The following is a 112984-nucleotide window of genomic DNA, read 5'->3' as shown; positions in this document are numbered from 1 at the left end:
CCAAAAACTGTAAAAATGAAAGGCAGCAAAGTAGAAATGCATGCAACTGAGTTTATTTAGCTGGCATATAACTACTGCATAACTCAAGATATATAATTATTGATAAATGAAAGTTATTTGGGCGTTTTATGTGTGTTAAAGAAATGTACCGTTTCCTTTCATCTATCAAGCTGCCTGTGCTGTGAGAAACAAAGTGGTGTTTGCTCTGCCCCCTGCTGGTCATCTGTATTTGTTAAAGCACCCTACATACCACTTGTGTGTTTTCTTCTTTATAGCAAACAGTTCTGGTGTTTTTCAAATATCTGTTCAAAGTAAATAGTAAATTAATAAAAAGTGTCATGGTGGAAGCGCCTATACATATATAGGACTTTCGATTTTGTATGTGTCTGTTTTTGGGGAGGTTAATGTTATTGGGGAAAGTTTTGTCCCCTCCCCCAGGGGACTAAGTGGTATTTTTCTGTGCACAATTGTGAATCCTATTGCAGTTTGTTAGGAGTGAGCAGCACCACCCCAATAACGTATATTTCCCCAAACCCACAACGTTTATAATATATGACTTCCTTTTGAAATGTTTGTCAAAACGTATTCAATCATTCTAACCACTTAGCCTGTTGTGATAGAACTTGGAGTATTTGAACTGGGGATACTATATGTAGTAACCTGTACATTGATCTGTTCATCAGTACAGTGCCTTGCATAAGTATTCACCCCCCTTTGGACTTTGTAGTGTTACAACCTGGAATGGATTTAATTAGGATTTTTTGTCACTGATCTACACAAAATAGTCCATAATGTCGAAGTGGGGAAAAAAAATCTACATATTTTTCAAAATTATTTACAAATAAAAAACTGAAAAGTCTTGATTGCATACGTATTCACCCCCTTTGCTGTGACACCCCTAAATAAGCTCTGGTGCAACCAATTGCCTTCAGAAGTCACATAATTAGTTGAATGGAGTCCACCTGTGTGCAATTAAAGTGTCACATGATGTCAGATTAAATACACCTGTTTCTGGAAGGCCCAGAGTTTGTTAGAGAGCATATCTAAACAAACAGCATCATGAAGACCAAGGAGCTATCAAAACAAATCCTGGATAAAGTTCTGGAGCACCAACTGGGCTACAAATATCCCAAACTTTGAACATCCCCCAGAGTACTGTTAAATCCATTATTAAAAAATGGAAAGAATATGGCACAACCGTGACTCTGCCTAGAGATGGCCGTCCACCAAAACTCAGTGACCAGGTAAGGAGGGCATTAGTCAGAGAAGCAACCAAGAGGCCAATGGTAACTCTGAAGGAGCTGGAGAGATCCACAGCTAAGATGGGAGAAACCGTCCATGGGACAACTATAACCCGGACGCTCCACAAAGCTGGGCTTTATGGAAGAGTGGCAAGAAGAAAGCCATTACTGAAAAAACCCCACATCAAATCCTGTTTAGATTTTGCCAAAAGTCATGTGGGAGACACAGCAAACGTGGAAAAAGGTTCTCTGGTCTGATGAGACCAAAATTGAACTTTTTGGCCTTAGCGCAAATCATTTTAAAATATCTTCAAATAACTTCCTGTTCATTTAGAGATAGCTCTAAATCATTTGAAGATATCTTCAAATGAACAGGAAGCTATTTTGAGATATCTGTAAATGACTTCCTGTGAAAATGCTCTATGTTTTCAATGGACTTCCTGTCTATTTAAAGATATCTTCAAATGAACAGGAAGTTATTTAGAGATATCTCTAAATGATTTAGAGATATCTCTAAATTAACGAAGTTATTGGAAGATATCTTCAAATGACTTACAGATATCTTTAAATGAACAGGAAGTTATTTAGAGATATCTTTAAAACCCTCATTTTAAGATATCTCTAAATGAGTTTGGCGTGCCATGCTAGCACAATCCACATGGTTTCCATAGTATTTAAAGATATCTGTAAATCAATTTGAGATATCTTTATTTCATTTTTAGATATCTCAAATTGATTTACAGATATCTTTAAATTAATTTTAGATATCTTAAAAACTGCACAATTAAAGATATCTGGAATTCATTTTGAGATATCTGGAAATGTTTTACAGATATCTCTAAATATTTCAAGATATCTTAAAATGCAATTTGAGATATCTCTAAATGATAATTTGGCTTGCCAGTCTCCTAGCTCATTCTTTTCTTTTTTTTTGGTAGTTGTCAGCAAGGAATCATACAGATAGTCTATATTGGATGTTGTTTTATGTACTCAGAACTTACCACTAAACACAGAGCAAATATATGAATTTCTTTGTGACCTGAATTTAAACCTTTGACTTCACAGGATGATCATAATGTCTGGTTTCTGTCTGATTAAATGTAGTAATATCCTAACATAAATGGCAAGAAGTGGTATTCTTTGTAAAGTGACATCAATAAAAGCAGTAATAAATATTAAAGGAACTCATAAAGTTCTTGCCCCAGGTTAAATGCATTTAGAATGTTTTTCCAATGAAAAGTTGTTCATTCATTTAAACCAAAAATAAATGTGTGAGTCCCTGGCAGCTTCTTTTTTAAAGTATACAGAGCTTGGACAAAAAAATTAAAACACCTGTGATGTTTATCACACACATAAATGGGCAAACTGCGTCCCACATATGTATTCTCTGTTATATAAAAGCTTAATCTTCCTGTTTCAGTTACAATAAGCAAGACCACATATTCTATACATATATTATAACGTGAGATTGGTTGGCAGGTGCTTCTGTATCCAAGACTGTACATACCACTGGAGTTTCACAAGGAACTGTCTCAAAAGATTCTGCTCTTTTCTGGAGAACTGACTTTGCTCCTGAAATTGACTGTATTAAAGGAATTCAGAAGCCACAATCATTGAGTAGTCATGTAACACTCCAAAACAATTCTCATATTTGACAGGTTGAATGTGAGACATTCTAGGTCATGGTGACCCTGCACCATATTGGCAGTGTTCTGGCAGGTGTTTCTGATTTATTAAAAAAAAAAAAAAAAAAAAAATCCAATCTTTGTCCTCCATAAACCTGGGTTCGAATAAAACTGCAAAGTCCTTAACTTAACTCCTAAAAGGAATACTATCACATGAGCCCCATTTTGAAGCATGCCCACATTTGAAATACCTGCAATTCAATTCTGTACCTTGAGTCATCCATATTCTCAGATAGTTGGTCACTCAGTTTTATAGTTGTTGTAACTTTGTAAATGTTAACAAGATGGCTGCTGGTACTGTAAACTCTGTGAGGCAGTGGTTTCTAATATGTGATAAGGTTTGAACTGAAGGTATCCATCCAATACGGAGAGCTTGAACCTTGCACATCCAATCACATTGCTTGTTTTATGTTCCATTGCCAGCCCTGGATTGTAAATTATATATATATATATATATATATATATATATATATATATATATATATACACACACACACATACACAGTATACATATCTTATCTTTGTCCTATTACAAGCACAATTTCTTTCCAGCACAAACAAACATTGTAAGCCCTTGCACTGTAAAACAAACGCTTGGGTGAAACAGTGTCACAACATTGATACGCTATATACGTGTACAAGCTATATGTTACGCTATGCTATTCTGAAGTCTGTGTTATGTGTGTAATGAATTGGGATTAATTATCTAAGAGAGGAGCGTTTTCAGCACCATTCGTGACATATGTACTGCATACAGATACGTGTTAGAGCAGGGGCATACAAACACAGAAATTGTATCTCCAAGTGAGAGTATTGTTTGGTGGATTATTAGCTTAAATACATATTTTCAGAAACGAATGATATAATCATAAAAGCAGCTACACATGATTTCCCAAAGGCTATAACTGTTTGGGAAACAATCAGACAGATAGACTTGAGTCCCATTAACAGAACCCATTAGCTTGTTTCATGTGCCTTCAGACATTTTTTAAGATGAATACTGTTAATAAGGGTTGCACATTAATAGACTGAGCCTAAATATTGTTTTCTAAACCTTCAGGTTAAATACGCTGAACTTCCCCGCCATACTCTACAAACCTACACTGTAACACTAGGCTGTTTATTTCTTATTTTTGTCATAGTAACATAGCTTTCCAATTTTCTGGAAATAACACATCAAGCCAAAGCATTACTGTGGTACACAGAATATGCAGCAAGACAAAATAATAAACTCAAGAAGGTATTCTAACTCAGCTGTGTAATACACACACACACAAACAGACACAAACACAGACACAAACACACACACAAACACACAGACACACACAGACACAAACACACGCACACAGACACACACACAAACAGACACAAACACAGACACACACAGACACAAACACATACACAGACACAAACACACCCACAGACACACACACAAACAGACACAGACACACCCACATACACACGCATAAAAGTAGTTTTTGATATAGAAGTGCTGATCTCATTATTACAATAGTTTTAAGATTAACTTCCAATTCTTACAATACATAACGCATGGCTTGCAGAAACAAAACATGAGTAAGTTGCGTCAAATTATATATTTATTTTCTTTCAGTCATGCCATAGACATGTGTAACATAGGTTAGATCAGCAAAAGAAAGAAAAGAACCATTTCTGGATCAAATGGCTGATCTAGCCTACAACACACATGTCTCTGGCAGACAGCTAGAACTGAAGAGAATCTTAACACAGACTTAACACAGAGGGAACGAGAGAGAGAGAGAGAGAGAGAGAGAGAGAGAGAGAGAGAGAGAGAGAGAGAGAGAGAGAGAGAGAGAGAGAGAGAGAGAGAGAGAGAGAGAGAGAGAGAGAGAGAGAGAGAGAGAGAGAGAGAGAGAGAGAGAGAGAGAGAGAGAGAGAGAGAATAAACAAATAAGTAAATAATCTGGTATTAAAGGTCACAATATACAAATTAAACCAATTTGTATAAACTGAATAATCTGTCTAGCTATTTATTTGGCAAGGCTGAGAACTTTGAGCACTATAAACAGCAGTGTGGAGTAGTGGTTAGGGCTCAGGGCTTTGGACTCTTGACCGGAGGGTTGTGGGTTCAATCCCAGGTGGAGGACACTGCTGCTGTACCCTTGGAGCAAGGAACTTTACCTAGATTGCTCTAGTAAAAATCCACCTTTATAAATGGGTAATTGTATGTAAAAATAATGTGATATCTTGTAACAATTGTAAGTTGCCCTGGATAAGGGTGTCTGCTAATAAATAAATAATAATAATACTGCTACAGGCAAAAGGCTACAGATATTGAACCCAGCAATGATATCTAAAACTACAGACTATTAAAATAATACCAGCTGACAAAAACGACCAATATAGACTATTTTTCAAATGTCCATGTTTGCTGCATTCCGCTTTGTCCAAAGCAAGAGCTTTTTGCTTCCACAAACCAGAGGCACCCCGGAGAGCCTGCAAGGCTGGAGTGGGCCTGCAGTCAATTCAGATGCTATTGTCACAGTGCCACTGCTGAAATGTAATCACAGACTAAAATTAGTTACTCTGGCAGACCAGTAGAGGTCGCCTTTGTTCACAAACAAAATGCTAGTATCAAAATAAGTACAAATATTAAAACCATTACACAATATGCATGCAAATCAACTTCCCATTTTAATCCATACTAATCTTGATATGGAACAAAAAAAAAAGGTATTTCATTTAGGTTGTCTGTTGTGCACATTATATGCTCTTTGACATGATGAGGGATCAAAAAGAAAGGAAATGAGACTATTACCTACTTCAGGGTCTGGATGGAGGTTTAATTGGTTCAATGAAACAATTTAGAAGAGGGAAGGAACAAAAACCAGGACTGGATGGACAAACTTTGGCCACCCCTAGTATAATGTATTTAAAAATAAGAAATCCTGGATTATATATATTTTCTATATCGTATATTTCTAGGTTATACCTTTCATCTCCAGAAATTATTATTATTATTTATTTCTTAGCAGACACCCTTATCCAGGGCGACTTACAATTGTTACAAGATATCACATTATTTTTTATATACAATTACCCATTTATACAGTTTTTTACTGGAGCAATCTAGGTAAAGTACCTTGCTCAAGGGTACAGCAGCAGCGTCCCCCCACCTGGGATTGAACCCACAACCCTCCGGTCAAGAGTCCAGAGCCCTAACCACTACTCCACACTGCTACCCAATGAACACTGAAATCCAATCCAATTCATCAAATAGGGCTGATACATGTATATAAAGTGTCCCTGTTAATGACTATGTATGACAGATCACAAATATTTATTATATTTGGGTCAATTGAAACTTGATCTTTTTAATGTAAACTTATAAAACAAAGAAGGAGGAGTGGTTTACATTGGGTCAACTTGCATCTTAAAAACTTTCCATTCACATTTTGCAAAGAAACCCACTCAAATGATGCTTACAACAAAGTCAGCTAGGTTCTTGATAATGCAAACACATTCCCTTTAAATCTTTGGCTGTATACTGGTTGTCCTAATGCTCCCCACCCCTTTCCTGCAATAATAATATGCACTCAAGATCAGACCATTTTGTTTTTTAAACAAGCAGAGTATGTATCACACACTATACTATTCAGTATATTTATATCAATACTTATTATTTTAATACCAACAGGGGTCCAACAAGGGGCCTTCAAAACCTCCACATAACTACAGTGCTCACAACAGGAACATGTCTGGTGTTCATTGGGCATCACTTTCAGGCAAGGAGCATTTATATGGTGGACATTCACATAAACTGCTCCCTGTCAGCGAAAGGTTATCCATCCCAGAGCAACAGGCAGAAGCAATCAAGTATCCAGGTGTAGAAGTAAGATCATTTTTATCATTTAGTATTTGAGCTCTTCAGATAGTTGACCCCTAAGACACGAATACACTGTTAGATGTTTGTGATACACAGAGGTGTCAGGCATTTACAACTGAGTAGACCGATCTTCTAAAGAACAGGTCCTATGGGTCTGTTGTACACACAGTAGTAAAGTGGGACGACAGTGGACCGAAATCCTGAATGATTGACGTGTTCACAAAAACTAATGAATGTTTGCAAAAACAATCTTTAAAATAGTGATTTGACTTCACACTTAGTTGTTTTTTTTATTTTTTTACTAAGAATTGGTACCTGATTTATACACATTTTGAAAAGGTCAAATTGACACTTTAAAGACATTTTAAAGATAGTATTTTTTCTCTTCCACAGCAAACACGTCAGGGCTTGTTTAAATTATTCAATATATCAACATCTTATCACGACAGACTCCTCTCTCTTGTGTTACATAATTCAATATTGTCACTCTTTCTTACATTACTTAGTGGTAAGGCTCTGAGCTTTAGACCCATAGGGTCGGGTTTATTGACATTTTCTCTTTTAATCTTGTTCTTATCACCACTCTGAGACACATCCAGACATAGGTGGGGACACTCACAAGATAACAATGTAAAACCTGTATAAACATTCAGTAAACCCTTTATAGAAAAAAAGAGACTGTACATACTGTACAGTCACGACAGGAATATAAATGTCTGTATTTGTTTTTATTGAAGTCACACCCTAATGACACAATAGGTTATCACTATTCTTGCTATAGCTGTAGTATAACAATGATTTCAGTTAGGCACAAGTCAAATACTAACAATAATATATACATTTAGGAAAACTAGTATTTATTGTTCTTATTTAAATTTTAGGAACCTATTTCCAAATTCTCATTGAGCCATTCTGATTCAGATGATGGATTAAAGAGAAACAAGCGACCAAGAGCAAGTTTACATGAAGACCACAGAGCACAGAAACACCGAGCTTCTTCTCAAGGACCCAGGCACTCAAGGAATCACAAACCTGTCCCAGCATGCAGTTCAATGGCAGAAAAAAAAGAGAAAGGACAGGTCAATAAATCAACAAAGGTGCCATTAAAGGTAGATGGTAAAAGTGGAAGATGACACATTTATACAGCTGGGATTAATATGTGTCCCTTAAGTAAACTGGTATACAGTCATGATATACAAAGTAAGCACAGTTGAACCTGTTTGTTATAGAATAAATATCTCGTCTTGTAAGCACTTTAAGTAAGAGCCTGCACCATCAAGTGAAGTACCACTGTGGGTCAGGTTTTCTTGTGTTTTTTTTCTGGCAATACGCTGCTGTGCTCTAGATGGTGTTACTGCTTGCTAATAAAGACACTAGCTTACATTATGTCTACGGCATGCATGTAGAACTGCCACTGCATTCAAAGCACCTTAACACTTAAAAAAAACACACGCACAATATTTAGTATTTGCAATTAGAATAACTCAGAATGATTGCAAATATCATAAAAAGGTAAGGGGCTGTAGGTGTAATTGTGTAGAAAAATGCACAGTCTCTTGTTAATTGCGTCTCCGCAGAGTAGTTTTTATTCAATAGAAATCTTCATAGCTTACAATACCGTCATATGGATTGGGTAGCTCCCCGCAGTACAGAGAACTACAAAGGACCACCCTTTTCATTTGATATTTATAGCCACTGGCACACAGCCTGCACCCCAGGCTCCTCCAATGGTTACCATACTTATAATCTGATAACATGGGATGTATCAGATAACAAGTATGATGATGATTCTTCTTCTTCTTCTTCTTCTTCTTCTTCTTCTTCTTCTTCTTCTTCTTCTTCTTCTTCTTCTTCTTCTACTACCCAACAGAATGTTCAAGGACACTGTGCTATGCGAGTAGCTGATATGAACTCAACAGAATGTTCAAGGACACTGTGCTATGCGAGTAGCTGATATGAACTCAACAGAATGTTCAAGGACACTGTGCTATGCGAGTAGCTGATATGAACTCAACAGAATGTTTAAGGACACTGTGCTATGCGAGTAGCTGATATGAACTCAACAGAATGTTCAAGGACACTGTGCTATACAAGTAAAAAAACATAACCAAGCATCTCCTGGTCCTGAGCAAACAAAATCAATTTCATCTGTCTCTGGAATTTAACCCAATATATGAATAAATTTTCACATACATTCTTTTCGTTTGCTGCTCCATATATAGAACTTAGAAGCTACAGCAGTTAATACACCCCCCCCCCCCCCCCCACCCACATTTTCTGCAACAGAACTATACAACTCGTTCCATATATTCTTCATCTTATTGCAAGCTTTTTTTTTTTATCAAGGCCGTCCTTATCTATAATAACAAGCTGTGCCCTCATGTCTGGATCAGGGTCAACGCCAAGAGCATTGAGATACACCAGCTAACCACAATTTGTGTCAGAGTATACATAAAATTAATACAGTAAGTATTATTTCCAATAAAACATATCATTATAGCCGTGTTTTACATGCTCAATTGAATAAAGGTACTCAAAATTAGTTTGGTTAGTAGTATTCTTAGAACCACATCCCAGATATGTTTTATCAGATTATTATCAGAAATGCATGTTTGAGGTCAACAGGGAGTTGATGTCGTCACTTATTATCTAGTACCAGTGCTACTGAAGACTTAAGAGTGTATGATAACCTTCCAGTTATCTTGACAGAGAGTATATAAACTACATGGTGAAAACTGCTTAAATTTTATGTGACTGATAAATTAACCATCTCGGATAATCCACAAGATGGCGCTGGTTGTGTTTCCAGTTTCTGTACTCAATAACAGCATTTTGTTTCATGTAGCGTTCTAGACAACGAATGTGGAATTATACCTTTTTAGGGATCTTCAGCATCTGAAGAGGACCTAAGAAAATCTGGATGTGATACTGATGATCCCCCCAAAAAAGAATTAATTCTGAACAAAAATAAATACATTAATAAATAAAATAAACAAAACGACAACCTGGTTCGATTTATAAACGAAATCCCCCAAAATCCCTTTTTAATACAGGAACTGAACAGGATACTGTCTGAAATGATTGTGAACTTTCATAGTAAATACACTGTACTTACATTTTTATTATATTATTGAATATATGTATTTAAAACAAAATGATATGATCAGGAAAATAATTCTATCAAATATCTGGAATGTCTGCAATTTCATCATCACCGCTACGTAACTGTGTGCTAAGTGAAATGTAGTAAATATTATTAAATGGTAACTACAGGGTAATTCTGTCTGTGCTTGTATTTTAATAATAATAATAATAATAATAATAATAATAATAATAATAATAATAATAATAATAAGTGTCTTGCTCAGGGTCACACAGTGAGTCAGTCAGTGGCAGAGGTGGGATTTGAACCAGTGACCTTCTGGTTATAAGCCCTGGACTTTAACCACTGGAGCACACTATATTCCTTTGGGAATATAATTTAAATTAAGACTTTTTTTTTGGTTAAATATGATATTAAATAGCATCCTCATTAATTGTATGCTTTAAATAAATACAATTTAAAGAGCAATCGTATACATAATAGAAACATTCTTCAAATCTTTTTTTAATATTGTTATCGTCAAGTTATTTATTTGCATGTTCTCTGAATGTTTGTTTTTCTTTTTAGTCCTGCTTCTATCCCCCTCTTCTTTCTAAGATACCTCATATTCACCTCACTCATCCCTCCACCTCTTGCGAGGATGTTGAACAGTTAACACAGGATCCTGATGAAGAACCAGAGGAGCAAGACAGTGCTGACCAGATTGCCCAAACAGTGTTTTTTTATCCCCCCTGACTGCACAAGCCACAAAGCTGTATATAAAGATATATTGCATTCCCAGAGCTAGTCTGTCATGTACATATTCACCGGGGAGCCAGACTGCTGCTATACACATGCTAGTAAATGCAATTTAAAAAAATAGACATGGCTCTGGGAATATAATTTAAATTAAGATTTTTTTTTTTTTTTTGTTAAATATGATATAAAAAGAACACCTTACTGTGCAAACCTTCATACAGAAATAATGCAGACCTGTTCTCTATGTAACAAACTGGAAACAGTATTCTTATACTGCCAAATATTTGTGTTTCTTTTGTTTCAATAAAGCGTTAAATTGTTCAAAGAATGGATGTTCCTTTTTATGTTAAAAATGGTGGGTCCCTGTTGCAAAATCCTGGTGCCCATACAGACAATCTGTATTAAAGCCCTTTGTTCTGTTTTTACACCCAGCAAATTATCCTGTTAGTAATGTGCCTCAGTGGGAGAGTATTTCTTAGTTAATTGCTAAGCACCAATTTCAAATTGTAAAAGCATGTGCATAACAGGAAAGCGCTGACGAACATACATTATATATTGTGCTGATGTAGTTGATTTTACAAAAATGATGTTTCTGGCAAAGGTTCATGCAGGTAGTGTTTACGAGGCATGTAGTGTAACTACACATTGCTGGATGTAAAAAAAAAAAATTCAACAATAGGAGAGAAGAGTTTGTAAAATCTATCAAGGATACGGTTTATATTTAGAGTTGAATGGTCTGTTCAATGCTAGGCAAGCTCACAGCAAGACAAGCTCAAAGCAAGTTTAAAGCCAGGTAAAGACAGCTATGGAAAAAAATGATAACCTAATATTGTAGCAATACTCATAAAAAGCAATAAAAAGACAAAAAGGAAATATGAAAAATTAAATAAAATGACATTTGAAGCTGCATGCACTTCAAGGTTTGGCGCACAGTAATTTTGCTTGTGGCTTAAGTTTACTATACCCGTCCCTATGTCAACCCTTTGTCCATGCCTAACAGAAATGACAGAGCCCACAGCCTCCAATCAAAGACTGATAGCAACAGCTGCATCAGAAATGTGGAATGGGACTCTAAATGGGATTAACTTCCCCTTCACAGATCTGGTTTCACTTGAAAGGTATCTACTCAAGAATATTCCAGAGTAAACAGACAACCATGCGTGATTTTATGGTGTATGAAACTGCAGTAAACAAAAAAGTCGCTACTGTATAATTCCAGCTGCTGTTCAATTCTAAGCACAATGCACTCCCAAGGCAGAATTGTGCCACATTATTATTACAAGCACATTTTCAGCATTTATGTAGACAGTAGAAACTTTGTCTCAAAAGTGCGGTAACAAAATGCAATGCTACAATCCTCACATATTTATTTATTTTTTTTGTAATCAGAGCTGTGTTTTTAAGAATTGTAGTTTATTTGGTTGTTTGGGATTCAATCACAACCTTGTTTTCAGTATACATGCAAATGTTTAACCAGGGTGAACTGAAGTGACACTAATTTAGAAAGCTAAAGTCCTGAACTTCAAGTTTCACTTTCACAGGGGTGAAAGTGAGATTCTTTACCGTGCACTTTCCAGACCTTACCTTTCGAGTCAATTCAATGGACTGAGATGCCAAACCAATTTTTATTTCTTAGCAGACAATACAGTGGGATTAGAATCCTGACCACTGTGGTTTAAACAGGGTAATTTCATCTCTGTGTTATCTGCATATAAAAAAAGTTAGAGCATGCCTGGTATGCTGGCTTGTGAAATGCGCTTTGGATCCTTGGTGACGTTGAGTGTTTGTTTTGAAGAGGCCTAATGTTGAACCTCCCTGAGCCTGGGTTAGTGGACCCACACTTGTGTTTATGCTCCAGGACAAACTTTGCCTATCCATTCAATTAAATAGGCTGACATACACTGTGTTGCAGCATCATTTCTGTTATGTGAATTTGTTGTTTTGAAATTGACAGATCAACCTGGCTTCCTGGCAGTGATAACTTCTGATTGAATGTATGGTACTTGGTGCAAAAAAGCTTTAGAAAGTAATTTCCAGTATACACCTGGTTATGCTTTATAATCTAAAACTAACATATAAGCACCCCCACTGACCAAACTCCTTAAAAATCTTGTTTATTGGGGGCTTAATAATCCATTTTTTCTTTGAATAATTAATTGTCCCATATTCAGCAGTGATCCCCTTTGATCTTCACCTATCTTAACTTTGTAATTTCCAAGCTAGACAAACCGAACAGAAGATCTTTCTATTGACCTTCACAAAATACAATACTGAAGCACAGCTGATCCCTCTCTAGCCTCTGTTTATTTCTGCAAGATTGACCTTTAGACGCCCTATTCTCCTTTGGTAGCTTTTTGTTTATTAGGCAAACTTGTTTATTTGAAGTGAACTTCAATATAACTAATTCTTTTTCAACCTTAGAATTGTATAAATGTGCAGACCTCAAACATTATTATTATTAATAATAATAATAATAATAATAATAATAATAATAATAATAATGTACAACCAACAATGCATAATAAGGCTGCAATTCTATTGAGAGATTCTGGTGACATGTAAATCACGGGAAAGCTAGCTTGAGTGTTTTGTCATTGTCACCAGAGACCCTTATTGCTATTTTAAACATTTTTAATGTTTGATTAACGTGTTTATTTATCTATTCAGGATTTTTCTTTCCCTCCATTTCACTTTTTGAAGCCAGACTTTCTACAGTCATCTACCATGTGATATGATGTACAGTATGTAATTACTTCTAATCTGTACCTGAACTTAATCTTGAACTCTAACTTAAACACAAGAAAAATACCATTATCCTATATAAAGATTTCTATTCATGTTTTTTTGCTGTAGTCACTGATGGTACTGTGGTGATTATTCTTATCTTTGGTCTGCAGTCTGCACTCTATCTGGGAGCTATTTGTAGCTTTTGTATACTGTATCTATAAATGGAAAGCTACTCTGTAATCACTGGGGCTGCGTGACAGTCGAAGAAGTACAGTCGAAGAAGTTGAAAAGTATTGTGAATTCCAACAAGTAGATGGATAAACTCATTTGCACTGAAACCTTCTTAAACAGGACCATGGAAGACCAGCATGTGGTAAGCAAAAAGTTGTTTACTGAAGTAAATTGGATTTGTAGTTGGATAAGGACAATAGACCAGCTGTCACAGCGATGAAATCACGCCATTGATTGATGTATCCTTAAAAGCATAGTGTCTACAGCTTTTGACCTTGAGGTTTTTCAGCACTAATTTGCTCTTCAATTTCATATTTGGTCAGAAACCTTTGCTAGTATTCACCTTGAAACATCCACATTGTTCTCTTTAACTATTTTGACAGTTCAAGATAGGCTAGACAGAACGCATATATTGTGTTTTAACTATTAAATTAAGAAAATCTAACAAAGTGGCAAACTATTTAAGAAAAAATATAATTTAAATCAGTTGTGATGTTAAAGAGGGCATTTCCCTTGCGTATCAGTAATTTACATTGCTCCATCCATGATTATCAGACATCAAACATCCAATACCAATGTCATTAACTCATCTGTGGATCTGATTAAAAAAATGTAAAAATCTTCCATTTCAGCTGCATGCTTGAAGATTAAATACATGATAAAAATGCAAGTACCTTAGAGGACAGTCCAAACTCTTACAAAGACTTCAAATAATTGGAAAAATACAATTTTTGACGTATTTAAAACCTTATTTAAAAGTTCAATTGACTTGAATAAGGATTAGTGAGAAATAATTTTTTGCATATTGTCTATTCATTTATTTACTCAGGCACATAATATGCTCTGCTAAATAAGTACAAATATTGTATATAATAGTTTATATATAATTTCCATTTTATATTGTTTAAATATAATTTAAGAAATTACCTATTTACCCCAAATAACCTGATATGTTTCTATGGTAACAGTTACCAATATGTTGTCTTTGAGTGAAAATGTCCCTAAGTAACAGTTTGTTTAGTGTCTTGTTTATGTATTGTGATCTTTTAAAGTAATATCTAACTAATATTAGAACTGTAGTAGAAGTTAGATTTAGCATTTTGATATTGAATGTAATTAAGTGAATACACATGGAATACAATACAGTGAAGTGACTTGATCCCAGGGTCAAGATGACAGCTAAGCTTAGATTAAAAACCTAGCAGCGGTGGTCCTGCTCCCAAATGAATGCAGCTCATTTGTGATTCAATGCTCATCCACAGAGACAGAGGTGAACCCGTATATACTTAACATACAAATAAATCAATGTAGGTCACACAGTATCTAGAATTACTGTATGGATCGAGTTGCCAATTAACTGGGGATTGTTGTGAATTGACACAGATTTGCCTCTCATTAATGTTATCAGGTATGCTTGAGATACCAACTGAACAAGGTGAATAATATTGGGTTTGATGTTTAGGAAGTCTTAGTGCTCATATAACTACCAATTTACTCAGAAAACATCACCCTTGAATCTCTCAGGAAAATGTATTTTATATGTTGAAAGTTCCAAAATGCTTAACATTACACTGCACTGAGTTTGAAATAAGATGAGCAAACTTTAATTGATAAATGGATGTTTATTGACAGGTCATATAGATTGTTGTGAAAATTGTGCAGGCAATACAGCTTAGTAAATTTAGTTTTTAGGCTTTGCTGACACAATGACCTTTACAAATTTGTGTCAGCAGTGGATTGAACTGTATTATTATAGTTGCAGACAACTGTAACTGTCTTTGTGTCTTTGGGAATTACATACTATAATACGAGTGTTTCTCACTGGTAACAAGATGAAATAGGATAAAAGCAGTATTTTTGGTATTTGGTATTTTTGATGATTCACCATCCTCACAATAAACTTCTTGTAAACCACTGGCATTCATGATGTGTTTTCTGAAAAGTTTAGGGCTTGACACGTTTCTCGTTAAAAAACTTAATTGTAGCAGGTGACGTACATCAATTCTTGTCTCAACAACTAGATAGGGGAACTCATTAATCAAAATGCATGTTAACGAGATCAAGACAAATGAATAGACGCATAATTCGCTGTTATGGAAACTACTAGCGTACAGGGAGACGGCTCTCCCACCAGCGAGCAGCAGCCAAATGGAAATAAAAAATAATGTGAATATCTATTTTGTGTATAATTTGTAAACTTCATTTAAAATGGTACATGTTGTCATGCAGAATGTACATTTATTTAGAACATTTCACATATAAAATGCTGATTTACGATTATCTGGTGTGTGGGTAAAAATCGGACGGCACGGATTAAAAATTGATTAATTAATTAAACCCCACTAGTCATTTACCCTCATTCGGGGGATATTTTGACATAGCTTACTATATAAAACTCTTTTCATCTGCATTTTGCAATCTTTTTTTGGTTCAAACGAAAAAAATACTTTTATTTTCTTATGTTGACATCTACTTCTGTATGTATTTTAGTATGTACGATTGTAGGCTATAAATAAATATGTTTGAAGTGCAATTTGTGTTTGTAGTTGTTAGCTATTATACATGTATACCATGTATGTAACACTTCATTATATATTTATCAAGCTTTTAAAATTACGATAGAACTCCCTAACCTAATACACAGTGTGTTTATAATTGTTCGGTGAATTTCTCTCATCGTGTTGAATGCATGTTCTCTGGTACGGTACTCTTTGCTCATCTCCACTATAAATAAACTCAACATGATTAGAAGTAGCCACCGAACACTTAGAGTATTATAAGAACATTTTATATGCATACAGACATGTGAAGGTGAAAGTGTACACTGTACATAAAATGGTGGGGGGAGTCTGACAACATTACAAATACATTTAAGCAAAATCCATGTCAATGATCTATTGCCTGTAAGGAAATTTTATTGTAATATCTAGTATGCGGTTTTATATACCAAGATTGCATTATTTAGTCTTAGTTTTTTTTTGTATAATTCAAATAAAATCTACAGTACAGGTCAGATGTCATAATGTACGTATCCAGAGTTCAGGCTACAGTTGCATTGATAATTTCTGTAACAATACACTAGGTGCAAATAACGGTATATCATTTTGGCAATACAACAAACGTTTGGTAAGGTTACAAATGATTCAAACAAGTGAATACATATAATTCAGAACCACAAGTATAGAAAAAGCTTAAGTCTGTTAGAAATTAACCCTGGTTCTGTACACACTATTTCGGTACACTCAACCTTCCTTTTCCAAGTGCAAATTAACTCCTGATAAATTATGACAATTAACACGGATTTCCTTTTAAATTTCCATAAATATATTACAATGCAATACAGTTTGATTTTATATAGCACCTTGTATGACAAAGTCATCACAAAGTGCTTCACATGCACATTTCAAAAGATATGGTTAAATAAATGTAAGTGTGTTTGTAAGGAGGGTATTAAAGTCAGTGCTTGAATTGTTTGTGCATGACTGCAACTGGGACATCAAGGAAAACTGTACTGTCAAGGACTGTTAGACTGCTAAAAATCAAGCTGCTGTTCACAGCGTATTTAATTACACAGCAAATTTATTAGCGCTAGTTGACCAATTCACATCTGCATGGTTCAATGGTTGCTCCGAGCAGACTACCAACACACAACCTCATAAATAGGACAATTAATGGTTTGTTTTTGTACATTTTGTCACCTGGCATAAATGTATAAAAACACTCACAACCCTAATTTAACCTTTTCAAATGTTATAGTGAAATCTGGCCTGTTAATGACATTCCAGAGGCTTGCAGCCATTTGGTTTAAATGTCCAGATGAGGGGGGGTCTGATAAAATGCAACACAAATAGCTGAATTATTGGCATATCAAGTAAGACTTTAGATATGAGGTTTCAAGTCTTCTAACTGGTAAATAGTGATGACAGAGCAGGTCACATTTTTCAGTGTAAGGATGTATCGGAAGCCACATAATATTATATTGGGCTATGTAATATCATCGGATGCTATAAATCTAGTGTGATTGATTAATAATTCCTTCCTATGAAATTTCAGCATATACCTGTCATTGCATCTCACAGAGTTTTTCCAAATGCCAAGCCTTAGTGATGTCTGACCAGGTGTTTCTAGGACTTGATTATGTACCAGCATTTGATTTATTTTTTATTACATATCACTGCAAATCCCCTTTTTTGTTTTAAAAGTGTAGCAATGGGTCTCACCAAGAGTGAATTACTCTAGTAATTGAATGATAGTAACTACAGCAGCTTTTAAACAGCATTGTACTATATAATACATAATATTATAAAACAATAAACTAACTATATGTTATGACAGCCTTTAGGTGCTATTGTAATGTCAGACGAAAAACACAAAGAATATCATATCACATAATACCTAATGTTAAGGCAGGGTTTATATATATATATATATATATATATATATATATATATATATATATATATATATATATATATATATATATATGTGTGTGTGTGTGTGTGTATATATATATATATATATATATATATGTGTGTGTATATATATATATTATATATATATATATATATATATATATATATATATATATATATATATATATATATATATATATATATAATACTAGTATAATTGGCTCTATTGCTTTTGGGGGATGATCTTCAAGGGAGGCACTTCTAAATAAACTGTAACATAAGCTTAGCTGCCAGAAGGAATTAACGTCTACAGTGTGTTTATTGCTTTCTTTCTTTTATTTATGCGTTTATAGTTTCCATGTGGTTTTTTACATATGAACAGCAGCTGCAACTTTCTTGTAACAAGACGCAAACTGCCCTTCTGCGGTATTAAAGCTGGGCAACACTGATTATATATGAACATTGTAAATGAGTGTGCAGTCAGCAGTTTGTATTCCTTTGAGTTTAACATGCACTTCACTTATGAGTTTAACATGCACTTCACTTATTAGTTAGAATAGTCGACTATCCCACTGTACAGCAGCTAAGGAGAGAGGGCCTTTGAGTGGATAGTGTACTATCTCTAGCTCCCTTCATAGCTGTGATGGAAATATGATCTGTAGAAAAGGCATGAGTCAATCCTGGTGATATTTTGAGCAATGAAACATCTAAGAGAGCAATACTGGCAGATGGGAAGTGCCTGTCATAACCTTCAGCTACTTCATACTGTTTGTTGATCTGCTGCTTTGCAGGTTACTGTAGTTACACAAGACAGTGGGTGTGGATGTCCACATGAGAAATCAGAGGTAAGTTCAATACAATATCTTTGCTGTCTGACTAGGCAGCATTCTCAGGCACTGCCAATGCCTTTTCTAATTTGTCCTTCCCCTGTAAAAGTGTATTTATCTTGCCTATTATGGTTTGTGTCTAAAGATTCCTTTTACTTGGCTTTATTAATATTGTATAGTGTCATAAAATGCATTTAAACAATAGAAATAATTAATCATTAGGGAATTAGCGACAAATTAAGCTTGAAATGTTCTAGCTTGATTTGTTTTGTTGCATTTTTTTTTTTTTAAGTAAATCAGATACAGTGCAAGGCACTGGTAGCTTTTTGTCATGTCTTGTAGAAACCTCTAATCATGTTTAGATATGTTTCTCTTGAACTCTGTGAAACTTTTGTATAAAGTTAGTGACACAGGGGGCTGGTTTTCAAAGACTTTTATTTCACTTAAATTACTGTAGGTTGTATGATTTCCAGATTTGTAACTTGAAAGTTACGTATGATTCTCAATGAAATGCAAAAACCTGCATGCACTTAGGTTATGGTTTTTTCTAAATGAGTTTGACTTAATAATACTAAACAGGGATTCAAACCGGATTCTTTTAAGAAAGTTCCGAACCACTTGAAACCAATGAAATACCGGTTAATACCAGTTCAGTTTTTTTCTAGCCAAGTATTGGTGTTCATAGGTCTTCATTTTCTTGAATTAAACCATAAAGCATGAAGTACAGTAAACTCAAGAGGAAAACGGTGTGACAAGTTATCCGTCTGTATCAATAAATGCACTTACTTCCTGTCTATAGAAACAACAATGGGGGTATGACACAGGTCTGACTTTTGGGATGGAACTAAATGACAGTCTCGCATTTTGATGTGTCCTTGTCTGTCACAGAAATGACATCAACACAAGTGGGAAAGCTTGGAGGCATTGTGATCAGAGAGAGAGAGAGAGAGAGAGAGAGAGAGAGAGAGAGAGAGAGAGAGAGAGAGAAAGAGAGAGAGAGAGAGAGAGATCTGCTTTCCAGAACCTTTCAATTAAAATATAATGTAGTATTTTGCTGTACTATGGGTGACTATTACCTTATATAAATGGTCATGTTATGCACGAATGTAAGAATTGGCTTTCAGTGGTGTTCTACTTTTTTCTTTCAAATAGCATATCTCTATAATCGTTTGCGTGATTTATTTATTTATTTATTTATTTATTTTTTATAAATTTAGTCATTGCCAATTATTTTTATTATTTTTCTCCCAATTTGGAATGGCCAATTATTTTATTATGCTCAGCTCACCTCTACCACCCCTGCGCTGACTCGTGAGGGCGAAGACGAACACACACTGTCCTCCGATGCATATGCCGTCGGCTGACCGCTTTTTTTCACACTGCGGACTCACCATGCAGCCACCCAAGAGCTACAGTGTCGGAGGACAACGCAGCTCTTGGGCAGCTTACAGGCAAGCCCGCAGGCGCCCGGCCAGACTACAGGGGTCGCAGGTGCGCGGTGAGCCAAGAACACCCAGGCCAACCTAACCCTCCCTCCCCCCGGGCGACGCTCGGCCAATTGAGCGCCGCCCCCTGGGAGCTCCCGTCCTCAGTCGGCAAAGGAATAGCCTGGACTTGAACTCGCGACGACCAGACTTTAGGGCGCATCCTGCACTCTACACAAGTGCTTTTACTGGATGCGCCACTCGGGAGCCCCTGCATGATTTATTTTAATTGCAAATATAGATCCTGCCCACTATTACAGTTTTGTTGCAGGATTCATTAGTTTATCTGTAATGTAATCACAGTTTTACATATAGACTGCTCATTCTCAGGGGTCTGGGCCGCTTTGCTTTTATAATGTCCCAAATTCTGGGCCAATTTGGTTTTCAGATAACGTCCCAAATTCTGGGTCACTTTGCTTTCCCGAATTCAGCCCATTTTTTGGGATATTCTGCTCAGCTGACAGCCGAGTTTCTAAGTCACGCATGCTCAGTTTACCATAGAAAAGTACACGAGAAGTGGATTGTGTCATCAGCTGGATCCAAACAACACCCTCCCTCAAAAACTGCCAACCCTGCTTCAGTTTTTTCCGCACCAGCCAATCCACTCCCTGCCCCGCCTCCAATACTACACGGACTATTCAACAATTGTACATGTCCAGATAAATTATAACAAGAAAGAGTAGGACCCCAATAAATAAATATGTTAACCAAATAATAATCATTTTAAAAATAATAATGTTTTCTCTACGTTTTTCTCATTTTTCTCTTCTAATTATGTTAGGGACTATTTTCCTCAGCGGAAGGTTACCTGGCGAAATATCAGAAGTTCAATGTAAATATAGGTTTTAAAGTTTTTTTTAAACAGAAAATAAAGAAACAAATTGTTTTCTAATAGTGATAGAGCCCTCTCGATGCGGGCTCTACCGTGTGGTAGATGACTTGACTTTCGTTAGCGCTCTCACCTACAGCTCGGGACGCAGAAATCCAGTTGCGGTCATCTACCACACGGCAGAGCCCGCATCGACGGGCTCTATCGCTTATTCCATTATCCATAATGGATTTTTCGTGGGCGTGCATACTCGGGAACTCATGACATCTAGTGGTCAACCCATTACACTGCAGGGAACAAACTCTTATTATTCTCAAACTAACATACTGATTCTGCACCACTTCACCACAGTAATCATATGGGTCCACTTTTAAGAATCAACCGCTTATAAGAATCAAAACATCTGGGATGGATGTGATTCTTATAGACAGAGTGCAGTGCACAATGAAGAAACTACATTGCTCTGAAATAGATACATGAAAATTCATTAAAGCAGTCATTTTCCTTTATTTAAGGCTAATACTAATGTAATGTAATGTCCATCAATATATTGTAGTGTTTCTGGTTATTTTTGGGACAGAAATGAGACTGCAACCATGATGAAGGCTCAAGCCATTTATTTTTACAATGATTCAATAATCACAAAATAAAATCATAAAGTGAAGGAATGGGAACTGGGAGACAAAAATGAAAATAAATGATTGTAGTAGTTTTTCTTTTACCCTACCCTTTCTCACTCTATCTCCCCCGAACACAACCTTCTCTCACACTCTTGTCTTCCCCAATCTTCCCAGTCTTTTCCCTGCACCCCCTTACATGCCCTTGCTTCCCTTGACCCCCGTCTTTCACGCCAAACCTGCACCCCAATTCCCCTCCACACGCATCACGCAACCCCTGCACGCACACACCACCATACAACCCCAGCACGCACACACCACCATACAACCCCTGCACGCACACACCACCATACAACCCCAGCACACACACACCACCATGCAATCCCAGCACGCACACACCACCATAAAACCCCTGCACGCACACACCACCATGCAACCCCAGCACGCACACACCACCATGCAACCCCAGCATGCACACACCACCATACAACCCCAGCACGCACACACCACCATACAACCCCAGAACGCACACACCACCATGCAACCCCAGCACGCACACACCACCATGCAACCCCAGAACGCACACACCACCATGCAACCCCAGCACGCACACACCACCATACAACCCCTGCACGCACACACCACCATACAACCCCTGCACGCACACACCACCATGCAACCCCTGCACGCACACACCACCATGCAACCCATGCCCTGTTCATTTATTTTACACTTGTATGTTATTATTTTTATAAAATGTATTTTATGATTTGATTAGTGCACGCTTTGTGTTATCTGACACTTTTTGATAATTGATTTGTATCACGTTATGTTGGCTTCTCCACCCGCTTCCCTGTGTTTGCCCAGTTGAGCACCTAGTAATTGAATTATTGATCAATTTACGCACATGAATATAAATAGCACATGTTTTCACAAACGGGATGGCCATCCTGGGGTTTGTATGTCTGTGCAGGAGTGGGAACGCAGTGTTTGGAGCGGGGAACGACGAGTGAGAGAGACTGAAACGGACCAGTAAATGGAGCATCCCGACAATAAGTATTGGGCTGATTGTATGCCGGTGTTGAATAATGAGCGCGAACGGCCCGAGTGTTTTTAGCCTGTTTGGTAGTCGATTGGAGTTTAAGAAGTGCACAGAATAGGTTATTGCGATTCTGGTTTCTCTCTCGCTCTCTCTGTGTGTGTTCCCTACCCTACACGGACATTGTGTGTGTGTGGTGTGGGTATTTGTACTTTTGTACCGTGGTATTGTTTTTATTATGACAGTTTTACCGTGTTTTGGAATGTGTATTTCCACTGTATTGCTGGTAGCAGCGTTGTTGCATTTGCAGCTTAATCCATGACCTTATTCATGTGAACCTTGTTTAACTGCTTGAAATCTTGCTACCTGTTAATAGGTGAATGGAATTGTTTTATAATCAGTACCGTTTGAAACTAGGTGTTGCTATTGGAAGTTTACAATAAACAAATGCTTGTTAAAATGTATCTCTGATTTTCTTGGTGACCTTGTTCCTACATTTTTAGATCTGTTATCTGAATAAAAAGAACCTAAAGGATCTTCTGTAATCTGTTCAGTGCCTTATTGCACTGAACTGGCTTAGTCAGGCTACATTAGTACTTTTACATTCAACACTTGCTGCATCTTGTGATATTTTGTAATTAAAGGCAGGTTTGTGGTGCGTTTTTTATGCTTCCGTGACCGGGGAGGTGTTACACCTGCACCCCATGTTTCATTAGGACAACATCCTACAGTATAGTACTCTCAGAACATTTTGATTGCTACTGGGCCTTTAATCATAATGAACATTTTCATTACATGTGATCTGCAGCCAAATCTTCTAAATATGTAATTGGTAGTATTTTAAATTCCTATTCAAATATTATGGTAAACTAAACTGTCCATATGCTGCAAATGAGTACTATGGTTTAAGATGGTCATAAATGTTAAACAGTTTATTCTTTTAATGTATTCATTTATTTTGCTTGAGCAGGCCTGTACATTGTCTCCAGTTTACTGCAGTTGGTTTACACAAAAATAAATGTAAACATGGCAGCCTGTGACAAGATGGCTTGGCAGGGGTGACGTCAGAACAAAAACACAGATTCAAAACAAGGAACGGCGGGGCAAAACTGAAGCGCAACAGTGCTCTGCGCATTTATTAAATAATAAAACAAAAGATATAAACAAAACAAAACACCAAACAAAAAGGGCACTAGGGCCTAACAAACAGTAACAAGTAGTATGCTGGTTGCGAAACCAGCACACGTAGCAATTGTTTACTTCTCTTCACAAACTCACGTCTCTCCTCTGACTCTCTCCCCATGCAGCCAAAGCTGCAGGTCTTTTATATTCTGGTCGAGGGGTTAACTAGCTAGAAATTATCTTGTTACCCCTCTATACCCACGAGTTTAATAGGGATGTGTGACTGTCAGCTAGTTAAATAATCAGTAGCTGATCAGTCACGCATCCTCACGAGGTTTCTAAAATAAACACAAAACAATAACAAATAATATTGACTTTTGCTGTCATATATACAAATAAAGCATAATATTAATAAATAAAGGGGCGCGACACTCAGCCACACAGCCTTGTAAAGAATGATAAGATTCAAATTAGGGACCCACAGGTCCATATGAGGACCAAAATGACACTCTTAGTATATTTTGAGGAAAATATTTGATGCGTCATCGCACTTGCCTGGTGTATGACAATTGTGTTTTGTCAGTTCACAAAATTCCCAAGTGAATAGCAATTGTCTGTACTCCTACATATTTATAGACTTTGAATAGTGTTTCTGTTCTGATACATTCCGAGCAACACAGAACAGCTTATGTGAAACTTTGCGATAGTGCAGCTGTGTATTTCATGTCATATGGATATTTTATTAAATATTCAGCTGAGTTTCTATACAGTAGTTCACAGAAGGTAAAATATTTTGTTCTTTTGATATTGTATAGGTCTGTGTGTTGCCAAATCTTTTGTGGGCTACTATCAGTAATAGCTTTTATCTGTTTATAATTTGTGAGTTTATGGATGGCTTATTTGTGTAATTTACACCATTTTAATAGTTAATATTATGAGTATACGCAATATACTATAGGGCTAAATTTTTTAAACAGAATTTGTCATTTTTGTTAATGTGATGGCATCTTAATGCACTTAAGCTAATTCTTAATAGTTTTGTAACATCTATGGCTGGTTTTGCAGACCGTGATTAGAACTAGTCTTGGACTTCTTTATCTAAAGTAACATTCAATAGTCCAAGATTAGTGCTAATCGAGGTCTGTGAAATCAGACAAGACATTGCTTAGACTTTAATCAAAATGGAAACGTTATTTCAATGTTATATGTAATTTGCTGCCTAGTCTGCATAATATATAAATAGCAGAAGTATTTGCTGATATTTATTTGTAATATACTGTATATACGTCCACACACTGCAGATGAATATGCTTATACTGTAGGATCTTCTAATAAATTAAAGCAAAAGTCAACTGTATACCGGCAATTGAAATGTTACTGTACACTATTTGCTTATATTAAAACAGATATGATCACAGAAAAAAATGTTTAATCAGTATACACATGTAAAAAAAAAAAAAAAAATCCTGTTTAATTATTAATATTTTCTAACCATGCAGGCATTTTTTCTCATTATTTTGATTGTTTGTGTATTTATATTTGTTTTTCATGTTCTGAAAATTGCATGGGTTTCCGATGAACCCCTAGTGCCTAATTTGGCTTTTTAACAGAGAAAAGGGTGACATTGCAAATTCAACGAGTGTAGCAGATTTTACTGGTCACTGCTTCAAAATTTTATTTCTTATCGGTAGATCAGATCTCATCAACATTTAACATCAAACATTTGAAGGCTGTTTTCTAAAAGCCATGCAAATGTCTAGTTTATCTTTCACTTTTTGAATAGTGTACATTACATAACAGTGTGTATGTATTATTATTATTATTATTTAATGCAGATCCTCAAAGAACACCCAACGCAGCCACTGTCTTTTACATTTGTGCCAGTTGTCAGAAAGTTGCCGACTCAAGCCTATGCTAATGCTTCAATACACAGTGGAAAATGTGGACAACCCAAATGCAAGCCAAATGAGGTATGGTACATCTTACTAATTAATTATGATTTCAGCATGCAGAATCCAAGTAACCAAGTATTGGTACTGTTTCGAAGAGTTATGTACTGAACATCAAAAAGCTATTTCATCAATATGGAGATTGTTTAGCTATTTCATACACTTTCCTGTTAGGGAAACTCGAATGGGGTATCACAGATAGAAGTTTCAGTGCATCTTTGATCAATATTAAAGTATTTTTTGTATGTTTTCAAGTGTCAGATGTTTTTCAGTTACTATGAAGTGATAGTAGATGATTAATGCAGTTTCAATCAATTGGAAATAAGCCCTAATTGGGTATCAATATGTGATAACGCACATTGTATTCTTTTGATAACAATTTATCACCCAACGTAGTTTCTGAAAAAAAACTGAGAATCAACATCTGAAATAAATGCAAAAGTTATTGGCAAGTAAAAGAGGTTCATAGAAATAGTAACACTCAAGTATGAAAAGGAAGATATGTTTATGAATAATGACCATATAGTTGTACAATTATGATTACATATCCTTGATAATATTTAGCATTTACTATATTAAGAAAATAAAATAATAACATTTAATTCTGAAATCAGTTGTGTGTGTGTGACTATTACATTTCTCATCTTGGACCACACTTTGTTGGCTCACCAAAATGTAGAGCTTAGAAATAAATGGGATTGCCAGATGGTATAGCTTATTAAAGTGATTTGTTACAATACTCAACTCACAGCATTTAGGAACACAAGAAGAGGCGACATCTGACATGACTATGCTACAAGACGGCATTTTCAAAGCAAAAATTGTGTTCATTGGTGATTCAGATGATGAAGGAGAAGCTGCCCCTGTTCATCCTCACTGTCTTGAGCAAACCAATGACATTGCAAGAATTGAGCCTCAGCTTCAGGTAACATTATATACAGTCCAGTTATCCCTATACTAGTGTTTTCTAGCCTATAATATATAATATGATATACTCTCTTTTACAGTATGACAAAAGTGAAACAATAGCAACCATTAATAAAGGGTTAAAGCCTTGCAATTTCCCCTAAGAATATATTTAAAGTAATATATACAAAATAGTAGTTTATGTTATGGTAGCAATTAACACAATTTCCCCAGTAATTTTCATTCACAGCCCTGGACAAGCATAATTCATATCTAGTGGCATATGCTTTTATCTTTCTCCCATCTTTTTCCTTCCCAGTTCAAATATTCTGCCAAAACTGACCATGTGAGCCAAGTATCCCTTTGTACTCATCCAGTCCCTGCTGAAAAAAGAAAGCAGACTATACCACAATGAATATGCATCACATCCCTGAGTCTACATCAAAGAGTACTGATAACAAGCACCAACAAATAAGTCAGTTGTTTAACAATACACCCCTTACCGCTCAAGTCTATTCAAGTATCTACTGCAGCGAGAGACTCAGTGAAAGAGAAATAACTGCAGAAACTCCAGATCCCTTAACAAACGCTCTCTGTTCAGAAAGGCTATCTCTCCAGCATCCTCTAAAGAATCAATAATGTCTGGAGGTCCAGACAGAGTAACAAGTTTATCTCCTTTACATTTACTGTTCTCTGAAGGCTCACAAGACTTTCCAGAACTGCATCTCCTTGTTCTTCTATAAGATCAGGCATGTTCTCCCCAGCTTTGGTCAAAACTATTCCCCGTTCTTTATCATCCAGCTCTAGTCTATTTCAGGCATCACCTCGCTGTTTCTCTCCAACAAGAGATAGTCTCACACCCTCCCCTTTCCAGGTCTCACCTAGTACTACTTTAGTTCGGTCAGAGCCTAGGCCTCCACCAACACCTCTCTCTACTTACTGCTATTCTTAGAACTGGTCAACTCCCGCATTCATCAACAGTACAAAAATCATTACAAAGACCCTTCTCTCCTTCGTGGCCAGCTAGTGCTACCAGTCTCTCATTCTCTAACATCTGCTCTCTCACATCCAGCTTAACTATCTCTTCTGAGGCCTCCAGACCACAGTCGTCAAGTAGTACAGAGAAGCCTCTTCAGGGGTCTCCTGCTGGAATGTTTAGAGCTACTTTAGCATCGCTGAAGTATTAAACAACTGCCTCACCCTCCTGTATAACAGAAGCCATGCCTCACTCTCCTCCTGCACATTCCTTCAAACTAGCTCATCCCTCACAAGATCTCTTCAAATGTAGTCCTAGGAATCTCTCACCTGTTTTGCAAAACAGTTGTGCCTTATCCCTCTTTCCTGCAGCACAGCACACTCTGAAGCAGATCAGCAGCAAGGAGACTTAACAACTGTCCCTTATCCCATTACACCTTCATCATTTTCTAGACATGACACTTTGTCTCCTAGGTACAGTTCCCTAATCCTCTGCACCTCAAAAAGACTTGATGCACCTTTCCAAGGACCAGGAGTTACTATTTCTCCAGCACCAAGCTGTAGTCAGACTAGCTCCAAGTCTCCTTTGCAAAATAGGATCTCACTTGGCTTATCAACTGAGAGATTTAGTTCCATCTCACTTACCTGTGGGCTTTCTCCACCCCCAAGGCCGAATTCTGTTTCTGCTTCTCATTCTCCAAGTCCATCTCCTTCCTTTACACGATCCCACTCACCAAGATCCTATTCTTTCAATCCTACCGCAAACCGCCTAACACTCTCACCCTCGCCACCACCACGTGGAAATAGTGGCTCTGCTCCATCACCTTCTCCATCTCTGCCCTCAGTACCCTCACCTACCCCAAGATCTGTGACTTCACCCTTGTCTATTGAAAGTGAAACTAAAAATACAAAGGTACAGTGCACAGTTGCACTTGCATGTCACATGAATGTTTCCTGTCTCAATTATTAAGCATAATTCATGTCACAAATACAAAAATATCACATTATACCATGTAATTTATAGTATAGGTAACATCCCATACAGTTGTAACAAGAATAAATATAATTGCAGTTTGTTATGAGTGATCTGTTTCAGTTATTTGACACAGTGGTACTGTTAAACTTTGCATATAAATATAATGATACAACAATCCACATTGCCTACAGTATAACAGAATAATTTGACATAATGTTACATTTTTAAATGATTGTTTTAGCAATCAGTTGGAGTTTCCCATTTGTTTAATATGTGCTTTCACCTTTTGCTGCTCACTACTATTTTTTTTATTCTTTTTCTTACCTTTTTCTCTGCTATAGCAATACAAGATCAAGTCAAGCTACAAGGCATATGCAGCAATACCCTCAAACACACTGCTCTTGGAGCAGAAGGTTAGTGTTTTACTGATAGTACAACCATCGGTCCATTAGTACATTAGCGCTTACATTGCTACAAGATACTTGAGACTATTTCCAAAAAGCTACATTAACCTTACCACTGTCAAGACAGCATCGTAATTGTACATGTCTCCAGATGTTCTTGAACTTCCCAAGTAGTTTGGGGTAATTGTGAGATGGTTGCTGAGGTTATTAAGAATACACAGAAACAACTGAAATGGCCACTGGCACAAATTAATGATAGCAGAGGCATAGTCCTAAATCAGCTGTTGTACTGATGTAAGAGGTAGGTTTCAAACAGTACACATACCATTTTTTTATATACTATATATATATATATATATATATATATATATATATTTTTGTATCACAACAGCATCTGATGATGTAATTCACAGAATTATTAGTTGTCTCAAAAATCAGCCTTCTTGCCTTTCCCTTCATTTAAATATAAATAATAAAAAATACTATTAATGTGAACTGAAAGGTAATTTCTTATAATTTATCTCTTATGTGTATAGCAGCTTTTTATAACCTGCATGATACCGTTGATATCACTTTTGGTTAGTCAGACAAAAAGAATAAACACTGACAAAAATGCTTTATTATAATACAATATTTGCTATATTTATTACAATACAATACAATATTTACATAAATATATATTTTTAACCATCCAACTCAAAGATTTTTTCAAATATATACGCAGTTGGTTGTTTGATATAAAGGTAGTGTTTGTGGTCTAAAAATAATAGTGATAATCTATAGGCCCTGGTACAAAGTCAAGATTCAGTGCGTGGAATATGTATCCATCCCTGGTAAGGAACTACTTCACTGCAAGGAGGGCAAATGCATAATTTCATGGCTCTTGTCCACAACACAAATACTGCACTGTATGAGTACATGAGTAATTGATATTCTTTACATATAGACATTCTAAGACCTTTTACTATTTGTTTTTGTAGGCAATAAACAGGGAGGTTGACAATCCAGTGTACTCCCCTGTTGACGATAAAATAATGTCAGAAACCCATGCAGAGGTAGATGTAAAACACTTTTATTTGAACCTTTATTTTTTATTTGTATCCCGCTTGTCTCAAGATAACCCATTTAATTTATTTTTTCAATTTTCACAGATATGTTCACCAGCACAGCTTCGGCCTATGGTAACAATAAACTGCAACAACAATGCAGTTTTTTTTTGTTTTTTTTTGTAATTTCATTTTACACGTTTATAACCTTTTATACCACACTTACCATCCACATTTTTTTCAGCGACGATCCCATTCTGCTCCAATTTCCCTGCAGAAACTAATGGATTCTGATGCACCAAAAGTATGTAAAGCATGTTATGATCTTCACTTCAAAGGATACCACTTTGCTGATTTCTCAATTTCCAAAGCCTTTACTGATCCAAGCAAATGCTTTTATGTGGCTCATTCTAAAAATAACAGGTCACGGTGTATTTTAAGTGGAGCTTTTTTATTTATTATCTGTAACAACTACTGTAGTTCACTAACATGCTAACAAATATGGATTATGTTTTGGTAAAATGTACAGTAGTAACCTACTTATAAACTATTTTTAAGGTATACAGCCTGATCTCATATGCAATAAGATGTTAAATGTATATAAACAGTTGCATTGTTATTGACTGGGAAATTAATAATACACATTTCATTCAGAACTATACTTAACAGAAGAAAGATGTTTTGAATATGTTTTAACAAAACAGTGACCAGGCCTATAATGCTGTCTTCAGGTCTTAAGTGATTGAATCTAACACAATGATTTCATAAATGTTACCTGTTCTGCACTTTCAATTGCTATATTAGTGTCAGGTGTTAATTTTTGACAGAAACCATGTTATACTAGACATGTGTTTTCATTTTAAAAAATGGAAAATAAATCTGTGTTTGCAGGCTATGTAGTGTTACAGATGCATCCTCCATTGACCAGTAACATGCTGTGGAAGTGAAGCATGAGAGAAAAGGATGGAATCTGAGAGCTTTCTTTAGCCTACTGTAGTACCTGGTATCACAACACAGCATGGAAGTACAGTGCACAAGATTTATGGACTTGTTTTGTATCTACAGCCACTTTATACAAAAGTAAAAGTAATAGATGATTACACGGATCAGGGAATAAAGAATAATCACAGCCTTTTTTACTTGTTTTACAGAATTTTACAATGCTACCGCGATCTGCTGGGCGGGAGACTAAATATGTGAGTCTCTGATTCTTGCATGACTAAATATACTTTTCCTTACTGTTGCAGGAAACCACATACCTTTAATATTAAGTTTAACGATTTACTTTTGTCGTTAGAGACAATATCCACTCTGCATTGTGCCACATACTTCTGTCTAAATACGCCCCTCTTGATTACTGTGCTGTTTTCTCTGTTTCACCAAAGCAGTCAGTTGAATGTTTTTTTTTTTTATTTGCACAGAAGCACATGCCAAATTCTGTGAATGTAGATTGTGAATAAAAAAGTCAAAACACAAGCATGAAAACTAAATGGAAAGTAATTGGCACGGTACACTGCAAAGGAGGTAGCAACAGTAATCATTGATGATGCATTAAAGCTACGCTATAAGAGTCTGGCTGCAAATAGCTGCTTATCATACTCTGGCACATTGATAAATACCAGGAGCAAAATGTTAAGTGCATTCCAACAACATGACTTATTGTCCAATACGATCATTTTTTGTAATATTGCTTACTCAGCCTATGTATAATTTAATAACACTATCACACATTTAGACTATTGTTTTCCAAGAAGCCTTTATTAAGAACAAGCCTGCTGTAAATACTTCAAACTTGATTTTCAGACTTGAAATCAGCTATGGCTGTTGATTTTTTTTTCATATTCTAATTAACTTAATCCTAAAAATATCTGGCATGGACCACTGTTATTATTATTATTATTATTATTATTATTATTATTTATTTCTTAGCAGACACCCTTATCCAGGGCGACTTACAATTGTTATAACATATCACATTATTTCACATTATACAGATATCATAAATTTATACAGTTGGGTTTTTACTGGAGCAATCTAGGTAAAGTACCTTGCTCAAGGGTACAACAGCAGTGTCCCACACTGGGGATTGAACCCACAACCCTCTGGTCAAGAGTCCAGAGCCCTAACCACTACTCCACACTGCTGCCCGGTTTATTATATGGGATTTATTACACGGTCTTGGGGCAGAGAGTTGCAGGGGGACAAGTTAAAGGTTACATTCCGTTCCAGCAGATATAATCTTGTAGTTTGATTTTTTTCAATGGTCAATAGAAATGTTTTAAATGTTTTAAACCAGAATGTGAAAATAATACAAAGATAATCTAAACAAGAAAAAAAAACCATATTGGCACCAAGCCGCTCTTTAACCTTATAAGAGTATCTCAAAATAAAACAATACCTGACAAACTTGGTGACGACACCAACAAAAAGACCCTTCCAAGAGGATGGGGTGCCACATTTAAAAGATTGTTGGCCCACATAAGTCTTCACTTTCTAAACCCTCAAACATCTGCATCATTTAATCTAAGACCATGATTAAATGATGCAGATGTTTGAGGGTTTAGTAAGTGAAGATGTGGGCCAGCAACCTTTTAAATGTGGTGCCTCATCCTCTAGGAAGGATCTTTTTGTTGGTGTTGTCAACACCTGTTTTATGAGACTTCTTCATCAACATTTACACTCTAAGGTGCTCTGACTACATATGAAGAGCTGTGGTTTGACTATAATTATTGTGTTTTTTTTTTTGTTTTTTTTTAAGAAACTGATGTGCATATGTGTACTTTCAGGACACCATTATTAAAGTGGTTGTAGCCAGGGGTTAATTTGTAAACAAAAAGGTACCAGATCATATAATTAAGGAAGAGGGATAGTATTTTTGTTTACAGACCTAATGTCCTGACCTTGATTTAGAGAAGCATCCATATACAGTAGTGTGTAAATGTATTAAAACACCCCATTGCTTCTGTTTTGATGTGTTGTGCATATGAAATCAAACCACCTTAACTGAAAATCTTGGAAAATTCTCAAAATAGGCAAATTAGTGCCTGTCGAATTTAATTGACTTTAATAGGCCACACATGCAATTACTTTAAACTAGTAAGAGGTTCTCACACAGGTAGGTATACAAAGGATATAAATGAAAAATCTTGAGGTGTTCTAATACATTTGCACACTACTGTATATCTTCATGTTGTGTCATGTGCTTGTAGGTTTTGTACCTTGTTGTGCCCCCCCAAGCCTCGAAGCATTTAAAAAAAAAAAATACACGAGTTATTTACGAGGTTTGCAACTACCCCACCCACCCCCGCCGCCAAGCCTCGAAGCATTAAAAAAAAAAAAAAAAATTACGAGTTATTTACGAGGTTTAAATTCCTATGTTTATGGGAAACTAATAATAATATATGCATTGCGTTTTTTTTTTTTTTTTTTTTTTGCATGGCTGTAGTTAAGTTATGCCAGGAGCGAGTAACGTCAAAGCATTCACTCCACTGTAATGCGCCACAGCCGAGGTAAAACCTCACTGCCATTAAAAGAAAATATATAATTATAATTTTTGCTAAGTCTTTATGATCTTACATAAATTGTTAGTTGTGGATTTTGTTTGAGAAGACAGAATTGGATCAGATTTATTTTTGTTAGTTTTATTAAACATTGGTGTTCGTGCGGTGTATTGGGGATTTGTTGTTACTGTTTTGTTATTCGCGTGTCATGTCTGAAGTGTTTACCGTATGTAGGTGCTTAAGATGAACACAACATGATAAAACCCAACCGGTTTCATGACAATGAACACCAGTAATTAATTAATCAGGTTTCAGCTTTGACCCCCCAAGATTTTGTTGAATTGACGCCACTGTACCAGTTGCGGGCAACTAATCTGATGAACAGGAGCGACAACACTATTGTTAAGAGCGCTCATTTTTTGGCATTTCTTTGTTTGGGGTGTAAAAGAAAAACTAGTAATTTCCTTTTCACAGAAGTTTCATCATAAATTATATTGTTAAGAACACTTTTGTCATTCAATTAATGGAACATAATTGAATGACAAAATGATGATTATTGTACATGTTATGTGTATAGAGTTCCCTTTCAATTCAAAGACGACCACCAAAACATTGCTTATGGGATATGCCTGCCTATTGGTAGGTTTTCATTGAGCTCTCTATACCAGAGCTGCCGATAGGCCCCTTCCTGGATGACATCCTCGGTCCTGCCTACCGAGGGGTTAAAACCGTCATTCCACGGAAGCCATTTCTCTTTTTGCCTCTCAAGATGGTAAGGTAAGACCCTCTGTGTTGGTATCTGAGCGTTTTTGAAAAAGAGCTTTCAGTCTACTGCAGTTCCCTTGCCTTTCAGGCTGAAAGCTGGCTTGCCGCTTTCACGGAATCAGTGACTCCTGTTTCAGCCTTTTTCTTCTATCTTTCCTCAGCAACCTGCGTGTGCTTGCATTGCAGGCTGCTGCTTTGTATCTGTGGTATGTGAGTCGACTGCCTGTGCAGTATTGATTTAAGTAAGTGAGTGTTGTTGTCTTTTTTCCAGCCTTCACTCGTATGGGAGCACTTCCTCCAACGGGGCTAGGCTTCGCCTTACCCCTGCTGTTGAGTGACTCTGCTGACTGCTTTTAGCAGTTTAAATATATACATAATATATATTTGTTGACTAAATACCTTGCTGACACATCTGTAGTGCACACGCGGTACACCCGCTTGCCTGTATTGTGCTACAGCTAGGTGAAAAAAAAAACAAAACAAAAAAACCAGCAGTCCTCCACGGGGCTGTATTTTTACTAGCCCCGCAGCAGAGTAGACCGCGCCGGCTGCCTCGGCTCCCCCACCTCGGTGCGTTGGGCCTTAAAAAATAAAATAAAATTGAACAGCAACAGCAGTGTGTTCCCCACTATTATTGTTTGTATTGTTTATTGTAGTCTGTCCACTGTGTGTGTTCCCTGGTATGATCACGTGTGTGACTATACGCTGTTAGGGTAGGCACCACTGCTTCAGCTGCCCCCTGGTGCTTCGGTACCTTGGTGCACTCGGTGTTCAGTGCACACTGTGCACATGGTGCTTAGTGCACTCATTGCGCACAGTGCTCGGTGCTCTCGGTGTGCATAGCTCCTCGATGCATACGTTACCCCGAAAATGCCACTTAATGATAGGCACTCGCTCTGCGTGCGGTGCCTAGGGGTCCAACATGCCACTGAGGCTATTGGAAGAGAGGACTTCTGCGACATATGCACGGCTTTTCAGCACGCCGCAGTAGGCTTAATAGGGTCATGAAGATAGACGCTCCGTCTCCCACGGTGGAGCCGTCAGCAGCCCTCGGGGCCCAACCCAGCTCCTCCAACTTTCGCAGAGGTTGCCTTGGAGACTAGTTTGCCACCGTTGTCCAGCTCCATGTCGGCATTGATGGGACGCGCTGCAAAGTTTTTGCAGATTCCCTGGGCGACACCGACAGAGCCCCATCCTGTCTATGAAGACAGCCTTCCTTTTGTTTATCGCCTCCGCAAAGCGGGTCAGTGAGCTGCAGGCACTGTCGGTGCACAGCTCCTGTATGTGTATTTGGGATGATGGCAGCAGGGTGTCACTGCGTACAAACCCTGCTTTCCTCCCCAAGGTGATCACCGCCTTCCACATTAATCAGTCTGTGGAATTGGAGTCTTTCCATCCAGCTCAGTTTGCTTCGGAGGAAGATAGGAGATTGAATTTCCTCTGCCTGGTGCAGGCATTGAGATGCTATGTGGTTAGGACAAGAGCTCTGCGTCATACTGACCAGCTCTTTGTCTGTCACGGTATACGGACCCTAAGACAGCCTCTCTTGAAACAGTGACTGTCGCATTGGATTGTGGACACAGTCTCTGCAGCGTCTGAAAGTGCTGGCTTAACCCCACCTAGAAGAGTAGCTGTGCACGATATGCCGCATACATTCTCCAGGTTCTACCACTTGAATGTGGTAGATCCTTCTTTGCCTTCAATAGGCATGAGGGTCCTTGAGGGTGCACACTCATACCGCTAACTTAGGATTAAGCGGTTCCTTCTCCCTCGCGATGGCTCTGGTATACATTTCCCATACGTAATGTTTTGGTGGTCGTCTTCGAATTGAAAGGGAACGTTTGGTTACTTACCATAACCCTGGTGCCCTGAAAGAGAAGACTACCACCAACCGCAAGGTTGCATCGGTCTGCCTCACAGGTTCGATGCAAAAACAGAAATGGCTTCCGTGGAATGACGGTTTTAACCCCTCCGTAGGCGGGACCGAGGATGTCATCCAGGAAGGGGCCTATCGGCAGCTCTGGTATAGAGAGTTCGGTGAATACCTACCAATAGGCAGGCATTTCCCATATGTAATGTTTTGGTGGTCATCTTCTCTTTCAGGCAACCAGGGTTACGGTAAGTAACCTAACGTTCTTTTTTGCAACTTTTTTCTTTTCATACTGATCATCATTTGCAAACTGTATATATCTCACCTGTCATATAGAAAGATACCAGATTTAGGACCCGGTGCAACCCAACACAAATTAACTCCTGATGGGCAGCAGTGTGGAGTAGTAGTTAGGGCTTTGGACTCTTGACCAGAGGGTCGTGGGTTCAATCCCAGGTGGGGGACACTGCTGCTGTACCCTTGAGCAAGGTACTTTACCTAGATTGCTCCAGTAAAAACCCAACTGTATAAATGGGTAATTGTATGTAAAAATATTGTGATATCGTGTAGCAATTGTAAGTCGCCCTGGATAAGGGCGTCTGCTAAGAAATAAATAATAATAATAATAATAATAATAATAATATCAAAAAATCTTCCCTGTCATGCACTTTTATTCACTATATAGCTCTAAAATAAGCAGTTTTGAAAGAAACACGTTACAGCAAACTACACTACAGTAAGTAAAGAAAGATCTCAGTATGATTGCCCTGCCTTCCAGGAAGACTATTACTACTTTACCCCAGCAGTGTCTTCAGGATCAAAGTACTTTGCAGGTTGCAAAGCATATCAGTCACTAGGGCAATCAGCTGGATGGTTCATGACAGGAAAGAATGCCCTGCAGGGGTGGGGATAATTTCACTATCCAGGTGAAAATACCAAGGAAGTGCAATACAACCTGAAAGGAAGGCTTGCAATCAGCTATTGTAGCACTAGATATCATGGTTTAAAATGATAATACATGTTTGCTAAAAATGTGTTTCTTTCCGAACTTCATATTTCAGAGTTATGCCGTGAATGGATGAGCATGGAGGGAAAAATGTATGGAATTATTTTGTAAGCTGACAATCACTTTGAGTATTTCTATAAAGCTGTAAAGTTAAAGCACACTGACGAGATTAGAAAGATTACTTGTATTAAAATGTATGGAACAATTGAAAACACACTCTGATGTCACCTTCATGCAACAACAGCATCCAAAGTATTTAAATGTATTAAAAATTAACCATGGTCTGAGTTACTGTACTACAGTTTCTACAGACAGACTACATAATCTGTAGAACATTCTAAAAACAAAATCAAAGAGCAAGATTAATTCACTTTTTACTATTATTATTCCAATAGGCCTCTTTCCATCTGTTGCAATCTGGTTTTGCTGAGAAACAACTGGTATGTATTAGAAACTGTTTCTTTTAAAATTACATGGAATGATTTTAAAAATTGCTTAATTAACTGTATCTGGTCCTACTCAAAGATTATAGGGTAGATGTACTAAAGTGTAGCGTCTGTCGCAATAGTCGTAAACCAGTTGCAAACGAGTCGGAAGTCTAGGGTGAAATGTGCTAAACAAGTGCAATGCTGTTAGCGACTTTTTAGGGAATGCTTTGCAGCAGCAGTTTTTCTTTGCTGTTCAATCTTAGATGAATATGTAATTATGGGCGTTCCTGCATAAATTTGCAAAAAGGGGGTGGGGAGAGTGCAAATGAGGGTTCTCAAATATTATAATGAGATGTACTAAAGCTGCCGACAATTGCAACACTTACAATTGCATCGATTTGTTAAGAACTTTTGAAAGCATGTTTTAAACAGTTGCAATTGTTGCTGCATTTCCCAGTCCGCTTTTTCTCGTGTGTTGCCAGTTCTGCTCAGTGCATTTTTGAGGCGAACACCCAAGTACCTAATTTTCACTAAAGTCAGGGTGTACTTACAAGCCTTGAAAACACATTTCTATGACGTGTCTGGTTTTCCCGAACGTGTTGGAAACACATGTGCCACTAACCCCTTCAGCTCATCCTGAGCTTCTTACAGGACCGTGATCTATTTTGTGTTCATTGTTTAGGCTACTAAGTAGGCCAAGTTAAAAATAATAATAATAAAAAAACGCTACAATCATTTAGTTTCAATTTAAAGTAATCTTTTATTTTAATAAGTCCTGGTGTACAATGCAGCAGCATGACTTATTTTGTGTTACCGATAGGCTAAAGTAAAAATAATGCGTGCTACGTATTCATTGGATTTTACTACTGTACAGTATACTGTATAGTCCTACTGTACAAATCTATATTTTTACATAATGTAATGTGTAGCCTACTCAGAACACATTAGTGTTATTTCAGTGCAATGATTTACTTTTAAAATGCATTGAGCACTATAAATGTAGGTGTGTGTGATTTTATTGTATTGTTTTTAAACTCGACACCTCCTTATGTCGGACAAATATGTCCAGTTTAGCGAGGGGCTACTGTATGATTATGAAAAGCATTTTGGGGGTGAAGGTTGGTGCCTCACTACAGAATCTGATGGGATTAAACTGCCTTTTATTTATATAACAGTATTAAAATAGGTAAAATGAAGACAGAACAGAATGCATTGTACAGATGACATTTACATTTAACAATGTTTTTTTGAGTCTTGCACCCTTGCATATATAGACGTTATCCTTCTGCTGCAGCAAACCACAACTCAACTCCTGCCTTTTATATGAACAATGCCGCAGGACTCTCGCAGTGTAGAATGCTAGTGATCTTGCTAAGAAAACGCAACAAATATTTAAATTAGTATATTATGGTTCTTTTCAAAACTTTGCTAATTGTCACAATGAAAATGCAAATTGCAGTAAGTTTGCACTACGACTGGCCCATCTTAGTACATCTACCCCTACATGTTTAAAGACATTTAACAGGAACAATAATGAACTGCCTTTAGAAAAGTTGCTCAATTTCCAAAACCAAGTTCTAGTATATTCTCCACTGGCACATCCGACCCGTGAGGGCTCGGTACGGAACGGGTACTGTTGATTCTCCACTGGCTATTTGTCGAGCTGAGCGAGAACCAAATCGTGAAACTCCGACCTCACAGACACCTGAATCTGGCTCGGAGTCGAGTCGGGCCAGGGGCGGGGGTAAGGATTTTCATCATTATGTTGCAGCCAGAGACCCGCACTTACAACTGCATTGTCATATTTGCTACATTTTCTTTAAATTCTCTTTAAAAATTAATAATCGATACCCGGGTAGTAAAAAGAGACCCGGTTCAGGTTGGGTAATTTAAAACCCGGGTACATGTGCCGACCTCTGATATATATATATATGATAAACAGACATTAACTTTTGTAAATATGTTCCTGCTTGTAGACCAAGCCTGGAGTTATACGACCAGTAGCTGTTATTCCTAAATTTCCGGAAGAGAGAGAGGAGTATCAGCCCAATCCATTCAGACATTACCTTGAAGAGACTTCAGATGCTGAACTTCAACAGGTAGACTTTTCACAAACAATGACTTACTGACATAAAACACTGCCAGAAAATGTGATGAAAAAATATAATCACATTGATATATTAGTTAAACACAATTTACATTATTTATACGGAAATACTATACATTTAAACAAAGATGTGGCAAATAATATAATATGTTATAAAACTCAATAGAATAGTATACTGTTAATAAATATTACTTGTTCACTTCAAGAGATGTTATTTCAATTAGTTGTATTATTTTTTTTCCTTTTTGATTTTGTGTATGTTTAATCATTTTAACTTTTTGTGTATATCCAAAAATAACTTATTTTTCATTTTTAAACACTGCAGTTATACATATCCACTTATATATCTGACAAGGATATGAAAAGTCTCCTCAGCGATCACCAAAAATAGCACAATAAACATACTGTACACGCACTGGGCTCCATGTATTAGTCACTATGCTGTTATAATAAAGCATGGCTTTTTTATTTTGTAAGGAAAAGTATGCTGTAATCTTGTTTCATGCTTTACTTTTACTGTTAAATAACATTTATTTTCACATTGCAAATGTAACCTGGGAAATTTAACATGAATAAAAGGAAATTAACAATACAACTTAATAAGTGGTCCTCAACTTAGACATGCAGATAGAAAAGTGTTTTGTCCACTAGCACATTTGTGTTTCAGAAAGTCAAGGGCATTTTGCTCTATTGACATTTAACTAACTTCTTATTCCAAAATGTAAAATACAATGAAATTAAATTAAAATACAGATTGAACAAATAGCATACAAGCCATAAAATCAAATGACTTTGTGTTCCAGTTTAAATTGCCGTAACAGGCACACATTTTATCCTGGGGCATAGCTTTGAGGACTACTGGAATAAAAAGACTGTGGGGATGCCAAAAAAAGGATATAACTCACATAATCCTCATCTTGTCATTTGTTCATTTGTCCATGCTTTTTAACCCTTGCTTAGTTCACCCAGATCATATTTTATTTGACCATAAATCACATTTTCTCTACAAACAGAGGCCTTCCCTTCTCTCCCTTCCTCCTTCCTGACTTCCTTTGTTTCTTATCCTGCCTTCTGTCATTACCTGTGCCAGACCTTCCTGTCTCCAGGAACATTTCTCTGTCAAAGCCACTCGTATTCTCTAATGTGAAATGTCTGACTCCTGGACCATACATTCACTTGTATCATTCTGTCTACCTACCAAACTAACCTTCCCCTGAGTCTTGGCTCATTGTACAACAAAGTGAGCTGTTGCCATGCATTCTTTATTGGGATTAATGTACTCCCTTTTCCTCTCCTTATTTTTGTATGTTTTTTTTTTTTTTTTCTGCTTTTTTCATATTATTATTTAAATCCTGTCCTATTTCAGGAGATGTTGGGCTGCAGTAACCTCTCTAGTAATACATGTGTTGCATCTTCTACAATTCCCTAACATTTAATTTCTTACTTGTTTTAATATCACCTTTGAGCAGCAGTATTGAGATCCACTACAGTTTAGATTTTTATAATAGCCCCTCTTGCAATTTATTGAACCTTTAGTGAATGCATTGCTTAAGAACCGGCTCATTTACTTGTTGCATGTTTGTGTATTTCTACTGAAAGTCCAGGTAGTATACACTATTGTTATTTTTTCCTGTCATACATGTAGTTTTGCATTTTGCATTCATTTGCCTGCTAGATCAGTAAACATAGGCTTTGTTTACCCGACCTTGTATGCCCTTTGATGAACAGGTGCCAGAAAATGTAATAAAAATAGTGACAGAAGTCATCAGTGTTAGCCTGGGACAGTCTCAATGGGATGGACAATTGGTAGAATTGGTAGAATTGGTAGAATAGTGCCATATTTGAGAATCAGTTCACATTGGTAATCAATTGAAAGACACCATTTGAGTTAGGGTGACCATATTGCTCCAGGTTCACCAGACCAGAGTAGGACAATTAATATGTTTTTAATGTAATAAACCTTAACTGCCCAAGTGAACATGGAACTATGTGGTCACCCTAATATCAGTACCACTGCATTATTTGCCATTGCTGCGAGGTTTTCCAAAGGCTCTGCGATGGTTTCTTGGGAATAATACACTGGTATTGCAATGCTTTTCTTTTGCTTCTAAGCTTTTATACAGAGGGTATATATATATATATATATATATATATATATATATATATATATATATATATATACACTAATAGGGCTCGAGTCACGCTCCAGTGTTAAAAGCAGAGTTATGACTGGAGATGTTGTTATCACTCCTCATGATTATATTCCTTGCTTCCGCTATAATTTACAAATGTCCCAATGGCATTTTTTTCATGGCATGTAATCAGCTCTAATGCAAAATTAATTTCAGTTAATACCACCCTTCTTACCATGATAGTGGTACTCTTACCTTATTATCTCCTTCAAATAAATTGACCTCCAGTATAGTTGCCTGCAGGCACACCAGAGTAATATAGCTGGTATTTAAAAGGCCTTTGCTTTGACTAAAAATGACTCAAAAATGGAGCACATTTTAACAATCATGTTCTTATATCGGTGCAAGGAGTTTGGAGTCAGTGCACGCGGTACTTTAGTGCCTCGGTGCACGCATAACCCATGCATGCGGTGCCCTCGGTGCACAGAGTGCTTAAGCGCTCCCATGCCTTGCACTCCGTGCAAGGCAGTGTGTGTCGCCTAAGGCTTATATACCCGGCAGTATTGAGTGATGGCAGTCATGTCGTGGTTCCATGCTTGCAGGGCAAACATGCCCCAGGAGGATGAACATTCTCTATATGCGCGGTGCTTGGGTGTCCAGCACGCCAATTCAACCCTCAGTGATGACACCTTTTACGACATCTGCGCGGCTTTTCAGCCCCGGGTGCTTCAATATAGGCTGGCTAGGGCCATGGGGGTGGAGGCTCTGTCCCCTCTGGACGAGCAGTCAGCGGCCCTGGGGGCCACAGTCCCCCCACTCCTCCAATTGTCCCAGAGCCCCTCAGTTGCCAACCCCTCGTAGCCGCTCCTCATCTCCGCAAGCGAAGCGGGTTAAGCGCTCGAGGCAGGCGAGGGACATAATGGACCTCAAGGCACAGATGGCCCAGATCCTGGAGTTATTGGCTCCGCAGCAGGCTCCTGCTGCTCTGGCCACAGCTCCAGCTCTGCCAGTGCCCACCCCAGTACCAGCTCCTGTCTCCAAAAGGGGAGCTCAGGGTGAGCTGGAATCGCCTGCACTGATGGCAGAGGAGGAGGACGCAAGGCAGAGCCTAGCTCCAAGGTTGCCTCAGAGGCTAGTGTGCCCCCGCTTTCCAGCACCATGTCGGCACTGATGGGATGCACTGCAACCTTTTTTCAGGTCCCTTGGACGACAGCGGCTGAGCGACGCCAGTCCGTGTTCCGGAGTGTGCTGAAGCAAGCGGCCCTGCTTACTTCCGTGGAAGGCGTGGGCAAGCTGGGCCTGGTGGGTTTTCCCCCAGTAGATTCCACCATTGCGGCCTTGGTCAAGGCTCCGCCAGTGGGGGGCTTACCTAAGTGTCCTGTCTGCCCAAACCCGCAGTATCCTGACTGCCTATATGGATGGCATACTACAGGAAGCCCTGCTCCCTCAGCCGGTGGCTTCCGAATGACACTTTCTTTCAGGAACGCTGTTCCAGATCTCCGGCCTTCAAGGGCAAGCCCTAGGCCAGAGCCTGGCAAGCCTGGTGGTGGCTCGTAGACAGCTATGGCTGTCACAGACGAGGGTGCCCAATGCGGATAAGGCGGCACTGTTAGACGTGTCGATATCCCCGGGGCATATCTTTGGGCAAGCAGTGGAGGAGATTCTGCAGTGCTCCCACCAAGAATGCAAAGCTTCTCAGCAAGTGGCCACGCTACTCCTTCCCCGTGCTCCGACACGGGGCAATCTCCCCAGACACGCACTATAACCCGAACGGTCCCTGTCCCCACAGCTCCGCTGGGTGACCTGAGGCACTGCCTGCAGTCCACCGCAGCAGCAGGCAACTGGGCCCTCCCGCAAGGCAGGAGGAACGCAGGGCATGGCGTGTCCACGCAACAGCGTCCCAAAAGACGCTGGGCCATCGCCCTAGGCAGCCACCTCAGCATGCTCTTCCCCCACCTCAGCAGCCCCAGCAGGAGCCCAGAAGGCTTATGGCATCAGGCCCATCCCTTCATGACACACCAGCTGCAATATTGGCTTGCACCTCAGACACCTGGGTGCTCACCACCGTGTACATTGGTTACGCGCTACAATTCTGCATGGGGCCTCCTCCCTTCCGAGGTGTCACAAATACATCTGTGACAGACCCTCTCCAGGTCTCAGTACTTCAGCAGGAAGTGACCGCCATGCTGCGCAAGTGAGCCATTTGTCTCGTAGACCCCATCTCCCACGGACGCGTACTTCCACGTTCCAATTCGTCCCGTGCACAGGAAGCACCTCTGCTTCACCTTTCAGGGAAGCGTTTACGAGTTTTCCGTGCTACCGTTTGGCCTCTCCTTAGCTCCTCGTACGTTTTCAAAGTGTGTGAATGCTATCCTGGCCCCCTTGCAGTTGCAGGGGATCAGAGTATTGAACTACCTCGACGATTGGTTGATTTGTTCCCAGTCGCGAGAAAGAGAAGTGGCCAACACGGCGATTGTGACAGAGCATCTGGCAAGGTGGGCCTCACCCTCAACGATGCAAAGAGTAAGCTTACACCTGTGCAGTGCACAACGTTCTTGAGGATCCGGCTGGACTCCAGTACGATGCGCGGCTATTCAAGATTGCCTCTCCCTGTTTTGGCAGGGATCGAGGGTTACCTTGGTGTTGTGACAGAAATTATTGGGTCTGATGGCTGCAGCTGTATCAGCCATCGAGCTATGTTTACTTTGCATGCGCCCGCTTCAAGCGTGGCTCAATGCATTCCACTTGCATCTGAAGCACGACAGACACCATCGGCTGACAGTATCTCACTCGTGTTCGACAGCCCTACGCTGGTGGAGGCGGGCCTCTCACCTGCGCGAAGGCATGCGGATGGGAGCGGTGGTGAACCATCAGGTGGTGATGACGGACGCCTCCAGCTTGGTTTGGGTGGTGGTCTGGGACGGCAGAGGAGTCCGTGGCACCTGGTCGGGCCGTTGGACATCCCTGCACATAAACATGCTTGAGTTGCAGGCGGTTTACCTTACTCACCAGCTCCAAGGGGAACACGTGTTGGACAGACAACACTGCAGTGGTGGTGTATGTCAACCACCAGGGTGGCCTTCGGTCCCTGGGGTTGGATCGCATTGCCTTCTGGCTCCTGACTTGGGCCCAACAGAAATTGCTGTCCCTACGGGCGACGCATCTTCCCGGAGTGGCGAAATGGGCAGCGGACCTCTTGTAGAGGCAGGGTACACATCCGTCAGAGTAGTGGCTCCACCCTCAGGTGGTGGAGCGCATTTTGGAATGGTTCGGGAAGATACAGTTCGATCAGTGTGACACACTGCCCCCTGTGGTACTCCCTCCACCGCTTAGGCGGTCCACTCGGCGTCGACGCCTTAGACCACGAGTGGCCCAGTACGCTCCTTACACGTTCCCACCAATACCGCTGCTCCCGGCCTTCCTAGAGAAGGTCTAGTTAGAGAAGGCCACAGTTTTCCTAGTGGCCCCCTGGTGGCGCAGGAGAATCTGATTTTCGACCCTGTACCAGCTCCTACAAGGCCAGCCCTGGGAGATCTCGCTTTGCCTGGATCTCCTCAGTCAGGCAAAAGGCACCCTCTGGCATCCGGAACCAGGCAGATTCCAGTTATGAGTCTGGCCCCTGAACGGGACTGCTAGACAGCTCTAGGGCTATCTGACACGGTTGAGGGCACATTACATAATGCTAGGGCAAGCTCTACTAAGTTGTTATACACCTATAAGTGGAGATACTTTCAAAACTGGTGTCTCACTAGAGGTCATGACTCCGTATCTTGCCCTATGCCAGTTATAGTTGCCAATAGGTCACCTTCTACTTTGAAGGTGTATCTGGTGGCGATTTCTGCGTGCCATGCCCCCGTCAATTCTGTATCTCTGGATGTGCATTTCTTGGCAATCTGTTTTCTCAAGGGTGCTCTGCGATTATGCCCTCCATGGAGGGATGTTCTCCCGGAATGGAGCCTTGATATTGTGCTGGAGGCTCTCACTAAGGCCCCATTTGAGCCCATACACTCCATAGAGTTCAAGTACCTGTCTATGAAGACAGCCTCTTGGCTATCGCCTCTGCAAAGTGGGTCAGTGAGCTACAGGCGCTATCGGTACACAGCTCCTGTATTTCGTATTTGGGTTGATGGCAGCAGGGTGTCACTACGAACAAACCCTGCTTTCCTCCCTAAGGTGATCACAGTCTTCCACATGAACCAGTCTGTGGAACTGGAGTCTTTCCATCCACCTCCGTTTTCTTCAGAAGAAGATAGGCGACTGAACTCCCTATGCCCGGTGCGGGCATTGAGGTGGTACGTGGATAGGACAAGAGCACTGCATCATTCTGACCAGCTCTTTGTTTGTCACGATATACGGACCCTAGGACAGGCCCTCTTGAAGCAGCAACTGTGGCACTGGATTGTGGACACAGTCTCGACTGCATATGACAATGCCGGCTTGCCCCCACTTAAGTGGGTAGCCGCGCACTCTACCAGAGGGTTGACTACATCTTGGGCATCCTACGCCGCATACTTTCTCCAGGTTCTACTGCCTTAATGTGGTAGATCCTTCCCTACCTTCATTAGGCACCAGTGTCCTTGAGGTTGCACGCTCGCACCGCTAACCCTTGGGTTATGCGGATCTGATGCATTCCTCATCTGCTGCAGCTCCTACTGAATGCAGTTGGGATTCAAATCACAGGAAATTCTCTTACTAAATCCTTTTCAGTTGAAACCTGTAAATGAATGGTCATGTTAAGTGTAGGGGACGCACCTATGTGTAGTTTTTATAGAGGTGGTTAAGAAGAGAAATCAAACCTGTTTATATATTTACAACAAAATAGTGTTCATTTTATTTCTTTTAACAAGAGTATCTGGATTATAACTTCCCACTAAAACTAAAAGGGTTCTTTTTTGGTCCTTTTTAAATGATGCGTTGAGGACTGAAAGGATTATTTTAAATACTTTTATTTAACACTCTGTGTCAAAAGAAATGCAAAATTTAAGTTGTGTAGTGTTGCATAGGTGAGGTTAAAAGCTCTCTGTTGTGCAAGCTTGCCTGACTTCTGGTTAAAATGCTCCCAACAGCAGGGGGAGGTGAGACACCAGAGGAAATGGGAAAGAATGGAGGTCTTCATTGAAAATTTGAAAAGTGCTCTATGCTGCCCTGACTACACTATTACCTATATGATAACAATATCCTGGGAGACAGTGAGCATGGTTTTAGAAAAGGGAGATCATGTTTAACTAACCTGCTTGACTTTTTTGAGGATGCAACATCGACAATGGATAATTGCAAAGCATACGACATGGTTTATTTAGATTTCCAGAAAGCTTTTGACAAAGTCCTGCATAAAAGATTAATTCTCAAACTCAATGCAGTAGGGATTCAAGGAAATGCATGCACATGGATTAGGGAGTGTTTAACATGTAGAAAACAGAAAGTACTGATTAGAGGAGAAACCTCAAAATGGAGCGAGGTAACCAGTGGTGTACCACAGGGATCAATATTAGGTCCTCTGCTATTCCTAATCTACATTAATGATTTAAATTCTGGTATAGTAAGCAAACTTGTTAAATTTGCAGACGACACAAAAATAGGAGGAGTGGCAAACACTGTTGCAGCAGCAAAGGTCATTTAAAATGATCTAGACAGCATTCAGAACTGGGCAGACACATGGCCAATGACATTTAATAGAGAAAAGTGTAGTATTGCATGCAGGCAATAAAATTGTGCATTATAAATATCATATGGGAACTATGAAAAAGACCTAGGAGTTTATGTTGACTCAGAAATGTCTTCATCTAGACAATGTGGGGAAGCTATAAAAAAGACCAACAAGATGCTTGGATATATTGTGAGAAGTGTTGAATTTAAATCAAGGGAAGTAATGTTAAAACTCTACAATGCATTAGTAAGACCTCACCTAGAATATTGTGTTCAGTTCTGGTCACCTTGTTAAAAAAAGGATATTGCTGCTCTAAAAAGAGTGCAAAGAAGAGCAACCAGAATTATCCCAGGTTTAAAAGGCATGTCGTATGCAGACAGGCTAAAAGAATTGAATCTATTCAGTCTTGAACAAAGAAGACTACGCGGCGATCTGATTCAAACATTCAAAATCCTAAAAGGTATAGACAATGTTGGCCCAGGGGACTTTTTTGACCTGAAAAAAGAAACGAGGACCAGGGGTCTCAAATGGAGATTAGATAAAGGTGTATTCAGAACAGAAAATAGGAGTCACTTTTTTACACAGAGAATTGTGAGGGTCTGGAACCAACTCCCCAGTAATGTTGTTGAAGCTGACACCCTGGGATCCTTCAAGAAGCTGTTTGATGAGATTCTGGGATCAATAAGCTACTAACAACCAAACGAGCAAGATGGGCTGAATGGCCTCCTCTCATTTGTAAACTTAAATGTTCTTATGTTCTTAACCCAACAAAATAAAATCATTAGACTTACAGACTGAAGTTGAAAAATTTGCCAAGATGAAAGCGAGACACTACCCCCTTTTATTTCATTTTATTCGTGATTATCTGTGTAAACATGCTACTTCAAACTTTGCTACATATTTCTACTTTTGACATTCACAGGAATGTGGTGCTTATTTAGCAGTTTATGTTCATTGATTTATATTTGATACAGTGTCATTATTTGTGGAAAGCAGGTGAAATAAACTTAACTCGAGGTTATATGATGTATCAAATCTGGTGTGATATATTTAGACGGACGCCCTAAATAAAGAGTTAAGGCTGTCACACACCAGATGAAATGCGATTTTTTAATTGGAGACAAGATACTTTCGCAGTGACACGACCATACACACCAGAAGCGACACAGAGGCGATGCGACAGGTTTGAAAACTGCCAGATCTATACAGCTATTAAAAATTGCTATTGACAAAACTAGGATCAAGACTGGTGCATATTCGTCAACATGATGTGGAAATTATTAGTGTCTTCTCTGATGGTATTTCAACACATATGGCAATAAATCATACTCTCCAGTCTTATCCAGTTCCTTCGAAATGGACTCCCATATATTGTCTTTCAAATCTGTATCTTTATAATTGTGATCACCTTTGTCATAAAGCTCTGGGTATTTTTTCAACGGCAAGTATTATTGTTTCCTCTGTCATTTTGGATACTGCTTCACTCTGCTAGACCACTTGCATTGAAGCTGTTCTCTGATTGCTCAATGCCCTTGTTGAAACATGACAAATTGCAAAAACTAGGATTCAATCCTATTTATTTCACGCCGCTCTCATGTCGCCTGTCGCGTCGTCTGTGGTGTTAAAGATACTTATCAAAAGTATAGGTTCTATTTATTTTGTCGCATCGTTGCACAGTTTCGCTTGCCGCATTGCGTCTGGTGTACCACAATGTGGTTACATTTATACTTAACTGTGCTTTCCGAAGCTGGCAGCAGAACGATTAGGTTAGCATTAAAGTGTCTCCACTTTTAAAACACAAACATTCAATGAAAACGACGCCCCAATTACTGCCTCTTTTTATCTCAATCATTATGCTATGTGGGACAGAGAATATTTAATGTTGACACAACTTTGCCCCACTCAACATTTTTATGAAATGACGCCCCTGGTTGAAAGAATACATTTTGACAAAATACAGACAGCAACAGGGGCATGTGTTGGAGGAAGTACCCGAGTGGAAAGAAATGCAATATATTTTTTAATTCGATTACAATGTTTTTTGCAAGCCAGAGAAAGAAATCACTAGAGGTAAAATGTCTTAAGTGAAATCTCATTAGTGGCTGGAATTTGAGGCATGCATTTCATCTTCTTATGGAAATTAAGCCAGGGTTATTTAGAATACATGCAAGTGAGTATAAAAGAAAATAATGTGCTTGTATCTCTTCCAAACAATTGAACACAGCCAAACACAAAGGGGATTAATTAAGATTGGTAATTAAAATAATGGAAATATAAAACTAAAGAATGGACTCCATCCAGAAGACGAATCTAGTTTTGTTGAATTTCACATAATTGTATCATAACTTAAGGTAAAAAGGTGATCTTAAAACATTTTTTTTTTTCCTGACAAATTTAAGCATGAGAAAAATAAACCTTGGATGAGAAATAAACCTTGCACGGCAATAGATATTTTGTAATTGCAACTGTAACTGTGCAATATTTCAGGGAAGAAACGGGGGGATCTGCTTCTGGGCAAAGTAATTGGTTCACAAGCTGTGCAGCTGTTACTGTAGTTCTGCTGATTCTAGCATGTGGTCTCTGTTATTTATAACCCATGCTCTTTACATCCTAACAACTGAAGAATTTCTAATTTCTACATTTACAGTATAAATCATAAAAAAGGAACTCATTATGTTCACGTTGATACGTGCACCTTTTCAATGTAGTGTCTGGTGCATGATGTAACTAGTCGTTTGTCTCATATATACCATTATTGGGATGTGAAAATATTACAGATTTACTTCCTAAGAGAGAATTGTTTGCTCTTTAGAGTTACTACGATTCAAGCCATTATTTTTCCTTCTTATGTAGACAATAACATGTAATTTCTGTTGTGAGTACTATCCTTTCAAGAACCTCTCACTTTAACTGTCATTAACTGTCTCAACACAACTGTCATTAAAACCATTACAATGTGTATCTTAAATGTATTATGCAAAACAGAAGTCATCTGTACTCTTTATAATGTTAATTATGTGATGGGAAATTGTTAGTTTAGATTAAAGGTATGTACATTGTACCACATTGCTGGAGTGAGTTGTTACAGTTAATGTGGTCCATATTTTCAACGTTAACTCCAGTCTTTAAATTAATATCTGATTTTTAAAACACAAACCTACAAAAAAACAACTAAGTTATATATACCAAGTCCTCTTAAGCATTCTTAAGGTGTTTGTTTTTAATTTTGTAATATTAACATGATTATTTGTCCTTAAAAAAAGAGGCAATAATTAAAGAATGGAAGAAATGCTTTGAACATATGACCTTCTATCTTCTATGCTAACATTACAATTGATTTAAATCCATTAATATACAATAAGTTTTCAGTATGTCAGTGTTTTATTTTATTGTATAGTATGTAATCCAAAATGTTATTAGTAGTATACTAATATATGAGTTTGAGTGCATATGAGAACACTACTTATTCACAGTATAATGTTGCATTTTTATCCCCTACTCCCTGTTCTATCCTTAACTTCTACCCTGTGAAGCCTCAACACCCTATAGTGACTATCCATGAAAATGAAGCTCTCAGCTCAAAAGAGGTAATTGTTAACTGGTTGTGTAATATGTCCTGTTTTCTTGTAAAGTCTGTAAGCTATAAAAGCATGTATACGGTGTAGTACATATGCTCATGACGTGTTTTCTATTGTGCAATATAATTAGGGCTTCTGATTATCGGTTTTAACCGATAAAACCCGATAAAACACCCCCGATACAAAAAATATGAAATCGGTGGACAGCCAATACACACCGGAAAATACTGGAAAAACTGTGGAAATGGTTAATCAATTCATGTTGACTTTACCCTATTCCCATTAAAAAATAAATTACTATAAACTCAAAATTATATTCATACATACATTTTTGCTTTCTCCATAAACTCCTTGTATGACCTAGATCTGGTCTTAATATGGGGTCTCTTCTGTTTAGAATCACTGAGTTTCCACACCTCACATTACAAAAGCCTTTCATAAGTGACTTCAAAATTAAACAAATGCCACCACAATGTGTATTTCATGAATATTTTAACAACAACTCAGCTCAACAACATGAATACTTCCATGGAGCTTTTTAATAATATATTTGTCACTTTTATCTACTGTAAGAGATGGCGTTTGTTTAAAAAGATGACTTAGAATATCAATGTTGATTGAAAAACTGTAGTTTATTATTTTTTCTTCTCCAACTACAATTGTTTTCTGAAGGTATATGCAGTTTTTTTTTTTATTTCGTTTCTTCCCAAAGAAATCAATAAATTCCATAAACCTAGTGTGCAACATTTTGTTCGGTGTAATCTCTTGTAGGGCAGCTGTTTTGTAGTAAAACATTATTAAGGAAAAGAAATGATGTCTGAAAGTCCTGCTTTCTGTTCTTTTAAGTTTGTGACCTTTTCATTTTACAACAGGGATCCAAATTACTCTCACCGTTAGCAGTGAAATTGTGTGGGATGCCAATAGCAGTTATTATTTTGCCCAAGCAGAGTAGCAGTGCCCGTATAATGTTTTTGCATTGCTATGGGCTGAAAACTGGTGGATGTCCACTTCAAAAAACTATGGGAAAAGACACACGCAATTCACACCTATTTCTGAGAATTAACATCAAACAACTTCAGTCAAGAACAAGGTTATTTGTCAAAACTAGAAACGGAAAGGTTCTGAGGAAACAGTACAATCAACAGTATGTCTTTTGCAGGGCTTACAATTTTATTTTTCCTTTGCTTATAACAACAAACCTCTTCTGACATTTCATTCATAGCTTAACAACACAGTGAGAGGACTCAGCAAAACAGATGCCACCAGATGCCCTGGCATCCCAAAGATGAGGCTCCAAGATACAACCGATGGCCACAGCCATGGATTACTTCAAATTACAGAAGAGGAAGACGAGAAAGTTAATAAATCCTTCACAGGTATGATAACATCACCAAGGACCATATCCAGTTCTATTAACTCAGCAGCTGTGAAGATGGTTAGGGAAACCAGCATTTAAAAGTGTCTGAGTGTTTGCTCTAACCCAGAAATGTGCTCAAGCATATCATGTGAAAATTATGTGGTGAAGCAACTTGGTTTTTATTACTTTCTGCTACAGGATAGTTGTTTAATTTCACTTTTATAAAATAGTTCAATAAAAGTTCATATTTTAAGAACTCCTGTCAATATATATGCATAACAATGGGCAAGGTTTATATTGCACCAGTAAGCTTTTTAAATACTGCCAAGAATTGTGTGTGTGCAGAAAGGCTGATATGTCAGCAGAACTATTATGTGATGTTTTGTGGAAATGATTTTTTTTGATAACACTATTCATTTTTGTTTATTTTAGAATGCTTTAAGGCCACCCAAAACATATTTCAACACCCTGTTCTAATGAATCATAAATCCTTGGCATGCAGAAAAAAAACTAAAAAACTAAAAAGCTAAAACAAAACAAAATAAATACAAGATCGTAACAAAGGCAATAGAAAAGCATCCTTAGTCATGACATTTTACTTAACTGAAGTTTCAATAACTCAGGACTTCAATATGATGATAGGTTTTTACCCACAAGTTACATAAAATAGGTTCCCAGTTTCCATAGCTAACTGCCTGCTCTTTACACATAAGTGAACCTGTATCCTTGCTACCTTCCTTGCAAGATGTTTCTTCAACCAGGACCCTTGGGGTCTCATTAAAGTCATCTATATAGCTCATTAGTTAGAAAAAAGTTATTTGTCTTCTTGCCATAGAGGTACCAAGTGATGATTTCTACAACAAACTATCTGCTGGGATTACTCATGCAGTTGATGGGCATTCACAGGAAACATCAACAGTTAGACTTTAATATACTTCTTATTTATTCTCAACTGGCCCCCTCTGCGTGCATTGAGACGGAAAGAAAAATGGTGATTAGCAAATCAATATACTGTATAGAGAAGCAATGGACTTTAATTGTTTTGTCTTCGGGATGTGCCTGAAGCCAACCATTTAAAGTATTTGATTTAAATAATAGGCTCTAATCATATTACCCTATCTGTGTTAGTGACATATAATTTCCTGGTTATTAATAGTAGAGGGCTTGTTAGATTTCCATTTATACTTTTTTAATACTTTGTCTGTTCAGTTAATCAGCAGGATATCTAGATATGTCCACTGAGATAATATAACATTATATTTGTGTACTGTGATTATGACAATCAAGCATCTAATAGTACATGTGAGTTTTACTAGTGCATTTCCATCTGCTTCAGTGTTGAAGACAGTGTTTTTTTTCTTCAAAGGACTGCAATACTTATATCTGCCACTGTTTAGATCAATTGAATACATCCCATGTTTGTACCAACATAATGATCTGTGTTACGAAATCCCCATTGTCCTATTTTCGTTTTGCAGCTTAAAAAGACGCTGAATTGAAGATGATTATCAAGATTGTAATATATTATGAAATGATTTTACATTAACTACTTCTTTTTTATTGTATGTTATGCTATGCATGTCACATATTAAACCTACTGAAAATGTTATTTAAATACTGTATGGCAATCGGTAACACTTTAGTTCAAGCAGACCTGAAAAGACAGGTAGACTATATCCGTTATAAGAGATTATAAACAATAGCAAAAAAAAAAAAAAATGGCAAAAGTGTTTAACAATAGTTTCATTATTTCTAATCATATTTTATATTTGTTAATAGCATAATTAATAATGTGTTTATAGATTGGTTATAAGCACGTACAAAGGATCACTAAACTAAAGTGTTAACTGGCAATCTACGATTGTATAAACTCCCTATATCAAAAGCAGAGGTGAAAGTAAGTCGGTACGGCCTGGATTAGTGTTAGAAAGCAGTACATCGTCAGAATGTGGTATGCATACCAAAACTTGACCCGTGTTATGTTAGAAAGCGGTACGCTGTCACATTGAAAGTGGTACACTGTCAGATTTTGGTACAGATGCAATCAATTACGATCTGATGGGTGTTTTCCTATTGTCAAACTTGTACATTTACCATTAATTATACATTATTTTTTGCAAACTTAAACAGGAATCAATTTCTCTAAAAATAAAAAAAAAATCATGATGAACAAGACAAAATGAGAAAAAATTGTAAAAAAATTTACAAGATCCAATGTATTGCATAAATATTCGCTTACTATTTTCTTAATGGTGGAAAAATATGATAAATTGTATTAACAAAGATGTAAGACTGGAAAATATGATAAATTCAATTAAAAAGATAGCATAAAGTACCAGATTTGAAAGAGTGCTTCCCTGCTTTCTTGGCTGAAGTTGTTAGACTTTGTTTAGGCATGTGCGAGCCTGCGTACCACTTTTTACTATGTACCTGAAAATAACACTACACCGGTAAGAAATTAAAGATACTTTCACCTCTGATCGAAAGGTTCTGTGCATTATCTTAAGGGGTGGTCAAAAACCCTTTGAACTCATTTTGAGCCAACTGAAATTAATTTTTTTAACATAAACTTTTAATTAAAGCTGATTCAGTGCTGTTACATAACATGTTAATCTACTTTTTCAGAATAGACAACGTCACCTCAGCAGCATTCTGTAAATGATCACAGCATGCTGTGAAGACACCAGTTCCCTGTGTGCATTTGACATGTTTCTTGATGTTTTAATTAAGAATCACAGTTGGCTCAAAAGTAATTAATTACAGCTCTGGAAGGTTGCAAATAATATTCCCAAAAGTTTAATTTGTATATTGCCTTGAAAACACAAAGCCTTCAAGAATTTACAGTATTTATACTGCTTTACGTTGATACATTTTATATTAATAAAGATTTAGCAATTGTATTACCTAATTTGCCATTTCCAGTGTTTTGATGTAAATAAAGACAGTTTTACTAAAAAGTGTTTGACAATTTAATGAGAAGTGATATGTACAGTATATGGTGGGGGGGGGGGGGGGGGCATATGTTTTGTTATTTATTTAATTAACACACACAGGGGTCTTCATAAAAGTACTTGCCGATTGTCCTAGTTAATTGCATTGCATTGAAAACTACCAAAAGTTGTCCATATTGACATTCATAAAAAAATGATTTGTGCAGACGGGTGGCTGTTGCTAACCAATTTATGAATGGGTACATAGTCGTTCAAGAACGAAATCCGTCTCCTTTAGATGACATCATCAGCACTATAAAGGCCCTTGGTAGCTGTTGAAAACATAATGGAATCTATTGATAGCAATACAGGGGTACATACAAGCATGAAACAGGAACCTAAACTATATGGTTCAAAACCTGTGTCTGCAGCGTGTCTAGATTTGATTTTTTCAGGTGGGCATCTGTTCAATTGTAAGGGGGTTTATGAAATTATTAACGTCGCCTCCCCCTACACAAAAAGAAACAAATGCAGTACATTCTCAAGGATATTTAAATAAATACACAGATATAAAGGTGAATTGTAGAAGCCCCCTAGAGCAGGAATCTAATTGGCTGATGGTACTGAATCGTTTTCTAATATCTGACAGTTAATCCAACAATATTCTAGCCTGGCTGAAATTACCAATGGCCTGTCTGAAGTACATGGTTATACATACTTCAATGTGTGTTTTTATTTTAGCATATGTATGGCATACATCTATATTGGACTTTAAAACATGTCTTAGGATATTTATGTTCAAATATGATGTCTTGCTGAAGTAATTACTGAATGTAGTAAGTGTCCATAGGTAGATGCTAGCTTTTTAAACATGGTTGGACTGTGCTGTGCTAACAGGCACAAGAAAAATGTAAATAAAGCCTCTAGAATCCTTAGTGAACAAAGACACATTCTCATATGTTATGCACAGCTTAATTTCTATATGATTTCTTTGAAACACGATTGCTTGAAAGTCTGAATTAAAAGAATCTGACAGTTTAAATATAGCTTTTAAGCTGTTCTATTCAATTATTTTCCAACAGTCATACTCTGGAATTGACCCCTTTTTATTTTCCATTGCAACTGAAAAGCCATAATTGTGACATCAAACTTATGTAAATTCTTTGAAAACTGCATAAGATAAAATTAATTGCTGTCCATCGTGCAGCTGTAAGGGATTTATGAAAGCTTCCTTTCATTTTTGTCTTACATTCACTTTATATACTGTAAACACTAAGGGACACTAAGGGACATTGATCTGATAAAAATGGTCATAAATCGGTGATGTTGAATGTAGATCATTCTGCCTACTGTAAATAAATAAAAAATATTCAAAGAAATGCAGTTGGTGGATAAGTATATTAACCAAGTTTGCAACAAAACAATAATCAAAGCCAAGATGTAATGCAGCACTACCTGTGGGCTGCAAGCCAAGAACAGTAACTCACTATGACTGGGATCTGACGAAAAACCCAACATTCAGCTACATTACTTATATTAATTTCGACAAACTGAAACACCAGAACTAAAGTTGATGATCAATTACATATTATACGTTGTCCTGACACGATACGTAATTATTTAGCAGGCATGAAGCCGTTTTCAGGTCACTATAGGGTTCAAAGACTACATAAAGCCAACGTGGCAGCAAGTTCAACAATAGTCATAAATATGTCTTCTTCAAAGATGACCATTTCTTGCATTTGTATTCTGGAATATGTTAAGGCTGCATCTCCCCATTGCAATTCAGTTTCATGATATGTAAAACAGGAGATCTTTCAAGCTTTGACAGTGCCGATAATATTTACTCGTTTGGCAGGCTGCTTCTGTATCCAAGAAAATAGTTATTGTGACTCTCACCTCACTGGTCTCCCTGCTTCGGCTATTCACCCCCTTCAACTTATTCAGCATTCTGCTGCTCGTCTGGTATTCTCCCAACCCCGTTACTCTCACGCTACCCCTCTGCTTCACACTCTCCATAATAATAATAATTAAAATAATAATAATAATAATAATAATAATAATAATAATAATAATAATAATAATAATAATAATGTTCTATAGTGTTTAGTCCCCACAGTCACAGAATTGTGTGCTAAGTGCATGTAGTAAAATGCATTAGCTTTTCACATGGTTTGATAACCACAAAACCAGTTAATTCTACAACAGGTTTTGCCACTTTCAGTTTACAAAGTCCAAAAATAGGAAAGCATCAAGTATAATTGACACCAGCTTGGCCGCATTTGTTCAGCCGCTGGTCAGAAGCAAAAAAATACTGAAAATTATCTTAGTAAGTATCAAGTGAGTGATTTATTACAGTATTTTGTGAGCCCCTGACATATTTTCACTGAGAGCAAGGCTTATTATAAAACATATTATCTACAAGTCTTCTTTATATGGTAAGTTCCAGAAAAACTGCATTTCACATATTTTTGCTGGTAATTAAAGGAACTGGCCTGGAGTCTGTAACCATTGTTATAAAATATTTAAACGGAGGCCTGCACAGATAAAATAGGAGGCAAAACATTTCACCTGGGGGGAATAGATACTACTTTTGCAAAACTGTCATCTGATGTTTGTTGTGTATACATGTTACAAACAAGCAAACATATAATATCAAGCTCCCATTTTGGTGAAGCAATGAAGCAGCCATCATACAGAAGGGGGGGGGGGGGGGCACTATTAAAACAAACACAAGGACAATAAGTATGTTCTGAATTTGCTCATCAGTTTTAATTTCCAGTCATAGACATAAAGCAACACACACTGATAATGTGATAATCTAAAAATTCTTCATATGGTATTGAATTTAGAACATACTGAGTTTACTTTCAGTACTAGTACCGTACTAGTACTAGTATATATATATATAGATGGTACCATTCAGTAAAGTGAAAATTGTAAGGGGAACCTGAGCTGAAACCTTCAGACAGAAGGGATACAGTTTAAAAACAAAGTTTGAAAACCACTGATCTAAAGGGTTCTGTCAGTATGTCAGTTAACTTAGAAGCTATCCATGTTTCTTGGCAAGTTCATTGAATGTATTCATTTGTTCTACTTTCAAGTACTGTAGGAAACTGTATGTAATTGATGTACTTTCATTTAAATGTCTTACTAGACCTTGCAGCTGAAAATAAGAATGCTGCTTCTTTCCTCAGCTTAGTAAGTTATTTACCATTATAAAACAGCGTGACAGAGAAAATATCAAAAGTTGATTTTTTGTTGGACAAAGCTCTTGAGATTATTGCTTCCACAGACTTCTCACATATTCCCTTTCAATTCTGTTACGCTGAGGAACTGGTGACTATTTTGCCTTTCATGATGTTCAGAAGCAAGCTTTGTGTATGACATGATCAATGGAGAAAATATTATCTTTTGAACTACTGCATACTCTAAAGTAGCACCTAGCAATAACAGCTTCTTTAACTCCTATTGAAATAGTTTTTTGTAATTTAAAAAAAATGCCTTTGGGCCAGCACTGCTGTATAGAGGATATTTCGTTTTCTTGTTGCCGATGCATGCAGGCCATGCAGTCAGTCTTGACTTGAAAAAGACACTTCCATGCTATACCTATATTTCAGAAGTAATGCGAGACATCTTAAGCAGAATGTGTGTGGGTTTTACAATTTGCTTGTAAACCCGGACTTATCTCAAGTCAAGATTTCAGATATTCATGGTTCTACTGTCTTTGTTCAGTCTAGGTTATACATCAGCAGCATATCTGCACTTTGAGTACAGATGTATGCATTACATATTCACATATTCAACTGTTTAAAAATTATTTTTAGAAACTATTTCCAGAGCAGCACAAATGTTTATTAAGCCGGTATACCACACAGAATAGCTGTGTTTGCATAGTATTACAGGTGCGGAAAGCATCCTAAAAGCTGTATTCCGGACATGCCTTATGCCTTACTTTAGTGATATTGTGAAACATACATTTTACGTTATTTTGCAAGTAATGAGCCTAAAGCTAAAATATTCCCACAGATATTTTTAAATTCACTTTATTACAGTTTGTCACTGGCATTTTACTGTCATAAAAAGAAAATGCTCCCGTCTGCAGAAGATAAAATAATAATCAGTTTGAAGGAAATGCAACATTGTTTAATTCAGCAAAAATGATTTTTATTTTTTATTAACTTGTTTATAATCTGGAGATTACCTGAGGAATGAACGGAGCAATTACTGAACAGTCCGTGTACGATGGAGTCGTACGCAGATTGATTTTAAATTGGATTCTCAGGCAATGTCCAGATTATAAATAAAAAAATAAAAATATATTTACTAAACAAAAACTCATTGTTTGTCTCTTTATATGTATGTCATCCTTGTTCTTTATTTAAAAAATGTTCGGGACACTTTTCTTAGAACGTCTTTACTCAGCGGAAAGGTACCCGACGAATCAGTACAAGTTCAAGGTAAATCTATGTTTTAAAAATCATTTTCTAACAGTGATAGTGCCCTCTTGATGATGGCTCTACCATGTGATAGTTGACCTTGACTTCCGTTAGCACCCTTGCCTTCGTCTCAGGACACATAACTCCCGTCACAGTCAACTATCACACGGTAGAGCCATCATTGACGGGAATTGCTCATGGTTTGCTGTAATATTTAGCATTGCAATCATTGTGTGCCTATTGTATTCTTATTCTGTATTCCTGTATTAAATTTGTACATAAAATATATGAAATAGATTAAATTAATGTTTTGTGCATTTAAATAATAAGTTAAATAATACTGATATGGAAGCTAGAACAGGTAACATGGGCAGTCTTAATTAGGGGATGCTAAATTTAATTTTATTTAGAAATCTGACGTTAATTTCTGAATGATTGCGGTTACTGGATAATTCTGCAGGTGCCATTAGAAAGAACAGCTTAACATCAATAATTGAATGCCTTGTAAAGAGATGGTTCCAGTTGGCTGCAGACAGAGCAGGACACAAAACTAGAGAAATGCAAAAGCATGTAGGCTGTAGCTAATCAGAAGCTATTTCAAGGAAAAATTGCATCTTGTGTATGACTAAATATTGACATATGTACATAGATACTCCATTGTATATAATTCTAAATCAGTGGCGTAGCCAGGATTTAGTTTGGGGGGTGGATGGAGATTCTTTGCTGTTGGGTAATAACACTGGCGTAGTGTTGATTTCGTTCCGGCGGGCGCGGGGGGGGTGGGGGGGCGTAAATATAAAATGTCTATTAATGTAAATAAATGCTGTTCTTTTTCAGTTAACTTGTGTCTTATGGTTGAATTTCCTGTATGCATGCAAAGGCCCTTCAAACATGGAATTCTATTCAAAATAAGCCTGTCAAAAGTGACTGTGCGTGGGGCTATATTTAATCAATTTATACACTGGGTTGTTGGTTTGTAGAGGTTCAAAACAAAGAAAATTGATTTATTTGATTTTTAGATTAATAATTTATGCAAGTGGCAATTTATTCACAAAATTAATTGTTACAGTACTGATACCTAACAAGTTTTAACTGATAAATTAGTATATGAAAGTAAGTAGTTTATGGCATTTCAAATGTTAAAATACAGATTATTATTATTATTATTATTATTATTATTATTATTATTATTATTATTATTTATTTCTTAGCAGACGCCCTTATCCAGGGCGACTTACAGTCGTAAACAAATACATTTCAAGAATCACAGTACAAGTAATAATACAATTAAGAGCAAGATAAATACAATGACTTTGGTTCTAGCAAGTACAAGTATGACAAAATACGATTTAATAATGGAGCAGATAACAGTGTCAGTGACAGTTGCATCAGGATATAATTAAATACAAAATACTACAGATTAAATAACACTTGACAGATTACAGTACTCTGAAGTACAGGATTAAATGCAGTAAAATAGGGGGCAGATAAAAGCAAGTAAAGCGCATTTAAGGAAGAGTGATAAGTGTCCAGGGGGAAAAAAAGAGGAGTTCTACAGGTGCTGTCTGAAGAGGTGAGTCTTGAGGAGGCGCCGGAAGGTGGTCAGGGACTGGGCAGTCCTGACATCTGTAGGAAGGTCATTCCACCACTGCGGGGCGAGGGTGGAGAAGGAGCGGGTTCTGGAGGCAGGGGAGCGTAGAGGAGGTAGAGCCAGTCTTCTAGTGCAGGAGGAGTGGAGTGGTCGAGTGGGGGTGTAGGGAGAGATGAGGGTCTGGAGGTAGCTGGGTGCAGTCAAAGTAAAGGGTGTCACCATGCCCTGGCTAGGGCATATTTCTTTTTGGCTTGACATTTAGAATGCAAAGCTACATTGGTCCGGCTCCAGGCTGTCTCTTTTGGACCAGCTCCGGGCTGGCTCCAACTCCAGACTGTCTCTCTTGGACCGGTACAGGGCAGCTCTGTTCAACTGATTCGATTTAATGCTTGTCGACTACAAATCAAAACTGGATTAAGCTATGTAAAAACTACAGACAAGTTATGTTAAGATTGGTGCAAATGTAAACTGTGAAACCACATACTTTCTATTGTTCATATTGATGTGGAAATAGGTGTTTGGAACTAGGTTGATAAAAAAAACATACGCTTGCAGATTAGGCTAGTTTACATTAGAAGTAGTGTAGTTGCTTTAATCAACAGCAGGTGTTTTTAATATTTTTGTTCTTGCACAGAGATTAACATGTTAATATCTGGCTGACACCTGGCATACAAATCATGGTACTGTACCAGAATCGCTTTGCAGGGTAAAGTCTGATTGTGGCAACTCAGCAACCCATAATCAGACGCCAACAACCTTTGTGTCAGCATTAGTGCCTTGCACTGATCAAAACTGGGCTCCTAGTCTGTTGTGTTATATTACAATTGTAAAAATTAGACAAATTCTTTGGATATGAAAAGAGATTAAACTTGCCATTGTAAGGTGAAAACCGCATACCGTATGTTCAGACAGTTTGATTATTATTATCAAATACACAGTTGTCACATCTGAGCAAGCTTCTTAAATTAGTAATAGCTAAAATATTTGCTAACAACGGTTAATTTAATCCTTAGTTCTTTGAATATAAAGTGCTAAATTGAAAATGCACATTGAAAGGGAAAAAAATCCCTTTCTGTGTGTGAACAACAAAGTCCTGCACAAATGAAAAACTGAATAATTCAGACCCTGTCGATATATATTAATACTGTACTTAGATTTTTTAGATGTCCTTCAGCTGTCCCTGTCGCATTTTGTTCTTGTGTAATTAATAAAAATCACTGCAGCTGGTGTATTGTATTGGTTAGGTCCTGACAGTTAAATCAGTATGAATAATGATAATATCTTCCAGTGTGACAGAAACAGAATGGTTAGTGAAGTAATACTGTCTTTATAAATTGTCTTATGTTAAGGATGTAGTATGTCTAACTTAATATTCTAAATACAGAGCGCATGTTTGAAATGATTTCCTATTTTATTAGAAGTTAAGTACAGTAAGAACAGTGAAATATATGCACATGATTGTGGTTAAGAGACATGTCATGTGATCCACTAGACCGACTGTATAGAAGCTGTGTGAGAGTTATGTGAAGTTATTCAGCAACCATCATGTGAAAGCTGTCAAAAAACAGGCTTTAAACATGTGCAGAAAACAACCTATGAAACAAACATATGAAAAGTGATTCTAAACAAGATGAAGAATACATTTGTTCAAAAAGCTGATATTTCTAGCAAGTTATTCTTTAATTATCTAAGCCATTTTAAAAGTTTTATTAAATCCTGTACCTTGTGTGTTTTTTCAAAGCCTACAGGAAAAAGGATTTAATTATTTTAATCTGTTCTCATATTGTATCTCAAATGTGAGACTTGACATGTCTGTGATCAATATATTATTTTATCAATATGCGTTGTATTGCTACACATTCAGTAAGATCTTAGCTCATAATGTCGATATTTTATTACCTTCCTGTAACTAAAGTATATATATATATATATAATGGCAGGACGGTAGTAAGTAAATAAATAAAAACCGTGTCAGTCAGTGGTAGTACTTATGGTGAACGAGTATTTAAAACCTCCATGTACACTTAGGCTGAGAGATTTTGCACCAGAGCAGCTACAAATAATGGCAAAACATTTCAAATAACAGGCCTAAAACGATTACTTACATTACATTAGGCTTACAACATTTGAAAACACTCACCCATATAACCACAAAAGCCACAAGAACTTCCAAAGAAATCATTTGTGTTTATTTCTAATGTAAAACAAATAGCTATGCACTTTGATGCTCTAGTTTAACATGGAATGTATAGAATTTAAAAAATATATCTCGATTACCTGTCATAAAACAAAAACACGGAAATGCCAAATATACAAAACCATTTGAAACACTGTACTGTACAGTCATGCTCGTTTAGCGCAAATACTGTAGTCAGGACCCAGCGTATTTTTATCTGTACTTATCAATTTCCTCATTGAAAAAACAAAAACAAACAAAAAAAACCCTTAAGCTAGACATTTTCAAAAATGCAGAATCAAAGTTGAATTTGGTAAATAAGATACCAAACTAGGCTACTCTATGGTTTCTTTCACAAGTTGTAAAAATAAAACAAATGGATGCAAACTTTATTTAAGCGATCACTATGGGGTCCCATGTGAAAAAAAAAGTTAATATTTTTTTCACAGATTTAACTTAAATCTTGTATTTTTTCCTAGATTTATAAATGTTGTGAAAATAAATATTTTTTTAAATGTGTACATTCAGATATAATTTATAAATCTAGTTACAAGATTTAACATTTAGCTAAATATTTAACTAAATCTTAAATCTCTTAACAAGATTTAACATTTAGCTAAATATTTAACTGGCCAGCTAAATCTGGAGTTCGTATGCAAATGAGCTCTGCCTGCTTTGTGCTTTCATGTGATTTAATTGGCTGTTGTAATGCTAATTGGGAAATATGCAAATTTCAGCATTAAGAGATATATGTAAGTCATTGTGTTCTAGAGCATTAAACATGTTTGTCTCTTCTTTACACCTATGTTAATACATATGTTTCTAAACTATGTAATATATTTGTTCAGATCCTGTGATCCCTCTGCGGATTGTTTTTGTTGCTACTAGTCTTCAGTGGGAAATGTTGTATATAAAAATGTAAAGATGTAGTGTAAAATTAGCTAAACCCCCCTCCCTTTACTTTGTATCTGTATTTTAACATTTGAAATGCCATAAACTACTTATTTTCATTTAATAATTTATCAGTTAAAAATTGTTATGCATCAGTACTGTAACATTTAATTTTGTGAATAAAATATTTAATTGCATTCAAATACTGTGTTGTTAATCATTGTGTCCATATGTATGTTATAGTGATTAGCTTCAAAACTAAAGTACATATGCAAATGGAAGTTTTCCTTAATTAAGGGTTTCCCAAGTTTTTAACTACATGCAACAAATGCAGGCATATCTCTTCTTTTGATCATATTTTAATATTACCTTTTTTTAACATATCCTACAGTTTTTAAAAATATTGATCAAGTTCATACCTGTAAATCTGTGCCACAGAATGGTCAATACAAGTGCTTGTGTCCTACAGGACTGCCATGAATCCTGCAGGACTCGAGTGCAATTCCTGCAGGATTCTATTACAGTTCCTGCAGGACTGCCATGAATCCTGCAGGACTCGTACAATTCCCTGTTGAGTGACAGACAGACGGAGGTTGAAGTTGTTGCCCCGCAGGTGATGAGGATTTATTTACACACTGAACAGCTTACGTGACACTACCAGCAATGGTTGCGCATGGAGAACATACAACACTGTACGAAACCTTTGGTTGGATCTATTATTATTATTGTTATTATTATTGCTATTATTATTATGTATTTCTTAGCAGACACCCTTATCCAGGGCGACTTACAATTGTTACAAGATATCACATTATACATTATTTCACATTATACAGATATCATATTATTTTTTACATACAATTACCCAGTTATACAGTTGGGTTTTTATTGGAGCAATCTAGGTAAAGTACCTTGCTCAAGGGTACAGCAGCAGTGGACCCCACCTGGGATTGAACCCACGACCCTTCGGGTCAAGAGTACAGAGCCCTAACCACTACTCCACATTGCTGAACTAATCTTCTCTGTTCAATAATAAACTAACGTTGCTGAAGAGATTGATCATGGCAGATAAACGGTTGGGGGGATATGTGACGGGCGGATACGTGACGGATTACTGTATAGTGGAAAATGTTCACATTCCTAGGTGTACCACTTGCCCATCCTTGTTTCTCACGCCTTTTTGCAGAAACACAGGATTAAGTGATTTACAGTCCCGCACGCACCTTTATGCCTGAAACATTTGGCAGTCAATGCAGGTTTCAATACAGAAACATTAATACATAAATAATCCTGTCAGGAAAAGCATTAAAAGTTATTAAAACCGATACTGTATCATTCAAAGAGGCGTTTATGAGGTGTTAGAGTGTGGAGTATGTAAAGTAGTTTAGTGCACTACTGTACAAAATGTTAGATTCTTAAAGCATTTTACTCCAAATTGTCATTAGCTCAATTTGTTTTCTTTAATAAAAAACAAATTACAATTATTTAACAAATAATAACAGTTTAAGTCTTACACACCATTTATTTGTGGTTTTTTCCTTTCTAAAAAAGTGTAGAACTGTAATTGTAACCATTGTGTATTTAGGGGGCAGGTGCAGGGGCTTCTCCCTAGTTAACCTCCCTATTTCAGCCCTGGGTCAAATGCTCATTCTCTGTCTGTTTTTCATTTTCCACCTTCCTCCCCTCCTCATCCAAAACACATCGCCGCCTCTGGGGATAAGTGACGTAAGTGACACTCTATACAAAAAAGCCAAGGGCAGGGTTAACATGAAGAAAGTAAGTATAGGTTAAAATGTTTGAATTTGCATCAAACTGTGTATCTAATTTATAGACATCCTATATCCTGTTAATTGTATCTATACAATTGTATTATCAGTGTTGTATAAATGATACAGTCAAGCTGTGGCACCTGGTTTACCATGATTTTCACTTGGTTCTGTGTACATATTAAAAAATGTTTTTGCCAAGAGAAATGTACAACAAATTTAATATGAACGGTAAGTTAATCCCTTTTTAAAGTCTAATAGTTGATTCTGTTAGTTTTCTCTTGAAAAATACAGTATGTAAATCTTAAGCTGTTTAAAATATATCATTTTCACAGAACTCACAGAACTGTCCACGTGAAGCGCCCCATCGGGTCTGTGACTGTTCAACTCCACCAAACCACTACACCACTGCTTAAACCCACCCAACTACTGAGTGGCAGCAAATTCTTACATTTCTATTGGAAACTCCACTTGTGAGATTTAAAACGAGATTACAATTAGGAATGGCGACTTGTTTGTGGGTTTTAAAGCTATATTACTGGGAGGATTTAAAACAAAATTATACATTGATGATTGAGCCTGATCCTGCTTTTGTTCTCCGAAAGTGGGTGCAACTGCAATGCAAAATCTAGCTCATCCACAAAAATGACAGTATTGCAAAGACTGAGAGAGAAATTACAAAAGAAAAGAAAATCAAAAAAGGCTACCACAACCTCTTACAGTATTAAACACTAACCCCGGTGTAGTTAGGTTGATATTGGGTATCCACATGGACATTCACTGCATTCTACATCAAATAATAGCTCATAGCTCCTACGTACAAACTCACAAAGGAATGCCATTTCACCTCATGAAAGTCTTGGTGTTAATGGTTAATTTCAGTCATGTCTCATTATTAAGTCATATCTCATTATTTATCTCTAGTTATGCCCACGCAAAAAACGAACGCATATTCATTGGACATTGGACAGTAGGCTACATCATATAATGGTTCATAGCTCCTACAAACTTGCAAAAGAATGCTATTTCACCACATGTAAGATGTCATGCTATGGTAAATTAACTATCTGGTGCGCAGGAGATTTTGTTTTTACTGTTACGTATAATGATTGATATGTGTCCTTTACCTACAGAGCTGCACTCAGCCGGAATATCTTGCCTGTTAACATTTAGGTACACATTACTCAATCATCTCAATGAGCCATGTACTAGTAATGTTTCCACTCCTGTTGTTTATTAGGTATTTACTAGTCTGTTCTATTTTTTTTAGTTTCTCTTGACTTTTCTTTGTGTTTCTACCATATCTCTGTTCAATGTATTGCTTTCACGTACAGTACCATACAATACCTTTACACATGGTAATTCAGGTGACTGATCTCAGCAGGTTTATTATGTACAAAAAAAAGTATGAGACGTAAATAAATACATCATCCAATGGTTTTTTTTTCATCGTTAGAAGATATGGACATTTTTAATATATACATTTTGCATTCCATACATGCCTGTTTATTAATATATCTACAAGAATAAGTAAAAACAATAATGCTGGTAGAACCATTCCTACTATTCAGTAAAAATACCAATGTCAGTATTTTCACTGCTCTTTATTGCAAAAAAAGTGGGATCAAAAGAGATACTAATTTGTAAGGCACAGTTGTAAACCATTAAGTTACTAATCATTTTCTGTTGGCAATCAGCATGATTTTTTATCTGTAATAGTCTTTCTTCTAGTTATTACTTGGCATGTAATCCTTCAGAAACCTGGCAAATTCTCAGACCCACAATCAACCCATCCCAAAACCAGCTTGGCCTAAGCACTTTCAGACCTATCAGCAGTAAATGTCTTTAAAACTTCACAAACACAAATATACATTTCTTGCATTGATTTATGGAACATATGGAAGGAAATGTAAATGGATGGAGACACATATGGATCACATTAGTTTACTGTAAAGCTACGTCTTAGTTGGTGCTTATCTTGGCGAGAGCCGAGTTCAAATCAGCATGAAGTTTTAACATCTACTCTCGTGTAACGGAAATCATTATCAAGAAAGCAGGTCATGCAGAATGTCCAGTTTGTATGTCATGACTGGTTTAACAACCTGGTATCCGTGAATCATTGAACGCCAAGCAGTCTGTGAAAAAAACATCTCAGTGCCATTACATTTGCAAAGTTACTAAATATCTTTTTCATTCTAAAAGTTACCAGTACATACTGATGGAATAATCTGAAATGTTAATGCACTCATTCTTTCACTCTGCCATGTCATTTTTTTCTTTTGTGGGTTCTTTGTGTTTTATGCATTTTATTTCTGTACTGGTATATGACTCATATGGATTGACGTCAGCACCATACCCAAGGCTTAACATTAATTACAAGTATGACACTTTGTTCTGTAACTTTAAAGGTGTTTTGTGAAAACCTACAAATAAAAGTTTAATGTGTTATTATATTGAAGACCCTGCCTGTTAACTAATATCTAGCTAGAATCAAAATCCGATTTGAATAGGACTGATATTTCTTCTGGAAGATACTGTATGAAACCTGGTAAAGAATGCCTTTGCCAGGTTTCATCACTGTTGAAGCGGTTTTCTAGATATGTAAAACGAAAGCAGATATAAAATATGCACAGACAAAAGTGCCTCCACTTTTTCAATAGGGTTTATTTCCTTTTTTATTAAAACTTTGGGGTTCTCTTACAAAATATGTTACTGTACTGTCTTTGTTTTCCAAGAGAGGGCTTGAGTTTGAGTGGTTCTTCTGCAGTGAGGGTGTTCAAGACACATTCAGGAAAACAATTTACTGTATAAATAAAATGTGCATACCTGCTTTTATACAAGTAGAATTAATTTTGTTTTTTGTATGGGTTTAAGAGCATGACATTATGATGTATGTCTGTCACAAAGACGGCCGGAGTGGGTGGCGTCAGACCAGATGGAGGAAATAAATAAACAGAGAGATGGGGTTTTGGTAAAGCTGAGCGCGTGATTGCGCTCAGCATTTAATAACAGACAGAAAATAAAAGGTTTGAAACAACAAAAACACAGGACACGGCACTATACGCCAAAGTAAAAAGACAAACAAAACGCACTAAACACAAACGGTGCACGGAGACAAACAAACACGGTGAGTACAAACAAAACACTTATTATATTTATAATTACGCTTTTAACTCTCCTTCTCTCTCACCCGTTCTCCACTCTCTGAACACCTAACCCCCAGTGAGTGAAAATGTGTCTCTATATATACTGTTGTGCTGGGATTCAATTACTAATTAATTATTCACTTGAATCCCAGCACGTGAATTAATTCTGTGCAACCCCGTGCTCGCATATTATATTTTAAATGCACGTGCGTGATGTGCAATCCCGTGCCTAAATACAAATCTATACTTTTTAAATACACGTGAAACACAGACCCGTTTATATCCCGTGTACCAATCTATACACCAAAATTTACACACGCAACACGCAACACATAACACACAAATGCACACAGGGGCGGGGCGCATTGCCACATATACCCCCCCTTGTGCGCAGCACACATGGCCTCAACGGCCACCTCCCCCCTTAAAAATCCAGCAGTCCAGGACAAAGTCTCGGGCTGGGAAGGGAGGCTTCAGTAGGCCCATGGCTGGCAATGCTGTCAGCTCCCCTGCCGGTAGTGGCACGGCTGACAGCATGCTGGTCCCGTCTTGCAGCGAAAAAGCTGTGGGGGCAGGTGGTCCCCCGACCTCCCCCTTCTTCATAGCCGGCAGCTCCCTCCTGTGGGGCTCCGGCCACAAGAACTCCTGCAGCGAAACTGCTGCTGGGGAAAGTGGTCTCCAGACCTCCTCCCCCTTCTTCGTGGCCGGCAGCGAAACTGCTGCTGGGGTTGGTGGTCTCCAGACCTCCTCCCCCTTCTTCGTGGCCGACAGCTCCCCTTTCTGGGGCTCCGGCCACCGTACTCCCCGTGGTGGAGGTATGGGAAGCAGAGACAGCTCCTGCTGTTCTGCTTCTGGCAGTGGCAGAGGCAGAGGCAGCTCCTCTGCTCCTGGAAGTGGCAGAGGCAGCTCCTGCTCCTTTGCTCCTGCCGGTGTAGGTGGCGGAGGCAGAGGCAGCTCCGGCTGCTCTGCTCCTGCCGATGTAGGTGGCGGAGGCAGAGGCAGCTCCTGCTCCTCTGCTCCTGGAAGTGGCAGAGGCAGCTCCGGCTGCTCTGCTCCTGCCGGTGAAGGTGGGAGCAGTGTGTAGTCTCCTGCCGATGGAGGTGGGAGCAGCGTGTAGTCTCCCCCTTTTTCAGGGGACTGGTGCTGCTCTGCCTCTCTTGCAGCGGACTGGTGCGGCTCTGCTTCTGAAGGGGAAACCAGCAGGCATTCTTCCTCTGCTGGTTGTGCTGGGGAAACCAGCAGGCATTCTTCCTCTGCTGGTTGTGCTGGGGAAACCAACAGGCATTCTTCCTCTGCTGGTTGTGCTGGGGAAACCAGCAGGCATTCTTCCTCTGCTGGTTGGGCTGGGGAAACCAGCAGGCATTCTTCCTCTGCTGGTTGTGCTGGGGAAACCAGCAGGCATTCTACCTCTGCTGGTTGTGATGGGGAAACCAGCAGGCATTCTTGCTCTGCTGGTGAAGGTGGGAACAGCTGCCTCTCAGGCTTTGGATTCCCGCGGTCCCCCCGTCTGGGCGCTGGACGCTCGCGGTCCCCCCGTCTGGGCGCTGGACGCTCGCGGTCCCCCCGTCTGGGCGCTGGTTCCTCCTCTTCATACTGGGTGGGACATATGGCTAACGTGTGCCCATAAGCCCCACAGCCAGGGCATAACTCTGCTGCGAGGTTCTTTAAAAAAACCTCCCAGCCATCATCCTCGACCTCCTCCCTTTTGGGCTGTGGACGCCCCGACTCCTCCCTTTTGGGCTGTGGACACTCGGGTTCCCCCCACTCAGGCGTAGGACGTTCGGGTTCCTCCCACTCAGGCGTAGGACGTTCGGGTTCCTCCCACTCAGGCGTAGGACGCTCAGGCTCCTCCCACTCAGGCGTAGGACGCTCAGGCTCCTCCCACTCGGGCTGTGGACGCTCAGGCTCCTCCCACTCGGGCTGTGGACGCTCAGGCTCCTCCCACTCGGGCTGTGGACGCTCAGGCTCCTCCCACTCGGGCTGTGGACGCTCAGGCTCCTCCCACTCGGGCTGTGGACGCTCAGGCTCCTCCCACTCAGGTACTGGAGAGGGCAGCGACTGCTCCTCTCCCTCTTGCTCACTGGAAGGCATCCCTCCCATGTCTGCAGCTAGGTAACCCAGCACCACAATGGTGAGGTCACGAACGGATGCCGGGTTGTGCTGTTGCTCCCAGTCCTCCCATCGTTTCCCATCTCGCATCTGCAGTGCGTGAATAACCATGGGGAGGTCACTGGCGAAGTTCCCCTCGGGGTGCACCAGCCAGTCCCATATTTCCCGGGACGGTGGGGAACCCGGTGGCAGTGGGGGTAGAGGGGTGGCTACTGCCCCATTGTGGCTGTCCTCCTCCCAGCCCGGCATGCAGGATGAGGGCTGCAGCTGTTGTTGTTGCTGCTGCTGCTTCTGCTGCTTCCTGCAGCTCTTTCTTCCCATCCTCGCTTTACTATTTTTTTTTTTTTTTTTTTTTCACAAAACCCCCTCTCCTGGTCTGACGCTTGGAGGCGCTATTATCCCACTTCTGACACCACGTGTCACAAAGACGGCCGGAGTGGGTGGCGTCAGACCAGATGGAGGAAATAAATAAACAGAGAGATGGGGTTTTGGTAAAGCTGAGCGCGTGATTGCGCTCAGCATTTAATAACAGACAGAAAATAAAAGGTTTGAAACAACAAAAACACAGGACACGGCACTATACGCCAAAGTAAAAAGACAAACAAAACGCACTAAACACAAACGGTGCACGGAGACAAACAAACACGGTGAGTACAAACAAAACACTTATTATATTTATAATTACGCTTTTAACTCTCCTTCTCTCTCACCCGTTCTCCACTCTCTGAACACCTAACCCCCAGTGAGTGAAAATGTGTCTCTATATATACTGTTGTGCTGGGATTCAATTACTAATTAATTATTCACTTGAATCCCAGCACGTGAATTAATTCTGTGCAACCCCGTGCTCGCATATTATATTTTAAATGCACGTGCGTGATGTGCAATCCCGTGCCTAAATACAAATCTATACTTTTTAAATACACGTGAAACACAGACCCGTTTATATCCCGTGTACCAATCTATACACCAACATTTACACACGCAACACGCAAAACATAACACACAAATGCACACAGGGGCGGGGCGCATTGCCACAATGTCACAGGCCAAAAATAATTGTACTGTATTTATTCAACATCTTTTGTTTTATATCAGATAAAGCAAACTCTTTGACAGCCTCAGGAGCCACAGGAACTGTGCAAACAATTCACAGGGAGTTGTCTAAATTCGTTGCAGAACGGAATGGGATAATGAGTGAGTACAAAACTGGAGTTTTCATTTGAGACTGTGGCAGGGTGGCTTTGTGGTGATGTCCTGTGCAAAGTGGTTTGCAGTGCGCAGGTGTAGTGACGATGTGATTACGAAACAGAAGACAGGCAACAAAGTTTACAGTCCAAACAATACGTTTATTTATAATCCCGGTCTGGTGACCACAAAGAATAATCCCACGCAATACACAGCAATGTCTATTGCACTGTTGCAAACGAAGGGTTTACAGTCCCAAATAATAAACACAGTTCAAAAGAATACACACAGTAGAACACACACAAAGACACACACGATCACAAGTCCAGAGTGACTGCTAAAGTGCTTGTGGTGAAATACAATTTATTTGTGCACAGTTGTGAAGTGTTGTCCAGGTTTAGTGCTGGTCTGTAGCGACAGCTCCGGATCTTGTTAGCCGTCTAATAATAACAAACAGTATAATTGGACTCGACGAACAAACAAAACACTCACGGTTAAATCACACTTCTCCTTTCTCGGTTTCAACGTAACCATAACAAAAGGAACAGATCACCTAGTCACGTCTCCTTGGTTTGTGAGCGCAACTGTTTTTCCTCCAATCAGCAGTTGCCACATCACTTCCCTTCTGGGGCGATGACTTGGTGTACCGTAGCTCCACCCCCTTTCTAGATGGCTGACTTCCACCTAACCCTTGGAATGAATTGTCTGACCAACCAGTCCAGGGCACTCTGTTCCCTTTACACAGTGCCCTCACAGGTTGGGAGGGAGATTTATAACCAAGATCCATTCTTTCTCTGTCACACGTCCCCAGATCAGGAAGTTGACACAGAGGCACACACAGGTACTTGCGGGTTGATGTGCTGGTGCGCGTTTCTATTGCAACAAAAATAAATAAAAGGTTTGTTCCTGTTTATTTATTTATCACACACACATTACACCGGCAGGGCTTCCACCCTGCCACAGTATCATTTTGTTCCTTAAGATGTCTAGATTAAATGTTTGCCTGTTGCCAAGCTGAGTTTATGTCCATTGGCAACAGTATATTCTGAAATTACCTCTCATATCTGAAAATAAGTTTCTTTTTAAGTTACATTTTCTTTGATGGATTTAGTTTTACCAAGCTAGACAATGTTAACTTCTGCAAGATCAGTTTACTCAGACAAGTGTTATTTATCATGTTTATAAACATAATACTACTACTTATCATGATTTCAGGTTTTTTTTATCTTGTATAAATTGAAATTATGGTCAAATATTGTAGTCAGTTGGTAAGTAAAGACGGTAAAAGTGGGATGCTGGAGTCAAGCTCTGGTTTTAAACAAAGATTGTCTACTTTTATTTATAAAGCAGTTAATAATGATAAATTAATTTAAACAATCTGGTACTTTTATGACAGAACTGAACTAAGAATCTTCTTTTTATACATGTGTGTGTGTGTATGTGTGAGTGTGTGTGTGTATGTGTGAGAGAGAGTGAGTGCGTATGTGAGTGAGTGGGGGTGGAGTAGACTATCCTATCCACCCTCCTTATTCTGCCCCATAACTGGTGTACAAAAATGAAGTGCAAATGTCTTCTGATAACAAATTAAAAACAAAAAAACAAGGACTGCAGTCGTGGGAAAGCAAAGTTAGAATTGTTTATATGTCAGTATCACTGTCATCCTCAGATTGGTCACTTTGGCAATGTATAGAGTTTTCACAGCTCTGCCCACACTTGCAGTGTTCTGTGCAAGTCAGCTTGTTAGTGATGCAGGAGCCACAGACTTCATTGCATTCCCCTGAACAGCCACAGCTGACAAGCTGCATGAGGGCATTTGTAGCTGTCAAGATATCCATCCAATTGAAAGTGAGATCCCCTTCAACCACAGTCCAACAGGGTCCGGTATAGTTGGTTTGGCTTCCAGAGCACTTTTCTATATGGCAGCCTTGTAGTTTGCCTTTTGTATGTGCTACTTTAAGGCATATCTGCATAGTGGTAACTGGTTGCTCTGATTATTTCTACTGCAGAAGAGTTTGTAATGGCACTCATTAACATCATTATCAACATTATCCTGCTTTACCATTCAAGGAACAGACAAAAGCCCCACAAGACTTGATTAGGTCTTTGCTTATATCAAACTTATGCCCAAGTTTGCTTATTGACTGACAATGTCCTGCATTGTTGACAATTAAGTCAAAGAAAAGTTTCTTCCCCTTTCCATGGGACGCATGGATGGATTCCAGGCAGAGCTTCACAAACAGATCAAATTCTTGCACATAGCTTCTACATCTAACAATCAGCTGTGTATTCTTGTTTCTGTGAGTATCAGCATTATTGCTGGAATGTCCTTCTGCAAAAAGCAAGCCAGGACTAGCACATCTGTAACTGGAGTCTTGATCACTACAGTGGTGTTTCCCCATCAGCTGCATGTTTGGCATGCAGAAACATAGTATCTGACTCCTCATGTGTAGACTCCAATGCCTTTATAACCTGATGCCAAACCCTCCCATTGCTGGTATAAAACTTATGGCAGTGTTTGCTAAATCCATAATATATAATATTTCTACAAAATGTTTCTGCATATTTATCTTTGGACCACTCATGAAGGAAGAACTGAGTAAGAGCTGTCATGTTGACATCATGCCATCTACACTCAGTAGCTTTGATGGAGTTTTTTCTGTATTCATCTGCAATAATATCCACTCAAGAAGATCCCTTGGAGAACTGTAAGGCTTTATCCAGATCTACCATGGCAAGGGATGCAAGAAAGGGATTGCAGCAAAGCCATCAGATCAATGAACCACACAGCCTGGTCTGGAATTACGCTCTTCAATCAAATCACCCAGCTTAGCCCCTACACGGCAGAAGCGATGCAACAAGCCAAAAAGTGCATGCTGCGACAAAATTAATAGAACCTATACTTTGGATAAAATCTTTCACATCACAGGTGATGCAAAATAAATAGGATTGAATCTTACTTTTGCTATTTCTTTGCTGACAACTAGGGAATTAAGCAATCAGAGAACAACTTCAATACACGTGGTCCACCAGATTGACACAGTATCCAAAATGACGGAGGAAACAATAATACTTGCCTGGAAAAATACCCAGAGCTTTATGACAAAGATCGTTGCAATTATTAATATACAGAGCTGAAATATGGGAGTCAATTTTGAAGGAACTGGATATGCCTGGTATGTATGATTTATTGCCATGTTAAAATAGGAGTAATCCAGTAGTTAAAGAAAAGGGCTTGATACCAGAAGGTTCCTGGCTCAGCCACTGACTCACTATGTGTGACCCTGAGCAAGTCACTTAAGCTCCTTGTGCTCAGTCCTTTGGATGAGACGTAAAACAAGGTCCTATTGTAAGTTACTCTGCGCAAGACGAAGTCCAGTGCCTCTAACCCCCGATAAGTCTGTATATTCGACGTCTACGGACACCCTGAAGGACCTTATTGCATTTATGATCCATGTCAGACAGTGAATAAAAAAAAAAAAAACGTAAGTAATTTTTAGGCCAACAAAAATGTTTTTTATTAAATATCCTTAAGCCAATAAATGAACCACAAATGTAGTCCCATTTATAACTGAATTACACGTTAAGTTAAGCTGAGTAAATTGATTTAATTGAAACATGCAAAAGTAAGTAAATATATATTTACTTGTGTTGAATTGATGTGTTGAATTTTACATTGCCATTGAAAAGATCCACCAGGAGGCAGAGTTGAAACAGAATTGAATTCATTTTTGCGGAGGAATCCATGTGCGAATGCACAATTAGTGTGGGGTTTGTTTATTTATTGTAATTGAATGATTTGTTAATTGTTGTGGCAGTTTGGCACGATCAGTGCAAATTAGTGCCAGCTGCTCACACTCATTACTGTGGGGCATATAAGCCTCACAGTTAGTTGGGTCAAGGCTGCTGAGTAGAAGGAGGCAGATAGTGTGCGCTGTCTCCGAGCAGTCGTACAGAAAGTAAGTGCTGTGTCAAACCTGTGTGGTTTTTGTGTGTGTTTGTTTGGCAGGTAAACGGCTTAGCCGTCCTGCGAGCTAGTCAGGGACTTACCTGTGTAGTCAGCGCTCCAAAACGGGGTTAGGTGTTTGTTTTTGTTTTGTTTTGTTGTTGTGTTCTATTTGTTGATTAAAAAAAAATAAGCGCGTCAGCGCGTGAAAATCTTTTGTGTCGGAGTCTGATTTTAAAGGGCTTAATGAACCCGAGTCGTAAGGCTCGCTTTACAATATATATATATAATTGTTTATAATAATAATTTTATAAAATATTACAGCAGTGACTCATCATTAATTTTTAACTGTGGATATTTTTATATTTTTCGACAGTATTTACTAATGCAATGTCATAACCATCCGACTCTCGCCTTTCTTCACAGTCTTCTCCTTTACTACCGCGCACTCACTCTCTTTACAGGAACACAAATGTAGCATTTACACTTGGTGGCAGCGGTACCGAGCCCATCAGACCGACACAATTTTTGAAAATGGAAATTGCAGATTTAATAAAGATGCTGGAGCAGTGTGGCAAAGTGCCCCGCCCCTGTGTGCATTTGTGTGATCTGTGTTGTATGTTGGGCGTGCGTATGTTAATGTTGGTGTATAGATTGGTACACGGGATATAAACGGGTCTGTTTCACGTATATTTAAAAAGTGTAGATTTGTATGTAGGCACGAGGAGGGCACAAATCACTTCACGTGCTGGTTAAATGTAATATGTGAGCACGGGGTTGCACAGAATTAATTCACGTGCTGGGATTCAAGTGAATAATTAATTAGTAATTGAATCCCAGCACAACAGTATAAATAGGCACATTTTTAGTCAGTCAGGGTTAGGTGTTCGGTGAGTGGAGAACGGGATTGGAGACGGAGGTGAAATAATAATAATAATAGTAAAAGTAAAAGTAGTAGTTAACGTGTTTTCACTCACCGTGTTTGTTTGTGTAGTCCGTTTTGTTTGTCTATTTATTTTGGCGTGTAGTGCCGTGTCCTGTTTTGTGTGCTGTTTACAACCCTTTTATTTGTTAATAAACGCTGAGTGCAGCCATTGCACTCAGCTCATCACAACCACTATCTCTGTGTGTCACTTCCTGATTCTGGTCTGACGCCACCCACTCCGGCCGTCTTTGTGACAAGCAGTCAACTGCTGCACAGCTGGAGACAAACCGGAGATTGAGACAAGAGCTAGGGCTGCCAGAACCAGAGCTTTCGGAGCTGCAGCAGGTGCTGGGGAAAATGGTGTGGCTAGCACCAGAGCGAGAGAGGGACGAAGAGCTGCTGACGCCCGAGCGAGAGAGGGACGAGGAGCTGCCGACGCCCGAGCGAGAGAGGGACGAGGAGCTGCCGACGTCCGAGCGAGAGAGGGACGAGGAGCTGCCGACGCCCGAGCGAGAGAGGGACGAGGAGCTGCCGACGCCCGAGCGAGAGAGGGACGAGGAGCTGCCGACGTCCGAGCGAGAGAGGGACGAGGAGCTGCCGACACCCGAGCGAGAGAGGGACGAGGAGCTGCCGACGCCCGAGCGAGAGAGGGACGAGGAGCTGCCGACGTCCGAGCGAGAGAGGGACGAGGAGCTGCCGACGCCCGAGCGAGAGAGGGACGAGGAGCTGCCGACGCCCGAGCGAGAGAGGGACGAGGAGCTGCCGACGTCCGAGCGAGAGAGGGACGAGGAGCTGCCGACGCCCGAGCGAGAGAGGGACGAGGAGCTGCCGACGTCCGAGCGAGAGAGGGACGAGGAGCTGCCGACGCCCGAGCGAGAGAGGGACGAGGAGCTGCCGACGCCCGAGCGAGAGAGGGACGAGGAGCTGCCGACGCCCGAGCGAGAGAGGGACGAGGAGCTGCCGACGCCCGAGCGAGAGAGGGACGAGGAGCTGCCGACGCCCGAGCGAGAGAGGGACGAGGAGCTGCCGACGCCCGAGCGAGAGAGGGACGAGGAGCTGCCGACGTCCGAGCGAGAGAGGGACGAGGAGCTGCCGACGCCCGAGCGAGAGAGGGACGAGGAGCTGCCGACGCCCGAGCGAGAGAGGGACGAGGAGCTGCCGACGCCCGAGCGAGAGAGGGACGAGGAGCTGCCGACGCCCGAGCGAGAGAGGGACGAGGAGCTGCCGACGCCCGAGCGAGAGAGGGACGAGGAGCTGCCGACGCCCGAGCGAGAGAGGGACGAGGAGCTGCCGACGTCCGAGCGAGAGAGGGACGAGGAGCTGCCGACGCCCGAGCGAGAGAGGGACGAGGAGCTGCCGACGCCCGAGCGAGAGAGGGACGAGGAGCTGCCGACGCCCGAGCGAGAGAGGGACGAGGAGCTGCCGACGCCCGAGCGAGAGAGGGACGAGGAGCTGCCGACGCCCGAGCGAGAGAGGGACGAGGAGCTGCCGACGCCCGAGCGAGAGAGGGACGAGGAGCTGCCGACGCCCGAGCGAGAGAGGGACGAGGAGCTGCCGACGCCCGAGCGAGAGAGGGACGAGGTGCTGCCGACGCCCGAGCGAGAGAGGGACGAGGAGCTGCCGACACCCGAGCGAGAGAGGGACGAGGAGCTGCCGACGCCCGAGCGAGAGAGGGACGAGGAGCTGTCGACGCCCGAGCGAGAGAGGGACGAGGAGCTGCCGACGCCCGAGCGAGAGAGGGACGAGGAGCTGCCGACGCCCGAGCGAGAGAGGGACGAGGAGCTGCCGACGCCCGAGCGAGAGAGGGACGAGGAGCTGCCGACGCCCGAGCGAGAGAGGGACGAGGAGCTGCCGACGCCCGAGCGAGAGAGGGACGAGGAGCTGCCGACGCCCGAGCGAGAGTGGGACGAGGAGCTGCCGACGCCCGAGCGAGAGAGGGACGAGGAGCTGCCGACGCCCGAGCGAGAGAGGGACGAGGAGCTGCCGACGCCCGAGCGAGAGAGGGACGAGGAGCTGCCGACGCCCGAGCGAGAGAGGGACGAGGAGCTGCCGACGCCCGAGCGAGAGAGGGACGAGGAGCTGCCGACGCCCGAGCGAGAGAGGGACGAGGAGCTGCCGACGCCCGAGCGAGAGAGGGACGAGGAGCTGCCGACGCCCGAGCGAGAGAGGGACGAGGAGCTGCCGACGCCCGAGCGAGAGAGGGACGAGGAGCTGCCGACGCCCGAGCGAGAGAGGGACGAGGAGCTGCCGACGCCCGAGTGAGAGAGGGACGAGGAGCTGCCGACGCCCGAGCGAGAGAGGGACGAGGAGCTGCCGACGCCCGAGCGAGAGAGGGACGAGGAGCTGCCGACGCCCGAGCGAGAGAGGGACGAGGAGCTGCCGACGGAGCAAGAGGGGCAGCCAGAGGAACAAGAGCTACTGCTGCCGGCTACAGAGATGGGAGAGGAGCTCATGGACCCAGCTCCACCACAGCCCCGACCTCCACCCCTGCAAAGTAGCAGTCCGCCGCTGACGGGTACGGTCCCTTGCCCCGTGCTCCTGGACACCTGGTCAGAGTGCCTGGACCTCCAGCCATTTGTACTGAAGAGCAGTCCGGAGCACCACCAGGTACAGTCTCTCACCTGGTCCACTGCTCCGCTCACCCTGAAGCCCCAGACGTTGTGCTGCAGTTGGCAGACATCACTTGGGCTCCCCCTGCCTGTTGCTGTACTCCCTCTGGCGGCTCAGACATCGCTACACGGTGGCCAAGCCTCAAGCCTATACCTGCTGTTGCGCCCGACAGCTCACCAGCCTGCACAGCTGTCGCCCCGGTCACCCTGTCTGGGTCCCTCATCGCCAGGTCGTGGTCCCTACCCTGAAGCGCCGGAGGAATCAAGCCATCCTCAAGCCCACCCGAAGGATCGGGAGAAGATGGGACTATGTGGACTTGAGGGTGGGTGGTTATGTTTTAGGGGGGGAGGTGGCCTTGGAATGGCCGTCAGTGTTGCACACTTGGGGGGGAGGATGTGTAACAGCATGGAGGGAGTTAATTCCTCCCTGCGGAGGAATCCATGTGCGAATGCACAATTAGTGTGGGGTTTGTTTATTTATTGTAATTTAATGATTTGTTAATTGTTATGGCAGTTTGGCACCATCAGTGCAAATTAGTCCCAGCTGCTCACACTCGTTACTGTGGGGCATATAAGCCTCACAGTTAGTTGGGTCAAGGCTGCTGAGTAGAAGGAGGCAGATAGTGTGCGCTGTCTCCGAGGAGTCGTACAGAAAGTAAATGCTGTGTCAAACCTGTGTGGTTTTTGTCTGTGTTTGTTTGGCAGGTAAACGGCTTAGCCGTCCTGCGAGCTAGTCAGGGACTTACCTGTGTAGTCAGCGCTCCAAAACAGGGTTAGGTGTTTGTTTTTGTTGTTGTGTTGTTGTGTTCTGTTTGTTGATTAAAAAAAAATAAACGCATCAGCGCATGAAAATCTCTTGTGTCGGAGTCTGATTTTAAAGGGCTAAACGAACCCGAGCCGTAAGGCTCGCTTTACAATATATATATAATTGTTTATAAGAATAATGTTATAAAGTATTACAGCAGTGACTCATCATTAATTTTTAACTGTGGATATTTTTATATTTTTCAACAGTATTTACTACATACAATGTCATAACCATCCGACTCTCGCCTTTCTTCATTGTCTTCTCCTTTACTACCGCGCACTCACTCTTTACAGGAACACAAACGTAGCATTGACGTGCTAGAAAAAAATTCAAATGAAATAAATACCACAAAACAAACAAATGGGGCTGTTAAATGCTTAAATGACTGGCTTTCTGAAAAAAATATACAATTTGACTTTAAATTAATTACTTAATAATTAATAATCTTCATCCCAACAAAGCACCTTAAACTCTTGTGCTGTTTGGTATATGCTAGAGCCAATTGGAGTGAATTATCTAGCAACAATCATGGGGTTTCCATGCAAGTTTTTTTTAACTCGAGACATTTACACAAGAAAAATGTCTCTCGTAAAATGCTTTTTTGGGTTTTCATAAGCTCAATTTATTTTACTCGAGTAAACCGGGCTTTTCACCCAACGTCATGCAACTGAATGGGAAAGGTGGAGGTTGATATGTAAATTAGCTATGCGTAAATTACTCGTGCTGTTTTTGAAGATTACTAGTGACATTTTGTGAAAATGTGGTTTCCATGCGCAGAGAACTGGTACACGAGTGAATCTAAGCTGCTGTAATAAAGCAAAATACCCTGTGCCTGCTTGGTTAAAAATGTGTTTTACTGCTCTTGACCTAATTGTTTTTCAATTTTAGGAGGCTCGTGCTGCCAGAGATGCTCTCCTTTCTTTTAAGTTGTGTTGGATTTACTGCTGTGTTAAATATTAATGATGCAAACAAATAAAACACAATCAATACATTCATTTGAAATTTTATTTGGTAAGTTCTGAGAGGGCTTCAACAACATGGATGTTGTTGCGCTGTTTTGGGCGATCGAGCTGGCTTATGACATCCAGTTCACAAACTATATTCATTAACGTGGAGGGCAGACGCACGTTGTCTTTGGACAAAACTGGGATCAAAAAAAGGACGGGAATTTCAGTTAAGCAGCTCACTTGCTCTTCGTGTTTAACTTTAGTTTTTACAGCAAGGGTATTCTCAAACAGCTGCTTTAATACTATAACAAATGCATAACGCAGTTCGTGGTAAGTGGTTTTATAAAGAACTGTAAACCCACAAGATATTTACAACATGACAGACCAGACACAGCAAAAAACAATAATAAAAAAAGGCCGCCTGCATTAGCATTAAGGTGAACTACACCACTGCTAACCATAAAATCGCTCATCAGCCACTACTTTCTGCCATCTTGGATTCCACAGTAAGAACTGACCTGCTCCCTTGCAGTATTTATAGTTAAGGATAAACACGCTCATTAACATTTACACGTGAAATGCAGGTTTCCATGCGAAACTGGGCGTTGTTTTCCCGTGTGTTTCGTCATTTACACGAGTAAATGAGATTTATCCTATCCCTCTCTTTGGCCGTTTTTTCGGCCACAAACCTGATTTACCCGAGTAATTCTACCAAACGTGCACGCGCATCGCCATTTCACGTGTAAAATGACCCACATGGAAACCCCATGAATGTTACCTAGAATATGCAGGAAGGCAGGTACCTCACAGATATACAACTAAGCAAGTTTTTTTATATATAGTTATTTGAACTGAAACACATCTAAGCAAGGTTTTTATAGTTATTTAAAGTCTTTATTGCATTTACTGAAACCAACAAAAAAAAAATACATGGTTTTACCTGAATATTATTTTTAGTTAATAGGGACCATTTTCTGTTGTGGAAGGTTATACCTCAAATGCTAATACATCTTTAGAAACTATATAGATTTACCCTTTCTTTTTTTATAAAATGTTTATAAATCTGTTTTATAAAAGCAATAAGGCGCTTGAGGGCATGGGTTGTGCTGGATATTGTCACTTCTTGGTTGCCTGCAGGCACTGGGCTGCGCCTTGTGTATAACAATGCAAGAAGTGACAATATCCAACACAACCTATGACCTCTCGTGCCTTATTGCTTAATTAAGCAGCGCGACGAGTTAACATGAGAAGATTTGTTTGATCATCTCTATCTGCAATGACGGTGTTCTACTGTCTGAAGTGCAGTAAGGTAGGTCCAAAAGGTTGTTTTGCATCTAAATGGACAAGTATTCAGCTTGGCAACAGGCAGAAATGGAATCTAGACATATTAAGGAACAAAATGATACAAAAAAAAACTAAAAAACTAAGGGCTTTCTAAATTTTGGCTCATGGACTATAGCCCATTCTGAAAATAAAGTTTTAAAAATATATATCTTAAACTTTCAGCTTTTTAAAAAAGATTTGGGTCGCTCTTAAATAAGACTTTGGTGGTTAAATGGATGTTTTGTTGCCGCTGCCCCAGGTCTATGTTGGTATTTCTCCACTGGTTGGTTGCATCTCCTGCCCTGCCTGCTGCCACTGGTCCCACCCCCTGCACAGCTGTGTGATCTGATGCAGAACGTTTATAAATGCATCTTTTTAAAATTGTTTCTTAACATGGAACCGGTAGTGCACCATGTTGTCCAGCTGTAAACTGCAGTCAGTTTTATAAGTAACCGGGTATTCTATAAAGCAAATAATGTCTTTCTCGCCACTGTGAAGTGGTAGCGCTAATCTGGTATGGACACCTCTTGTCACTACCCAGGATAACAAAGTATGATTAAAAAATATATAATAAACCAGCACTGTCACTGGATACTGTTGCAGGTCTTGAGGAAGGGTGTGCGTGATTTAAAGGCAGAATCATCTGTGCTTAGGGCTCCCGAGTGGCGCATCCAGTAAAAGCACTCGCTAGAGTGCAGGATGCACTCTATAGCCTGGATGTCGCGAGTCCGAATCCAGGTTATTCCACAGCCGACCGTGGACAGGAGCTCCCAGGGGGCGGCGCTCAATTGGTCGAGCGTCGCCTGGGGGGAGGGAGGGTTAGGTCGGCCAGGGTGTCCTCGGCTCACCGCGCACCAGCGACCCCTGTAGTCTGGCCGGGCGCCTGCGGTGAGTCTGCAGAGTGTAAAGAAGCGGGTGGCTGATGGCACATGCTTCGGAGGACAGCGTGTGTTCATCTTCGCCCCTCCCGAGTCAATGCAGGGGTGGTAGCAGTGAGCTGAGCCTAAAAATAATTGGGCATTTCAAATTGGGGAGAAAATAATAAAAACTAATTGGCAACAACTAAATTATATAAAAAAAAAAGAATCATCTGTGCTGTCATGATGAAAATGGCCAGTAATATTTTAATTTAAAATGTAATGAACAAACCAAGAATTATAAGAAGTATAACGAATCAAATAAAGAAAAACTGCACTTTCAATGGCAATTATTATTATTATTATTATTATTTATTTCTTAGCAGACGCCCTTATCCAGGGCGACTTACAATCGTAAGCAATGTTCTATTCAATGTTCAATTCAATATATATATATATATATATATATATATATATATATATCTATATCTATATCTATATCTATATATATATATATATATATATATATATATATATTATTTGTTTATTTAGCAGACGCCTTTAACCAAGGCGACTTACAGAGACTAGGGTGTGTGAACTATGCATCAGCTGCAGAGTCACTTACAACTACGTCCCACCTGAAAGACGGAGCACCAGGAGGTTAAGTGACTTGCTCAGGGTCACACGAGTCAGAGGGGTTTGTTTATTGAGGTGGAATTTGAACCGCCATTAAACCTGGTGTTTCACTCTGTTTACCCTCCTAGTCACTGTGATTTCCGAATACGTTACAATATATATATATATATATATATATATATATATATATATATATATATATATATATATATATATACATACATATTTGTTAATTTGGTTTTATTTTTCAAAAAATATCCTATGGAACTATTTTTTCTTAGCTCTGTTTTAGGTTGAAGGATATTAAATAAAAAATGACTACTTTCAATTTAGTTAAGCCATTTTATAAGATCGACAGGGTGTGTGATATACTCTAATATCACCACGCCCCCTTTGCTGTCGTGCACTATTGCTTACCTTTCAATTCAGCAAGACCACAAACTATTACATAAAAAAACAAGATGCTGCTTTTTGTTGTATCTAATTTTTCAAATATGCATTTTTTAAAACTTATTTGTATGTCTTCTTCCTGTCAGCCACAGTTTGTGGGGCCTTTGTAATCCGTCACACTGCTGTTATCTTTAATGCTCTTTGAGCTCCTCCACTTTTTGAAAAGGCGTGGTTTCCTTTTGCAAACAGGTTCTGCACAGTTTCCAGCCTCAACAAGTTTCATGTTGCATTTATTTGCATGTGGAAACTGGTTTCCACACCCATACTGAATAGTTTTTTTTTGCAGTGACACCACCTAGATTTAGTCTTTTGTTGCTGGATAGGTGAAAAACGAGATGTTTTTATATTTGCATACTTTTTTTTTTTTTTGTACTACTCAGGTCAAAACATTCTATATATCGGTAATCCACCTGTGGAGACCAACCTCTGTCGGCAACTAAGCATGAAAAAGTAAGTTTTACTGAACCCATTATAATTTAAATAACAAGGCTGAACTGTTACTGTTTGTAACCTTTTTTTTTCATTTTTAAAAACATTAGGTTTTAAGGAATAAAATCTTACAACGGTCAAGTCTATAACATAAAGATTTGTCTGGTGCCATACTATCTTCTGATTTAATACAGTATGAAACTGTTCATGTTTATTCTTACCTCAATGATGATCTTAAACATATTCTGCCCTAATTTTATTATTTAGGTTGTAGTTAAATGTTTGTAGAAAATCACAGTGCATGCTGTACTACAGAAAAGGTTATATTTATAAAACTGTTTCCTACTTTAAGTAGAAAACTTCCGTTCATCGTTCGTATTGATGATAAGAGTTTCTATAAAAGTAACACGTTATCATTCTGTGCATTGCAAAGTTGAATTAGTCTTCAAATCAAATATATAGAGTATGTGTAAACCTTGTTTATTATTTTTTTAGTGGGCGTTAGAAACAAATACTTTGGTACTGTACAGTTTATTCATGTTTTAGATGCAAATAGAGGTAGCACGCTATAATTGTTGCACTATCATACCTGAAAAATAATACCTTGACCTTGATTTTGACAAGGGTTTATAAAAAAAGACTACTGTAAGTGCCACCCCAGTGTGTGTCATTTTATGGTAATTAACGAGGGTCTATTCTAATGTTTTCATATAGCATGTACCATGAGAATGTACCAACAATGCATGCATCAAAAGAGGTGTTTACAAGTACTTTGAAATATTTTATTATTTATTTCTTAGCAGACGCCCTTATCCAGGGCAACTTACAACTGTTACAAGATACCACATTATTTTTTACATACAATTACCTAGTTATACAGTTGGGTTTTTACTGGAGCAATCTAGGTAAAGTACCTTGCTCAAGGGTACAGCAGCAGTGTCCCCCACCTGGGATTGAACCCACGACCCTATGGTCAAGAGTTCAGAGACCTAACCACTACTTCACACTGCTGTTTCTGTAATACCATTTTCAAATGATATTACAGAAACATTCCAATTTTACTTCGCTAATCATGGCCATCCAGATTTATAGTAGACGTAACTGGAGTGGGCTACTGGTCATGTATATATATATATATATATATATATATATATATATATATATATATATATATAATCTCCAAGCATGGTTAAATGTCATTATTTGTTTAATGTTTCTGTTAAGATTCCCTCATATCACGAAAGGGACTCCTTAATATGCCGTGCTAAAGTTGTGTCGATTTGTTACAGCTACTACTAATTAAATTAAGTTTATTTTATAACTACATACGTTAATATGGGAGGGGGGGTTACTTAGCATTGTGACCAGTGTCATAACCAGAGATGACATTCTACCGAGGTCAAGCTTAAGTTTCAAGCTATAGTTGGCAGTATTTTTTTGACTGCTTGGTATTTACTATTTAACTTCCAAATCTATGTTGCACAGCAAACCAACAAAGAACTGTTCTTATAGCTAGTTACAGCCATGATTGTGACCATCAGAATTGCTATACTTTATAAAACATGTGTCAGATTCTTAACTTCAAATCAATACATTCTCAAAGGGATGGCTATAACTACTATAATTATTATATAAAATAAATATTTTGTATTAAAATATTTATCAACAGGATTGGATAAGATTAACATAAACTAAGGGTTTAGAAGAGCTCATCTCATTGCTGAGATTTCAGTGATTTAGCAACCACAGTCTGTAGTTAGGTATATCAACTTGTAAATGTATGTTGCATTTGTAATGTATATGTATAGAAAAGGTACAGTATAAGGTACAGATTAATCTGTTTTGACATTATTCAGAGATGTATGTTTTGAAATTTCTGAGAAATGTTACATTCTGGGTGCCAAAAGTAATTGTAAATGTATAAAAATATATAAACCCAGGGGCGTCATTTGCTATGGGGCAGGGGGGGCAGTTGTCCCCCTAACTTTGGTTTGCCCCCCCCCCCAACATCAGATGATCTGTATGACATTATGTCTTCCACTTTTTGACCCCCACCAGACACATACTGTAATATAATCACATATAGATGGTCAAAGTTTTCTTCACAAACAAATAAAATATGTTTTTCAAAACATCATTCTTTTCTAATCTAACACGGATACGGAATGAAGTCAGCGATGGTTTCTATGTGACGTAATATCTTGCGTTCGGAGTCTTAAGTCATCGGCGACATTCATTCATTTTTTATTGATCATTCATTGTCCAGTGATTATATCGACAACACAGAATTACATTGCATTCTATTATTTCTATAATAATATAATGTTATTGCTATCATGATGAGTCAAAGGGAAATGTCAGATGATTGCCACAGCAGGTGGAAAATGGATGAAATTAAACCCAGCGAGACAACAAGGAGGGATTCACTTGTGGAAGAAACTATTAACATTGCTTATGCCCAGGTACAGTTATTTATACATGCTCTAAAGGAAAGGTACCATTTAGGCTCATGTTTAGGGCACTGCTGTTACCCTATTTTAATTTTAGATTTTGTCATTTCTTTAAATTCCAGTTTTCTTCAAATATATACACTGACAAAAACCTGAAAGGTAACAAACAGTTAAACCAAAAAAAACAATATGCTGAAACAACAATTGCAGGGTTGCTGTTGGCCACAACCACGCCGACTGACTTTTCTTTTGCACTCGCTAATCTACCCGGGGCTCTCTCACCCTCCGACTCTCCACACCGCCTCTGCTTCGTCACTTCCCATAGAGCCCTGTCGGACTGGTGATTTCCCCTCAGAGCAGGGCTAACGAGGATGTATACATCTAGGATTTGGGCGAGGGTAACATTATATATATATATAATGTATTTGGTATTGCCGTTCTCACAGAATATAATATAAACACCAATAAAAGCGTGCACCACATTGTAGTAGTTTTAGAATGGTACCAAAATGCATTGCTGCTCTATAAACTCGTCGTTGTATTTTTCATAAGGGAGCAGCATAAAAATGATATACAAAATGTTGGTATTAGTTTGGCAAATGAAAGGTTATTTTTCTGCGTGAAAGCGTACAGCTACTTGGGATGAGAGATTGAGCAATGTTTTGATTATTGTGAGCTAACCAGAGAAAGGAAAAACATTAGACTTACAGATTGGTGTTGACAAATTTGTCAAGATAAAAGCGAGATGCTACCCAATTTTATTTCATTTTATTCGTGATTATCTGTGTAAACATGTTATTTTAAACGTTGCTACATATTTCTATTTTCGACATTCACAGGAATGTGGTGCTTATTTAGCCTCTTTTTGTAAAGCCCATGCAATACATGACATCCCCCCCCCCCCCCCCCCAGCTGTTACTGTAAAATGATTTTAAAAAATGTTGTGCCTCTGTTTGTTTAATGTAGCAGAAGTTACAGTATGTAACTGAAATATTTACTTAACTGGGATATCGGAAGCTGGCAGCCGAGCAATTCGGTTAGCGTTAAAGCCTTTACCCACTTTTGAAACATGAATGTTTCAGTGAAAACAACGACTGTAACATTACACACTATTACTATAAAAATAAGACTTAATGCATTGCACATTTTGTATATTTTAAGCATAAGAACGATGTTGACAAAGTGCAGCACTCTATTTCGTTATAAACTGGCCCAACTACTGCCTGTTTTTTTCTCATTTATGATGCTATTTGGGACCAAACTTTGCCCTCTTCCCCCCCACCGAATCTTTATGAAATGACACCCATGCATAAACCTAATCCAAACCTGCAACATTTTACCCCAAAAACTTAATTTAGTCCTTAAAGTCACTATCAGATTACAAAATTGCTATTCAGGCCAGAAGCGGGTAAACATATAATTCTGTATACAGCACAGATGCTTTTCAACTTGTGGATATTCCCAGAGCAATAGCAGATGAGCTACATGGTTTTAGCTTTTTAAAAAATATGTTAAAACACCATGTAGTGAAATAAATATTTAAACACACACTGCAATAATCAGCACTATTAAACCAGAATCTTGTTCTGTTCTTCCAGTGCTTCCCTTCTGTGCATGCAACTTCACTAGAAACCAGACATTTTTGGCTTTCCAAATTGTATTACATACATTTGTTAAAGAAGGTTTTGGCTGCAGGTACACAAACTACCCTCCTGGTACAACTTGCAGTAGAAGGAGGTCATTATTAATGCAATCTACAAACTCTGCTGTAGCTCAGGTCACAGAAGAAAAACAAAAATGTTAATAAACTGATGATTAACTTTTTTTTTTTTTTTTTTTAACTACAGCTAGGTCAATTCCAACCATGGCTATCAATACACATATATCCAATTCAAATAAAACTGGGAAAAAACAATTAGAATGCTAAATGGAACACATCAATATACAAGTACATATTATTATAGCATTTATAGTAGGGAAACTACAGTAAAATACAGTATATTTACTTAATACAGTGCAATGTAAACATATCAGAGCAGGGAATTGCCTCTGAAGTTACTCTTTTAAGGGTTGTGTTGCCCTATATCTAGTGATTTCAACTGCCTTTTTTTTTAAAGGCAGTTTCCTTTAAGTTGTAGAAAAAACTACCAATGTTTTGCATATATAAGTTGGCAACTTATAACCAACGTTGAAAATGTGCATTCTGCTTTGTCCTGTAAAATATTGTAAGTAGTACCAAAGCATACAGTATACTAACAAGAACATGTCTGTTTGGATCGCAGAGTGCAGGAAAACAGGTTTGAAAGAATAGAAATATGTTTTCATTACAGCAGTCAGTGGTAGGTGCTTCCAGTCTTGCTTAATATTTCTAATTCGGTTGTTAGGTGCATTAGGATCAGGTCAGAGGTTTCATTGGTTGTATTTTGTGATAAAGGAGCTGGTTTTAACAGACCTGGACTTTCAGAAAACATGGAATGTGTGTAAGGCTAAGTCATTTTCTGGTCCAATGAATAATCAAGTACATGGTTGGAACAAAGACCTGGAACGGTAGTTCCTCACGCCAAGTTATCAGCGAAGTGCAAGAACTGCCAGACTCTTTGTACAGCAAGGATAGTTTATGTGTCTCCAGGGTATTGGCGCAGCAAAAGTAAATCAGCCAAAAGCATCATTTCACTTTTAATTTGTAGTTCCCACACTTAGGTGAAATGTAGAAAAAAAGTTAATACCTATCATACAGTAAAAGAAATAAGTCACCAAAGTAATGTAAAAATGTCCTTCTCCTTTTTCTCCCAACATATTTTTTTGCAGACCCCAGGCACTTTTATCCACGCATATGTATATTACAGCACATCTGAGTTTAATGACAATTACCTTGTTTTGTCAACATGTGATGTCTATATCATTAATATTAAATGATTTATTTCTGTTTTAAAATGGAACACTTGCCTGCAAAAATATATATATTTTTTATAAATGTTTCAAGCAGAATGATGGCACAGCAATAGGCTCAAAGTTGCATGCATTTTGCAAGCACATATATGGTTAAATGGGAGGATATGTTATTGGGTAAAGTATACAAGAAACCTTTAGAATACATACGATACATGGATGACATTTTTGGAATATGGCACATGGAGAGGAATCTCTTTTCAAGTTTCATGAATTAGCAAACAATATCCATCCTCATATTTCAGTAGATCTAAGGTGGACAAAATCAGAAATGTAATTCCTAGATACCTTGGTTAAACTTGATCAAGGATTTATTAAAACAGATCTTTAGTCAAAACCGATTGTACCTACCCATACAAAAAGAGCCATTCCTAAAGGACTGGGTATAAGGATAAAAATAATCCGTTCTGATGAGAATGACTATAAAAACAGAGAAAGGAATTAAAAATAAATCTTAAAACAGGATATAAAGAACAGATTATTGAGAAAGCTCTGAGAAAAGTTGACAAACTCAATAGAAATGAAATACTAAGTAAAATATAATAAAAGGAAAAAGAAGGTTAAAAGAGTACCATTAATAATGACTTATTCTAAATTATTACCCAACATTTCATAGTTTGGAAGCATTTACGTATACTTCATAATTCAGAGAAAATTGAAAAAATATTTCTGAAAGCGCCGATTGTGGCTTTTAGAAGGGATGCAAATTTAGCTGACATTTTGGTACATAGTAGACATAAACAGATTATAGACACATTACAGGACATTAAAACCTCTAAGAGCACATGTAAGGTATTGCCATGACATCCAAAGCCTATAAAAACCTCCACTGTTTGTTTTCAAACACACTTCCCCTTGACAAAGGTATGTAAACATACTGAAACATTGGGAAGTTGACTCTTTTGAGCAAAACCTTTTTTTTTAAATATGTAAATATAAAAGGTCTGGCATGCGTCGGATTTGAAACTATCAGTTTCAAAGCGTGTTGTGCTTCAGTGCTACACGATTAGCACTGTGCTGAATTGACAGCAGGACTGGCAGAAGGCACAGGTGTCGTTGTCCATCAAATCAACACTACGAAGGTCACTCTTGAAATCAGGACTTAAAGGATGTGTTGCAGTAAGAATACCGCTGTTAAGAAAAGCGAACAAGACTAAAAGGCTAACACATGCACAAAAACACAGAAATTGGACTATGGAACAATGGTCAAAAGTGCTTTGGACTGTTGATGGATGGACAACGACACTTGTGCCTTCTGCCAGTTCTGTTGTCAATTCAACGCTTGTCTTCTTTCTATTCCTTAAGGATATTATCTTCAAGTATTGCTCATCCTTGTTAGACAGCTTTTTGGATATTCCAGCCCTGGGTTTGTCAATTACAGATTATGTTTCTTTGTACTTGTTGATTATGCTTCGGATACCACACCTTGAAAATCAAGTGATGCAAGCTATTTCACTCAATGTTTTTCCTTCTTTATGCAAGGCAAGGTTGTTATAATAGTACACCCACCCCTTGTTATATTGCCCCTCGCTATACTGTGGATTCGGATATATTGGTCCTGGAGTTGGCTTCCCATTTTTACAGTCTCAACTGTGCATGCCTTAGCTGTAATAGACATAAACAATTTCACTTAGAATTACTGTTCATTTTATTTCGTACTGCACATCACAAACAAAAATACACAAAGCAATTAAAAACAAAACATTAATATTGTACTGTAATCATATACACACACAATAAATTAAATATCTACTTGCTGAAGCGGTTTCTACACAAAGCAAATTAAATATCTACTTGCTGAAGCAGTTTCTATTTTAGCCAACGAGGTGTTCACTTGTGGCAGCAAAAGTCACAGGGCAGTGACGTCAGCTCCCTAGCAATGTTGAGAATGGATTCTTTCAATGCAGTGGGTTTGTGCATTTGAGAAAGGAGAGGAAGACTCGTGAAATTAATTGGAGACTTAAGTTGATGAGAAGCAATTACCCTCTGCAGTACATATTAAAACAGTATGCTGCTTTTTATACGAAAAAGCGGGTTGCGTAGATGACTTATAGTGGACCCCGACAGCCCCAATAAAACGAGTGGTTGTACAGTATTTGTTAGCCTATTTGTTTTTCTATGGGTCTCTCGCTATATCGCAGCCCTCGATATATAGTGGATTTATATTGGACCCAGACACCCGCAATATATAGAGTGGTTGTAGTTCAAAATTAAATAATCAAACGTCAAGCACTCACCAAATGATAGAACAGGTCCAGATTAACAAGCAGCAATTCCACAAACCTGGCCAGAAGAAATGTGTCTGGGACAAAATTGCATTAAACATTCAGGCAGTTGGATACAGTTTTGTAAGTTCAGTAGTATGTGACAAAAAATTGTGAAATTTAAAAATAACTTACAAAACTGTATCCGACAATAATCAAACCGGGAGAGGAAAAAAAAAAAACGTGGGCATATTTTGATGTAATGAATGACATTCTTGGTAAAGATCCTACAACAACACCAGCTGCTGTGTTTGAGACGATGCTGCTGCAACAAAAAAACACCCTTCAGCTGCAGTAGCAACTCCTGAACCTGCAGGAAGAACCTCCAGTACCATCTACATCAGTATCACCCAACCCCCCCCCCCCCTCAAAATCTAAGAGGAGATCATCACAGAGTAGCCCATCGTCATGGTTTAAGAAATAAGCTAATGAAAGAAAAGAGGACAGTGACCAAAAATGTAATAAATTAATAGAAACAGCTAATAAACAATTGGATATATTAAATGAAAGGAATAATTTGCTGAGGGAATTTACCCATATTTTGAAGGATAACCTTAAGAAATAGGGGTGGTTTTGTGGTTTTATTTGATAATAATAATAAATTATAGTGCCCCTCACAATGGTAAGGTACGGAGGATATATACGCCGAGCGTATTAAAAGGCAAACACAAACACATTTACAAACAAATCAAATGTGAAAACAGCATGTGCTATTCCTCTAAAAGGAGGTCCCACCATGGCCTTGGGAGCATCACGCAATTACATTTACTAATTAATTAATCACAATGTATTTACAAATCGCAACACACATACTGTAGGGCGTAGGCTATATATAAATCTTGTTGCAGGGCTTTCACCCTGCCACACTACAGGCGTTCAGGGATATTATCCCACTTAAATGCAGCAGTAGTGTTACTGGCATTGCCAATATGTTTATTTCCGCTGTCTTCTTCCCCAGCTTCTTCTTGGACAACATTAATATTGCCTTCTCTTTCAATAATTATGCTGTGCAAGACACAAGCAGAAATTATTACTTTTGGAATCATGTCTGTTCTTGACATGTCCAAATATTTAAGGCGCTGGAATTTTCCCTTTAATTGTGCAATGGCCGAACGAGTACAACTGTGCAAATAGTTGTATCTAGTTTGCTTCATTGTTAGATGCCCATTGTTCCTGAAAGTAGTTGGAAGGAAGGTCTCCAAAGGATAAGCCATGTCACCAAGAATATGCCCATTGGGAGGAAGTAGTTGATTACTTTCCATGGCTGTGCTAATTGTACTGTTTCTAAAAACACGCATCGTGCACAGACCGTGGCCAGCCTGCATTGGCATCAATGAACTTCATATTTCTGTCACAAATTCCTTGCAGCAAAATAGAAGGAAACCCCTTTCTATTAAAATAGCTGTCCTTTTCATGTTCTGGTGCCTTTATGGCAACGTGGCAACCATCAATTGCACCAACAACTCCAAGAAACCCCCACTTTTCTTCAAATGCTGCCATGTTTAACACAGCATTATCAATGCTTGGCCACTTAATAATACTTGAGGCGATAGAGGACAAGACATTGCAGATATCATAAAATGCTGTCTCCTATCAATCTGAAAGACTCCTGGTTTCCAAGTGTCCACAGTGTCAGTAGTAGTTTTGTTTCTACAGGTACAGCTGAATGTTTTAACTCACTAGCTCCTTTGATCAGCTGAACGATGTACTGTAAAGAATGGAACTATTTTGTAATATATATTCTATATATAATTATATATTTAGTACTGTTTATGCATTCTTTGATATTGATATTGGAAAATCACGTGTTGAATTTTAACATTAGAAATGGGGGTTTCATCGAGCAGGAAAAAACCTGCTCGGATCGCTCATTTAAAAAAATAAATGGAAAAGTCGTATAATAATGTGACAGCGGGTCAAGCGAGACTGAAAAGTGGGACCATGTGTGCTTGATGCTGGACTTGCGGGGGAATGAGATTACCATTTTTATTTGCAAAATGCGTTTGTGTTGTGTGTCAACCAGGTCCGCGTTGTGTGAGAGGGGTAGGCTATGGGTGAGACAGCTAAATAAAAGGGCAGCCTGCGTGCTGTTTCAGTGAGAGAGAGTTTAGGAGTATTGTGTGTGTATTGCTATCCATTTTTGCGATCTGTAAGAAATAAACAGCACTTTTTAGAGTCTCAATTACTGCCTCCGAGAACCCTACACACTGCCTCTACAACAACAATTATTTTCCATTTGTAATCTATAAACAGCAACTGGTGGGTGTATGTTTAAGACAATCAGATCGCTTTTAATGGCTGTGGGGAGGTAGTAATGTGGTGTAGAATTTGAGCAGCCAACAGAGCGCAGCACAACTAGGGAGAGAGTTGTAAGTCTATGCCTGAGCACCCAAAGGAAAGGTCAGAGAAACACCTCCCTGAATTCCACTAGCCAATAGCTTCCATGGCTTCTACATAAATTACAGAAAAAAATACTGACAAGCGTTCTGATGTTTTTTCTTTAGCCTACTTGAAATGTGCCCCTCTGCATATGGAAATGAGATTAAAATTCAAATTCTGTGTAACCGGGCACAATCTTGTTCACAAAATTTTCTACAGCAGCACTGCTTGTTGGTGAGCCAGCACACAGTACGGGCTGCTGGTAATTTATTTTCTAAATCATCATCTATGGTTAACATTCCTGATTTTAGGAATTCAATACCAGTGACACCCTCATCTTGTTACATTTCATCAACCATAACATCACAAATACCAAAAAGCAAATAATTATTAGTCGCCATTTTAAAAGTCGCTCAGCCCTCTCATGTGGCAGAGCGTTAAGTCATTTAAATCCAGCTCAGTGCGCTTTCTGCACATTCTCACCCTGAGAGGCTCAGTTACTTAACGTGCCCAATGTTTGTGGACCAGATGCATGTCACAAGTCAGCTGTTAGGGTTAGGTTGCCATGGTTGCCACATTGAATGTCTTTGAAGCCACAGTGAATAGCTCCATCTTGCACCACATGATAAGGGTCTCTGGCACAAATAATTTGAATTGTTTTCTTTTTGTTTTTGTTTTGCACCTTTTTCAATTGTTCAGTTGTTTTTTTTTTTGTTTTTTTTGGGGGGGGAGGGTCCTTTTGGTACCTTTTTTATATATGGCCGTGTGGGAGGGTGTGGGTATTCACTGACACGGGAAACAGAAATGGTAGTTGACAACACCACACAGGTGCTCGGTTTTATTATTTTCTCTTGTATTCTGGTGAGGTGTACTGATTTCTTTGAGCCCGTAGAGGGCGCTTGTGGTCCGTGGTCTGGCTACCAGCTATGGTATCCAGAACCAACGGGGAATACCACGGCAGGATACTCAGCTACAGTCCGGCACTCGCAGGTGCTCACAAATTATAAAAACGAAAAAGGCAAAAAGAAACAGGGAAAATAAAACACAGTAAGGAAAAACTACAAAATAAATGTGCTGCACAACAACAATGAATTAATAATCTCCCCAGTCGCCGCTACCCGTACGACCCGGGACTCCGTCCTACACTCTGCTGTCTCACTGTACAACAAATACTGGGGCTGCCCAATGATCCCCCACTTTTCCCTTTCTTTCTTTAAAATTATTTTCTTTGATTTTTCTTTCCGGGCGTTTGTTATCCTCCCATCTTTCGGTAGTCAAAGCGAGACCGCCTTGCTCGCTGTTCCAGTTTAAAGGGGCAGATCTGAGGAAACAACAGAGTGTTACTTTATAGGTTAACAATCCCATTAAAGTCCGCCTCCCAGCCACTCAGAGAGGGGAAAAGCACACACACCCTCTTCCCCACCTCTCCGTGTCACCGCCATGACTGGCAGGCAGACCCCACGGGACTGCCGTCCCCTTCCTGCAGCATCGTGCATGCGTCAGACGGCCAGTCCAGGTCTCTCCCTGTTACAGGCCATAATTCCTTTACAATTGATCTTGCCATTGTAGTTTTCAGAACATCAGTTTAATTGTTGTATATTAACATATACAATAACCCTTATTCACTTTATGGTTAAGTATGTCACTGTATTAATTAAATTATACTCAGATTTAAATTCAATATACCTTCTAAATTGTTAAACCGGTATTTCTATGGGGCACCGTTTGTATCATGCATAATTTTGTCCACAAAATGACCCTTAGTGCACAAAATGCATATACTTGTACATTTTGTGGACAAAAGGGAAACCAACTGCACAAAATGTAAAAAAACAAACAAACATGGATTTCATTGTGTCCACAAAAGGAAAAAATGCTTTTACTTTATATGGACAAAATTATTTTACTGATTTACATTTTGTGTTTTTCTAAATTAGTTTGGTACACATAACAGAATTTGCAGTTTACATTTTGTCAACAAAAAACAAATTATGCTTTATCTTTTCTCCTCAAAATCATTTAAAATAAAAATACACAAAATGCACATTTTTTGGACAAAGTGCTCATTATGTGGATGAAATACATCATTTTGTGGATGAAATGTACATTTTGTGGACAAAATACATACTTTTGTGGACGAAATACATCATTTTGTGGACAAAATCCATATTTGGTGACATCACTGATGACACACTTTCACGTGGTACATGTGTCAGCCAATGCTTTGAGACTGGTGCTTGACAGTGCGTACCCATCTTTTTTGCTGGGCTTGTTATCTGGTGGGAATATTTTCTCTATGTGTAGAGTGAGATTACTTATGTTTCGGTGGTGGCTTATTCCACGATTGTACAAGGCACTACGCAGTCATATTTGTCCTAAGTTGAACCATGTCGTAAAATATTGGGAACGCAACGAGTGTATCTATAATATGTTGTATCCCCTCTGTAAAATCTTTCTGCCATCTGTGGCGCGTGCATGTAAAATAAAAGAACGCAGGGAGGAGTTCAGAAGAGACCCAAATGGCGGGGGATGTAGAATATCTCATCACATGCACTATAAAATTTAGCACGACACCACTGCATTTATCCAAGGTGATATCACAACAATACAGACAACAAATAAGTAGCTTGACAAGCTTGTGATACAGTCACCTTGGATAAATGCGTCAGTAAAATGAATTAATAATAATAAAAGAAGCCAATCGAACTATCAAAAGCATGTTAATAGCGTTGTTATTTAACCTCTCTTTAGCCCCTCAAAATCTATGTACTGGTACAGTATAGTATTACAACAACTTTTTGGATTGTTTAGTTTAAGCAGCGTTTGCACCGCCCCTCTAGACAAGGACAAATGAAACGTGGTCAATAACGTTTAGATGTTTCTTTGGAATTAGACAAGGAAGAGATATATTTTTCCGTTTGGGATGACTGTGAAAAATCAAAACAAATTTATAAATTATGGACATTTAATTTGTTGTCAAAATACACAGCTATTCATAGAATTCATATAATGTATTGTAGCGGCGGGGGCAGCCGCGCCCACACACGGGCAACATGGACTGTATCAGAGACTGGGGAGAGGGATGGGATTGTACTGTAAAATGCCCTGGTGTGAGTCTGTGCTAGAATGTATGGCGAGTGCGTGCTGCTCTCTCTCTCTTTTACGTGGGTGCCATCTTGATTGGCCCACTCAGGCTATTTACTTTTGTATGAATGAGAGAGGAGCGGCACATCAGCGAATGGGGAGAAGGAACCAACCACCTGAGCTTATTTACATATTGTGTTTTGAATGGACCAATGGTGGGAGACATGGGGAGATATAAAAATGGGCACTGTGCTGCCGGCTGGCTGTTGTGAGTGTGAGTATTCAGAGGGAGAACTAAAGGCAATAATTAAAAGAAACAGAGAGAGAGAGCTGAAGAACATTAGGATTCATAAATAGAAATAGCAGTTTTTGACTGCACGCTGTCTCCGGTTGCATTTCTTCCCACTACGAACCCGCTTAAGGCAGATCGTTACAGTATTTTAGACCTAATTACGTCCCTTAAAAGTATGTTCTGTTTTTTAATCAAACTTGTGATTGTAAAACAAGGTCACTTTGTTACTTACCTCCGTAACTTGAACTCGACTGATTCTAGTTTACTGGAAAAAGTAAAAAAAGACAACTGCTTGTTAATTCAAACCACACACAAAAAGCGAGTGAAGTTAAATTAGTTTAATTAAATCACAGTTAAGAGAAATTATTTACGTGAAAATAGACTTCCTCTTTTCAAAATGAGTTCTTCAGGCAAACACACATGATTTACTATTCTAACAGCTTGCACGGTATCCCTTACAACAGCATACCACATAAAGGACTCCCACATACAGAGGAATGCAATCCAAACAAACCTTTGTTGTCGAAGATACCAGTAAACCTTTAGAAACAGCAGCCAAGATAAATAACTTTGAAATAATTGATCAGATAAGCCAGGTAAGTCACATGTAGAGTCACTTCTCAGAATGTTGCATATATCACCCAAAAAATCAACAAAAGAAAAAAAAAAGTTCAGTTATCCGAATACATTGTTTGTCTCCTTTTATACAAGTATTAAAGTATTAAATATCAGTTTTGATGTGTAGAGGTCTGCATGTAGTAATAACCACATTACTGGAAGTTCATCTATTATTTCCTCATTAGATACTGTAGCCAAGAGTATCTGACATGTTATTAATTTGTAAAGAATAAATGGTGACATATTGCAGAAACTACAATCCAAACCAATGTCTTCTCCCAGCTGTTCCTTTTTATGAAGTAAAGCATGGTGGAACCCTTGTGTGTGAACAGATAGAAGACTACAGCATATTGTACAGTGACAAATATATAAAAATGTTTGTACTGGAATTTTAACTTTTAGTTCTACTCTTTGTACTCTTGTTTGCAGGCATTCAAGTTAGCCCCTGGATATGGGATAAATGTGTTGCATTAAAGAATAGTGAAGATGGAATCCTTGTCACTGTTGTCTTCTTTGAAAGGGGAATTTAAACCTGAGGACTATATTCTGCCACATTACAAAGAATCATATCGCTTAGCTATCGATGCTTTGGTGAATGGAGGTCGGCAAAGTTATCAGGAATTTCTCACAAATGAAAGGCTTGCCGATTTTCTGTCAGAGGAAGAGCTGACATTTATCACAGTGAATGCTGAGAAGCCTCAGGTAAATCAATCTAATGACTGTGAGGACATACATGATGACTCATCCTCTACTGGAACCTACTGGCCTGTTGAGTCTGACGTGGAAACCCCAGACCTGGACCTTGGCTGGCCAGGTTTTCTGCCTGAGCTTTCAAACAAGACCAATGTAGATCTGTTTTTCCACCCACCTCGTCAGAATTGCCCTACGATAAAAGAAGTCATAAGAAAATCAATACAGGATGCAAGAAAGGTAACACTTCTTTACTGTTTGTTCAAATCTTAAGATCAGTTTTGAGTGCTTCTGGTATGTAGAAATAAGGTCACATGTCTCTCAGCATATCAAAACTCACATTTTTTACAGGTAATAACAGGCATATACCATTTTCCAAAGAAGCAGCAACAGCAGCAATTCTTACAGAATAATGCTGGAATAAAATATGTATATGGCTCTAATTTTAAACAAAGATGATTCAAAATAAGTTATTGTTTCACATTTCTTTAGTAGTGCTAATGTAAGACACTGCTCTAAACCTATAAAAAAGTGACATTTATTATTAACACATACATTTATACTGTCGATTATACTGTTAATGTCTTGTTTTGTATCAACACGTGCCACACTTGATCAATTGGAATTATAATGTTCTTGCGCACAACCTGCAAACTGTATGTTTTAATTGATGTTAGCTTGTTAAGATGATTCAAACTACCTGGATATCCCTGCTTGCATGTGGATGTGTGGGTGTTTTTTTGAAGATGTGAATCATTTAATTGACGATAGGCTCTTGTATGTAACAAGCATTGCATAAATCTTTGGGATCAGGGTGCGGTTGGTATTACTTCACTTACTTTTTTCCAGGAATAGGTCCTTTTAGAAATTGGAATTTATCGTTGATAAATGTCTATACGATAATCGAATATGAAATTAGGGTTCCGATTGCACCTCTAAATACAACCCACAAGCCCTGGAATGTGTTATCCTGCTTATAAAATGGACACAATAATACATAGAAAAACAAGCTTTTTTATTTATTTTTTTTTTTTTAAATGAACACTTTTATGGTATATTCTTCCCTTTGGAGGAAAAATTGTCCATCAGACACGGTTAAACTGGAGGTTTTCAACATGTCCAACAATAAATACAATAATAGAATACTATTTTATCCCAGCCGGGATAAAAATAATTAATTGTAGCCCTGTCTAGCTACTTACCTCAAATGCCTGAAGCTAGTTAAAATGAGAGTACACTCAGCCGAGAACGTGCTACTTTAGTTGCAGGCTTTGCAATGCGCTAGGCCGCGACAGGGGATAACTAGCCAACTGTAAATATATATATATATATATATATATATATATATATATATATATATATATATATACTGCTTTTAGTGAAAATGATTGCAAAAAACAAGTAATATGACACAATAGAGTAGTAAAAAAAAAAAAAAAACCTATACTCAGGCTCTCCGTTGTGAGTTTAATACGTTGTGTATTGATAATTTATTAATTGAACTGTAATTAGACAAAAATAAGTTCCGCTGTGCATTAAACTATATTTATGCACAGTTTAAAACCCCTCAGCAGCCAATCAGCTTGCAGCATCCGAACATTCAGTTTTATAAATATGTACATTTACCCCGGACGCGCATAGAGAAATAGGAACACAGTTTATTTCAGACCGTCTGTTTCGCTACACAGCCGGAGTGAAAGCCTGCATCATACAGTATTCTAAAAAAAAAGAATATTACGTTGGTGTGAAAAGACCTTTAGCTCGGTTTCGTAGTCTATAGTAACATTTAAACTTGTCAGCAGTCAAAAGCAATAGTCTTTATATTATTGGTTTTTCATGTACTATTTAAAAGCTCTTGTGTATGTTGATGTAGCTAAAGCTACATTATTTGGTGACCTTTCCATGACCTTCCTGTGAATTCTTGTTTTTTTCCTGCAACTCGCTGTGAAACGTACTAAAAATCACTGTGCCAAAATCGTAGCCTTACTTTCAATACATCTCAAAATAACCTCTAATTATTTTAATTTGCGTAGAACTTTGAGTTGTTATAAACATTTCCAACAAGGGGAACCCTCAGTTTACCACTTTTGTTTGTTTGTTTCATGACAGGTCATTGCGCTTGTGATGGATGTATTCACAGACGTTGACATATTCAAGGAAATCGTAGACGCTTCAGTTCGAGGAGTTCCGGTTTATCTCCTGCTTGATGAATTGCAGTTTCAAAGCTTTCTTACTATGGCTGAGAAACAAGTTGAAGTTCAGAGACTCAGGGTAAGATTTGTGTATTTCGTGCCATGAAACCACACTTCCCAAGACTACCAGAAAAAAAGCAGCTGCTATGTACCTCAAATCTGACCTGAATGAACAAACTGGACTGCTTTGAGTTTTTCAAACCCATTTGACTTTACAGAGTCCAGATTAGAATCAGGTCATTGAATCTGTTTTTAACCAGGGTTGGAAATGTGGGAGTTTGGTATATTATTATTATTTATTTCTTAGCAGACCCCCTTATCCAGGGCGACTTACAATTGTTACAAGATATCACATTATTTTTACATACAATTACATTATTTTTTACACATTATTTTTACATACAATTACATTATTTTTTACACATTATTTTTACATACAATTACCCATTTATACAGTTGGGTTTTTACTGGAGCAATCTAGGTAAAGTACCTTGCTCAAGGGTACAGCAGCAGTGCCCCCCACCTGGGATTGAACCCACGACCCTGTGGTCAAGAGTCCTGCCCTGACACACTGCTGCCCTGACAGAATATATATGACAGAACATATCAGCAATACACAAGAAACAGCAACAAAATATCAACAAGAAACAGCAACAAAATATCCGATCCCAATTGTGTTGATTGGTGTATTTTTCATACCGTACATCAACCTCTTAAAACACAATAACAATTACATTTCTAGGTTTTCTTGTTTGACCCCGTGTTGCCTGCAAATTCCTAATTTTGTGTGACCACAAAAAGCGACACCTTCACAAAGATGCTATGCATTCTACGTAATTTATTGTATAAGCCAAACATGTTACGCACCATCCCTTATATTGAAGTAAAACAGAGAGCTTTGGATTATTTTGGAATTTGTCAGTTAGTTGACACTAGATGGAAAATATGTCAGCAGAACAGGTTACAGCCTGTCTTTAAATGTTTAGAAAGGAACTATAGAATTAAAACAATTCATAGTATTAATGCATACTTGCGCCAACATATAGTTGGCTGTGTGGTCCAGTGGTTAAAGAAAGGGGCTTGTAACCAGGAGGTCCCAGGTTCAAATCCCACCTCAGCCACTGACTCATTGTGTGACCCTGAGCAAGTCACTTAACCTCCTTGTGCTCCATCTTTCGGGTGAGACGTAATTGTAAGTGACTCTGCAGCTGATGCATAGTTCACACACCCTAGTTCCTGTAAGTCGCCTTGGATAAAGATGTCTGCTAAATAAACAAATAATAATAATAATAATATAGTAACGGTAGGCATTGGAGAGTTCTCCAAAGTATTTCACTTCCAGGCCCTCCAGGTGAATAACAATATTTCACAATGAGCCGCAATAGATGCAGTATATTTATTTGTGATAGTTGGCAGTGGCTATTTCATTACTGAGAAAAAAGCAGCCAAGACACCTCTTGCCACACCTATAAAGTGCCTAGTAATGGCAGCATTACTCTGTGTTCATGCACACACTTGCAATGTTGTTAGCAACAGAAAAAATACATAAAAGATAAAAGATAAAGGATTTCCTCTATCTTACAGATGCGTCATTCGTGTATCATATCCTTAGAAGATACCAATAAGAAAGAATGGAGCCAACTGAACAGTTTAAAAAAAGAATCTGAAAATGTAACTGTTTAGATCAGGCTACCAATGGACGGGGGTGTGGTGGGTTAGGGTTAGGGTTTCCTGGATCTTGGCCTCACCTTGGTCAAGGGTGCTAATGTTAAATACTGTGACTCACTGTCAGACAGCTCACAGCGCATACACCTCAGTCATACAGCATAGGTATCTTGGAGTGATGTATTAAATGAATGCCAGTCAAATAGTAAAGTTCACTTCTCTCTGACAGTCTATCCCTACGTAACAGGAGCCGTAGCTGCACGTTTTTTTTTATATTTTTAGGGTACCTGCTAGATAATTGACCGCGGAGCAGTGAAGTGTCCTGAGGCTACTGAGGTTACTGTATATTGGGTTATATTTGGACTGGATCATTTTAGGCTTATTTAAATTAGGGTTAATGTTTAAAGCTAGTTTCAGGAGCCTGAATGCCCGGGTTGATCCTTTAGTTTTATAATATTGTATACTGTTGATGTTTCTCTCTTCAATTAAAAGAATCATAAAATGTGGTTCTGTTACCAGGGACTTTCTCAGTTTGTAGGACACAGACTAAAGATGAATGTGTTGATTGTTTTATATATAGTATTGTTAGATAGTATGTTAACAAAATAGAAACTAGATTGCTTAAAATATAGATCTGCAGATTAGGGAATGAAACACAAAGTTTTCTACATGGCATTTCAACAAAGCAAAAGCAAAACTTTATGGCATATCTGTGTGGTATAAGAAGGATTGAAAATGACCTTTGTTAGCTTGGGCCACTTCAAAGTTACCTACAGACCTACATTTGAAGGAAATGTTTACACTATGCAGGCTGGGCAGGAAAATCTTGCCTTAAACTCTTTGGTGTTTTCTGTATTGATGCAAGGCACGTATTAAGTAATTATTGTCTCTTTAATATGTTTACAAACATATACAACCTGGATTTCCTCTTCATATTTGTTTTGCTCGAAAAAAAGTTATTTCTGAAGCTACTAACTCTTTAAAAATGTAGCACTGGCAGTGCATGATAGTTCTGGATAAAGCAAAAAAAAAAAAAACATGCTAAATAATTCTTTTATCCTACAGTCTTTTATCCTACAGCTTGTAGTAGAGTGATAAAAAACAAACAAAAATACAACTTTTCAGCCTTTGATTAATATTTCACTGGACAGGAGCAATGCCTGTGTAAAGTCAGATTGGACTTGGATTTGGTCATGGGTCCCCCTGTATCTCGCTAAGAGGCGCCCTTGAGAAGGTGCTGCTACATTCTGAGCAATAAAGTAACTTGAAGATTTGTTTTATAAAACCCTACTGCTGCTCTGAGGAGCATACTTATTTGGATTACACACTTTAGTGGCAAGCGGGTTCCAATGTGAGAATAAACTTTCTGAGTATAGTGTAGCATACCCTGTGATGAATATTGTAAATAGGCAACAGTTAATTATATTTTAGTGCAAAATTGAACATGATTTAGGGACACACCAGGTTTAATAAAACCCTTTAAAAGATGTTTTGTAGTGAATTGACTAAACTTGGGTATTTTACATTAATAATGTATTCTGATCTACCATAAGGAAATGTTGAACATTATTACAATGTTATAGTACAAATAAACTGTAATTCATTAAACAATATTCAACTTTATCTGTGATTTATTACCTTATTGAGGATTGTCGTAATGTTATTTATTAAAATCCAGCGTAATACAGAACATTACGCAAATTGTCTTTAATTATTAACTAATCCTAATATCCCCTTAAGGCTTTTGGGCCATAATTGTAATTATGACACACATAGATTCACACTTTTTTTCACTACATATGAAATAAAGAAAGAGTTTTGAAGGTGATCTTCTTAAGATGATTTATTATTTATAAGGCCAGGCCACCATCAGCATGGAAAGTGCATTTCTGTCCTGATATCTATTGGGTATATTGCAGAAAATACTATTACTAAGTTTTCTTTTGACTTGTACAGTACATACATAAATATATGTATTTATCATTAATATGTCTAATTTAGTTTATATAACAAATACAAATATTAAAAATCAAAGTGAGTTCTCATCATCATACCCAGTTAACGTAATCAAAAACATAACTAATATACAGTAGACTTGGTCTGAATAGAATGTAGTGTTTCACTAAACAGCTTTGTCTTTTTTTAATACATAATGAGCCATGATTGCATAAGGTAGTTTTAGACAGATAATAAATATACTTTTAATTGAACAATATGAGGTCCCCATATGAGGTTGCCATGCATGAAAGGGTTAAAGGGGGTACTAACCAATGCTTTTAAAATCCATCTCTTATTCGCTTATAACTTTATTGACATAATATCTTTCTATTGTGATGGATATCTTTTGATAAACTTCTGCATTCTTGTACTTGTGCAGTAGGTGACATAGTCTGAATGCATTGCTAATAAGGTGTGAAAATTGATTTAAAATTGTACATAGTGCTCTTTTAATGCAATTTAAAGACCAAACACATTTCGCCTTTCCTGATTTATTATCAAAGTATCTATAAACTAATCTGTAAACAAAATATCTGTAAACTAATTATCTGTAACAACAGTACACATAGTCAGCTTGTTAATTATTTCTCTTATGGCATTTTGAAAATAACATTTTTTACAGGATTTGGCTTAGAGAAAAGCTTTTACTCATTATTTAAAGAACATTACTGTTGACTGCTTCTTTAACAACAGTCTACAAGAGTTTTATGAATATCAAACTATATTCATAAAATCAGACAATGAAATTTAAATAACTTATGAATAAATGCTTTGAAGATAGGGAATAGGGATTTTGAATAACAAAAAGTAAACTCGGTTATTTAATGGAGATTGTTTCTTTGTTTTAATTCAAACAGAACATGAGGGTGCGGACAATAAAAGGACAAGAATATCTCTGCAGATCTGGAGCAAAGTTTCATGGTGCTCTGAAACAGAAATTTCTGATGGTGGATTGTCACACAGTAGTATATGGATCATACAGGTAAATTAGCATTATTTATTAGAACATCTTTGGGGTGGACATTTTATTTTGTTTGTTTATCAAATTCAGGATAGCTACATTTAAATATTATATTTTATTATTGTATTGTTTTATTTTTTTAGAGTGCTGTTTAAAAATATGAGTCCAGCAACAAGACCAAAAAAGTTTGTTTATGAATAAAAACAGGCCTATGTAAAAAGTCAATGTGATCAATTCAAATTCAATTATCTTGCCATTTTACCCATTTTTTTTAATTACTTGTCTTTAGCAAGAATGCATTAATGCAGTTATGATGAAGTTTGACACAGCACAATTTTAAAGCTAGGGCCAAAAAAGTCAATTAATCACCCTATTTAAATCGTGGAGTGCACCTTATTCTTTGTCTCGCTTTTTCATTTTCCACATTCCCCCCCTCCTCTGCCACTTCTGCAGTCGTCTTCCTCTGGGGGCAAGCAAAGCTCGTTTCCAAACTTAGAGGCCTAGCAGCGCTGGTCTTGTCCTCCGAGAGGAAGGTTCCTGAGTGCCTTGGGGGAAGTAATGGTTGCTTCCCAGCCTTGGACGCTGATCAGTTCGGTCTTGCCCCCGTGAGGATGGCAAGGGGAAACCCTGTACTCTTTACAAACAATCTGCTTTCTTCTGTGCCAGTCTCCCTCTTTGGAGATGCCTTCTGTGCATGTTTATTTCTTTCTCTCTTTCAGCGTTCCTGTCTCCCTTTGTAGCTCAGCCTCGGAAGTCTGGCCGTGCCAACCTCCCTAAGTAAGCTCGTAAGCCGGGAAGACTTCTAGTCTTCTCTTTGTCCTTCTCTTAATTTCCCCTTGGGGGAAGTAATGCTTGCTTCCCAATCTTGGAGGCCAATCGGTTTGGTCTCACTTCCACAAGGGTGGCTGTCCGCGAGGCAAGGGAAAACCCTGTCTTCTTTCTAGTCACAAGGACATAACACCTATTTCATTTCATAGTTGTCACTCCATCCCGGTTGTTAATCCACGCAGCCCTTCCTCCTGTTCCATGAATAATGTATAGTCTGAGAGAGAGCAGCCAACAGTGTTCATGCTGACCACAGAAACTAGAGCCCAAGTGAAGTTACTACAGTAGTAAGGAAACAACAGTGCAATATTTAGAGAATAAAACCCCATTTAAGAATTGACACTGAGGATCTGGTCTCCCAAGTCTCAAGATGCTAATCTGATAGAGAACATAATGGTACTGGAAGACTCAGGCCGAGTTAAAACTAACAAAACAAAACCTGCTATTTAGAACTGCAGCAGAGAGGAGATTGACTAGAAGTATTAATACCAGCCCTTTCTGAACTAAAATCCAAAGATGGATTCACAGCCTTTTGTGGTCTTTCTTACTCAGACTATTGAAGAGTACTTTTTCATTAGACTCACAGTGTGTTGTCATACAACATGTTGATCAATTATTAAAACTACCTCTAAAGGGGATAACTTGAGTACTTTATGTAATTGGGGTACTGGATTAATGGCCTTTCTTTGTAATTACATCAATTACGTCTGCACATGATTGATTCTGGTGATGAGATGTTTTTTTTCAGGATGGCTGTTATTGGAAGGCGCACCAAATAACACTATTAATTACAAGTAATTACTAAATAAAATAAAAATAAAAATAAAAACATGTTTTTGAAGATATAGTTGCTCATCACAAGGCTTTGTTTTCCAGCTTTATGTGGTCCTTTGAGAAGATCAACCTCAGTATGGTACAAGTCATCACAGGCCAACTTGTAGAATGTTATGATGAAGAATTTAGGACACTGTTTGCCCGTTCCACTATTCCAAATATATTCACTCCAGAGAATGTTGCACTGGACGTTAAGCAAGAAAGATGGCAGAATGGCACAAACACAGTGTGTTCCTATGTTTCGCATAGTCAGCCATTTGAGAGAAGAGACCAATTAAGGCATACTCTTGATACAGTGTATATGAAGGCTTGTGGAAGACAGCTCAATTTAACCAACAATATGGGGAATATGGATAACGATGACACATATCAACAAAGAACATTTGGCTATAGACCAGGCCCTGCTGGATTGAATATACAGAATAGGATCCAGCAGCTTCAGTCAGCTGAGACAAGTAACTACATGAAAAGACATAGCTATGCTGGACAGAAACAAGAAGCCCTATCATATGTTCAAAACAGGGCATCAAACTTCGGATCAAGTAATTGGAATGTAGCAGCAGAAAACTATGGTTATGGAGCTCCAGGGAGAACTGATTTTATGTCAAAGTACAATGCATTTCAAGGTGGTGGTGGAGAACAGTTCCAGAAAGGCAGATTAACCCAACCTTACCTTAGTTCTGATATGCGAAAATCGTTTCATGGAACTGACAATCATGTCCGTACTCTGCACCAAAATATGCCAAACCTTGAACATACCACAAAGTCATTCTTAAGAACCTGGCGGATAGAATCCTACCTTAACAACACTGAATTTCCACTTCAAGAGTCTGGGGATTATGTAGATTATCCTGCAGTGCATTATGATGGCTTAGAAGGAATAGAAACCAAACAAAACCAAATGTACCCAATGCATTCTTCTATTCGGTCATCTCTTGTTTTCAATTCAACCATACCAGAGCAGCCAGAATCAAACAGTTTTACATCCATCTCATCTACTTCCACAAAGGTCTCCTCTCAACATAACCAGGCCAATTCTTCAGTCAATATGTATTATCCTGCTGTGCATAGAAACCCATTCATGCAAACAGAAAATAGAATGAGACAGGATGACTTCATGCAAAAAAAGCGCAATATACAGATATATGATGACCAGAAGACAAATATGAATTATGTTGCCAATAAGGAATTGTTTACCCCTACGTATGCCACTCTTGGTAGAACGTCAGCCAAGAATCCAGATGTTTTACAAGTTGAGGGCTATGCTTATAAAAGACACAGTATTAATGAGCCAAATCCAAGTCAGGATTACAGTGCTAGTAAAGATAATTTAAGTTACATGTATGGTACTCTTGGAAGGAGAGAGCCAGACAAGTATGTGACCAGTCAGGGTGACAGCTATACCCAAAATAGGCATGCAGTTCAAAATCTGGATCACCAAAGGTCAACTTCAGAGTACAGTATTAAAAAGGAAGCAGAGAATAAGACACTGTCAACCTGTAATTGGCAACCTCCTCCTTCAAGAACAGTGTCTGTCACCTCTCTTGCAAATGCCAGGCAACAAGAGCAAAACCCAAGAAAAGCGAACAAAGAAAGTGAAGGTTCACCACACTTCTTCAAAAGAAGCACCAAAAAGATTAAATCTTTGCTTAACTTGACAGACAAGTCACCTAAAAGCAAAAGTGGTTCAAACTACAAAATATGTGACAGTTCAGACACACTAGTTTCTGATGACGAGGACCAGAAATATAAAAAAAACAAAGATAAAAACAAGCTTTCCACCAGTACAGCAAACTCAGTCAAATCTATAGATAGCCTTGGACATTCCAAAATAAATCAAAAGCTTCAGCTGAATGAGAACCATTTGTTGGAAAATGTTGGCGATTCGTCAGCGCCACGATTCAGCACAGAACAGCTCAAGTATGAGACAGACAAAGAACAGAAAACCAATCCCATCATATCTCCAGCAATTTCCTCCACTGTGGTACATCATGGACCAGAGATCCACCATGAGAACTCCAGTGCAGTATCACAAGCACTCCAGAGGAATCGTCTGAGTGAGAAACGGGTTTATAGCCGTTTTGAGCCTTTCTGCACATTTGAAAAACAAAGCAGTAAACCGACTAATTCAGGAGAACAGACTGTAACCACTGGAGCCATTTACACTGCCGAGAAGAACAAAAGTGTGTTCAGAGATCATGGAAGAACAAATTCAACATTTGCACGTCATACCTCTACAGGATATCCAACATATTCACACAATGACAATAAAATTGGCAGGTTTATGCAGAGATTCGTTGGGAATTTAATTCACAAACACAAGTAAGAGAATGTATTCCTAGGACTCACGCTGCCAATGCTGAAATATTGCCAATGCTAGCTATCACCATTCATAATACTGTCTGACAATAAAAAAGGAAAAAGGTAGCTTTTATATATTTTTTTCTTGGTGGAGGACTTGGGGAAGAACTTGCCAGTACCTGAATTACAATTTATATATTACCTCATGTGTACTCTAAGGCAACCATTTCTTGTAAATATGACAGTTTCCAACAGGAAATATAGAATGCACACTTAATGCATTAAGAATTAAAAGTTGCCAAAATAACCTAATTCTAATTTCCTTGTGGGCTATGGTATAGAACTATTGGAAAAATAGTGTAGTGGTATTAGATGATTTACTAGAACAATAGCAGAAAGCATGAATTAAAGCTTCACTTGTATAATGGTCCATTAGCCATGTATTAATACTGTATTCTTTACTATACTTTCCAGGTTGACAGTTTAGTTTTTATAATTAAAATCCTGTGAGGAAAACAAAATGTTATTATAGCTTTGAACAGTATCAACAAACAGGCAGGGGCAAATTTAACATTGTACTTGAAATGCACAATTTTAGTTAAGAATGTAATCCTATGAAAGACTATTAGTTAATGTACTCTTCTGCCTTAAAAGCTGTTTAAAATGTATATTTATTTCTCTCCCACAAAAAATGCAATTTATTTGATAAAATATATGAAGGTGCAGGTTATACATTATAATTCACATGGTATAAATTAGGAAACCATTTGATCTTAAAGGTGACGTGGGTCTATTTTAACGGTATGAACACCTTTGTATGTTAATACCCTCCTCTGCCTAAAACTTCTAACCCTGCTCTATCAAATATTTGTGTTACTTGGTAATGTTAATAAGGGAGTGAATACAACAGCCCTGAGGTTAGACACCAGTTGGATCCGCTGCTGTTTAAATACTTAAATGTGAAAAGCACTGCCCCACAGCACCACCAAGAAACAGCTGCATAATTAAAAAATAAAAATAAACTATAAATGTGTTGTGTCATTTTCTTTTGTGTACTTTTGTTTTTTTTGGGGGGGGTATTAAAGTAAAACTTGGCGGAATTCTAAAATAATATTAATAACATTTCTTTAAAATATTGTTTGAATACGCTTTTAATTTCCCTAAAGCATCTGCAGGCATAATCAATTATTGTGGCTGCTAGATCAGTGGCTGATTTCAAAGACCCAGATTAGCACTAATCTTGGACTACCTTACCTAATCAAAATCCTTTCTCTGAAAAATACAGTGGTTTATTCTTATTGTCATTTGTATTTGTGTTGCTTATTTACTAAATGATTTAAATGTTGATGTTATCAATTATTTAACAAAGAATGAACCACAGTTAGACATCAAATGATTATATAATTGAAAGACAACTCCCTGCTGACTCACAAAGTGTGTACATTCGCTAAAGAATTACTGGGTGGGATAGAAAGGCAATGCACAATGATACACCTGCATTCATGTAAAATAATAATCTGATTACAGCAACTCAACCCAGACCCGTCACAGCATATTTACTTAGCATGATGGACACACTTTCCAGTTTTATTATTTTATTTAACCTCTGCAGATGTAAATTGAACAAAGCTAAATTTTAAACTCTAAAAGTCTTTCAAAGATGTGCAATGCACAATACTGTGATCTATTAAAGCTTTATAACTTTCAAAATATAAACTGTTTCCCTCTTAGTAATTAAGATTGTTTGACTGGT

The 112984-nt window shown here is 38.5% G+C and overlaps 2 protein-coding genes across 8 annotated transcripts; both read left to right on the top strand.

Moving 5' to 3' along the window:
* The first annotated feature begins 13597 nt into the window (after positions 1–13597).
* Positions 13598–55504, top strand: LOC117402643 (uncharacterized). 7 transcript variants are annotated; one of them, XM_034003994.3, is made up of 14 exons: positions 13598–13732; positions 18794–18847; positions 25756–25890; positions 26621–26794; positions 29068–29139; positions 30111–30185; positions 30282–30311; positions 30421–30480; positions 31328–31372; positions 37713–37757; positions 39722–39844; positions 51165–51218; positions 52432–52585; positions 55192–55504. In XM_034003994.3, the coding sequence occupies exons 1-14, from the start codon at positions 13673–13675 to the stop codon at positions 55194–55196; spliced, it is 1086 nt and encodes a 361-aa protein (XP_033859885.1). In that variant the 5' UTR covers positions 13598–13672; the 3' UTR covers positions 55197–55504. The 7 variants fall into 7 exon arrangements, with proteins under 7 accessions (XP_033859885.1, XP_033859884.1, XP_033859881.1 ...); XM_034003993.3 differs by having other exon boundaries at positions 54045–55504; XM_034003990.3 differs by having other exon boundaries at positions 52432–55504.
* Positions 55505–85281: 29777 nt separating this feature from the next.
* LOC117402575 (protein FAM83B-like) lies at positions 85282–112321 on the top strand. The gene is made up of 5 exons (XM_034003880.3): positions 85282–85750; positions 100195–100695; positions 102565–102726; positions 107168–107292; positions 108973–112321. The coding sequence occupies exons 2-5, from the start codon at positions 100252–100254 to the stop codon at positions 111254–111256; spliced, it is 3015 nt and encodes a 1004-aa protein (XP_033859771.3). The 5' UTR covers positions 85282–85750; positions 100195–100251; the 3' UTR covers positions 111257–112321.
* Positions 112322–112984: the final 663 nt, after the last annotated feature.

The sequence above is a fragment of the Acipenser ruthenus genome, chromosome 5 (genome assembly GCF_902713425.1).
Source record: "Acipenser ruthenus chromosome 5, fAciRut3.2 maternal haplotype, whole genome shotgun sequence".
Lineage (NCBI taxonomy): Eukaryota > Metazoa > Chordata > Actinopteri > Acipenseriformes > Acipenseridae > Acipenser > Acipenser ruthenus.
Note: the sequence above shows the minus strand (reverse complement) of the source record. Positions and strands in the feature narration are given on the sequence as shown.

Coding starts and splice junctions, on each gene's coding strand:
- LOC117402643 (XM_034003990.3), top strand. CDS start 13,673: ATGGATAAACTCATTTGCACTGAAACCTTCTTAAACAGGACCATGGAA. Junction 31,373..37,712: donor CTGGGCGGGAGACTAAATAT/GTGAGTCTCTGA, acceptor TTATTCCAATAG/GCCTCTTTCCATCTGTTGCA. Junction 51,219..52,431: donor AAGCTCTCAGCTCAAAAGAG/GTAATTGTTAAC, acceptor TTTCATTCATAG/CTTAACAACACAGTGAGAGG.
- LOC117402575 (XM_034003880.3), top strand. CDS start 100,252: ATGGAATCCTTGTCACTGTTGTCTTCTTTGAAAGGGGAATTTAAACCT. Junction 100,696..102,564: donor CAATACAGGATGCAAGAAAG/GTAACACTTCTT, acceptor GTTTCATGACAG/GTCATTGCGCTTGTGATGGA. Junction 107,293..108,972: donor GTAGTATATGGATCATACAG/GTAAATTAGCAT, acceptor TTTGTTTTCCAG/CTTTATGTGGTCCTTTGAGA.